This window comes from Salvelinus namaycush, chromosome 22 (assembly GCF_016432855.1).
Source record: "Salvelinus namaycush isolate Seneca chromosome 22, SaNama_1.0, whole genome shotgun sequence".
NCBI lineage: Eukaryota > Metazoa > Chordata > Actinopteri > Salmoniformes > Salmonidae > Salvelinus > Salvelinus namaycush.
The window spans coordinates 26,231,360-26,375,538 of record NC_052328.1 but is presented as its reverse complement, the minus strand read 5'-3'; the positions used below and the strand labels follow the sequence as shown (position 1 = coordinate 26,375,538).

Sequence of the window (144,179 nt, the reverse complement as noted above, 5' to 3'; positions counted from 1 at the left end):
GAAAGAGACTTCTTCAATAGAAAATCAAAACAGATAGATATGGGGACTCTTTTATTGCAACAGCCATTAGGCTGTATGATACATAGTCTGTTGGTCCCTCGAGTATACAGCATATTGCACTTTCACTTTAAATGTGTAGCTATAGCACTTTGAATGGTTTTGTGTAGTTTTCATGTTTTATGTATGTCTTTCCCCCTGGTGGTATAATACAGTTGATCTGTATCTGAATGATACCTAATATTGTGGCCATAGGGCTTGTTTTCCCAATACTTCCTGTATTATTTATGAGGACTCTTCTAATTGACCAGTCTGTCTGAATTAGACCTCTTTCTAACCCACCCCTTTCTCCTCCCTCCATCTCCCTCCCTCCATCTCTCTCCCCACATCTCTCCTCCCTCCATCTCTCTTTCCTCCCTCCATCTCTCACCCCCATCTCTCTTTCCTCCCTCCATCTCTCTTCCCCATCTCTCCTCCCTCCATCTCTCTCCCTCCATCTCTCCTCCTCCTCCCCCCCTGCCTCTCCCCTCCCTCCCTCCATCTCTCCTCCCCTATCTCTCTCTCCTCCCTCCATCTCTCCTCCCTCCATCTTGCCTTCTTTCACCTCTCCAGCTAGAAAAGAACAAGCTGTTTGGAGATCCATTATCACTCAAACGACATTAAAAGGGAATTCATTCCAGATTGCTGTGAGATGTGGGTACAAATCTATGGTGATTAAAATGTTGTTTTCTTCTGCCTTGTTCTTATTTCAGGCTCTTGTCTTGTTAGGGTGAGTCAGGTGATTAAATGTTACGTGACTGTTGGCTGAGTCTTTCATCATGTCCTTCCTGGTGTAGGATAAGACTGAAACAAGATGGCTTTTGGCGTCTGGCTTTGGTTTGGGGGTTTATTTATTTTTTGCCAAGTCAGAGCGAGCCAGCCAGGTGATTAAACATTGTATGAATGTTGCAGGGATCTCAGTGTCTCCCCTCTCTGTAGACTATAAGACTGAAACAAGGTGCGGATTTGGAACACAAGGCCATATTCTATTGTGCATTTTTCAGACACCGTAAGACTGAAATTTATGTGTGTGTGAGTATCTGTTCATGATGCATATGTAAGTGCTTCTGCAGGCATTCAGCAAAGTAGTTTATGTGAAAGGCATGTTAATGAAAGCATAGAAAGGGTGACATTATTATAGCCCAGCGAAAGTTGAATATGCTCTGAGAGTAATATATTCTCCTTTGTTTTGGGAATGCATTAATTCAGTCTGCCTGATGATCAAAGCCACACAAACACACACACACACACACACACACACACACACACACACACACACACACACACACACACACACACACACACACACACACACAGCTGTCTAAGAATGGCAGGCATCTGCATTTGATGGCATTTTATATGGGAGTTTGGGGAGGAATGAGAAGATTTAACAAGGCATTTGGTATTCATCGGCTTTTGATTAAGTGGGATGGTTTGAGCCATGTCTGAATCAAAGAGGAAAGCTTTAACTACCTGCCTGTGAGGTCAAATTTTGACCCAGAATACATATATTTGCATGATTCTTTTCTCTGATTGGCTCGAGGGGTACACCTTTTCGCCCTTGCCGTTTATTGCGTCTGAATGAGAGGATATATGCGTGTCCACTGACAAGTGACCCACATACACTACATTAACTCTAGTAGGGGACAGGATGAGAGCACACACATCTTAATGCCCAGACCACTAATCTCTGTCTCTCTGTCTCTCTCTCTCTGTCTCTCTATCTCTCTGTCTCTCTATCTCTCTGTCTCTCTCTCTCTCACTCTCTGTCTCTCTGTCTCTCTCTCTCTGTCTCTCTCTCTCTCACTCTGTCTCTCTCTCTCTGTCTCTCTGTCTCTCTGTCTCTCTCTCTCTGTCTCTCTCTCACTCTCTGTCTCTCTCGCTATCTCTCTATCTCTCTCTGTCTCTGTCTGTCTGTCTGTCTGTCTGTCTCTGTCTGTCTCTGTCTGTCTGTCTGTCTGTCTCTGTCTGTCTGTCTGTCTGTCTGTCTGTCTGTCTGTCTGTCTGTCTGTCTGTCTCTGTCTCTGTCTCTGTCTCTGTCTCTCTCTCTATCTCTCTATGTCTCTATCTCTCTATGTCTCTCTCTCTCTATGTCTCTCTCTCTCTATGTCTCTCTCTGTCTCTATCTCTGTCTGTCTGTCTGTCTGTCTGTCTGTCTGTCTGTCTGTCTGTCTGTCTCTCTCTCTCTCTCTCTCTCTCTGTGTCTCTCTCTGTCTGTCTGTCTGTCTGTCTCTGTCTCTCTGTCTCTGTCTCTCTGTCTCTCTCTGTCTCTCTAAACCACACACATCTTAATGCCCAGACCACTAACCCCTCTCTCTCTCTATTTTCCACCCCTCTTTTTCTGTTTCTGTCTCTATCTGTGTACGTTGTTATACCATGGCCTTGTTTTCACCTCCTGTCTATTACCAACTACGAGCGTTGTGTTTCTCTCAGTGGACACCCTCTTCCATCACTTTGACCACTTAGAGACCTGGGCCCGTATCCACAAAGCATCTCAGAGTAGGAGTGCTGATCTATGATCAGGTCCCAACCTGTCCATGTAATAGTATTCATTATGATCTAAAATGCAAAACTGATCCTAGATCAGCACTCTTTGTGGATGCGGGTCCTGATATCCTCTTTGTATGTCAGTTTGTAAGAGCCTCTGAGTGGCTCTGGCACTTTGTCTACATCTGGTGTCACCCTTGAATGCTAACATTACCTGCAGATTGATGTTTACCGGAGGCCTTGCAGACAGAGTTTAGCACCCTTTCTGAGTTGAAGGACCTCTGGAACTGATTAGTCAAACAGAATAGATGTGTGAGAGAGAGGGGGATTTATACTGCATTCTCTGGGGGTTTTGGAAGGAAAAAGTTAGAAATGTCCCTGTGAGTTTTCTCAAACCCGTGTTTCTTGTCTGAGTTGAACAATCCAACAGCAACATCTATGACCTCTTCAACGCTTCATTAGAAGAAAACAACCGAAGCAGAAAGGACTAGTAAAACAGGAGTACAGCAGAAAAGATCAACCTCCATTCAGCCTGCCCAGAAAACTTCTTAGGCATCTATTCCTCCCATTTTTAAGTCCCTGGGAATTGACCACTTTTCTCTTGGAAGGGACAGGCACTACTCAAACAGAGCTTTATCTACACTGAACAAAAATATAAATGCAGCATGTAAAGTGTTTCATGAGCTGAAGTAAAATATCGAATACATTTTCCATACGCACAAAAAGCTTATTTCTCTCAAATGTTGTGCACAAATTTGTTTACGTCCCTGTTAGTGAGTATTTCTCCTTTGCCAAGATAATCCATCCACCTGACAGGTGTGGCATATCAAGAAGCCACTCTAAAATATGCAGTTTTGTCACACAACACAATGCCACAGATGTCTCAAGTTTCGAGGGAGCCTGCAATTGGCATGCTGACTGTAAGAATGTCCACCAGATCAGTTGGCAGATAATTTAATGTTAATTTATTTACCATAAGCCGCCTCCAATGTCGTTTTAGAGAATTTGTCAGTACGTCCAACATTGTGAACAGAGTCCCCATGGTGGCGGTTGGGTTATGGTATGAACAGGCATAAGCTACGGACAACGAACACAATTGCATTTATCGATGGCAATTTGAATGCACATAGATACCGTGACAAGGCCCATTATCGTGCCATTCATCCGTCGCCATCACCTCATGTTTCAGCATGATAATACACAGCCCCATGTTGCAAGGATCTGTACACAATTCCTGGAAGCTGAGAATGTCCTAGTTCTTCCATGGCCTGTATACTCACCAGACGTGTCACCCATTGAGCATGTTTGGGATGCTCTGGATCGACTTGTATAACAGTGTGTTCCAGTTCCCTCCAATATCCAGAAACTTTGCACCGCCATTGAAGAGGAGTGGGACAACATTCCACAGGCCACAATCAACAGCCTGATCAACTCTATGCGAAGGACATGTGTCGAGCTGCATAAGGCAAATGGTGGTCAATATCTGTGACCAACAGATGCATATCTGTATTCCCAGTCATGTGAAATCCATAGATCAGGGCCTAATAAATTTATTTCAATTGCCTGATTTCCTTATATGAACTGTAACTCTTTAAATAAAATCTTTGAAATTGTTGCTTGTTGCGTTTATACTTTTCTTCAGTATAGTTCCGGGCTGTTCCATGTCAGTCCTGGAGGGCCAAAACCCTTCTGGTTTTCATCCTCTCGTTCTAATCAGGGACTGATTCAGACCTGGGACACCAGGTGAGTGCAATTAAACTACCAGGTAGAAACAAAAAGCAGAAGTGTTTCGGCCCTCCAGGACAGACATTGAACAGCCCTGATCTAGTTAGTGTGAGCCGGGAGACAAGAGGAGTAGGAAGAGATGGGAGCCTGTACGTGGATGGGCCAGCCATTTACAAGCTGCCTCCTGGAATGCCTTTCTCACTCACTCACCCTCTTCTTCTTTGTCTCCATGTGGAGTGAAAGGGAGGAGAATGAGATAGAGAATTTCACCTAGAAAAACCCCTTACCTCCTCAGGGAAGACAGAAACATACGTAATGGGCAGATTTGGGGAAATGGCTCCAAGAGGTTTGCCACTTCTACAGTGTCAAGTGCCTTTATACACTAGCACTCCTAAGTGGTTTTCTTACTATTCTGTTTGGAGGTGCTTTATAATGTCAAAGCTGCAGACTGCAGTGTTAGCCCACCCTCAGGCTTTTTCCAGTGGACAATGCCCCTACTTCAGATCGACGAATGGAGCTGAATGTCTCTCAAATTCTCCTCAAGTCAGAAAAAAGAGTTCAAGTCCTCTCCTGTTAGTTCATGCTCGTAAAACTGTTTCTACTAAATAGCTCAGCAATCTCCCTCAAGTTCTTTCTCCTCTCTAATCTCTCTCCTGCTCTACTCCCTTGTGCTTTTTACTTTAGCTGTTTCATTTAGGAGCGGTGCCAAGGGGCTCTACTCTCCAGGATAACTTTATCACTTACTCATACTCTTTAATGCTACTCGTCTTGAAGGTGTCATTTCAATAAAATACCTATTCATGTGGATTGAAATTAAGTGGACAAATATGTGTGGCCGTGCGGCTGCGGGGAGATGTACGGCCCTCTGGAGCTATCCTCCAGGATGATAAATCAGTCTTAATGATCCCTTTTAAACAGATGATTGTTTCAGCCTTCAGAGACACAGCCAGGGTAGGGTTTTCTCTGTCCTCCTGCTTTTCCTGCTCCCAGCAACAGACTGGGCACAGGAAGGAAGCCCTGTTAGAGACGGCTGTACATTCTGAACTACGTTCTAGAAAAATCTGTGCCTAGTTACATATCACTGTTTTAAGTAACTTTCTTCAATTATGCAGTGATTACAATCTTTTCATGTTTTTTGGGGAGGGGGCGTGAGTATTTGTGTGTTTGATGTAATTGCATGCTGGCTCATGGATTTGGCCGGTCAGTGCTTGGGGAAATGAGGAGCGTCGATTAACCAGTCGTTTCCTGAAGGAAATGTCTCAGCTGAGCAAACGTGTGTGTGTTCAGCAGTCAGGATCAAAGGTCCATGTTACACACCAGGTCACACACACATGAGCTGTCTCCATGGAGAAAAGGTGCTTACAGGAGTCATGTTACATGCTGCATTTAAGTCATGTTACATGAATCTGTCCATTTCCTTAACTCAAAAGATTATCATGAATGCAAAGTAAAAACGACATTAGGATGATTGGGGGGTGCACACAGTTGAAAATAGATACTATTCTGTACTTTTGGCAAAACTGTGTTAGTAACACTGACATGTGGATGGATTGTGAGATGTATTTTCTTCAGTAGAAGTGACATTCAAATGAGCTGCTTGTTCAAAACCCCTAAGACAGCTGGAATTGCGAGGTTCTGCCAGGTTCCTCTAGCATCTGTTTCTCTCTGACGCTCCAAATGGAAACACATCATCATGGCCACTAATTGTTGTCTCTCAGCTCTCTTAATTGATAGCATTGTGCTAGCAGACGTCACGCTCTAATAAGAACCTCCTGGATGTTGCACTTTGTTCTACTAGAGTTGGCTCTTTACGGGGAACCCATTTCCTCTTTCAGAGAGCTGGGGAATGTATCATTTCCTGACGCCCCCAAACACAAAACAAACATGGGAGGCCCTACCCTGTAATTATGCTCTATGCTTCAGCAGCTAAACTTATTATCAGTGGGGCCGATGGGAGGGGTGTGGTGTGTGTGTGTGTGTGTGTGTGTGTGTGTGTGTGTGTGTGTGTGTGTGTGTGTGTGTGTGTGTGTGTGTGTGTGTGTGTGTGTGTGTGTGTGTGTGTGTGTGTGTGTGTGTGTATTGTAATTGCATTTTGATAATGGTTCATTGTTTTGATGGGTCACCTTAATTAAAGACCACTTGGGGGTAGGACATCTCACACATTGTACTCCCATCATCTTTAGAGGCTTGGTGTTAGCAAAGCTTTCATTCCTTTATCCCCCTTCCAGCTTTTACTCTTTAAGTGCCTCTCTTTCTCCCTTTCTCTCTCTCTCTCGGTCTTTCTCTCTTTCTTTCTCCCTTTCTCTCTCTCTCTCTCGGTCTTTCTCTCTTTCTTTCTCCCTCTCTCTCTCTCTCTCTCTCTGTCTTGCTCTTTCTATCTCCCTTTAAATTCAATTCAATTTGCTTTATTGGCATGACGTAACAATGTACATATTGCCAAAGCTTACTTTGGATCTTTACAATATGAAAATAATGAGAATCACAATTGGGACAACAGTAACAACAATAACCAAGGGTCAAAATAACCATACATTGAACAATAACAATAAACATACAGTAGAGTACATGTGCAGGTTGATTGGTCTGTCAGACACTGTCCCTCATCTTATGGCAGGCAGCAATGTAGTGTGCTGCCAACCCACAGTTCTCTGCATCCTTCCCCAACAGGACAGGTAGCCTACTCTCATCAGAGAGGTCTTTGAAACCTTGAATAACGGTTTCAAATTTGGGGAAATGACACTCTCTAATTGTTTTATATTTTTGACATTTTGTCAGGAAATGCAGCTCCGTCTCAGGTTCTGCTGTTGTGCAGTGGTTGCACAGCCCTTCCTCTACAGGGAGACAGGTTTTCCTGTGTCTACCCTTCTCAATGGCAAGGCTGTGCTCACTGAGCCTGTACTTTGTCAAGGTTTTTCTAAGGTTTTGATCAGTAACCTTGGTCAAATAGTTAGCCACAGTGTAGTAGAACAGTTAGTAGAACAGGTTTGTGAACTCAGCCCCAGGACCAGCTGGATGAGGGGACTTTTCTTTGCTTAGCTCTTGGCATTGCAGGGCTTGGTAATGATATGAGAGGGGGTCACTGGTCCCTTTCTCTCTCTCTCTCTCTTTTAGTCTTGCTCTCTCTTTATCCCTTTCTCTCTCTCTCTCTCTCGGTCTTGCTCTCTTTCTCGCTCTCTCTCTCTCTCGGTCGGTCTTGCTCTCTCTCTCTCTCTCGGTCTTGCTCTCTTTCTCCCTCTCTCTCTCTCTCTCTCTCTCTCTCTCTCTCTCTCTCTCTCTCTCTCTCTCTCTCTCTCTCTCTCTCTCTGGTCTTGCTCTCTTTCTCCCTCTCTCTCTCTCTCTCTCTCGGTCTTTCTCCCTTTCTCCCTCTCTCGGTCTCCCTCTCTCGGTCTCTCTCTCTCGGTCTCTCTCTCTCGTTCTCTCTCTCTCTTTCTCTCTCGCTCTCTCTCCTTTCTCACTTTAATTTCGTTCATCTATTTTGTGAAGAAAGCATCCTATGCATTTCATATAAAGGCCCTGTAGAAGCGTCTCCATGTCTACTGTGATCAAGGAGCATTCATGAGACCAAGATATGGGAGCAGGGGAGAGGTGAGAATGGCAGAAAATAAGAGCTGTACTGCAGGATAGTATATCTCAGGTAGAGCACTCAACATTGCCACCATGTCTTTAGGGAGAACGAGGTGAGTTCTCTGGAGTGAGACCACACTGCTGCCCTGTACAGGCTACTCTCAGGGAGCTCTACCCACGGCACTTCAGAGTACTATAGAGAGGACAGGCACCCTGACTAAACCCTGCACCCCTCTATCCACTTTAATCTCATCCTATTGACAAACCTTTGGTGCGTTCCGACTGAAACACAATGACTTGTCTGGGTGTAATTGCTAGTGTAGAGTAGGGTGTAAGGGTGCTGGTGCTGTAACCCAGCCTATGTAAGAGGAGGCTGCTCTGCTATTGTCTGTCGACAGGACATTGATCTGGATGACCAGAGGTCAAGCCTTCTTCCCTGTTGCCGGTAAACAACCACATCTGTCTCCTCTCATCTCGGGTCCTCCCCAGACCAGAGCAGACACCAGGAGTAAACACAGTCCAACCCTGACCCCTGTGGTCACCTGACACCTCCCTCTCTGGTGTGGTACCGGGGTCAAACCTGCTCCTTGATATTGTAGTTCAGTAAAGCTCCGTCTGACAGCCACTGGCAGCCAGCACCACAGAGACCCTATAACAAAAACATCTCAGGTGCATATAGACTTTGTTTGAATAGAGTTGCTGCCCTCAAGGTCAACTGTAGACTATGGACTCCTCTTCATCTCTCCCATCGACTCCTCTTCATCTCTCCCATCGACTCCTCTTCATCTCTCCCATCGACTCCTCTTCATCATCATTGTTTCCTCTCTTGTTCTCCTGTAAGCCCCGTGCTGTGCTTCTGTTCTGTGTTTGAGAGCTGTGCGTAGCAGCAAGGCACCGTGGAGGATGATCAAGAGACCACATCAACGTCTCATCACTCTGTATAATCATCTCACAGCAGGGATCAATGCACCTTAAAGCTGAAAGAACGTGTGTGTGTGTGTGTGTGTGTGTGTGTGTGTGTGTGTGTGTGTGTGTGTGTGTGTGTGTGTGTGTGTGTGTTATGCTTGTGTGTGTTTTTGTTGTGTTTGTTCATCCCATTACATACTACTGGAAAATCATATTGTACCTTTGACAGTGTCTATGTGAGGTCAGTGATGATTAAGTTGTCCTTTGAGAGTGGGGAAAACAGAAGAACACGTGCTGCATTATGCCAGTGTGGTATAGCAATGATCCCAGCTGGGATTTTGGCCTCTCCGTGTTGGAATGCTTCTGGCAGCAGCAATCACACAGCTTTGGGCTATACAGTTTATTTACACACAGCTTTGGGCTATAAGAGTTTATTTACACACAGCTTTGGGCTATACAGTTTATTTACACACAGCTTTGGGCTGTACAGTTTATTTACACACAGCTTTGCGCTATACAGTTTATTTCCCCCCAAGCTTTGGGCTATACAGTTTATTTACACACAGCTTTGGGGTATATAGTTTATTTACACACAGCTTTGGGCTATACAGTTTATTTACACACAGCTTGCCTCCTTGGCAGGGACATGTTTGAGACCCTCTCCTAGGAGAAGGTGAGGCTGGTATCTTGAGCCACGCCCTAAGCTACTTGGTAGTCAGGAGGTGTGAGCTGTGAGGAGAGTATGGCTTAATGGAAAGAAATGACTAGTCCTCTCTAGGGTCTGTCCCTCAACAAGCCGAAGTGAAATGGATGTGGCGGCTAGGAGGAAAATACCTCCCCTGCACCTAGCGTCCCCTCCAACCATCCATCTCCGTTACTCGGGCTTCAGGTTGAGCTCTAGGGCTTGTCTGTCAGGCAACTCCCCCATGTGTGAGGCCCTCATCTGGGGGAGGTGGGAGCAGGGTGGGAGCGGGTCCATCCACTGGACATCCAGCCTAACTGAAATAGATGTCCAGTCAGTGACTCACCAGTGCCTGGATATGGGCTGCCTACAGACCTATCTTAGTAGCTGGTGAATGCTGCTGTCCATTTCCATACTGGATCCATGCACAGGTCTAACATTTTGCATATTGTCTGTGTGTGTATTTTAGGGGTCACAAAATCTATGTTTCATTTTTCAAAAAATGACTTTGAATTAATTACAGGGCAACAGCAAAACATAACAAGCTAAGTTTTAGCCGAACACAGGCGGGACAATGTTCTCATAGAAACAGTGGAACCATGTGGTGTGTGGAAATCTGACGCACCCCTTTGTGATGGGATTTGGGAGTGTTTATTGATTGACATGACTGACATGCTCCTTCCTTCCTCTCTCTCTGTGCAGGGTGTGCCCAAGCCTATAGCAGTGGAGCCATGTTGGGGGAGCAGGGCCGGCGTACTGACCGTCCTCATGTGTCTGCCCAGAGTCCCTTCAGGAATACCCCCTCCTGGCCAGTCTGGTAAGCACCTGTCTCCTCTCCACTTAGTGTCTGGCCTCTAGACCAGCCCTTCTCCCAGATCTACCACATGCTTCAGATACCACTATTTCCCTCTACCATTCCAGATATATACTGAGTATACCAAACATAAGGAACATCTTCTGAATATTGAGTTGCACCCTTTTTGCCCTCAGAACAGCCTCAATTTGTCGGGGCAAGGTGCCGAAAGCGTTCCACAGGGATACTGGTCCATGTTGACTCCAATGCTTCCCACAGTTGTGTCAAGTTGGCTGGATGTCCTTTGGGTGGTGGACCATTCTTGATACACACGGGAAACTGTTGAGCGTGAAAAACCCAGCAGCGTTACAGTTCTTGACACAAACGGATGCGCCTGGCACCTACTACCATACAAAGGCACTTAAATATTTTGTCTTACCTATTCACTCTCTGAATGGCACACATACACTATCCATGTTTCAATTATCTAAAGGCTTAAAAATCCTTCTTTAACCTGTCTCCTCCCCTTCATCTACACTGATTGAAGTGGATTTAACAGGTGACATCAATAAGGGATCATAGCTTTCACCTAGATTCACCTGGTCAGTCTGTCATGGAACGAGCAGGTGTTCCTAATGTTTTGTCCACTCAGTGTAGAACAAAAGAGAAAGAGAAAAAGTTTAATTTAGAAAATACTTCCTTCTACTATCTATCTGTCTTTATCTCTGTCTCTCTCTGTCTCTCTCGGTCTCCCTGCCTTCTTGCTTCAACCCTCTCTCCTCACCTCCACCTTGCCCAGACAGCTGCTGACTGAAGCATGACAGCATAGAGAGGTGAAAACTCTCCTCTCCTCCCCCAACCTCCCTTACCTATCCTCTTTCTCTGTTAGATCTCAGCCGCACCTCCTCTACAACCCAATCTCTGCCAGAGTGTCTTCATCTCCTTCAGGCAGTTACATTTGGGAACCTGTGTACCATCTGTGTTTGACGGACACAGATCTACCAGCTATTCGGGGCTTTGATTTGAGAGAGAGAGAAGGAAACTTGTTATACCGGGAGGAATTAGCAGGCTGTTGGATCGATTGTTCCCTCCAATAGGTTTTCCAGCAGAGCCCAGATGACCTCCTGTTTCTCCTAAGAGGATACGTGATATTTCAGAGGTGCTGAATATGCCGCTGTGCTGTGGATAGATGAATAGGGAGATGACCATTTGAATGGCACACAGTGTCACAGAGATGAGCTAGGGACTGCTTTAGAACTTGTATCACTGACAGCACCCAGCTAAATATGTCTTTCCCTCTGTCACTCTTTCCCCTTAAACACACAAGCACACATTATCTCTATCTCTCTCTCTCTCACTCACTCACTCTATCACTCTCACTCTATCACTCACTCACTATATCACTCACTATATCACTCACTCTATCACTCACTCTCACTCACTCTCATTCACTCACTCTCACACTCACTCTATAACTTGCTATCAATCTCTATCACTCTCTATCATTCACTATATCACTCACTCACTCACTCACTATATCTTTCACTCACTCACTATATCTCACTATCTCTCACTCACTCTTCCTCTCTCTCTGCCTCTCGCTTTCTCTGTTTCTCAGTTTCTCTCTTTCTCACTTATTTTATTCCTCTCCTTTTTCTCTCCTGTTTCCCCTGAAGCCCAGGTCTTTCTGAGAGAGTGCTGTCAGCTCATCATGCAGGTATAATAAACTAGCTGAAATACGAGCAGGTGTTAAAGTAACTGCAGCAGGAAGCCTGTAAAAGACGGTAGAAGTTAAGCACTTTGCAAGGCAGCAGGTTCTCATGCTGGGAAAAGCTGCTTATATTACATTTAGAGGAGCCTAAAAGCCACCAGTACTGGGAAAATAGTAGCAGCTTATAAGTTCAGCCAGTAAGTGCAGGTTACGGTACTGGCTACTGCTGCTGGGTAAATGCATACTGTACAGTCAGTCCCTTGAGGATTTCAGAGTTTTTTGTGATAGTTGCGGCCAAAAATGCTTGATTTTGATTTTGCTGCGGTAATTCTGACATTTTGCATGTCAATTAGCGATTTTTATAAAATAATTCAAGAAATGTGGGACGAGTGAAAAGTTTGTTGACGTGGGGCTTGATTGAACCATTTCATGCAGTCAAAGTGCGGTGATTGGTTAACATTGCTAGCCCTCTTTTTGTAGTGCAGTGGTCGGACAGTTTTATGCCGTAATATTGGGGTGATTAAGAATTTGATATGCATATCATACATGGAACTATAGTAATGGAAGTGTCACTCTGCAGTAGGTCCTGGAGCAGTGCTGTGAAACCAGGAAGAGGGAGGGCATTGGAATGCCTCAGGGGCTTTATGGGATACTCGGGGTGTAAACTGGAAATGGCTATTTAGCTGGTCCCATCTGATGTGGGCAGACTGGTCAGGGATAGATGCCTACACCAGTTAGTATGTGAGTGTGGGTGTGTGTGGGTGGGTGGGTGTGTGTTTGTGCATAGGTGTGTTTTTCAGTTTGTGTTTGATGTGTCAGTGTGATGTGTCAGTGTGTGATACATTAACTACCTTGTCATGTGCCCAGGAACCATCACTCTCCTCTGAATATTCCAAAATACTAGACACAATTAAAAGTGCAAATATAGTCAGATGTTAACCCAGTAACATCCTAACTTCAAAGACTAACGACATAGCCCCAGTCTGGTTAATGTGGAGAGGATTATTCTGTGATGTAGAAAATAGTCAGAATTGTCACACTGTGTTACCACTTAGAAACATGTATAGTATGTATGATGATGCTGGACAATACAGTTTTGTGTAGATTAGTTTTTCCCTGAGTACTACGCTTTCATGTGTGTGTCGCTGGAAGTTCTGGGAGGTATGTGAGAAAAGGTTCAGAGAAGATCAGAGAGATCGCTAGGAGTGCAAACGCACACTAACAGAGAGAAAGAAAGAGAATGGGTAGATAAAGTCCTCTCTGAATGAAACAGACTATTTCACCCTCCTTCCCTTGCTTTATTTTCTCTCTCTCTCTTCTCTCTTCTCTCTCTCGCTCTCTCTTTCTCGCTCTCCTTTTTCTCGCTCTCTCTCGCGCTCGCTCTCTCTCTCTTTCTCTCTCTCTCTCTCTCTGGAGAGGCCCTTCTAGGATCAGAGCTGTTCCACCATTGATCTGAGTGTGTGTGGAAGTGAAGTCACTTTAGGCGTGCTCAGCCCATTCCCAGCGTTCTCTGTGGACTCACTTCAAGAGGAATGTTTCATGAGCACAAGTTATTTTTACCTCTCTTTGTTTTTTCGTCTGCTCTCTCGTCGTTCCTTCCCCTAGTAGCGTCACCATTATCTGACCCCCTTCCTAGAAGCGGGGAAGAGGAATGTATACAATTGTTTGTGCAGTGAAAGGCATCCCCTGCATGCAGTCCTTGTTTTAATATTTAACGGCGGCAGTTTCAAACTGAGTCTCCTCTCTCTCCTTATGTGGTGGTTCAGAACTCCATAGTAATCCGCCTCTTAGAATCTTGACGCCTTTTCTGATTTTGGGAAGTGTGTGGATGTTGGGGTGCTGGGGTTTTTGTGCCAGGTAGAGCAGCTCTATCTGGTCCAGTGCTCTGTAATGCTGCTAACAGCAGAGCTGAGGCTCCCAGGATAGCACAGGTGGATAACGGGTTCATCTTCATAGGAAAAGGCACATATCGACGATATCCATACATAACACCAGGGAGGAAATGTCACCTTTCAACTGTAGTTTCCCCATCTGCTATAAGTAGTATACGTTTTTGTTGTATAGGTTGTTATCTGGTATAGACAATCTGCCTGCATGTACACAAACATACCCACAAACACCCTCCTCTCCACAGGCCTGTCTCTAAGTCCACTTCTCTAAGCCCTTGTGTGTCACTGCTTGAAAGTGCTCTGCTGAGAAGACCAGGAGCAGCTCCATCCCTCCACCAACACACACACACTCCCTTGCGCACACAAACACACCCTTCTTATTCTGCCTAAGTCAGTGTAGGGGTGGCTCTAACCAGGCCTAATAATTCATTCAGACTAATAGTTGAGTGGGGAGTTATTGTAGGAATGTGCTAACTTTGATTCCAACCTACTGGAACTAGCTGCTTAGTGAGGAACTCCCCCTGAATGTAGGGAAGTTGGTTTCAACATAAAAACATGTCTGAGGAAGGGTGTGTACTTTTAAAAGTCAGTCTTCTCAGACAGACTTACAGCTGGTGCTGGATTGGCACATGGATAAAATATCCGACAGACAGACATGCTCCAATTTGCTGAAGGGACAGAGACTGACAGATAGACAAATGGATGGACATCTGTTTATCTACCTCTAGTTTCCCTGCTACTTCTCATCCTTCCATCATGTCTACCTCCTCCTCCATTGTTGTGGGCCCCTAATGGTTGAGAACTAGGTCAAGACAGGGAAGGAGCCATCTGCCTGCCAGATACCAGCATGTTCTCAGGGGTTTAAACATAGTCTCAATACAAACACAGCAATCCCCTTCTCATCAACGATAATCTGCCTATTCAGGAGGCGAGGTGGACCAACCATGACAGAGAGAGTAGGAGAGAAAGGAAGAGGGAGAGAGTGGGAGAGAGAGAGCAGGATGGAGGTGTGAAGGAGATCTATTGAACAAGTGCGGTCTGAGGTAAGAGTCTGTGGTGGCGCCCTCATCACCCAGAGACTAGCGATTTGCATTTAGCTGTGGTGTCTGTAGAGACATGTTTTCCAGTCCCAGGTAACCCGCTGGTTGATAAATCCCTTGGCGTTCCCCAAGCCAGCGGAGGAAAATGAAGAAAAAACACAATCAGGGCCCAGTTATCTCTCCTGTTCTGCTCCATCTCTCTATCTCTCTCTCCGCCGTGCTGCTCCCAATGTTGCCCCGTTCCCCATCACAGCCTCGTGGTCCGGTGGCCTGGGCTTTTCCTGAGCGCATTAAACTAACGTGCTGCTGAGTGTGTTGAGGAAAGATTAAGCACACAAAATAAAGATATGAGTTAAACATTTTTCCTTAATCCCTTTTTCTTTTGGAATGATGTCACCATTATTGGGAATGTACGGGAATGCTAGTGTATGGTGTTCTGTTTTCAGGCAGAGTGTCTATGAACATCCAGCCTCTGGGCTCTCTCTCTGGCCTACAGTGCAGGCTGGGTCCACTACAGTGTTGTTCTGAGGGTACCAGAAGCATCATCTTGTCTCTGACCGTTCCCCCTGTGTGGGTGTGAGTGGAGAGCTGGTTGACAGTGATGTGGGAACCAGAGCGGATTGACCCAGAGTGGATCCTCTATGTAAACCTTTCATTGACTTCCAGTCTAAGATAGTATCTGTCCTGAAATGTTTGGTGATGGGGTTTTAAAGGACTATTCATAAGTAGTTATTTAACATATGAAAAACAGTATGCATTAAATTCCGTTACTATAGGAACTGCCTTTGGGATGAAGCTGGCACATCTGGTCTACGTTGTCAACCACATTTGACACATTGTCAGGTGAAGATATCAACCTAGGTTTCAACAAGGATTCTCACTCTCCTGTTTGTTTTAATTTTCTGTGCATTTGGGGTCCCTTCTTGTTCGGAAGCACTTTGTACATTAATGGTCCAGGAACCTCACCTGACAAAACAATCCCATTTATAGGTTTCATTAGTAGGGAACGCCCTTCACCTCCACTCATCTGTATCCTGATTTGATTATGTTGTCCAATTAATTGAATTTGAGATGGGTATCTCATGTCATCCAGAAACCATTGGCTTTAAATAGTACTCTGTCATGACCAAAAAGCTATTTTGTAATTAGCGTTCATCTTCGGTTGAGTTACCTCAACTGGCATCTAGAAAGACAACTTTTTCATGAAATGTTTTTAGTTTTTGATAAAAATATAAGTTGTTTTTTTATTTATTTTTATTTGAAGTGTGTAAAGTTTGTCTTTCAAGGGTTACACATGGTGGTGGTTTCTATCCAAGAGTAGTGGTGGCTTTCAATCTCGTGCTGTTCAAGGTCAGACATATTAGCTGCAGTGTTACATGTAGTGATTGCTATAGAAAAGTGTCAGGTAACTGTGTTGGAAGGATCAGGATTTGGAGTGAAGGGGCTGACAGGTAATCTGGTCTAGGATGGTTCCACCGACCAGACACGTCAGACTGGAGACTAGAGTGTCGGCCCAGGCTCTTTTCTCTCCTCCACCCCCGTCTTCATCCCTCCATCCATCCCTGTTTAAGTCGTACATCTTGTTTTATAATCAATGCTGAAGGCCTGCCTTCTGTCCGTGGCAGCGGGCAGCAAAAGACGGTGGGAAAGGGCACTGAAGCGATTTTTGCGATGAAGGGCGCACTGTGGCTGGACCAGACAGACGCGCACACACACACACACACACACACACAATTGGTTTTCCATCTGCAATAACCCAGGAATCACTGGTGTGTGAAATGCTTAAGCATGTTGTGTCCAAATTGGTGAGCTTTTCCTTGTTTTTCCGTTTCGTTTTTTTGGCTGCATACAATACGATTTAGTCCCTGTCCTAATGAGTATACTAGTCAAGCCTACTGCTGTACAGAGGGCAAGCCATGCTGAAAATCCATATGAATTACAGCATGCCAACAGAACGCAGGAACATCTGCTGTCATTGTGTTCTCTACTTGTCTGCCTTTTGGAGAAAATAGCTGACCAATCAGATTGTTGTATTGAGAGAAATAACAGCCTAGAGCAGCCCAGAGGGGTGTAGAGCTATGCTTCAGTGACCTGTAGGCCGTCGTTGCATCCTGCTCAACTCTGATATGTGAGGGCTTGGACTAGAGTTGGGGAGGTGGTGCTAGGGAGTTGGGAATGGATTTAAGCCGGCGGGAGGCAGTGAGCTCATTACTGGTCACTGTGTTTTACCTGCCACGCTGCTGAGTCTGTTTACTTTGAAGCTCACCTTACTTTTTCTGTCTCCCTCCCTCCTCCCTGTAGGCATTGCCATCGCCAGTGCCCTGATCGACACCTCACAGCAGAAACCTGGAGACTTCAGAGACAAGTACCATGGCCTGAAGAACCGTAAACCGCATGCAGTAACGCATCAGGGGACCTGTGTTTGAACCGCCTGACTGAAAGGGGAGCCTGAAAACACCTGGAAGGACTGCAAACGCTTCTGTTTTCTGACAAGTTCTTGCTCTCTTTTTACCCGTCTCTCAACAGCACGGCGTGCTGAAGTGAACCTGATGATAACGGAAGCCCTTTATTGTGACGTTGAGTGTCCGCTTCGTGTGCCTCCTCACCTCCACACTCTGTAATGGAGTTTATCCAGAGTGACTTGTCTGCTCCCTGGTTGGGTCTCTGCCCAGCCCAGCTGGGGGGTTCTGCACATCCCATTGGCTCTCAGCCAGGAAGTTTCTAGTCTGCACTTCCTCCCTGTGGATACATCTCCTTAAGAGTTTAGGAGGAGCAGGTCGCCACTTGAGGTTTGACTGTCATGTGACGTGAGTCTGAAAGAACAATGCCAAGGGCCTCTTGCAGATGAGGTATGTGCTCATTTTGATACAAAGACATTAGAGAGAAAAAAGCTCCCTTGTGTTTTCTGTTGTGTTTTCTTTTAATGTATGGTCTGCCCAAATTCAATCCATGCTAAATAAACAGAGCAGCCTATGGGTCTAGAATAACTTGACTTGACTATATGATGGCCTCACTCTGAGTTAGAATATCCTGTGCTGAAAGACGGTTCTGAGTTCCTCACAGTATGCACCAAGAGCCTTGACTTAGCCTACCAGCAATAGAGTATGTCACGGGCCAATGAAGAAGTTGGATGCAAAGAACAGCAAAAAAAGAAAGAAAACTTGTATATCAGAAACTAAACCTGCCTGTGTTTATTATGTTAAGGTCATTGTCAAAGCGCAATGGCATGACATGTATTCTGGCATTCAAATGCATGTCCTTTCCATGTTTCATAGCTGTGATGTTTCAACATATTTCTCATTATCCGTCAACACATATCCTTTATACATATCAAGGTTTATTTAATTATAGATTTAGAATATAAAATACTATTTTAATTACTACTCATATTGTTTTATTTTGCCATCTTTTATTGTGAATGATTGTGTTTCTAATGAAATGATGAAGACAATACGATCATAAAAGGTACTTAGTTCTAATGTTTTCTTGTACAGTATGTTAATAATAAAAATAATTTTAAAAAAAATATTAATTTAACCTAAATCCAGGTCCATTAATTTGTTTTACACACTTACTCAGCTTCAATCATGCAAATCGATTCAGCCTATAACATTCTCAGGCCCTGTTCCAAAATGCTACATTCATTTCCTTTCCTACTCTCTGGGATTACTTCAAGGAAGAGAGGAAGGAAGCATGAATTTTTTCAAAGTATCGAAAGATAACCTCCGTCAGGGTGTGGGTCCTGTGGTTCCTTCATTCCACAGTATCATATGAAGAAATCTTTTTTTGTTTCCATTTTTATATTTCTTTTACTTATTTTTGGCATTTGGACAGTTTGACTGTTTTCTCTGTATCACTTTGAAGTTCATTGTGTTTACACTTTTATCCGAAGCATCCCATGTTCTGTCGCATTTTGTTCTGTCTTGTAAATCATTGTAAACGTAACCTAATAAATGGTTTACGCTTTTAAATGTACATAAGAAATGTATAAATGTGAGAAATCTGATGTTTTCCATTTAGGTGAATACTACATGTAATGTATCTTACACCGATCTGTTGAAATGTGTATGAATGAAGAGCTGCTCACCTCATTATTTTCTTCATATGGGCATATTGTGTAAAGTTACAAATAAACATTTTGATGCTTCTTCATACTGTAATTTCGAAATCGCTCCTTTGTATTTTGTTGTCTCAAGCTTTATTTATTTGATGCTCAGGATGTCAATATGATTGATTTACAAGCAGAGAGTACATAAAGAAACTGACATCGGACACCTTGATAGATCCAGCTGAATGATGTCTTGGTTTGATCGCTCAGTTGAAGAACGTGTGTTGATTTTGAATGTTTCTTAAGACTAGTTATATTTCCTCAAACACTTACATTGAATGTCTAATGTTTGTGTGCTTGAATAGTCAGCGAATAGTGAAGACATTTCGATGGGCATGGGGAGTGTAGATCTCAAAGATTTGAGGTAGTGTTTAAGGTAGCAGTGCACCACCCAATGAGATGCTGTCAATACATGCTGTCTTCTCCATTAGGCAGAGTTTGAAATGTACTGTGTGACGGGGGCTTTAAAAATATTTACACTGTTCACACATTAGCCAGCTCTTGACATAGTTTGTTCCACTCAACAGCGCCGGTATATAAAAATGTGTTATCAGATACTCTTATATTTCAAACAGTGAATATTAGAATTTCTGGCTATGGTATGATGCTGATGGACATCTCTAACAAATTAACAATTGTAAGATAGGTACCTGGCTGCCGAGTCCGTGATAATTCTGTGGACCAGAGTTGAAATAATACTACTCTTTTGTTCCCCAGATAGCCAGACTCTGTGGTTTTTACAATAGATTAAACATGTCACAGATAGGGTCGAAAACTTTCCGGTAAATTTTTGGAATTTTCCCCAAATTTTTCCATGGGAAGTTAAGCTCGGGAATTTGGGTAATTTTGCTTAAATTCATCAAAATTAGCTTATAACAGTGAATCTTTTTTGTGGGATACATATAAGGCAATTCTAGGTCTTGTGGCATATTTTGGTTAAACTATCCCTAATTCAATGTAATTTCAACCCTCTGTATGTGCAGTGCACTCTTCCATCACATGTACAGCTGATTCTCAAGATCTTGCACACTAATGAGATGCTATTGAGCCCACACTACTACACTGTCTGAGCCAAGGACTACATGCTTTCTGGTAAGTTTTGATTACAGTACTGGTTGGGTGACTATATCTTATATGACATACATTATTTTTTGATAACTAGTATATAGTAGCCTACAGCCAAGTGTGTTTAAATCATTTCTAACTTGTTAACAATTTCTGCTAGTTAGGTTTTGCTATCATGTGGGTTTTAGCTTACTGAGGAGTGTTCATTCATCTGTTTCCATACATGTTTCGTTTTAAAACATTTATCTTACAAAGGAGTTGTTTAATCAAACTGCTTAACTATTTATCTGTACAGTTTTTTTTTACTCAATTTTTTCTTATCTTTAACAGGAAAATGCCACGGCACTATTTGATGTGTGGAGACATTTCACTGCAGCTAATGTAGAAGGAAAAGCTGTGTACATTTGCAAATACTGTGCCAATCATATGTGAAGAATGCAACAAAGATGCAGAATTATCTGGCCAAGTGCATAAAGTTCCCTCAGAGCTCACAACAAGCAACCTCTGACAAAAGTCCCTCTACATCTATTCATGATGAATCAGACACCTTATCGATAGCAACAGCTCATGGTCCTCCTGGAATCACACAATGGAGGAACATAGTCAGAGAAAGGCTGATGAATGTCTTTCTCGAGCTGTGTATGCAACTGGTGCTCACAGGCAATGTGTATTGGAAGAGATTTCTGAATGTTCTTTGCCCAGCATACACCTCTCCAACCAGACATGCTTTATCTACTCTTTTTCTGGATGCAGAGTTCAACGGAGTTCAAGTGAAGGTCATCAAATCATAGAGAAAGCAGACTGTATTGCAATCATCTCTGATGGGTGGTCAAATGTTCGTGGGCAAGGAATAATTAACTACATCATCTCCACCCCTCAACCAGTATTCTACAAGAGCACAGATAAAAGGGACAACAGACACACCGGTCTCTACATTGCAGATGAGCTTAAGGCAGTCATCAATGACCTTTGACCACAGGAGGTATTTGCACTGGTGACAGACAATGATGCGAACATGAAGGCTGCTTGGTCTGTGGAGGAGTCCTACCCTGTCATCACACCCATTGGCTTTGCTGCTCATGCATTGAATCTGCTCCTCAAGGACATCATGGCACTGAAAACAATGGATACACTCTACAAGAGAGCCAAGGAAATGGTTAGGTATGTGAAGGGTCATCAAGTTATAGCAGCAATCTATCTCACCGAGCAAAGTGAGAAGAATAAGAGCACCACATTGAAGCTGCCCAGCAACACCCGTTGGGGTGGTGTTGTCATCATGTTTGACAATCTCCTGGATGGGATGGAGTCTCTCCAAGAAATGGCCATATCACAGTCTGCCTATATGGACAGCCCCATCAAGAGGATCCTCCTGGATTATGTATTTTTTGAGAGAGGGGTAAACAGCCTGAAACTCCTGAAACCTATAGCAGTAGCCATTACACGGATTGAGGGAGACAATGCCATCCTGTCTGATGTTCAGACTCTGCTTGCAGATGTAAGAGAAGAAATCCATACTGCCCTGCCCACTTCACTGTTGCTCCAAGCAGAGGAAACTGCAGTTCTGAAATACATCAAAAAGCATGAAGACTTCTGCATGAAGCCCGTACACGCCGCAGCGTACATGTTGGACCCCAAGTATGCTGGCTAGAGCATCCTGTCTGGTGCAGAGATCAACAAGGCCTATGGTGTCATCAGTACCGTGTCTCGCCACCTTGTCCTGGATGAGGGCAAGGTTCTTGGCAGTCTGGTGAAGTACACTTCCAAGCAAGGGCTTTGGGATGGAGATGCAATATGGCAGTCGTGCCAACATATCTCATCAGCCACCTGGCGGAAGGGACTTTGTGGATCTGAGGCTCTTTCCCCTGTTGCCTCCATCATCCTCCAAATCCCACCAACATCAGCAACCTCAGAGCGCAACTGGTCCTTGTTTGGGAACACACACACCAAAGCACCCAACAGGCTGACCAATACAAGAGTTGAAAAATCGGTGGCCATCAAATGCTTTTTGAGCCTGACAACCAGCCATCCTCAACAAGGTTGGAAAGTGACAGTGAAGATGAGGCCTCAGAGTCTGATGTTCAATAGGTGGACATTGAGGAGGTCCACGGAGAAGACATGGAAGCCTGAGAGGAAGACAACCAAAACTTTCGTTTCTAGACTATCATTTTACAGATGTACTGTATGTTGAAAACGGTTTGGGAGATGCGATGGATCATTGGGGATCATTCAATATTCCCTTTCTTTTGTTGTTTAGTGAAAACATCCCATGTGAAGAGTCAACTCATTTAATTAAAGTTCAATTCGTAAATATTATATCTTTTTTAATTTCTATTGGAAGGATTTAATCATTTGCAATTATGTCTACTTATGATAAGGTAAAATGTTTATGTTTCTGTCTCCATATGTTATGGTAAGTTTATCCAATGCAAAAAAAATCTACATTTAAGTGGTATTAATATTAATTTGCATATATTTACATTTATTCCCATTAATTCCCACATATTCCCGTTAATTCCAACGGAAAGTTTCCACCTGAATATTCCCCAAAATGTGCAACCCTAGTCACAGATAATGTTTTGAAAATGTTACAAACACAAAATGGCATCTTGACCTATATCTGAGCCAACTGGCATGGCAAGCACAAATGAAAAGTTTTAAGTGTACTGTAACAATGACAGTTCAGTGGCATCTGCTTAAAATGCTCGACCTCCAGGTGAGTATGAGGGGGGAGTTTAAGTAGAATTGTTACAAGCTTGTTTTGGCTGGTCTGTAGCTTATTCTTTAGATGTTTGGGGCTGCTGGTGAACCATGATGGTCAGACATAATCAAATCAAATGTATTTATATAGCCCTTCGTACATCAGCTGATATCTCAAAGTGCTGTACAGAAACCCAGCCTAAAACCACAAACAGCAAGCAATGCAGGTGTAGAAGCACGGTGGCTAGGAAAAACTCCCTAGAAAGGCCAAAACCTAGAAAGAAACCTAGAGAGGAACCAGGCTATGAGGGGTGGCCAGTCCTCTTCTGGCTGTGCCGGGTGGAGATTATAACAGAACATGGCCAAGATGTTCAAATGTTCATAAATGACCAGCATGGTCAAATAATAATAATCACAGTAGTTATCGAGGGTGTAGCAAGTCAGCACCTCAGAGTAAATGTCAGTTGGCTTTTTTAGCACGTCAGGTGAACAGGTCAGGGTTCCATAGCCGCAGGCAGAACAGTTGAAACTGGAACATCAGCAAGGCCAGGTGGACTGGGGACAGCAAGGAGTCATCATGCCAGGTAGTCCTGACGCATGGTCCTAGGGCTCAGGTCCTCCGAGAGAGAGAAAGAAAGAGAGAAGGAGAGAATTAGAGAGAGCATACTTAAATTCACACAGGACACCGGATAAGACAGGAGAAGTCCTCCAGATATAACAAACTGACCCTAGCCCCCCGACACATAAACTACTGCAGCATAAATACTGGAGGCTGAGACAAGAGGGGTCAGGAGACACTGTGGCCCCACCCCATCCAGGCATAATCAAAGTGACACTGGACTAGCACACTTGCCAGCATCTGAAGGGTGTCTATAGCTCGGTTTCCTTCAGGGTGTCTATAGCTAGGTTTCCTTCAGGGTGTCTATAGCTAGGTTTACATCAGGGTGTCTATAGCTAGGTTTCCTTCAGGGTGTCTATAGCTAGGTTTCCTTCAGGGTGTCTATAGCTAGGTTTCCTTCAGGGTGTCTATAGCTAGGTTTCCATCAGGGTGTCTATAGCTAGGTTTCCTTCAGGGTGTCTATAGCTAGGTTTCCTTCAGGGTGTCTATAGCTAGGTTTCCTTCAGGGTGTCTATAGCTAGGTTTCCTTCAGGGTGTCTATAGCTAGGTTTCCATCAGGGTGTCTATAGCTAGGTTTCCATCAGGATGTCTATAGCTAGGTTTCCTTCAGGGTGTCTATAGCTAGGTTTCCATCAGGGTGTCTATATCTAGGTTTCCTTCAGGGTGTCTATAGCTAGGTTTCCTTCAGGGTGTCTATAGCTAGGTTTCCATCCACCTGGTGATAGATTTTCATGCAAATATTCTAAAATCCGCATAAAAACAATGTGCACAATTTCCCATCATAGTTGTGTTTCCATCAAATTGACTTGTTGAGGATTAAAGTCTGTGCGTAAATAGTAAATACGTAGTGCAGATATAAATAACTTTGTACCGAATAAAAAATACAAGTTAAATGGGTTTCCATTGCATTTTCAACTCTAGGTCCTACTGATGGTTTTGTCACAGAAAATGTTGCATAGGTATAGCTAATGTGTCCACACTGGTACTGGCACCTGCGCTCTAGCCAACAGCTCACAGATACAGTGCAGGTATAGCCAACTACATGAGGAGATTATTATGGACAAAAGTGCAATACATTTTTTTATTTGTCAAATGGCGACGACCAAGCATCGATCATCATGTCACCAGAATAAGACCCTCGATATTTATTGGAAAGGAGCATAAAGCTTGCACTTTCACCACCCTGTGAAGTTCATCATAACTTATTTTATAAGTACCCTAATAAACTGCATGCTTTCCCGAGTCATAGTGGAAGGACCACACACCATGTCATCGCGTGACTCCAAATTTACTTCCATATGATGGTTATTAAATACATATTTGTAAAGGCGTTTCCACCACCATTTATCGCGTGATTAATTTTACCGTCACAAAAAGATCCAACTTTTTCTAGCGTGTTTAGTTTTGTCGACATTTGGAATGTATACTGTTAAATTTTCTGTTTCCATCAGGTCTGTCAAGACATTTTTTATCCAGCTTTACTCACATAAAAAAGTTGGATGGAAACCTGGTTAATGTCAAGCCATTTTGAGAATGCTGGAATTATATTTTTTAACCCCCTCGTGGGCCGAATGTTTGACACCCCTGCTTTAAATGGACCGTGAACGGCCGAACACACTCACCTCATTGTGAAGACTCGGGGTCAACCGACCCACGTTCACATGATTGATCCCACACCCAGAACTCAATCTTTACATCATTACGCCATTATGTTCCAATTGCGGTGGGTAATTTCCACTCTGTAAATGACTGAGCAGGGCCGGCCCTCTTACAAAGCACATGGTTGTCCCCTGGACCCCCGTAGCCTCAGAAGAATGGTTCTATGTTCTATCCCACACAAACCTGACCAGTTTTACTTCATGCTCTCCACCACAACAAAAGGAGGCCTTCTCCTCACATCAGACCAAGAACAAAGAGAAAAGGAAAAAATTGAATATAATGACAGAAATTAGTATCTGATGAGATTGGGAAGAGTGATGGGAAAGTCTGGGTCTTCGGTCTGTGTGGGAGGGGGACTTCAATGTCAAATCTTTCGGTAACACTTTATTTGGATATTCCATCTGTAGATGCTCTACAGACTATCAGTAACATTTCAACTAACTATCTACTAACCCTAGCCCTAACCTTAACCCTAAACTTAACCCTTACCCTAACCCTTATTCTAACCCTAACCGTAACCTTAGCATGCAGTTGCTTATCAACAGGTAGTTTGTAGATAGTCTGACCATCTGAAGAGCATCTATAGATGGACTATCCAAATAAAGTGTGACCAAACTGAGTAGTGTTACTGGTTCATGCCGTTGGACAGGGTTTCATCTGAATCAATTAGTAATACATTTTCACAGAAGAGCTACCATGCATGACAATAACATTGGTCTTTGGTACTTTATTAGGATCCATATTAGCTGTTGCTAAAACAGCAGCTACTCTTCCTGGGGTCCACACAAAACATTAAACATGACATAATACAGAACATTAATAGACAAGAACAGCTCAAGGACAGAACTACATCAATTTATTTTCAAATGATTACATTGTTACATTGTTATGTGAACTGTGGAATACAAGTTAATTTGTGAGCAAGATTCATCCAGGTCAGTATATCTTTACAATATAATTTGAAGGGACATACAGTACGATGGTAAACTAGCCTCATAATTAGGGATTATAAAACAGTGGAAAAATGACAGCCTTAACATTTATTAGTATTCATAAACCATTTGTCCACATGCCATTAACTGCCCGTGGGGGTTTCAGTGAGATAGAGCAACCCACATGTGACATTTTTTAATAGATGTGAATTAATGTCTGTGTAAGGGGACTTGTGTTTGATGTGTAAGGGGACTTGTGTTTAAAACCTATTAAGTAGTTTCAGAATTTACTTGCAGACTTATTCAGAGTATGGGTGTGGTCTCCACTAATAACGGCAATCTTTATGATCAGTTTAGTGCATAGACTGACATGGTAAGGCTGAGAAACAAGGCTGGACGAAGGGAGCAATATCTGACCAAATCTTTCTAAATTTCAGGGTTGTAATAGATGTTGTTGAAATAATATACAGTGCCTTCAGAAAGTATTAACACCCCTTGACTTTTTCAAAATTTTGTTCAGTTACAGCCTGAATTTAAATGGACTAAAATGAGATTTGTTGTGTCACTGGCCTACAGACAATACCCCATAATATCAAAGTGGAATTATGTTTTTCAAAATGTTTACAAATTAATGTCACTAGCTGTACCAATATCATATGCACACACACACACACACACACACACACACACACACACACACACACACACACACACACACACACACACACACACACACACACACACACACACTCAGTGCATAGTTCTAGTGTATGCCTCTGGATACAGATGGACTGGCATAAATTGGGAGCTCATTAAACAATATTTTACCACTGGTGTGATGGTGATCTTCACTGGGACAGCGTTGCTGTAAGTGATAGCTCTCTCCTGCTGCGGTGCTCTGGGAATGGTCAGGCCTGAGGCACAATGCAGACAGACAGTGTGGTCAGAATGAATGTTGAGGTTATTTCTGCTACTCGATATTATCTGTTGTCTTCATCTCAACTAAAATAGTGTACCATAATTTCTTCTTCCAATACTAACTCTGCCCAGATATACAACTACTGTAATAACTACTGTAATAGCTTCTTCCAATACTAACTCTGCCCAGGGACACAACTACTGTAATAACTACTGTAATAGCTTCTTCCAATACTAACTCTGCCCAGGGACACATAACTACTGTAATAACTACTGTAATTTCTTCTTCCAATACTAACTCTGCCCAGGGACACAACTACTGTAATAACTACTGTAATTTATTCTTCCAATATTAACTCTGCCCAGGGACACAACTACTTTAATAGCTTGCTAGCTGCTTGTTACTGTACATTTGTGGATATGAACATACATCTGAAGACGATGCTTAACACATGTTTAACCCCTTCTATTTCACCGACTAAATATGATACCAGCACTTTTACGTCCTGTGCAAGGCCAGCTTTATACAAAATGAGTTTCAATAGTGTCACGTTCCTGACCTGTTTTCCTTTGTCTTGTATTTATTTAGTTGGTCAGGGCGTGAGTTGGGTGGGTTTGTCTGTGTGTGATTTTCTATGTTGGGATTTTTGTGTTCGGCCTGGTATGATTCTCAATCAGAGGCAGCTGTCAATCGTTGTCCCTGATTGAGAATCATACTTAGGCAGCCTGGGTTTCACGTGTGTTTTGTGGGTGTTTGTTTCCGTGTTTGTGTTTTCACCACACGGTACTGTATAGGTTTCTGCACTTCGTTTATTTGTTTTTGTAATTCAGTGTTCAAGTTTCGTTATAATAAATCATCATGAACACTAACCACTCTGCGTATTGGTCCGATCCGTCTCGCCTCACCTCGTCCGATGAGGAGGACGACTTAGACTGCCGTTACAGAAACACCCACCACCAAAGGACCAAGCGGAGTGGAAACAGACAGCAGCAGGCAGCAGAGACCGAAGACACAGGACTCATGGACTTGGGAGGAGATACTGGACGGCAAGGGACCCTGGGCTCAGCCAGGGGAATATCGCCGTCCCAAGGCGGAGTTGGAGGCAGCGAAGGCAGAGAGGCGCTGGTATGAGGAGGCAGCACGGCGACGCGGTTGGGAGCCCGAGAGTCAGACCCAAAATTTTCTTGGGGGGGGGGGCACACGCGGAGTGTGGCAAAGCCGGGTAGGAGACCTGAGCCAACTCCCCGTGCTTACCGTGGAGTGAGAGGGCGTCGTACTGGTCAGACACCGTGTTATGCGGTGGAGAGCACGGTGTCCCCAGTACGCGTGCTTAGCCCAGTGCGGGCTATTCCACCTCGCCGCACTGGTAGGGCTAGGTTGGGCATCGAGCCGGGTGTCATGAAGCCGGCCCAACGCATCTGGCCTCCAGTGCGTCTCCTTGGGCCGGCGTACATGGCACCAGCCTTACAAATGGTGTCCCCGGTTCGCCAGCATAGCCCAGTGCGGGCTATTCCACCTCGCCGCACTGGCATGGCTACGGGGACCATTCAACCTGGTAAGGTTGGGCGGGCTCGGTGCTCAAGAGCGCGTGTCCTCCTTCACGGTCCGGTAATTCCGGTGCCACCTCCACGTACCAGTCCTCCGGTGGCAGCCCCCCCGTACCAGGCTGTCTCTCCGGGTTCTCTCTCCAGTTGCTCTCATCTGCCCAGCGCTGTCTGAGCTGCCTGCCTGCCCAGCGCTGTCTGAGTTGTCTGCCTGCCCAGCGCTGTCTGAGCTGCCCGTCTGTCCCGAGCCGTCAGAGCTGCCCGTCTGTCCCGAGCCGTCAGAGCTGCCCGTCTGTCCCGAGCCGTCAGAGCTGCCCGTCTGTCCCGAGCCGTCAGAGCTGCCCGTCTGTCCCGAGCCGTCAGAGCTGCCCGTCTGTCACGAGCCGTCAGAGCTGCCCGTCTGTCCCGAGCCGTCAGAGCTGCCCGTCTGTCCCGAGCCGTCAGAGCTGCCCGTCTGTCCCGAGCCGTCAGAGCTGCCCGTCTGTCCCGAGCCGCTAGAGCCGTCCGCCAGACAGGAGCAGTCAGTGCCGTCCGCCAGACCCAGCCAGCCAGGATCCGCCAGAGCCAGCCAGCCAGGATCCGCCAGAGCCAGCCAGCCAGGATCCGCCAGAGCCAGCCAGCCAGGATCCGCCAGGGCCAGCCAGCCAGGATCCGCCAGAGCCAGGCAGCCAGGATCAGCCAGAGCCAGGCAGCCAGGATCAGCCAGAGCCAGGCAGCCAGGATCAGCCAGAGCCTTCCGCCAGACAGGATCCGCCAGAGCCAGCCAGCCAGGATCCGCCAGAGCCAGCCAGCCAGGATCCGCCAGGGCCAGCCAGCCAGGATCCGCCAGAGCCAGCCAGCCAGGATCCGCCAGAGCCAGCCAGCCAGGATCCGCCAGAGCCAGCCAGCCAGGATCCGCCAGAGCCAGCCAGCCAGGATCCGCCAGAGCCAGCCAGCCAGGATCCGCCCCTCAGTCCGGTGCTGCCCCTCAGTCCGGTGCTGCCCCTCAGTCCGGTGCTGCCCCTCAGTCCGGAGCTGCCCCTCAGTCCGGAGCTGCCCCTTAGTCCGGTGCTGCCCTTTAATCCAATGGGGTTTATATGGAGGGTGGCCATTGGGAGGAGGTCACGGAAGCGGGGAGTGACTATGGTGGGGTGGGGACCACGACCAGCGCCAGAGCCGCCACCGTGGACAGACACCCACCCAGACCCTCCCCTAGAGTTTATGGTGGTGCGCCCGGAGTTCGCACCTTAAGGGGGGGGTTATGTCACGTTCCTGACCTGTTTTCCTTTGTCTTGTATTTATTTAGTTGGTCAGGGCGTGAGTTGGGTGGGTTTGTCTATGTGTGATGTTCTATGTTGGGATTTTTGTGTTCGGCCTGGTATGATTCTCAATCAGAGGCAGCTGTCAATCGTTGTCCCTGATTGAGAATCATACTTAGGCAGCCTGGGTTTCACGTGTGTTTTGTGGGTGTTTGTTTCCGTGTTTGTGTTTTCGACACACGGTACTGTATAGGTTTCTGCACTTCGTTTATTTGTTTTTGTAATTCAGTGTTCAAGTTTCGTTATAATAAATCATCATGAACACTAACCACTCTGCGTATTGGTCCGATCCGTCTCGCCTCACCTCGTCCGAGGAGGAGGAAAAATATGAAAACCGTTACAAATAGGACTTCCTTATAAAGCCAGCTCATCTAGTTCACCAATCTCCTCATTAGACCAGTCTCTTACAAGACTATTTTGTTAGACCATTTTAGCCTTGTTAATTGCCTGAAAGATGTCTTCAAGTACTTCTGCTCATAGTCCATTGTTTTCTTGAAGTGCAGTTAAAGGTCATCTCCATAGCCAAGGTTCCTTTAGGTCAGCACTATATTGACGCCTCCTCAAGGTCTAGGCCAATAGATTAGGTAACACTTCTTAGTAAGCACGTCTCCAATGTGAAATGCAGTTTGACTCTCATTATCAAACATCTAATTCCCCACATTTACGAGAACTAATGCTCAATATCTTTATTTTACTGTTCCCTTTTTTGCCAGAGGGCTTTTTCATTTCAAGGTTGTGTATTGCATTTGTTTGACATTTATACCTTTTATCTTTTTGCCTGAAAAGGCATTATCCACCTTTAGCCATTTGTAACTATTTTTCGCTTTTATATGATTGGAAATATTGTGTGTGTGCGTTCGGGGCAAGTTACATAACATTGGTATTATTTGGAACACATTCCATTCAACCTCAACTGATACATATTCGTCTTGGAAACCCAGGACTAAAATCTTGGCTAGTTGCGTTAGATGCTTGATCAATGTTACGTGTGTCTGTCCACGAGAGATTACCCATGTCTGACTACAGTATGTACAATATGTAACATGTCTTGTTATGATATAACTGTCTGGGCGGCAGGTAGCCTAGCAAGTCAGAGCGTTGGGCCAGTAACCGAAAGGGCGCTGGTTCGAATCCCTTAGCTGACTAGGTGGTCACTCTGGATAAGAGTGTCTGATAAATGACTATGTCAAATGTGGACTGGATTAATATAAAAGATACATATCAATCCAAGTTCAATAACTTAATGGTAAGACCTGATACTCGCTACAAAAGCAGCATGAACATCTTCAGTGCTCATTTTCAACGTCACTCAGACCCATTTCAATGTACGTTTATCTCAGCTGCTGATGCTGCTGCTGCGTTCTGTCAATGTCTGTATCACATGTTGTAACATATTATCCCATATTCATTATTTCTGTCCATCTTGAGATGAAGAAAATACCTGCAAGAAACACAGACTTACATGAAGTACCAGATGACAGCTGATAAAACTGTTGAAACAACCACAGCAGTGACATTTTAGCCCTGTTTATACCTGCCGCTTACATGCGTCCTGATATTGTCCTGATCTTGGCAGTTCACTGTACACTTATAAGATCTGATCAAAATCAGTTAACAATGCGATTTTTAATCGTCTACACCTGTATAAAAATGTGGGCACAATCGGAATGAGGAGAAGAACAGGACAAACGACGCATGTTAGAACCAGGTATAAACGGGGCTTTTGAGTTGATTTCTGAAAATAAAATTGAACAACTTGATGTAATAATTGTGAGGCTTTCTCTAATCTGAGGGATTGGAAAGGTCAACCCTGTTGGCTGTCGTTCTACTCATTGCAACTACACAACCCCCTCCTGTGTCCAGGGAAAGGCCACAACTACAGCCATTGGATACTATTTTCTTGCTTCCCTGTGGAAAAGTGCATGCATGACATTTACCCTCCTTTCTGTCACGTTTTCTGTGTTTGTGCATCTGAATTTATCTGTTTTTGCATTCCATGTTTTGTTCCTAGAATATTTCAGGTGGGATTACCTTGAATTTGACCAGATGTGTTCTGAGAATAATCTAGGCCCAGGGAACAGTCAAACATTTTCAGAACTTTCTTGTGTTTAAATCGTGACGCGAAGATAATTTTTAATTTGACATTGTTGAACATCTTTCCTGGGAACTGTTCAGCTGACATGGTAAAGCCAAGGCTGATGTCCTCCTCTCAGCATGTCATAGATAAACTGTTGTGTGTCAACATGGCCAATCTTTTCAGCACAGCTCCAGATTCCACCACTCACACGGTTCATCCACAGGTACCAGACAATGGCTACACGTATCTAATTAAGCAGACTCTCTGTCTCTCTCTCAGCCAGCAAAACAGCGTTATAACAGGCCACAAAACAACCCCTAAGCAACAGAAAAAACAACCTCACTGTTGGATGAGTCAACATTTTAATTATCATTTTATTTAGATTGTACATTTTCACAAGCCAAGAAGTATTGTGGATAGCTGAGGGATTCTTTGTTTTCAATCTGTATAAACATTGCAATTAGTTTCTTCTAGTTAAACAACCAATGTGATGTAAATGAATACAAATACTCTAGGGTATTTTATTTCTTCACCTGCCTCTTAGTGGGCTTGTTATCCTCCCTCACCCACAAATTCCATCACATTCATCCTCTGTCACTGTGAAATATCAGCAATCTGACTACAGATACCAATGCGTTAAACCACCCAGCTGCCTCAGACCTCATAGATAAAATGTTCGTCTTTATCCTTTATTGCATTTCCTATCACCCATGTGATATTTTGTACTTTAACCTCTGGGTACGGTCCTATATGCTCCTTACTTGTGTGGGATGTCAAAGTGTAATAAATAAAGGCCCAAATAGTAAAAGATAGAAAGAATAAGATGTTATATACCAAAAAACAATATCATATTCAGGCAACTGCATAAATGAAACTATGGTAGAATATTTGTTGGCTCTGAAAATATAAGAGGAGAGCTAGATCGATATCTTATCATTTACAATAGTTCCATCATATGTACTGGGGAAAATATGTAGCTTGCTGTAAAACAAAAATGCTATTCTCTAATGTGATGTATTTTATGGGGAATCTGATCTAAATTGCTCACAATGCTCCTGAGCAGGATAGAAATAGACATTTCTTATCCAATTACTGTTTCAATCAAGTACACACATCTAATTTTAATGCCTAGTAAATAACATGTAATATACATTGTTTTGAAAAGCCACACGAACCCAAGCAGCATGTCATAAATGCTTTAAAATGTCCAGTGGCTAAAGTAATTTGCCGCACATGCCACATGTATGTGTGAAGTGACTGTGTGCTGGGTAGTCCACATGAGGAAATTATTACTTCAAATGTATCTCAAAATGGATTGACATTTTTAACTTGCACATTACATCTGAGAAGTTACATATGGTTATGATACAAGGTTGCTACTTTCTCAGCGATTCTCAGGAGACATACAAAATGCTACAATTTACGTACAAGAGTCACATGTTCTGCGTCAGCTTGACTCAGATGCCAATCGTATAAGATTTACAAGTCTTTGTTCCAATAAGATTGACAGTTTTATTGTGAAGGTAACATGACAATAGATTGAGAGCAAATTGATTCTAGTGTGTTGAATGGTTGTGTGTAATTAAAGTGTACACAACAAAGCGTTAATTATGAGAATCCATCTGTCACGTGATCTGTTACAACTCTTAACGCCGTCATCTGTACGGCTGTTGTCAACAGCTCCAGAGCGCTTTACGATGCTTACAGAGCAGTTAGAGTATAAACTCATTCAGGTAGGAATGGTCTGTCTACCGGAGAAAACCCTACACCCATTCCCCTCTTTCATCCAGTATAGAGAAAATATGTCAAACTGCTTTGATAGACCAAAATAATGTTTGATTCCATGATGTACATTCGCCACATCACCCAAATAGCTCATTGTACATGTTAGGAAGAAACTAACCTTGACATGTGGATGTGAGTGTGTACTGCATGTGTGCCTTTTGCATGCGCTACAATGTCAAAGTGAGCTCTTGAAATTAGTGTTTTGCTGCAGAGGGCCGAGTTAGTGACAAAATGGTGGCGTCCCAACAGAATAATGAGTTCTGTAGACCATTCTAAATGAAAGGTTCCATGGTGGTCTAGCCATCTATACTGTCTGTGCTCTGGGCCTTCGTAACTCCATCCCCATCTCCATCTCCAAATGATACCATATCAAAACACACACGCACACCACAGATGAGATATATTGACACCTAAAAAGCTGCCTACCTCATTTAAACCACTGCCATCAAAGTGATGGGGATTTTTTTGCTTCTTCAAAGTCCCTTGGATAAAAGCGCCTGCCTAATGACCATTATTAATACAGTAAATCCCATTGTACCAGGAACTGACAAAAAGCCACCCGCCATTGTGTATTGGAATTTATCAATGCATCCTATATTCTCATGATCGCCCAGTGACCGACACAGAAGCTTTTCCCTTTGTAAAACAGAAACGGGAGAAACACAGCGAAACTGAGTTACATTGAGATCACTTTAGCACACTGCTTCAACGTAAGCCTCTTCAAACTAGAGTTTAAAAATAATCAGAGAGAAGGGAAATAAAAATACAACAGGTATACTGGGAACAGAGAACATCATTTCGTCTTTATACAAATTTAGTCTGTCCATGTTTTTGAAAGGTAGCATGGCTACAAGACTGCCGCGGGGTAGAGCGCCGCCAGGGTGCAGTGTAGCAGCGCGACCAGCAGGGGCAGCAGTGAGTAGAGGTGTGTATTAGATGATGGCAGACCGGCTGAATTCCTGGCGATGGAGTTGGAGGTACCGGAGTCGTCGATCTGTGGGTCCTATGGTGGGAGGGACAGAGAATGTCAGAGGAGCGATAGAGCAAGTTAACTTAGGCCTGATCAAATGCTTTTTCTGGGGGGACATTTGTGCCATCACTTTGCTTGCTTTAGACTTTTGTCCAACTGTCAAATTGAAGCAATCTGACAAATCCCGGCTGCATCTATAACACCTGCATTTAAATTGTCCACATTCATGCTCTCTTGGGGCTACACTCGCAAAACACTATAATAAAGAAAAATAAACAATTAGAGAAAGCTGACATAATTCAAATCAAATAAGAATGTCTTAATAACACCTCAAAAGTGTGTGATTAAATTGGCCCATTAGATTAGGAAAAAAAGTTTGTTTTGAGAACCAAAATGCCAGTTGGCTCTATCATATCCATGTGTTGCTTTGGAGATGAGATCAAAAAAAAGGTATTTGACGCACTAATGAAACGTTGAGCTGAAAAGGGGCCATCTCTTCTCAGGCTGTTTGAACCTGCCGCTGCCTCTTTAAATGTCACTCTATGGAATAATGCTGCTTTATTATGTACAATGACATTTACTGAACTTTAAAAGGCAATAGATAAGCAATGCTCACGTCAGCGTAGAGGACTACAAAGACCATGAGCACATGTGCAAGAGGGGTCGCCTTGACTTCTGTCTGTAGGCCTCTGACCTTTGGCATGAGATCAGGGTCTGAGTAGTAATTACCATAGTCTTTCCTCGTAATTGAAAATCGACACTACTGTTCATACATGTAATTTTACATAGATCAGTGACACAGATTTTTCTGGTTAGGTCATGTGTTCAGGAAAAACTCCTGGCCTTAGTCATAATCAATTGTTAGTTGAGAGTTCTGGCTTAAACTTAGTATAATCTTTTTTTTCCCTCAAACAAGAGTAATCAGGATAATCAAACTATGTACATATGCTGTACACTTACCACGCAAAGCACACCATCGACTGAAACGTTGGACTTCAGTTTCTGAGCCTGTAAAACCAAGAGAGATGGAGAGATATGGTCAAAACCACCCTACTGTGTGTGTTCATGTGTGTGCTGAGTGTGTGCCGTTTGAATTTGTTTCAGTGCTCAAACATCAGTGATTTGTTGCTTTGGAAGGCTCTCTGCTGAAGTACATGTCGCCGTTGATCCTTGTACAGCATTTAGATCCAGTTTGTTACAGATGACTTGAAAGCGATGGGACTTCCTGTAGTGTCTCAAGTGGACAAAGACATTGAAGGAAAACTGCTGTTGTCAACAGTAAAACGGAAGTGAGGATCTACATGAGTCGCCTGTGTTCAGTACCCTATGTTAGCCAGTCACTCTCATGCTTTACAATAGGCTACTTGTAGTTTTACATTTAGTAAGAGCTAGAGAAAACTGTGTGTGTTTGTGTGTGTGAGTCTGAAGTATTACAAACTTGCCTTGCCACTAAGAATATTATCCGTCATTCATACTCTGTTTGGAGGACTGTACTTTGTGAAGAAAACACATTACGACCAACCAAACATCAAAGCAACACAGAATTGCAAGTATAATGCCTAGCCCAACACCATATGACTGGGCCATTCAGTTAGACTGATAGCTAGTCCTGATCAATGTAATGTGGGAGTGTAGAAGACGTGAGGGTGTGTGGATTTGGCTGTAGTGGGAGCTGGATGGGACACAGCAGAGGGAAATGACAGATGTTTGTCATTGCTCACTGAACGGAACCCAGAGCTGTCCCACAATTCATTTCTCGCCGTTGGCCTAAACCATCCATCAGCTTGACTGGGCATGCGGTTATTGTTTCAGATACACCACCATGCATCATCTACGGGACTTCATGTGGAACAGAGGAGAATCAGACCTGCATCCTTTACAACTATGTGTAAGGTGTTGAATACTAATAACCTGCAACCAGATTACCAAGTAAAAAACCTTCTAATACAATCAGTATACAACCTAACCAAGACATTACAAAAGACGTCATTGCATCCAATTTCACCCACTGGGGATGTGGATGCAGAAATGCTGACTGAATTCATATGTTTTACTCATTAACTATTCAAAAGTAAAACTGAATCACTTCTGGGGACCACATTGAATGATCTGTTTTGCTGCTCTTAACTTTCAGGCCCAGTTTGGGGAGCGCTACAGGCCCTGCTGGGCTCAGCAGCAACAGAACAGACTCTCCTTCCTTTTGTTTCAGGTTCTTAGACACGCTAGGAGACACCTGACTTTAATCTCCGACGTGGGACAAAAGGCATTCCTGCCTGCGCCACTTTCAATACACACAAAGAGAGGCAAAGTGAGGCAAAACCCTCTCACAAGACCAAAAGAACCCTTCCTAATTCAGTTTGAAGCTTACGGTAAAATAAAAAAAATCCTGGCAGTTTGAGGAATACACAGTGAAGCTAAATTAGATTTTAGAAAATTAACAAAAGGAAGCAGAAAAAAGCACATATTTCAAGCTGCTCACATAGAGATCCTCACACAGGGAGAAGTTGTCTTTTGGCTAGTAGTCTAGTGGGGCCCTGAGTCATTGGAAAAAGCTGTCTGGCAGTACCAGCACAGAGGGTTTCTAATCGATGATGAGAGGAGAGAGGAGTGAATGTTCTTACAGGCCCGTCCCCTGTGTGATTAGAAAGAGCTTGTCTGCCTCCGACAGCCGTCCCTGCTCAACACATGCTCCAGAGCAAACAGGGCTAACAGTGTGTGTGTGTGTGTGTGTGTGTGTGTGTGTGTGTGTGTGTGTGTGTGTGTGTGTGTGTGTGTGTGTGTGTGTGTGTTTGGGTGTGTGTTTGGGTGTGTGTGTGTGTGTTTGGGTGTATGTACTGTATGCATTTGTGTGTGTGTTGTGTGTTTGGAACTCCTTGCGAAGTGAGAGCTTTCCTCTGATTAGAGAGTGTGTATCTATAATAGTAGCCTTGTTGGTTTACAACAATAATACAGTGAGCTTCCCAACTCTAAACATTTTAGTGGCTGAGTTTGCTTTGTGGAAGCCTTTTGTATTTTGACCACTGATCGAGTTACAATCTTAGATGTTCATCTTAACCTCAGCTCATGTAAATCATCACTGAAAGCCCCATCAACCATTCTGAGCTCTGATACAACATCAGTGTCTGTAACATTGACAGATCCATCTCCAGCAGGTTGTCTAAGCCAGGAGTCACCCTGACAACATCACAGAGATAACCCACTCCACCCCTGGACCTGAACACTATTTATCCCCCGTCCAGATCAATTGGGGTAATCTATTCTAATTTGTCCTATTAGCATATGAATGCCCTTTCAAATGGCGCTGGCGGAGCATCCAGGGACGCAGCCAGGGACGGAGGACCTCATCAGGCGAGGGGTTGGCTGGCTGGCAGTCAGGCAGGCAGTCATCTGTGTTAATGGGAGATGGGTGGCAGCCGGTGACATTCAGATCAGTGTGGGTGACCACGCGTCACCTTGTCACTCGGTGACACCACCAAGCCTTTATTACTGAGGTGAATGAAGCCTACATGCCGGCAATGTGGGATTCTCTAGGGCACTAGTATGCTGTGTCAAATCGAATCAAATCGAATGTTATTTATCACATGCTTCATAAAACAACAGGTGTAGGAGTGAAATGCTTGTGTGATGGAGTATATAATATATATATAATATACTATACTGTATATATGTAGTGTGTATGCTGTTTGAATTGCAGTGTGTAGCAGGACGTGCTGACTGACTCACTGAAGGACAGTGGTCTGTCTATGAGAAGGACTGATTCCACTCAGTGTGTACACCACTAATAGACTAACACTTCCATCTGTGTGCCTCAGACTCCTATACTGCAGAGCAACTGTTAGTCCTTTACAGTTAATTCAGGCTCTGCTGAAATGAGGCAGTATCAGTTTTCAAATCAAATCAATAATGCTTAAATTAAGCCAGCGCCTAGCTAAAATAGTTCCCTCAGAATAGATGCTTGGCCGTTGGCCTCCAGGACAGGAGGTCCATGCGGTATGAAATCAGCTGTTGGAACCCTCACCTGCAAGCTTCCACAGAAGTGGTAGAGGGACTCGTCCCCTGCCTTGAGGTGGTTGGTGTTTGTGGCGACATCCAGTGAGTTGGGGGACCGGTCCTTAGCCTTCTGGGAAGGAGTGGTGGTGGAGGTGGTGGTCTGCACTGGTGGCATGGGCTGCCAAACTCCCACATCTGTCCCGTTCCCAAACGCCTGGATGGCATTGCCTACAGAAAGACCAGACATCAATGTTGTAGAGAGAGGGAGCGAGAGAAAGTCCATATGTGGACTTGTTTGTAAGAGACTACATCTGTCCAAAATCTAAAGCTTTTCATAAAGCCATTACTGGAGTAAAACACTTTCCATTTAGGCTATCTTACCCAAACACTATGGAATAGGTGGGAGACAACAATTTAATTATATGGAAATACACCGGGGGAAAAACTAATTTCTAAACTACAACCCTAGTGAGTGTGCTTAAGTTTGGCTGAGGGATATGAATATATTAGCTAAGGCCATAATAATAATAATAACAAAGTGATGATGTGGCCTTTTACCCAACACATTAGAGTGCATACAATGTTCCTGGTCTATCTTTGAAGTGAAGCAGACAGGCAGATCTGAAGCTAGATGGATCAGCGTTATGCACCGCTCACAGAAGAATTCAACTATTTCTTCCCTGGGTCATTGAATCCATTTAAACTGTGAGCCAACACTTTAGAAAAGAACGGACATGCTTTTTATTATTATTTTTTACTTGTCAGCTCATTTAGGCTTGAATCGTCTAAGGCTGTATAGGGCCACACCTCTTAAATGCTGGCTGTGAGTGAATCAATTAAAGCTGGTTTCATTATCTTGCGGTGAAGAAAGCGGGTGTGCCACTGAGCCTATCCTAGTGCCCTAATACTTTGTGCTAGCACAGCAGCGGCCTGATGAGCGTATTGAATTTGTTGATAAGGTCTTTTATGGAGCTTTGTTCTCAACAAAGACTAATTAGAGACACCGCATTAGACGGTGTCGTCTGTCACGGCTGATGAGGTGCTTTTCTAGTTTCGAATTTAGACACAATGCTTGTGCTGTGATAATGTACATGAGTTTAGCTCCTATTTAGCTCTAGCTCAATGTCAGAGCTTTCAGTGGAGTTTGAGGAATCAGCAGCACTTGAGAAATACTAACATGTATAACCTGCCAGTCAAGCCCCTGAGAATACATACTGTAATTCACTCCTAATAGGATGAGTGTATTCCTACAGGCATCGACTACACTCTTAGGAAAAAAGGTGCCATCTAGAACCTAAAAGGGTTATTCGGCTGTTCCCATAGGAGAACCCTTTTGTTTGTAGTTATAACCTTTTTGGGTTTCATGTAGAACCCTTTCCACGTTTCTACATGGAACCCAAAAGGGTTCTACCTGGAAACAAAAATGTTTCTCCCTCGAACCAAAAAGGGTTATCCAATGGGGACAACCGAAGAACCCTATTGGAACCCTTTTTACTAAGAGTGTGAGTGTACAAACTGGACCCTGTGTCTTATTCTTGCTGACAGATGAGAGTGGGGTTTAACACTGGGCCTTTACTCTGCAAACACTGAGCAATGTTAGAATCCAGACACCCAGGAAGGCCAGGCAGGCTGTTCCAGTTGCACAGGAATGCAGTGTTTGTCTTACCAAGAGGAGAGAGGAGATAAATCCCATGTTTAAACAGGGAATATCATCACACTGTGTGCAAACAGCCTGGAATCTGCACAATCTGCCACTTAATCGTTTCTGTTTCCATTCATCAAGTGCAAACAGCACATGGGTAAACATGATATCATATCACGTAGTGACATTTACATCAACCAAAACACTGACAGACAGGCATTAGTGCGCATGGCCGTCTGTTGAACCAAACAAAAAGGCCCATTTTGCTATGGCTGTATTCATTAATCTAGCAAGAAGGCAATATTTTGAATAATGTAGAAGTGTGTCGTGTCCACCCCTCTCGACCCTTTTCGCAAACGTAAAAAAAGTTTGAAGGTGCGTTCGTAAAATCGCTTTAGTTATCTACTCCGATTTTAGAGCACTCTCGTCCGAGTGTGCCATAGCGCATAATAACTGATGAATTTACGAACGCTCAACACCTGTTGAATATGGCCGTTGTCGGCTAAAAAGCGTAATTAAATTGTTGCCAGCTGCAGTTACAGTCATCAGCGCTCTGGATAACATGAAAACAGCCTAACCAGCTCTGCTAGGGCAAGTAAAATAGTCAAAGTGAGGTGTTCTCTCATTTATGTCTGGAAGTAGCTAGCAAGCTAGCCAACGTTAGCTTGGGTGCTTAACTGCCGTTGTGAGGTCAGAACGCTCGGATCAGATCAACCCTACTCCTCAGCCAGAGCGTCCAGTGCAGGCTCTGAACGCTCCGAGGGCGAAATGCTCTGAATTTACGAACGGACAATCTGACAACGCTCTGAATTTACGAACGGACAATCTGACAACGCTCTGAATTTACGAACGGACAATCTGACAACGCTCTGAATTTACGAACGGACAATCTGACAACGCTGTGAATTTACGAACGGACAATCTGACAACGCTCTGAATTTACGAACGGACAATCTGACAACGCTCTGAATTTATGAACGTCCAGGGCACACTCTGAGCGCCCTCCAGATTGAATTTACGAGCGAGTCGACCTAGAGAGCTAATTTTCTAAGGGCCTCCCTTTAACGTGACAAGGAGCTGACCAATTGGATCGTAATGACGCAGCAGACCACTGGACACATTTATTCAACAGATAATTTGTTTTATTTTTTAACCTTTATTTAACTAGGGAAGTCAGTTAAGAACAAATTCTTATTTACAATCACGGCCTACCGGTGAACAGTGGGTTAACTGCCTTGTTCAGGGGCAGAACACAGATTTTTTAGCTCAGGGAATCAATCCAGCAACCTTTCGGTTACTGGGCCAACGCTCTAACCACTAGGCTACCTGCCGTCTAGGTGTCCTAGAGCTGTCTAGTTTCTTGTGTTCTGACTTATAAAACGGTAGGAAATGAATAAAATAAGTAATGTAAACATACTATCAGTAATTACCAGTCAATCTGTTGCCCGAAATTGGGCACTGTAGTCTTTATTTAACAATTAACATTGACATTATTGCAATAGTCAGAGTTTTGGTGTTTGTTTTGCATAGTCATACAGAACAAAGATACAATCGATCAGTATAGGGATTGGATATACTATTGAAGGACATAGTTAAAAGCGAGTCTCCTCCGATAAGAGGGTTTTTATAGGAGAGAGCTAACACTAACCTCTGATCTTTTGAACTGAGAGTGAGTGCTTAGACGTGGCATAAAGGAGCCTTGCCAATGTGCCCGCTGGAGTTCCACTCAGGCTGTTGGTCAGAAGAATAGGACCATTACTGATCTCCTAGGTAATTTCTCAGGAGCACAGAGGGTGGATGCCCCCTGGGCACTTATGGATTGCTGATAATGCTGCCGGTTACTCAGTGTGACCTCTCTGTTGGGATATTCTTTCTCACAATGCCACTGCTACCGGCAAATGAACCACCAACCACTCTATATGTACCATCGAGCAGAAGTAACTCTAATTCTCTTTTCTCACTTCCAACTTTTTTGGTCACGTAACAACCTTGTAATGCCTTTTGTCATGGCTGAATAAAGCTGTATGACAAATACTGAACCACCATCACTGTACTGGATTGAAGAATGGTGCAAGAGAACAACAGTACTTTACTCTGCTGACCTAGAGGCAAATGCAGGAGAGGATCCTTAACCGGGAACAATGTATGCTTAGCATTAGATGAAGCAAATCAGCAGCTACGCTTTGTCTTCTAATGCCTTCCAAAAGAGCTTTCCGTAAGCGGACAGAGCCCTCCCGCTGGCCCCCTGGTTAAGGAGCCAGAGCAAGGCCCTATCACAGTTTCGGAGCCACACCAGCACTGACGGTTGTGTGAGAGCATATCTGTCACTGTGTGTTAGTGCTGACAAATGTTCCCTCTGAGCTGCGCGGATAGCCCCGAGACCGCCACGTTTCATGTAAAAATCTTCCCATTGTGAAATAGTTCCCAATCGTTCTGATCATATTCTGATTGTGACATGCTGTAAAATATCTCCCAGCGTGAAAATGTTCCCAGTTCAATAATTGCACACGTAGCTCTTTATGTGGATGGCTGCGCTCGTGCGGATGTTTCTCACACACCCTCCCTCGATCTCAAAAAATTGTTCTGTGGGCACACACATTTGCTTCACACATCTGCCAATTAATGGTGGCCAGGAGTATTGACTCTGACCAATCAGAAGCTTTTTGAGCCGTAAGGTCGGCATATAAATACCCGGACTCGCGGTCAAAGTGCTGAGGGTTCGATTTCAGGAGAGAATTTTTGCGATTGCGAAGACTTGGGCGCTACGTTTTTGATTGAGAGTGCATATATTTGTTAGTTAGTTAGCTAGCTATACAAACAAATAAAAAATGCATACCTCTGAGAGCAAGCCACCTCGACCAGTTTACAGCTAAACTCGCAAGTTACTGTAGCTAGATAAATCAAGAGCGAGGTGGTGTGAGAGAAACATCTGCCATCCACACAGACATGCGTTCAATTATTGACTGGGATCATTTTCATGCTGTGAAATGTTTTACAACATGACGTCACAGTCACAACACAATATTTTTTTTTATTTCGTCTCAGAGAGAGATAGAGGGGATTTAGCCATGCCTTGGTACTCTGAGGGGATCAGAGGCTGTGCTCCCCGCTTGTGCCATCAAACCCCAGAAAACTCTTCCCGCCTGCTGTTCAACCTTTCCAAGTTCTCCAACGTCACCCCGCTCCTCCACACTCTACTGGCTCCCAGTTGAAGCTCACATCCATTTCATGATCCTGGTGCTTGTCTACGGAGCAGAAAGGGGAACTGCACCTCCCTACTTTTAGTCTATGCTCAACACTTGCACTCAGGGCCGGATTACTGAACAGGCACGCAGGCGTTTGGGGTGCACCCCCAGATAGCATATGAACACGTCAGTTGGGAACTCCCTGGAGGTCATAAGCCCTGGCAAAATGTGTAGAATAGCATGAGATTAGCTACAAAACTGAAAATGGTTCTGTCTGCCACTTGGCAAAATGTGTAGAAATGTAGGAAATGAGCTTAAAATCAGCAAATTTTTCTTTCACCCTCATGGCAAATGTGTAGAATTGCAGGAAGTGATCTGTTTTCTTACTAGCACTGACTTTGCTGATAGCTGCTTTATTGAGGAAAAGTTGTACTTACTATGACTGTGATACGTGGTTGTCTCACCAAGCTACCTTAAGATGAATGCATTAACTGTAAGTCCCTCTGTATAAGAACGTCTGCTAAATTACTAAAATATTAATGTCAAATGGAATAGAGGGAGAGTTGGACAGTTTAACCCGGACAAGCTTCACAGGCTCTTCCTGGATGTCAAGAGGAGCACAGAGACGTGTAGTGACAGCAAAGTACTCCTATTAAGGACAGTACTAGGTCTGGGAATCATGTCAGATTTTCTTGCTAGGAGAACAAATATTCAGGGAAGGTGCTCTTCAGACAGACAGCTCTCCCAAAAAATCAAGAGTTTGGGTAGGGACAAAATAATCCCCTCGGAAACATGACATAGGCGGACTGTGTTTACTGGCAGACACAATGCGGACGCAGATATTTAGGTTCATTTTAACCACAGCCAGTCAGTGGTTGTCAGCCTGTAACACAAACGTCATGGCGAATGCAAACTACTCACTGGTGAAATGTTTACGTCAGGAAATGAATGGATATGACGCTGGACGGATGTCCACACTCCTCCCTTCCCTCTCTGCCAAACTCATGTTGGTCTAATTGCAGATGTGTATGCTGGACCATTGGGACATTGTGGGAGGCAACCCGTCTTTCTATCTCAATGGCTTTCTTTCTCAAAGCTAAAACCCAAATCCTTCTCAATAGCAGTAGGTCAAATAGATTTCAATGACACTGAAATTCCCCTAAAGAAATTGCTCTGTTGTGATAGTGCTGTGTCGTGCACATTGTCACATTGGGAACAAAATGTTATATATAACACTATCTCTATAATACAGTGAAAACAAACTTCCCCATAGGGTTGGTGAGAGCGTGACTATAGTGGGATCCTACTGGCTTTGAAAAGGGCTGAGAGACAATGCCATACCAATAACACAGCAGAGGAAGTTGAGCTGTGATTGCACAAAGACAGGCACCACAGCCATGGATCTGTTATCTCCAGAGGCCTGGCACCTTGTGATAGTGAAGGAGCTGTATTTATTAAAGAAGGAATTTCTGTGGCGGAGGAGTGGATGGAGAGAGAGAGGGAGGGGGGGGTGGTTAATTAAAGCTGTCTGATATGTGAGAGGAGGGCCACCAAGTTAGAAGACAATGCCCAGGGCCCAGTTTAAAAAAAAGGTGATATATCTGGATTTTGCCTATCAGACAGGATTAAATGCATAGAAAAATAATGAATAGAACAGACAAATCATTGGCTTGAACGGGGATTACCATTCTATTCATTCTATTTCTGTGCATTTAGTCATATCCGATAGGCGAAATCCGGATAAATCACTTTTGAAAAACTGGGCCCTGGCTATCGCTGATCCAGGAAAGCTACTCCGGGGAACTAGTCACTCACACAAGAACATTATTATTATTAATGTGCGTACGCACACACACACACACACACACACACACACACACACACACACACACACACACACACACACACACACACACACACACACACACACACACACACACACACACACACACACACACACCCTTATCATTGTTTCTGTTTCTTCCTCCTCTCTCTCTGATTTTTGCCAAAAAGCTCACAGGAGAAATGGAGCATCACTTGGGAGAGAGGGAGGATGAAGGTAGGGACAATGAGAGAGGGATGAATAATTGTCAGGAGACCCGCAATGAAAGAGTGGAGGAGAGGAAAATGGTATGAGAATGAAAATGAGAGGAGAGGACAGGAGATGCGCGGTCAGTCACTCACGGAGGCAGCTGTTGTCTGTGAAGAACTCTGTGAATTTGTCACATTCCTCCTTGCCATTGCCACTGCTGCTGCAGTCACAGTAGGGGACAACACTGATCTTAGGAGAGCGCAGGTAGTTGGGGGTCATCACGGTACCTGTTGGGAGGGGGAAGAAATACAATATATTACCCAATGCAGCTGTTTTTATATCCATATCAAATCATTTCCGGGTAACAATTAAGTACCTTACTGTAATATATTTCCATTAAATTGGACAAAAATAGTAAGAATTTAGCTAGGACTGTCTGGAAGTGGTCTGAGTGGGGAGGGAAAAACTGAAAACTAGCTGTTATTGGCAGTGAGATTTGGAATTCTCTTTGTAGTGCCGAAACTCCCGCCCATGCAAAACTGCTGATTAGAAGGTCCTGTGTTAGTTTAAACAATGTTAGTTTAATCAGCTGTTGTACAATATTATGCAAATCACAGTAAAAATGGAATTTTGACTGCACTGGGCCTTTAAAGAAAGTTTTTTTGTTCCATTTGGTTTGCTATAGACATGGTATCCTCTGTAGTAGAGCGACGACCTATTGGTATTCTTGGCTGGTCATTGGCTGGTTATGAGGTATGGTGAAAGAGGATCCGCCTCCCACTGCACCTAACCATCTTGTAATGCAAAACTCAAGCAAACACTTTCTTCCAGCTCTATTTTCATCCAATTCTCTCATCAACAAGTAACACTGAAAACATAATGGAGTATTTTCAAAAGTGACTATATGAAGTATTTCCAAAGGCAGTGTGCAGAATTAGGTTTCTCCAGCTTTGTAGTAAACTAAATAGCTACAGTCAGTGATTTCTTGCTCCCTTAACACATTGTTCCCCTACTGGCGTCCGTCCAAACAAGCCCTTTTTGTTTTGCGGCAAAATGAATTGGCATTTTGTTGGTTGCTGTGTGGACTATCTGTAACAGCTGTGCTAGTCAGGAAAATGTGATGGATTGAGCTAGGATGGTTCCCTCAGCACACAGAAGCAGAGAGAAGGGGAAGATAAAGGAGACAAATCTTCTCCCACATTCCCCCTCTCTCTTTGTCTCTTTCACACCACAGGAGGCTGCTGAGGGGAGGACAGCTCATAATAATGTCTGGAACAGAGTAAATGGAATGTCATCAAACACATAGAAACCATGTGTTTGATGTATTTGACACCATTCCACTTATTCTGCTCCATTCATTACTACGAGGTCGTTCTCCCCAATTAAGGTGCCACCAACCTCCTGTCTTTCACACACTCATTCTTTCGCTCTACTGCATTGTCTGCAACTATGAGTCTTGGTTTCCTCATGAACAATGTGCTAATTTCATGAAATGATGTGGAGGGGCAGGATGAAGTGGTGTGACGTTGGGTTGTGCTGCACTACACTCTTAGAAAATAAACACTTTGAACCTTTTTGGTTCCAGGTAGAACCCTTTTGGTTCCATGTAGGACCCTTTCCAAAGAGAGTTCTACATGGAACCCAACAGGGTTCTAAGTGGAACCAAAAAGGGTTCTCCCTAGAACCAAAAAGGCTTATCCTATGGGGACAGTGGAATAACCCCTTTGGAGAGAGGATAGGAGGGGAGTGAAGGGACTCTGTGACACATGACTATAACAACAGGAAGGAGAGCCATTCAGGGGACAGTATGAGGATTCAGTGAGAAAATGAAAGACCATAGTGAGACCCATCAATGTGTGTGAGGAAAGGTTGACTAATAGAAACAAGGGAGAGACTCACCGATGAGGCCAGAGTAGGACAGCAGGCAGTCAGCGTAGTTCTCCTTAAGACAGCCAGAGAGGGAGCGTGGCTCAGACTGACAGTTGGCAAAGAAATCAGCCAGACGGGACCTGAAAGACAACAGTGAAACCTCTGAACTATCTCATCTCCCCTATAAGACTAACTGTGACTGTCAAATAGACAAAGCAAAAGCAATGGTACTGATTGGTACGGTTTATAAACACACGCACACACACAGTACTCATCAATCTGTTCCTGGGCTCGTTGGAGGAGAGGGAGAGCTGTTGATTCCACTCCGTGATACTGTCGTGGAAATATTGAATCAAATATTTCTCAGATACCGGAGCTTGTGAATTCAAATAGACTTTATTACAAATAGTAGCAAAGCCGAGCAATTCCATGGAAGAACTGACTCTCCATTCTTAGTACTTGGCTTTTATACAGTCTTACCCTTACATAAGATCGTCACTCCACTTTATGAATCTTGTTGTCTTGCTTAGTTTCCATTCTCTTATTGTCTCAGACACTGGGGCATAGATTCTATTGGTGGCGGGACATGCACATTCCTACTGCAGGTCTAATGGTGCCTATAACTGATTAGCTAATGTTCCTGTCCAAAGGTCTTCACAAGTTCAGGCCGATGTTGTCTATGTATGATTAACGCATGTGCATGTCCAGTAGCCTTCACAAGATCAGCAATGGCCCAGACCAGTCATGTCTTGTTGGTCTACCTTGCCTCATCCACATGGATTCTGCTTACGTTCTGTTTTTTACATGTCTAATATTTAAACTTATATCGATTCTTCTTTCTACTTCAAAGAGAACATTATAGGGACTGAAAATCACCAGATGACTGGATATTCTCTAACAATACCACTCTCATAGGGTGATGGAGCAGCCAGCAGGTATGCCTGGTCTTATAATCCCTCCCACAAATAGAGAGGAGCTCTGGATACCAAGCTCATGATACAGCTGGAAAACTTACTACCACCTAGTGTTACACATTTGTTGAGAAGGGGAAGAGAGTGGGAACAAGAACATTTAGCTAAATGAAGAGATATAAAATGGGAGAAAGAGGGAGACAGATGGAGGGAGATAGAAATAGAGGGAGAGAAAGAGAAGAGAGAGTGAGAGAGAGCGTGAGAGAGAGCATGAGAGCGCGCGAGAGAGTGAGACAGAGCGAGAGCACCCGAGCAACAGAGAGTGAGACAGATCGAGAGCAAGAGAGATCGAGAGAAAGCGAGCACGAGAGAGAGAAAAAGAGCACGAGAGCGAGAGAGTGAGACAGAGTGAGAGCAAGAGAGAGAGAGCGAGACAAAGGGGGGGGGGGGGGGGGAGCGAGAGTTAGACAGAGCGAGACAGCGCGAGAGAGAGAGAGAGCCTGATAGAGAGAGAGAATGCACAGCCCTGAGGCTGGAATCCAAATGGACCCAATTTATTTGCACTAATGCCTCCATTTGATCCCAGACAGAGTGCTGTGGTTCTAGAGGCGATGTCAGACGTCACTCATTGAGTCCAGTCTGTTCCGCTGCATTTCAATATGGCCTCTATTACTGCCAATGAAACAGATGCCACTTAACCCAAACACATCCACTCCGCCGCCCAGTAATTCTAGCCAGAATACTGCTACATGACAGCTAAATGAAACACTTAACTCAGAAAAGATGAGCATTCAGAAAGAAAAGCAGTGTTTCACTGCTTAACTTGAATACTCTCAGTTATTGTAGGTAGATTTAGTGTTTGCTTCATGCATTAGTGAATAGTGATGGTTTATTTCCCATGCAATCTCCCAAGATAGTCTCCAGTTATCTTAATAGGTTTGTTTATGGTGTTTTTCACAGGGCCAGGTATGTTTCTCAACACCTCTGAAGGCATGATAGCACCCTCCATGCTATTTATTTAGACACCCCTCCATTTTGGTGCCGAGCTAGAATGTGTAATCTGTCTCCAGCACCTCTTTATATTACAGAGGATGCTATCGGGAAGGGTTTGAGAAAATTAACTGTTGTTGACTGGAATGTAGTTTTATCCATACATTGACAATGGTTGGTATGTGGTGTGAGTCTGACACGTGAGACTATGTGATTGTTAGCCATCTTATATGTTTGATGCCTGTGTACAATCTTGTGTACTGTGACAACTGTTTATCCTGGTGTACCTGCAGATGTAGTTGGTCTTGCAGGAGGTCTGCAGGGAGAGACAGTTGGGCTTCTCCCTGTCCTCATAGGAGCAGACTGGTACAATGGTTTGGCGCCGGCGCTCAGAGCAGGCCGACTGGTCGCCGGCTGGACAGGAACAGAACAGCATGCCGTAGCTGTGCTTGGGCGGGACCTTGTCGAAGAACTGTCGCAGGGCCTTGTGGCACTTGCGCTTGTTGCAGACCTCCGCAGTGGAGACGCGGCTGGTGCAGGGGCTGATGTAGGCCGAGCGGTACTTCTTACACGTGTCGTTCAGGTTGCAGGCCTTGGCCGCGTTCAGACAGTTGTTCTCCCTCGTCACCGCGGGCTCGCCTGTCATAAAAAGGACAACAGGGTTAGTTAATTTTCCATCATCTCTGGATTGGTAAACTCTTTTTATAATATGAACAGGAGTGCTAGAGAGAGTTAAGCATCACGTGACTAAACTTATACTGGAGTGGATGGAAAAATAAGCGATGTACAGTAAATAATGCATTAATAATAATAATAATAATGAATCATTTAGGAACCTTGCCAACTGTATATTAATCTCTTCCTGGCCGCTGCTGATTGATAGCAAGGAGCCCATTTACTGCTACCCTGTTTCTAGCCCTAAATCAAACAGTGCCCCTCCTCTCCGCAGCCTTTAAAGCAAAACAAATATGCAGCTCTCCCGAACTTCAGAGTCATCAAAGCATCCGGCACCACGGCCTGCTCATCTGTCAGGTCTCGCTAATTGCAAGCTTTCTTACAGATGCCACGTTAATTACCGTTTCGACATACTTTTTTGGGAAAATGGAGCAATAACAGCATTTCTCTTTAATGAGCGGCAATTAAAAATAGGAGCGGTTGGTTGGTAGAATCCGGCTTGGGATGAGCGGTGCGTGTCGTGCTCCAAAAATAGTGTTAATAAGATTCAACACGTCTCTTGATGAGGACAGTGGATGGTCCAGTGGTTTCTCCATGGTAACAGAGGTGGTGTTATACCAAACTAAGAGGCAGCCTTTACACTCTGCTCCTAGGGGTTGTCTCAACTCTGCTCTACAGGGGTGTCACACTCGTGTCATCGAGGACCACAGTGTCTGCTAGTTTTCAGGCTTGTATGCGCTTGCCACCAGCAGCAACACCCATAAACCAAGAGGGAGTAAGACTCTCGGACACTTTGATTTCATTTGATAACCTTAGCTCCAGGAAAGAGAGAAAACTGCTGGATACTAAAGCCTGTGAAGACTAGAGTAGAATACCCGCTCCTCAGTCAAGACACTAACACACTGCTGTAGACAGGAAGTGTCTTTTCTAAAGGTCGTAGATGTGCAGTCAGGGTACCGGGCCGGTCCCTGCGGCCAATCCCAGATGACTGGCCGGGCTGGTCTGCCAGCCGGGGCTTACGGTGACCTTTCACTGAAATCTGAAAGTTCTCCTTCACTCTGTCTGTCTGTGCTGCTCTCTTCTACTCTGCTCAATGACCAGACACATGAACTCTTTCTGGAAATAAGTACTCTACAGCTGCCTGGGAGCTGCCTCTCCTGTTGGCCCTGAAGTCTGTCTGTCAGTCAGTCACAGTCTGTCAGTCTATCAGTCAGTCAGTCTGTCCATCTGTCTGTCACTGGCCATAACAGCTCACCCCAGTCAGCCAGACACCACCCAAATGAGGACAGCCCTGACCAGACCTTCACCCCCTCCTGTGTCCCCAAAAGGGCATTTCCCCTCAGGGCCCAATGGCAAAAACCAGAGCTCTGGGGCAAGAGATCTGTATCTGTGTCAACAGGCTCAATGTTTATCTGTGTGAGCATGTGAGTATGTATACTGTATTAGTATGTGTGGGCATGTGCGTGTGTGTGTCGCATTTGTGGTACGGTGTGTATGTGCGTATGTGGGTGTCATGTGCCATGCAGCTGTCCAGTCACCCAGCCGTCTGTCTCCTCCCTCCCACAGAGGTAGACTGCAGTGTGTCGAGATCCTCTCCTCATCCCTCCCTGCGGCTCCTCCAATGTCAGAGAACACATCTGTTGAACCCCAAGTGTCTTGCTGGCAGATGGCACTGTCTCTCAAGCAAACATGCACACTCAATACGCAGACCCTAAAAATCCTCACACCCTAAAAATCCTCACACCCTAAAAAGCCCTCCTGCACATGCTCTCCTTCCCTCCCTCCCGTTGTCTCTCCCCCCCCCCCCCCCCCCCCCCCCCACCCTTCACAGGCCCAGACACGGCTGGGGCCATCTGGTCTCTTCATAGGGAGCTGAGGCACCCCAGCAGCTCTTGTTTCTGATACAGCCTCAAATTGATTATCATGTCACCTGTTACCTCCAACCCCCTCCCTAATTTCAATTACCACGGGACTTTAGGTAGAGTAATGACCTCTGCCTCCTCCTCCAATCCACAGGACAAGAAAACAAGGCAGAATATTTGGGGGATGATCCCTCTGGAGAGATTGTTATGGATAATGGACTTGCCAAAATATCTTTGTCATCTTTAATTGTCTCTTTATGATCGTTATCCTATCTGTGTATTTCCACAGAGTTACTGGTGTAACTCTCTGACACCAACAGTTAAATACAGTGTGACATTTCCAATCATATTCTGATTAACATCTCTCATTTTTTTCTCTCACCTTATATCCACATCTGCATTGAAGAGAGAGGACTGACTAAATGGTAAGCAGTAGGTGGGGTTAATCACAAATCCACAAGGAGCCTTACTCTACATTCTTAGAAAAAAAGGTGCTATCTAGAACCTTAAAGGATTCTTCGGCTGTCCCCATAGGAGAACCCTTTGAATATAACTTTCCACAGAGGGTTCTACATGGAACCAAAAAGGGTTCTCCTATGGGGACAGCCGCAGAACCCTTTTGGATCCTGTTTTTCTACGTGTAGCTTGCCAGGTTTGGCAGACTGTGAGTCCCATCCCTCTAACACCTTAATGGAGGGACTTGATTAAACCAAGGCTTCAACCTACGTACAGTAGACTGTAATTACACCTTCCATATGGATAGTATACCTTTTCACCTGTACAGCCTTGACCTCCCTCCATATAACCTGCATCTCAGTGGGCGTGCCAGCCCTGATGCGGGTGACTGGCAATATAACCTGAGGGTAAATAATCGGCTGATCGATAGATAATGATGTGTCTGAACAGAAGGGAGCCATTAAAAAACAAATTCCCACACAAATCCTGTATGCGTCCCCATCTGCTAGCTTTGGGGAACAGTTTGCTGTAGAGACACAGGGGCTCAAGGTGAATTAATATCAGTCACAGATAGTGCTGAATCACTCAAGCGTAGAGGGCATGCAGAAAGTTATCAAATCAAATCAAAGTTTATTGGTTGCGTACAGAGTTTTGCATATGTTATTACATGTGCAGAAAAATGCTTGTGTTTCTAGCTCCGACAGTGCAGGAATACTTAGCAATACAAAACAATAAACAAATAATACAAAAAGTAAAAAGAAAGAAATGATGAAATTTCAGAACGAGCAATGTCTGAGTCAGTCCCGAATATATACAGTATATACACTGGGTGTACAAAACATTAAGAACACCTTCCTAATATTGAGTTGCACCCCTGCTCTGTTGCCCTCAGAACAGCCTTAATTCGTCGGGGCATGGACTCTTTGGGTGTTCTTCAACCATTCTTGAAACACACAGGAAACTGTTGAGCGTGAAAAACTCAGCAGCGTTGCAGTTCTTGACCCACTCAAACCGGTGCGCCTGGCACCTGCTACCATACTCCCCGTTCAAAGACACATTTTTTGTCTTGCCCATTCACCCTCTGAATGGAACACATACACAATCCATGTCTCAAGGATTAAAAATCCTTCTTTAACCTGTCTCCTCCCCTTCATTTACACTGATTGAAGTGACATCAATAAGGGATCATAGCTTTAACCTGGATTAACCTGGTCAGTTTACATCATAGAAAGAGCATAATGTTTTGTATACTCAGTGTACAGTGCATTCAGAAAGTATTCAGACCACTTTACTTTTTCCACATTTTGTTGCGTTACAGCATTATTCGAAAATATATAGTTTTTTTCACCTAATCAATCTACACACAATACAAATCAAATCAAATTGTATTAGTCACATGGGCCGAATACAACAGGTAGTTAAAAGAAATACGTATAAGAAATAAAAGTAACAAGTAATTAAAGAGCAGCAGTAAAATAACAATAGTGAGACTATATACGGGGGCTACCGGTACAGAGTCAATGTGCAGGGGCACCGGTTAGTTGAGGTAATATGTACATTTAGGTAGAGTTATTAAGTGACTATGCATAGATGATAACAACAGAGAGTAGCAGCGGTGTAAAAGAGGGGGAGGGCAATGCAAATAGTCTGGGTAGCCATTTGATTAGATGTTCAGGAGTCTTATGGCTTGGAGGTAGAAGCTGTTTAGCGACCTCTTGCGACCTAGACTTGGCGCTCCCGTACCGCTTGCCGTGCGGTAGCAGAGAGAACAGTCTATGACTAGGGTGGCTGGAGTCTTTGACAATTTTTAGTGCCTTCCTTTGACACCGCCTGGTATAGAGGTCTTGGATGGCAGGAAGCTTGGCCCCAGTGATGCACTGGGCCGTTCACACTACCCTCTGTAGTGCCTTGCGGTCGGAGGCCGAGCAGTTGCCGTACCAGGCAGTGATGCAAACAGTCAGGATGCTCTCGATGGTGCAGCTGTAGAATCTTTTGAGGATCTGAGGACCCATGCCAAATCTTTTCAGTCTCCTGAGGGGGAATAGGTTTTGTCGTGCCCTCTTTACGACTGTCTTGGTGTGTTGAACCATGTTAGTTAGTTAGTGATGTGGACACCAAGAACTTGAAGCACTCAACCTGCTCCACTGCAGCCCCGTCGATGAGAATGGGGGCTTGCTCGGTCCTCTTTTTCCTGTAATCCACAATTATCTCCTTTGTCTTGATCACGTTGAGGGAGAGGTTGTTGTCCTGGCACCACCGGGCCAGGTCTCTGACCTCCTCCCTATAGGCTGTCTCGTCGTTGTCGGTGATCAGGCCATACCCCATAATGACAAAGCAAGGTTTTTAGACATTTTTGCAAATGTATATATAAAAAATTCAATATTACATTTACATAAGTATTCAGACCCTTTACTCAGTACTTTGTTAAAGCACCTTTGGCAGCGATTACAGCTTTGAGTCTTCTTGGGTATGATGCTACAAGCTTGGCACACCTGTTTTTGGGGAGTTTCTCCCATTCATCTCTGGAGATCCTCTCAAGCTCTGTCAGGTTGGATGGGGAGCGTTGCTGCACAGCAATTTTCAGGTCTCTCCATTCAGTAGATGTAGATGTTCGAGTCAAATCAAATCCAATTGTATTGGTCACATACACATATTTAGCAGATGTTATTGCGGGTGTAGCGAAATGCTTGTGTTCCTAGCTCCAACAGTGCAGTAGTATCTAACAATTCACAACAATACACAAATTTGAAGATAAAATAATGGAATATATAAATATATAAATATTAGGACGAACAATGTCGAAGTGGCATTGACTAAAATACAGTAGAATAGAATACAGTATATACATATGAGATTAGTAAAGCAGTATGTAAACATTATTAAAGTGGCCAGTGATTCCATGTCTTTGAATATAAAGCAGCAGCCTCTAAGGTGCAGGGTTGAGTAGCCGGGTGGTAGCCGGCTAGTGATGGCTATTTAACAGTCTGATGGCTTTGAGATAGAAGCTGTTTTTCAGTCTCTCTGTCCCACCTTTGATGCACCTGTACTGACCTCGCCTTCTGGATGATAGTGGGGTGAACAGGCCGTGGCTCGGATGGTTGATGTCCTTGATGATCTTTTTGGCCTTCCATTAGCGAGAAATATACTCGGAAGCGGTGCCCTCCTCCTGAGTCTGACTAGAAGTCCAATCCGAATACCTCTTCTCCGCCGGCAGCATCTTGGAGCAGCCTCTGGGATAAGTTTAATTGCCCTGGGGGGTACAAACAAATGATCCAATTCAGGAAAGTCGTATTCCTGGTCGTAATGCTGGTGAGTTACCGCTGCTCTGATATCCAAAAGTTATTTCCGGCTGTATGTAATAACACAAAAAACGTTTTGAGCTAATAATGTAACAAATAATAAGTTGCTTAGGAGCTAGAAGCAGAGCTGCCATGTCTGTCGGCGCCATCTTGAGTAGCGGGCTCTGGCTGGGCCACTCAAGGACATTCAGAGACTTGTCCTGAAGCCACTCCTGCGTTATCTTAGCTGTGTGCTTAGGGTCGTTGTCCTGTTGGAAGGTGAACCTGTTGGAAGGTGAAACCCAGTCTGAGGGTCCTGAGCGCTCTGGAGCAGATTTTCATCAAGGATCTTTCTGTACTTTGCTCCTTTCATCTTTCCCTCGATCCTGACTAGTCTCCCAGTCCCTGCTGCTGAAAAACATCCCACAGCATGATGCTGCCACCACCATGCTTCACGGTAGGGTTTCCAGGTTTCCTCCAGAAGTGACGGTTGACATTCAGGCCAAAGAGTTCAATCTTGGTTTCTTCAGACCAGAGAATCTTGTTTCTCAATGTCTGAGAGGCCTTTGGGTACCTTTTGGCAAACTCCAAATGGGCTGTCATGGTCTTTTATTGAGTTGCGACATCCGTCTGATCACTCTACCATAAAGGCCCGATTGGTGGAGTGCGGCAGAGATGGTTGGGGTTCTGGAGGGTTCTCTCATCTCCGCAGAGGAACTCTGGAGCTCTGTCAGAGTGCCCATCGGGTTCTTGGTCACCTCCCTGACCAAGGTACTTCTCCCCCAATTGCTCAGGTTGGCCGGACGTCCAGCTCTAGGAAGAGTCTTGGTGGTTCCAAACTTCTTCCATTTAAGAATGATGGAGGCTACTGTGTTCTTTGGGACCTTCAATGCTGCAGAATTGTTTTGGGTACCCTTCCCCACAATCCTGTCTCGGAGCTCTACGGACAATTCCTTCGACCTCCCGGCTTGGTTTTTGCTCTGACATGCTCTGTCAACTGAAGGAACTAATATAGACAGGTGTGAGCCTTACCAAATCATGTCCAATCAATTAAATTGACCACAAGTGGACTCCAATCAAGTGATAGAAACATCTCAAGGATGATCAATAGAAACAGGATGCACCTGAGCTCAATTTCGAGTCTCATAGCAAAGGGTCTGAATACTTATGTTATTAAGGTATTACTGTTTTTGTTTTCCAAACAACAATTTTTGCTTAGTCATTATGGGGTATTGTGTGTAGATTGATGAGGGAAAAAATTATTTAATCCATTTCAGTATAAGGCTGTAAAGTAACAAAATGTGGAAAAAGGGAAGGGGTCTGAATACTTTCTGAATGCACTGTACATGGACAGTACGCACAGTACATGAATATAATAGAAATGGTGTGTACAGCAGTAGTTATATAGGATTATCCTTGACTAGAATACAGTATATACATATGAAGTGGGTAAAATAGTATGTCAACATTGTTAAAGTGACCAGTGTTCAATGACTATGTACGTAGGGCAGCAGTCTCTAAGATGCAGGCTACACACTGATGAGATGGTATTATTGGATGCAAGAAGTAAAGAGAGTTTTTCAGGTGCTTGATCGAGTATCAACTGAGTGGTTCTAGTCCATTGTGGGCAGGCAGTGAATGACGAAGGAGGAGGTTGTTGAGCTAGGGAATCATATGATGGGATGTATTGAGTGTCCAAAGCAAGGAGTCAACTGAGATTGTAGGGATTAGTGTCAGGGTCATTCATTAGTCATTGTGATGAGTATTGACATTGCCGCAGTAACCTAGTGTCATGGGGCTGAGTCGGCGATGAAGGGTCTCAATGGAGTTTCCTGAAGATCTGGTAAATTATAAGGGGTTTTGGTCATCTATGAACAGGTGAACATCTTGGCCATGTTCTGTTATAATCTCCACCCGGCACAGCCAGAAGAGGGCTGGCCACCCCTCATAGCCTGGTTCCTCTCTAGGTTTCGTCCTAGGTTCCGGCCTTTCTAGGGAGTTTTTCCTAGCCACCGTGCTTCTACACCTGCATTGCTTGCTGTTTGGGGTTTTAGGCTGGGTTTCTGTACAGCACTTTGTGACATCAGCTGATGTAAAAAGGGCTTTATAAATAAATTTGATTAATTGTTTGGTTTTGCTGTATGAAAGACAGTATGATGTCTGTGGCATCACTGTGATGGATTTTAATGGGTTGTACACTGCTGTGATAATTTGCGGTGAGTCATGTGCATACTGGTAGTCACTAAAATGAGTGTGAAGATGTGTGATGAACTTCTAAATGGCTGTGAGGAGACGTCAGCTATGATGATTTGTGATCGGTTTCATCAATGTTGCGGTTCATGGTGCAGTATTCAATGCAGTGGTAATTATAAAGCGTCTACTCAGTCTCTTCTTGATTATCATTGCTTTGAGTTAGTCTACTCGCCACTTTAATGGTCTCCAACTGAAAGTGCCTGACAAGCAGAAATGAATGAGAGGAGGAGTGGGACGGAAGAGAGGAAGCCCCCAGATTTACTCATCTATTTCTTTCCTTCTTCTGCCACGCTTATTAAACTCCCTGTTTCTCCTGACTGTGTCCCAGTGCAATAAACCCACATGGCAGGGCAGCAAATATGATAACTTACAAACCCTGTAATGGATCCCTGCAGTGTCTCTCCCCCCTCTCTCTCTCTCTCTCTCTCTCTCTCTCTCTCTCTCTCTCTCTCTCTCTCTCTCTCTCTCTCTCTCTCTCTCTCTCTCTCTCCTTCTCTCTCTCTCTCTCTCTCTCTCTGTCTCTATCTCTTTCTCTCTATATATACAGTATATACTGTATAAACGAGTATTAACTATCATTAAAACTCATTTTTCAACCACTCCACAAAGTTCTTGTTAACAAATTATAGTTTTGGCAAGTCGGTTAGGACATCTACTTTGTGCATGACACAAGTCATTTTTCCAACAATTGTTTACAGACAGATTATTTCACTTATAATTCACTGTATCACAATTCCAGTGGGTCAGAAGTTTACATGCATTAAGTTGACTGTGCCTTTAAACAGCTTGGAAAATTCCAGAAAATGATGTCATGGCTTTAGAAGCTTCTGATAGGCTAATTGACATCATTTGAGTAAATTGTAGGTGTACCTGTGGATGTATTTCAAGGCCTACCTACAAACTCAGTTCCTCTTTGCTTGACATCATGGGAAAATCAAAAGAAATCAGCCAAGACCTCGGAAAAGAAATTGTAGACCTCCACAAGTCTGGTTCATCCTTGGGAGCAATTTTCAAACGCCTGAAGGTACCACGTTCATCTGTACAAACAATAGTACGCAAGTATAAACATCATGGGACCACGCAGCCGTCATACCGGTCAGGAAGGAGACGCGTTCTGTCTCCTAGAGATGAACGTACTTTGGTGCGAAAAGTGCGAATCAATCCCAGAACAACAGCAAAGGACCTTGTGAAGATGCTGGAGGAAACAGGTACAAAAGTATCTATATCCACTGTAAAACTAGTCCTATATCAACATAACCTGAAAGGCCGCTCAGCAAGGAAGAAGCCACTGCTCCAAAGCCGCCATAAAAAAGCCAGACTACGGTTTGCAACTGTACATGGGGACAAAGATCGTTCTTTTTGGAGAAATGTCCTCTGGTCTGATGAAACAAAAATAGAACTGTTTGGCCATAATGACCATCGTTATGTTTGGAGGAAAAAGGGGGAGGCTTGCAAGTTGAAGAACACCATCCCAACCGTGAAGCACGGGGGTGGCAGCATCATGTTGTGGGGGTGCTTTGCTGCAAGAGGGACTGGTGCACTTCACAAAATAGATGGCGTCATGAGGAAGGAAAATTATGTGGATATATTAACGCAACATCTCAAGACATCAGTTAGGAAGTTAAAGCTTGGTCGCAAATGGGTCTTCCAAATGGACAATGACCACAACCATACTTCCAAAGTTGTGGCAAATTGGCTTAAGGACAACAAAGTCAAGGTATTGGAGTGGCCATCACAAAGCCCCAGAGGTGTGGACTCGAGTCACATGACTTGGACTCGAGTCAGACTCGAGTCACAAATATGGTGACTTGCAACTCGACTTTGACTTTAACACCAATGACTCGTGACTTAACTTGGACTTGAGCCCTTTGACTCGAACTGACTTGATACCCTCCCCCAAGTCCAAATAATAAAAATTATGCTATTAAAAAAAATGTGCAGCGCATCAACTCTTCATTTAACGGATTACAGTTTGAATCGGACAGCAGCCAATCAATGACATAGTTAGCCTATTGTAACCACACACAGAGAGTGTGTGTGTGTGTTAAGGTTGGGCAATTGTGTACAAGCCTACATCGCCCGATTGCGCCCCATAGCGATCCTCGATAGTCAATCGCAATGGGGGGGAGTCTTTCTTATGGCTACCCATGTATTTCCATGGAAATATAAAGTTTATTTGGAAAGTAATAAATATATACATTTTTAAAAGCATTCATGATTTGTGTAAATGTAATATACTAACTATTACTCTTGTTAAAAATATGAAATGGTATTACATTTGGTGAAGAGCACATTATGACTTGTTTAGGACTCGAAACTCAAAGTTTAGGACTTGAGACTTGACTTGAGACTTGCCTGTCTTGACTTGGGACTTGACTTGCGACTTGAGTGCTAAGACTGGAGACTTACTTGTGACTTGTAACACAATGACTGGGTCCCACCTCTGCAAAGCCCTGACCTCAATCCTATAGAAAATTTGTGGGGAGAACTGAAAAAGCGTGTGTGAGCAAGGAGGCCTACAAACCTGTCTCAGTTACACCAGCTCTGTCAGGAGGAATGGGCCAAAATTCACCCAAATTATTGTGGGAAGCTTGTGGAAGGCTACCCGAAACATTTGACCCAAGTTAAACAATTTAAAGGCAATGCTACCAAATACTAATTGAGTGTATGTAAACTTCTGACCCACTGGGAATGTGATGAAAGAAATAAAAGCTGAAATAAATCATTCTCTCTACTATTATTCTGACATTTCACATTCTTAAAATAAAGTGGTGATCCTAACTGACCTAAGACAGGAAATGTTTACTAGGATTAAATGTCAGGAATTGTGAAAAACTGAGTTTAGTTGTATTTGGCTAAGGTGTATGTAAACTTCCGACTTCAACTGTATATATCTTTTCTCTCTCTCACTTTCTCTCTCTCTCTTTATTTTTCTCTCTTTCTGTCTCTCACTCTCTCTCTCTCTCTCTCTCTTTTCTCTCTTTCTCTCTCTCACTCTCTTTTTATATCTCTTTCTATCCATTTCTCTATCTCTCTCTCTCTATATATATATATCTCTTTCCGCTCTCTCTTTTTTTCTCTCTCTCTCTCTCCCTTTCTCTCGCTTTCACACTCTTGCCTGCTCTCTCTCTCTACCCTCTCTCCCCCTTTCCCTCAATCTCTTGCCACCCTCTTTCCCCTCTCTCTTGCTCCTTCCCTCTTTCTCTCCACTATCCTTCTTTCAAGTTGGACCTTTCCTCTCCCTCGTACTCTCTGTGTTCCCTGGTCCCCTGTGGGAGTAGGGGTCCTCTTTGCGAGGACAGACACTGTTCCTCTCGGATATTGCATTACACAGTAATTCATTTCTACTGTGGCTTGTTTCATGACCAACCAGGCTGTGTGGAGATCAGGTGGTAAGGAAAACCTCCTCTGGGAGTGAGCCACAAGGAAACAGCAGGCTAAGAGGGGCCTTTAATAATGTCTACAAATACTACCGCCCTTTCCCCTTTCTCCCCACAGCCTTCCAGCACGCCAGCCCACACAGCCCCACAGCCTTCCAGCACGCCAGCCCACACAGCCCCACAGCCTTCCAGCACGCCAGCCCACACAGCCCCACAGCCTTCCAGCACGCCAGCCCTCACAGCCCCACAGCCCACTCCTTATGAGAAACCATCAGCCACCACACAGAGATAGATGAGAATATATCAACAAAAAAATCCTGCTTATTTCTCGCCGCATACAAGCCTCTACTACACAAACACAAAATGTAGGCTGCAGGCGGCAGGTAGCCTAGTGGTTAGAGCGTTGGACTTGTAACCGAAAGGTTGCAAGATTGAATCCCCGAGCTGACAAGGTAAAAACCTGTCGTTCTGCCACTGAAACAGTGATAACACCAAGTAAAACTGAAATGACAACTTAGAACACAAAATATAAATATCCATTAACAAACTTCTTATAGCTTAGTCTCATTTCCACTTCCTGAACACATACTACTTAAATAAAAAAACATAACCTTTTCTTAGTAAAACGCAAAAGTAAAAATGAAATAAATACAGTAGTCTTTCCACCATATAGGCTGTCATTGTTCCTAGGCCGTCATTGAAAATAAGAATTTGTTCTTAACTGACTTGCCTAGTTAAATAAAGGTAAAATAAATTTTTTTAAATGCTGTGAATGTACTGTATTCAACACCATATCTCCAGGCCTTTTATAATGATTTACAATAGTGGTACCAAAGTGCCAATGAACTTGTTACAATGCAGTAAGACCAGGGGATGTTATGTCGGACGATAATTAGCCCTACTGGTGCCCTTTCAGACCATGAATTGTGGGTGGTTATCTGTAGGAAAGTGTAAGAGGGCTTTGAGAATAGATCTGTCTGAATCTTATGATTTTCTTGAGGGTTCTAGCATGGCTATAATCATCATGATAATATAACATACCAAAGTTTGTCATATCAGTAGGATGTTTTATAGATGTAACCTAGGACACGTGTGGCGCAGCGGTCTAAGGCACTGCATCTCAGTGCTAGAGGCATCACTACAGACACCCTGGTTCGAATCCAGGCTGTATCACAACTGGCTGTGATTGGGAGTTCCATAGGGTGGCACACAATTGGTCCAGTGTTGTCTGGGTTTGGTTGGTGTATAGTCTGTCATTGTAAATAAGAATGTGTTCTTAACTGGCTTGCCTAGTTATATTAAATAAAAATCATTCCTTGAAATGTGTTCCTATATTTTTTTTATCATGTGAAAATACAGTAATTTTGACATTGTCCTAGGAAAGTTTGTTGCAATATATTTTTCGGGCAGTGTGAGATGAAAGACGTGGAGCACTTCTGTTATGATATGGTCTGACAGTACTGAAATCAATCTCAGTACCACCTTTCATAATGGATAAAGGAATGGCAGTGTGTAGCTACTGTAATGTAATGACAATAGGATCGCCTGTCCCGTCATGTTTGGATCATACGCCCATAAGGATTATTGTAGCTCAGAGTTGACAGCCATGTGAAATGGCTCAATTTAGGCCATAGTTTGATACAGTCACATGAAGGCGCCTCGTCTGCATTGGCCAATCGTCACATTGAGCCCCCATTACTGTTGGAAGAGGACTCGAGGTCACATCGCCCACTACAGAACAGTTCAGACAGCCTCGCTTAAAACACAGATCAGCTGAGATTTACATGGTGTTGAATAAATTGCATGTGGTAATATGACACAACAATTATAATGTGTTATAGTACTTCTTGGGTTGGCAGTTCCTGTATTTTTAGTCAACACAGACTATATGTCAAAGTTGAACTAATGCAAGAACAGCTTATTCAAATGATATTCAAATGCCTTTTAAACTTTTCATGTATAAATAATAATAGGATATGAATTGGAGATAAGCTCAACATAAATACTTATTCCAAAGAATCATGTAGCCATGTTGGGGACACAATCTACATGGATGGATGATCAATGAATAAAATGTTAAATCTACATTACCTTTGGACCCTTGTTGTCTCTGGCTGAGTTTATTGATCTAGATTGTTGGATTGTTGGGCTCGATATACAGTAACTTTTCATTGGAAAATAACAATCCAGCTCTCTCACCATGCATTAATTTGCTGCTTTGCAATGACCACATCCATCACATTTGTTTGACAGTGTCCAAATATCGGATGAAAGACAGCCCAAAGGTTCTCCTCTGGGACAACGTCCTAAAACTAGTGACATTTGGAGACTTTTAGCTGCACAACAAACAAACTTTCCCAACTGTCACCACTATAATTGGGTATGGTGATGCAGCATCAGGCTGGAGCTGTATTCACAAAGCATTGTGGACTGGAGCCTGTGATTGATGATATTTATTTTCTAAACTGTGTCTTCAATACTTTGTGCATATGACCCAGTTCTTTGGGTGATACGTTTTTAATTTAACATCCAGCGTGCCAAAGTCTGCCCTGAAGATGGATTAGTCCCTACTCTCAGACTCCTGGCAGGTGGAGCTGAATAATGTGGATGGGGGAAAAAACTGTTAGGTTTGGCAGGCATATGGAGAGAGCAGATAGAAGGTTTCTAGAAGTATCCATATAAGGAGAACTGAGTGCTACACTGACTCCATCAAGACTGCTGACAAAGGAGGATAAGAGAGCGGGATGAGGAAGAACAAAGAGAGGGAGAGAGAAAGGGAGAGAGAAAGAGAGCGGGAGGGAAAAAAGGAGTGTGTATGAGAGAGAAGCAGAAAGCTAAGCAGACATGATGGCAGCGCAGAGCATCAGGATGAGGCTGTTTGAGGATATTAACCATGTAAGGCTCCCACCGACAGAGCAGATATGAGGATAGGAGAGCTAATTGCAGGAGATATTTGATCCCCCGTGAATATGTGCCGCTGTACACTCGGCAGCAAGTCTCAGAGCACAGATCAGATCAGAATACAAAGGCACAACATGTTCTCTTCCCTCTGAAACCTCACCGCTATTTCATTTCACAACGCAGACTTTTGGAATCCATCTCTGCACAAAACTATTTTTCTTAAAAAACAAACAAACAATGACATGAAACAGGGAGTCAGGGACACATCAGGTTGTTCCCACAATACTCCTCTCTGTGAATGTGAAAGGTACATAAACGAACCATGAGGTCATTACTAAATGAGATTACCTAATGACTTCACAGGCAACCAGCCTGGCCCAGGGCCATATTGAGACAGAATTACTTCCCCTGTCATTATTTAGAAACACTAGAAAAGTCATCGTATGTTGAGGCAAAGCTCAATCACATTGTCTGACTGCTTTAAAAAGCAGGTTTAAAAAATCCATACATTTACTAAGGTCATTGTGATCACTCAGAAAACAAACTCTGTAGCATTTTGTGTCCTTAAGCTTCCGTTACCATGCACTAGAAGAGCTGGACTTATTGTGTAGCTTCCTTTTAAAAGGCTGGGGTTTGAGTAGTTCAGGGTGTGTGTTGCTTTCTATCCATTAGGGGAAGGAAGGTGGGAAAGTAACGGATTGATAGAAGGAGAAAAGCAGCTCTGAGGGACCACTCTACAGTGAAAATACATGTACTGTAGTTATTGGCTTCTGATTCTTAATGGCTAGACTGACACTATTTTCATATGTGAACTGCTACCTCGTTCCAAAGTAATGTTCACCCTAAGGTTATGAGTTCCCTCCAACTTTTTACCAGGGAGGTAACATCCATTCAACCGTCTCAAAATTATAAGGGAGGAAAACTGAACAGAAATGTCATCAAGCTCCATACATGTTAAATCAAAGGTATATAAAATAATAATCTTTAAACTACGTAATCTGTGACTCCATCTCCAAGGTAACTCAAATCGATGTCATATATAGAAACAGCAACAATATATGAGTTTAGAAGCAGTCTCTTCAGGGATTGGTGGTGCTTTCCGGTTGAGCCATGACCAGGTGAGTGGTGGTTTATGGGGATTCATACAGGCCATTACAGCAGAGGTTACAAAGGACGGGGGACGTTTTATCTGCAAACACATAAAGAACAGACATCCCATATTTCTGACATCCCAGGAATATAAGTACTACTGTTGAGTAGGAGCTGAGAGATGATATACCAATCACCTCAACTATTCATATCTGCTTGTCTCAAGAGAGTTGAACCATAAAGAGATATAATGGCCAATCACATATACAGATGTAGGATCTTAATTTGATCACCCTGTTGCAAGAGAACTTTCCTGCACTGCAGTATTTGAGCTTTAAAAAGGCTTCCGAAGTTTGTCATTTCCACTTTGAAGTTTCAGACTTGATATTCCCTTAAAAAATGTTTTATCAACCTCTACAAAAATGTCCATTAATTATAATCCACATAATAATTAACATTTCCTGTTACTGCAACATTATTTTCCTGCTGTAGCAAATTCGCTCAAATTAAGATCCTACATCTTGTATGGCCATTTTGAGAGATCAGACCACACAGAGCTTCGCTAGTAGGTAATCACATTGCCTCTCCCAAGTCTGTACGGGAGTTGCAGCAATGGGACAAGACTGTGAACTACCAATTGGATACCATGAAAAAGGGGTAAAATAAATAAATAAATGCAGCCATTAAAACCTACCAATGACCCAAGCTCACCTCTTTGGTCTCTATGAGATGTGTAAATGATTCAAACATCCATAACACTCCACAACACCACTACTATAATGACAACATGCACGTGTCCAGCAAAATAACAATCTCTCTCATTTTCAGATTAAATTCGCACTGTGAGACTTGTCTGTTCGTCAGAGTTTAGTCTCAGAGTGTGGAACTTTGGCACCAAGCTTTGTGGGCTTCTGGGCAGTGCTTCATTTTAACCGGATCCTGCTGGAACAGGATCTGGTACCTCTCAGTTTTGGACTGTTTCGTTACGGAACCCATTTGCCAGTATCCGATACCTCTCGTGGCATGAAAAATATTTTCACTGATTACAATGTAAAAATTCTAATAAATTTAATCAGAGTTAGTTGACTCTGTAATTCTCCTGGCTGCCCCCTAAAAAATGTTATGTGAAAACGTGCCTGATATTCTAATAATTGATTAGTGTTGGCCTGGGCCGGATTTATGGTTTGCCCAACACTGTAGCCTATATAGACCAACGCGTGGCCATTGATGTGGAGAGATAGAAGCTCGCCTGTATCTCTCACAGAACTAGAAGGAGATTCACTTTTTATGATCTCTCTCTCTCCCTCCCTCTGCTCTGATAGACATGACCCTGTAACTGTCATCTTTCCAGCATTGCATTTCATCAGTTATTTCCTTATAGAATTATAGCCGAGCGAAGGGTTCTGGAGGTGCCGCAGCACCCCTGATAAATTTAAATATATTTGCCAAATTACTGCTGTCTGTTCAGAAATAAATGAAATCATTCTGAATACTACACCAGGAGTAGGCCTATAATTTAGCCACATAGGATCAATAGCTTATTTAACAAAAATAGTCTAGCTGTGGATTGTGTGTAGCCCAATCACAAGGCATGCCTACAGTCGAGAACGCGCGGAAAATCTGTCAGTGAACAGCATGCAGCCAAAACAGGCTTTTCGCAATATTTCAAATAAAATCACAGGAAAACACAGTTTGGAAAGCAAATGGATCCTGCTGAAAAAAGAATAATCTCTCTGTAAGCTACCAAGTTATCAACTTCCAAATAGGCCTATTGACTGAACAGCATTGTTTTACAAATTAAAACAGGAGAGAGATAAGCTTCTGGCATGAGCGGTGAGGGAGCTGTGCATCATTGGGTGAGTCAGTGAAACTGGAAAGCTTTTTTAGGACTATAATTCCCTGCTCAAACTGTACAATATGTGTGTCTCCACACACCTAGACCTAGGTTATTGATGGATTCAAGACAAGGTCGTTTTTATTGATCAGATTTTGAGTTTGTCAGTGTCAAAGTAGCCACTCATTATGATAATTATTGAGGTATTAAAAAAGATTCTGCTCAAGTCTCCAGTCATCTAAAATGATGTAGAATTGCATGAAATTCGTTTTTAAAGGCCAAATTTTTCCCAGACCCAAGGCTACAAATGTTTTTCCTCATGTGTGCAACTTCTGCAAGTGCCTCAACTCTACTCTACTGCTCTATGCCAGTATGATAAAGCGAGGATAATGCATGCAATGCTTTATTATAAAGGTAATTTTCTTTTCATGCATTCCCGTACCTCAGAGCCCCCCAGATCACCCCTCTCTCGGGCTCTCTTTTCGTTCCGCCACCTCCCAATTTACAAATTAAGCACTGCCTTTGGGATGAGCCGTGCCACAGCCCAATAATGTAAGTTACCATGATATAACTGCAGCAGTGGCCACCTCATCAACGCTGGAGCTCTCCAAGGACGCTATCCTTCAGAGGAGGAGAGGGGGAGGAAGGAATGAGGGGTGAACTACTAGGGCTCAGTAGAGATGAATAGCCTGCTATCCTCCATGGGAAAGTGTCACGTGAGGAAAGAAAGAAGGAAAAAGAGAGGAAGGGGAGGGTTTATGTACGAGGGAGCAGCAAATAGTGAAACGGAACAACAGCCTTGGATTACGAGGGTGGAGATCCTTAGACTACGGGGGTTGAGATCCTTAGACTACGGGGGTTGAGATCCTTAGACTACGGGGGTTGAGATCCTTAGACTACGGGGGTGGAGATCCTTAGACCACGGGGGTGGAGATCCTTAGACTACGGGGGTTGAGATCCTTAGACTACGGGGGTGGAGATCCTTAGACTACGGGGGTGGAGATCCTTAGACTACGGGGGTTGAGATCCTTAGACTACGGGGGTGGAGATCCTTAGACTACGGGGGTTGAGATCCTTAGACTACGGGGGTGGAGATCCTTAGACTACGGGGGTGGAGATCCTTAGACTACGGGGGTGGAGATCCTTAGACTACGGGGGTTGAGATCCTTAGACTACGGGGGTGGAGATCCTTAGACTACGGGGGTTGAGATCCTTAGACTACGGGGGTTGAGATCCTTAGACTACGGGGGTTGAGATCCTTAGACTACGGGGGTGGAGATCCTTAGACTACGGGGTTGAGATCCTTAGACTACGGGGGTTGAGATCCTTAGACTACGGGGGTTGAGATCCTTAGACTACGGGGGTTGAGATCCTTAGACTACGGGGGTTGAGATCCTTAGACTACGGGGGTGGAGATCCTTAGACTACGGGGGTTGAGATCCTTAGACTACGGGGGTTGAGATCCTTAGACTACGGGGGTTGAGATCCTTAGACTACGGGGGTGGAGATCCTTAAACTACGGGGGTTGAGATCCTTAGACTACGGGGGTGGAGATCCTTAGACTACGGGGGTGGAGATCCTTAGACTACGGGGGTTGAGATCCTTAGACTACGGGGGTTGAGATCCTTAGACTACGGGGGTGGAGATCCTTAGACTACGGGGGTTGAGATCCTTAGACTACGAGGGTTGAGATCCTTAGACTACGAGGGTTGAGATCCTTAGACTACGGGGGTTGAGATCCTTAGACTACGGGGGTTGAGATCCTTAGACTACGGGGGTTGAGATCCTTAGACTACGGGGGTGGAGATCCTTAGACTACGGGGGTGGAGATCCTTAGACTACGGGGGTTGAGATCCTTAGACTACGGGGGTGGAGATCCTTAGACTACGGGGGTGGAGATCCTTAGACTACGGGGGTGGAGATCCTTAGACTACGGGGGTGGAGATCCTTAGACTACGGGGGTGGAGATCCTTAGACTACGGGGGTTGAGATCCTTAGACTACGGGGGTTGAGATCCTTAGACTATGGGGGTGGAGATCCTTAGACTACGGGGGTGGAGATCCTTAGACTACGGGGGTTGAGATCCTTAGACTACGGGGGTTGAGATCCTTAGACTACGGGGGTTGAGATCCTTAGACTACGGGGGTGGAGATCCTTAGACTACGGGGGTGGTGATCCTTGGATTTTCACAACTGTGAACATTGTGCAGTTGTAAGATTTAGGACAAAGTGAAGCCTCGGATTTGACCTGCAGGAAGTATCATATCTTGTTTGCGAGTTCGCTGAAGGGAACATGTTAATGTTATTGTACAAAGGAATCCAACAAAACAAACTCAGGGAGAATTCACCCTTTTACTCGATTTCTGGCGTTCACACGGTCATTCTGAAATTGAACATGATTCTTGGAAGTGTGGTTATGTGAGACTAAAGTGGTGAAGGGTGGGTTTATTTGAAGGACCTTGTTTTGCTTGATTGCTCCTATTGACAGCTCATCTTAGCCTTGTGTGTTCAAAAGACAAGAGAACAAGAGAAACAACACAAGATTAAAGGCAAGAGAATAGTCTATTTTTCGAGTTCATCAATGCAGTTCTGGGTTTAAGGCAGAGAGAAGCCTAGAGAGTCCACAGAGCATCTCCACACAGCAGAGGGGCTTTGATATGTACTTAGAGCTAAGTGGCTGGGTGATGTATATTTAAACACCCATATGCTATTTAATAAAACTGTCTCAAAATGTAAAGAATCTATCCTCCTTTAATCTGCAACAACCACCCAAGCCACTGCCTGTTCACCCCCTACCATCCAGAAGGCGAGGTCAGTACAGGTGCATCAAAGCTGGGACTGAGAGACTGAAACATAGCTTTAATCTCAAGGCCATCAGACTGTTAAACAGCCATCACTAACACAGTAGCTGTGCTCATGGGGTAGCTGGGGTAGCTGTGCTCATTTGGGCGTCTACATAACGTGGCACTTGCATACCTGGAACAACACACACACACATCAGTTCCAGGTATGCAAGTGCCACGTTATGTAGACGCCCAAATGAGCACAGCTACCCCAGCTACCCCATGAGCACAGCTACCCCAGGTAATACCCACACAACATGCAATACACATGCGCAAAATATGAAATCCACTCAATGCAACGAATGTCAGTTAGGCCAGGGTTTCCCAAACTTGGTTAGGCAGGGCAGCGAGGCCTATGCTGACCCTGTCCATTAACAGTCACTGCAGTCACTGCAGTCAGCACGCACGCACGCACGCACGCACGCACGCACGCACGCACGCACGCACGCACGCACGCACGCACGCACGCACGCACGCACGCACACACACACACACACACACACACACACACACACACACCAGTGACGTGTGGTGAGGTCGGTGGCTGGGTAAGCACTGGCTATTATCAAAGCCAGATTTATAAATATACCAAGTTTACCATACAACAGATAACCCCAACAACCAGAGTGACATAGGCTATTAACCAAAATTGACAAATAACTTTCACCAAATGTAAAAATGACACACTGCTCAGCTCAGCTCAGCCTTAAACCGATGTGGCATCCACAGTTACAACCAATAGGTGGCACTAAAATACCAATATATGGACACATTTCATTGGAATAGTTTGCTATGCAAACTTCATAGCCTTTCACAATGGATTTACAATTCTTTCAATGCGCGGCGGCCACAAAAATCCTTACACACACATATATAATAAAAAAGGTTCTAACGAAATGTACATATCAACAATCGAAATGACAAAAAAAATCTTTGCAAAAATTAAAATGCATTCAAAGAGATGTTGTCCATTCTCATGAGTCAACAGAAGCCTAGCCTGCAAATTGCAAAGGAAAATGCATTTAGGCCTACATTTACTTGTAAATGAAGTCCATTCATCTGGTAAACCTCTCAGTGACAGCGTTGTAGAACTCACAGCAGAACCCCATGTCTATTATTTTATTCTGCATGCACAGAGCAGACACAATGCCTCCTTGGTTCCATTTTCACACTGACACAAAAAGTCATTCCCATTCCTTACATCCACAAAACAAAAGTAACTGTGCAAGATGTGCAAAAGTCAAGGTAAAAAGTATTAATTGGTAATGACATTTCAGACAAGTGGACAGTCCAGAACTCACCATTCGCCTTCCCGACAGCTTGAAGTGAGGGAGATGGTGGTTGCCTATCATGTCACGTCTTAGTCTTGTCAGAGCTCCTGTATGCTGCCTCTGTCTGGTCTTAACATGCAGGATGTGAATGCAACAAAGCAACCTAAAACAATCCTATCACCTGGTCAATATCTTCACTCACTCATGCGGCTAGAACAGAGGCCACAACAGAGGCCACATTGAACATTTGTATTCATGTAGCACACTTTAAAGAGTCGATTCCCACACCCCAGAGTGATCACTGATTTCTAAGCAGTGCTGGAGATTATTAAACACGATTGAACATGTCAGCCACTCTATTTTCTAAGCCGTTTGTTGAAATGACCAGCGCAGTATAAGGGTTAAACTGTCTAAACTCTCGCTTTCTGAAGAGCCTAGCTATGAGATCTGGGGATATCAATGCGTTTTAGGGGCCGTAGTCCCATTACAAGGACAGTAATATTGATTATTGATTTGGAATGAGCTGTCATTGAGTGAGGTGGGAGCTAGAGCGGCCGTAAAGGCCGGTGTGTGTGTGTGTCCGTGTGTGCATGTGTGCATGCGTGTGCACATGTGTGTGTGAGTGTGTCCAGGCCTTTCCAACAGTAATATCAACACAGCAGCATTTCTCTGTAAGTGTCTAGATTGAGAGTTGCTGAGCTTTCCCTACAGCCACTAACCTCATATCTGACACACAGGAAATTACCCTGGCTAGTAAAGTACTGTACCGATAACAAAGTTGTTGTGCTGTTTTATGGTGCTTCTGTGGTTTTACACTCACCCAATGCTGTTAAACTATGACTCCATTTCCATCGCAGTGGTGGAAGGTCAAGATGTCACAGGTCAAGTTTGAGATCATTCAGACAGTGGAATCGTTCCAGAGTATATGCTACGAATAAGCTCAAAAGCAAGACAGAGGGGAATTACAGACCTTGGCACAGAGCAACCTGAATTTTAAATGGTGGCATTACAAAGCACATTATAAAACCTAAGACAGCTTCTATCTAAGCTCCCTTAGAGCCCCACTTTTAAAGGCCAAACAGTAAACTTACAAACTATAAACACCCTCTTCAACATGTTTATTTCACACAGAGTTTGAGCTTCACTCAGCCACAGTACGGTGACGTATGGTGAGGGAGAGGTTCCTTTGATCAGTGTTCCTGCAGTGACCATTAGGCGAGCTGGCGTGATCCCCTCTGGGTTGGAGGAGGAACCCCCCTGCTGTGACTGAAGGCCGGAACCATCCCAGGTCTCTTACTCTCAGTTATGTTCAAACGACTCCTGTCTGTCACCACCCTTTGCCTTTTGAACACAACATCAAACAGACAGGGGCCTCGCTTGACTTGGTCCACTTTGCATTGTGTGTTGTTCAGGCATGGTGAGGTACATGAGCGGAGAGACTCACCTGGCAGCGTAAAGTCTCACCTGATCTTTAAAATAGGCTAAGAACGGTTGTATACAACCGACCCTCTGGGGAAACCAAACCACTGAAGACACAAGAAACACTACTAACAAAAACCACATCTACTTCAGTCAGAATCCCCAGTTCTTGAATCCATCCGCCACTTGAGATCAGATAAGTAGGGTACTGTTGCTGCGTTCATATGTGACTAATATATAATGCATTAGCAGGCTTATTTTTATGAACACTGATGAAGTAGTGGCTGATGTTACACAGACTTCACCGTGAAGGTATACCAGGTTTGTTTTATATAGATCCTTATCTGTTTGAAATGGGAACGTACACACAGAAATCCCAGTCAGTAAAAAGCTTAGGTCCATCCGTCACACTCCATAACAGAGCTCCATCCCTGACACTCTGTTTAAATAACACCGTCCTGTCTCCCGACGGAACCTGGGGATTGGCTATGACGGAGCTGCTCGGGAAATTACCCCATCCTGTGACCCTGGCGTGATCCCTGTGACCACAGGGAAAAGTGAGAGAGTACCGGTGGGGACTGTCACTGAGACACTGTCCAGATGTTCCACATTCCTCACCCTGAAGGAAGGAAGGTGTTCTCATCCCAACCTACTGCTGTTAAGACGAAGGATAAGAGCTCCATGCATGGGCGCACATGGAAACCACAGTAGGGCCCAAAGGCTTACTGGTCATGTCATGTGGTCAAGGACAACTCAGGATCTGAGTCCAGAAACACATACTGCTGTGTTTGTTACACAATTTAGTCGCCAACATTCTCATCACTGTTATTAAGTATACCATATTAGTGGAGATTGCTGGCCATCTCATCTCAAATGAATGTTGGCTGATAAGAAATATGCTTCCATTTGTGACTGATATTTTCACTTCTCCAGTACTGAGAAGCACTTAAATAATAATTGCCCCATGGACATTTATAAAACTGTCCCTTTTCATGTTTTCCAGACACTAACTTCCTCATTCAACCTCCGGCTGTGAAACATAATATATAGTCTTTCATCTGACCTGTTAGATGCTTCTTTCTTTGTTTTATTGCTCTGCAGATTTGAGTTTTCCTGGAGAGACAGACAGACATAGAGAAAGCTGTGATGTAGAGTGGAAGTCCAGCTCTGCAGGCTTCCCATGCTAGGCAAGTGCCAGCTGGGCTATTGATGTATGTGAGCAGCACAGGAGGCTGCTGAGGGGAGGATGGCTCATAATAATGGCTGGAATGGAGAGAACGAGATGAAATCAAACACATGGAAACCACATGTTTGATGAGTTCTATACCATTCCATTTATTCTGTTCCAGCCATTATTATGAGCCCGTCTTCCCCAATTAAGGTGCCACAAGCCGTCTGTGGTTAGCATCTGTGTGGAGTTGTTGTGTGGATGGGATGAATGGGTCCCTCTCTTTCCAGAAACACTTACAGGTGAGCACTGGGGGAAATGGACTCACATGACCAGGCCATTCATCAGCACTGGCAGGTGGGCAAGAGCGGGTAGGGGGAGAGAGTGAACAGACACAGGAGGGGAAAGAAAATGCATTCACGTGTGTGAACACACAAACACCCATGCACCCATGCGAAGCGAACACACACACATTACATTTTTTACCAAATAAATGTACACTCATACACACATTATAATTGCATCGGTTTGCTATGTGTGTGTGGAAATTACACTGGAGAGTGGACATTTCAGAAAAGCGGAATATGATGTAAATGAATGCACTCCAGGTGACTACCTCATGAAGATGGTTGAGAGAATGCCAAGAGTGTGCAAAGGTATCATCAAAGCAAAGGGTGGCTACTTTGAAGAATCTAAAATCTAAAATGCATTATGATTTGTTTAACACTTGTTTGGTACTAAATGATTCCATATGTGTTATTTCATAGTTTTGATGTCTTCACTATTATTCTACAATGTAGAAAATAGTAAAAATAAAGAAAAACCCTTTAATGATTAGATGTGTCCAAACTTTTGACTGGTAGTGTATGTTAAGACGTATATTAAGTCTTATATTAAGACGTATATTAAGTCGTATATTAAGACGTATATTAAGAAGTATATTAAGTTGTATATTAAGTTGTATATTAAGACGTATATTAAGTTGTATATTAAGATGTATATTAAGACGTATATAAAGACGTATATTAAGACGTATATCAAGACGTATATTAAGTAGAATATTAAGACGTATATTAAGACGTATATAAAGTCGCATATTAAGATGTAAATTAAGTTATATATTAAGAAGTATATTAAGTTGTGTTTTAAGACGTACAGTTGAAGTTGGAAGTTTACATACACCTTAGCCAAATACATTTAAACTCAGTTTTTCACAATTCCTGACATTTAATCCAAGTAAAAATTCCCTGTCTTAGGTCAGTTAGGATCACCACTTTATTTTAAGAATGTGAAATGTAAGAATAATAGTTGAGAGAATGATTTATTTAAGCTTTTATTTATTTAATCAGATTCCCAGTGGGTCAGAAGTTTCCATACACTCATTTGGTATTTTGTAGCATTGCCTTTAAATTGTTTAACTTGGGTCAAACGTGTCGGGTAGCCTTCCACAAGCTTCCCACAATAATTTGGGTGAATTTTGGCCCATTCCTCCTGACAGAGCTGGTGTAACTGAGTCAGGTTTGTAGGCCTCCTTGCTCGCACACGCTTTTTCTGTTCTGCCAACAAATTTTCTATAGGATTGAGGTCAGGGCTTTGTGATGGCCACTCCAATACCTTGATTTTGTTGTCCTTAAGCCATTTTGCCACAACTTTGGAAGTATGCCTGGGGTCATTGTCCATTTGGAAGACCCATTTGCGACCAAGCTTTAACTTCCTAACTGATGTCTTGAGATATATCCACATCATTTTCCTTTCTCATGATGCCATCTATATTGTGAAGTGCACCAGTCCTTCTTGCAGCAAAGCACCCCCACAACATGATGCTGCCACCCCCGTGCTTCACGGTTGGGATGGTGTTCTTCGGCTTGCAAGCATCCCCCTTTTTCCTCCAAACATAAAGATGGTCATTATGGCCAAACAGTTCTATTTTTGTTTCATCAGACCAGAGGACATTTCTCCAAAAAGAACGATCTTTGTCCCCATGTGCAGTTGCAAACCGTAGTCTGGCTTTTTTATGGCGGTTTTGGAGCAGTGGCTTCTTCCTTGCTGAGCGGCCTTTCAGGTTATGTCGATATATGACTCGTTTTACTGTGGATATAGATACTTTTGTACCTGTTTCCTCCAGCATCTTCACAAGTTCCTTTGCTGTTGTTCTGGGATTGATTTGCACTTTTCGCACCAAAGTACATTCATCTCTAGGAGACAGAACGCATCTCCTTCCTGACCGGTATGATGGCTGCGTGGTCCCATGGTGTTTATACTTGCGTACTATTGTTTGTACAGATGAACGTGGTACCTTCATGCGTTTGGAAATTGCTCCCAAGGATGAACCAAAATTGGAGGTCTACAATTTTTTTTCCGAGGTCTTGGCTGATTTCTTTTGATTTCCCCATGATGTCAAGCAAAGAGGCACTGAGTTTGAAGGTAGGCCTTGAAATACATCCACAGGTACACCTTCAATTTACTCAAATGATGTCAATTAGCCTATCAGAAGCTTCTAAAGCCATGACATAATTTTCTGGAATTTTCCAAGCTGTTTAAAGTACAGTCAATTTAGTGTATGTAAACTTCTGATCCACTGGAATTGTGATACAGTGAATTATAAGTGAAATAATCTCTCTGTAAACAATTGTTGGAAAAATGACTTATGTCATGCACAAAGTAGATGTCCTAACCGACTTGCCAAAACTATAGTGTGTTAACAAGAAATTTGTGGAGTGGTTGAAAAACGATGACTCCAACCTAAGTATGTAAACCTCTGACTTCAACTGTATATTAAGACGTGTATTAAGTCGTATATTAAGACATATATTAAGACGTATATTAAGTTGTACAGTATATTAAGACATATATTAAGACATATGGTATATTAAGTGAAACTTCATGTGTTTTTTTCCATCATGGCTCATTGTGTATCATACCCTTCAACTTTTAGCTGGTCTCAACATCATTATTATAAAATTACTTTATTTCAATTGAAAAAGACAATGATGGAACAGTGAGTGAATTCATTCACTTTTAAGTGTTGCCAACACATTATTGCTGGATGGGCATAAATATTAAAAGCCCTTGTGAATTGATTAAATTCAAAACAACCACATACTGCAATTTGAGCACACAATGGAATTCATTCATTGGCCTCAAAAATTATTAAACAGCTGAATCTCTTCCCTAACTTGATGTAAAATTTTCTTTCATTTATTCATCAGCTGTCTATTAACCTGGGGCTTTTCTAAAAGAATTACATGTATTATTCACTGATGTTGACATTATAGTGGCGGAACATATTTACTATAAAATAACCAGAGTATAAATTGTTGTCTCAGCTATGATGTGCTGTGTGTGTGTGCACATGCGTGTGTGTGTACCTCTGTTCACAGTGCTCTGACCGTATGTACAGTACCAGTCAAAAGTTTGGACTCACCTACTCATTCAAGGGTTTTTCTTTATTTGTACTATTTTCTACATTGTAGAATAATAGTGAAGATATAAAAAATATGAAATAACACATATGGAATCAATGGCGTAACCAAACAAGTGTCTTAAAAAGAACGTTCAGTTCACATTGATCTGTCCTTTGTGTTTTATATCATACATGCTTTCACGTAGTATCTCTCACATGCAATTGGATGTATTTAACATGGATGTGTTTCTCCGCAGGTGAAAGTGATTAGGGCATTTCACATGCTATTGGGTGACTAATGCGTTAGGCATGTTCTGACCTTGAGAATCCAGTCCTCTTTGCTACACTACTGTGATGGCTCCAGGTGGATACAGTCTGTTCCTAATGGAAATATTCCCGTTTAATTTCCCACTCCTCTCTCTCTCTTTCTGCCTTCCTGAGTGGATATGTTAAATATGTTGGCCCTAAGGATATTTCATTTCACTCGGTGCCGTTTTATCTGACTGCGTGGCTAATTGGGGAATCTGCTCATGTACTGATTATTTGTGTGTGTGTGTGTGTGTGTGTGTGTGTGTGTGTGTGTGTGTGTGTGTGTGTGTGTGTGTGTGTGTGTGTGTGTGTGTGTGTGTGTGTGTGTGTGTGTGTGTGTGAGACAATGGATCCGCATTTGTGTGTATACCTGCCTGTATGCGGTAAAAATGCCAGTGTGAAAAAGCATACTAGTGTAGCCTATGTGATTCTGGGAAGCAAAGATGTAGGGCGTATCCAACACAAGGAACAAATCAAATCACATTTTCCGAATACAACAGGTGTAGACCTTACAGTGAAATGCTTACTTACAAGCCCTTAACCAACAATGCAGTATTAAGAAAATACCAACAAAAAAAACGTAAGAGATAACAGTAGCGGGGCTATATACAAGGGTACCGGTACAGAGTCAATGTGTCAATGTGCGGGGGCACCGATTGTTGAGGTAATTGAGGTAATTATGTACATGCAGCTAGGGTTATTGAAAGTGGCTATGCATAGATAATAAAAAAAGGGGGGGGGGTGCAAATAGTCTGGGTATCCATTTGATTAGGTGTTCAGGAGTCTTATGGCTTGGGGGTGGAAGCTGTTTAGAAGCCTCTTGGACCTAGACTTGGCGTTCGGGTACCGCTTGCCGTGCGGTAGCAGAGAGAACAGTGGCTGGAGTGGCTGGAGTCTTTGACAATGTTTAGGGCCTTCCTCTGACACTGCCTGGTATAGAGGTCCTGGATGGCAGAAAGCTTGACCTGAGTGATGTACTGGGCCATACGTACTACCCTCTGTAGTGCCTTGCAGTCGGAGGCCGAGCAGTTGCCATGCCAGGTGCAGCTTTTGAGGATCTGAGGACCCATGCCAAATTGTTTCAGTCTCCTGAGGGGGAATAGGTTTTGTCGTGCCCTTTTCACGACTGTCTTGGTGTGCTTGGACCATGTTAGTTTGTTGGTGATGTGGACACCAAGAAACTTGAAGCTCTCAACCTGCTCCACCACAGCCTGCTCCACTTTTCCTGTAGTCCACAATCATCTCCTTAGTCTTGATCACGTTGAGGGAGAGGTTGTTGTCCTGGCACCACACGGTCAGGTCTCTGACCTCCTCCCTATAGGCTGTCTCATCGTTGTCGGTGATCAGGCCAACAACTGTTGTGTCATCAGCAAACTTAATGATGGTGTTGGAGTTGTGCCTGGCCATGCAGTCATGAGTGAACAGGGAGTACAGGAGGGGGACTGAGCACGCACCCCTGAGGGGTCCTCGTGTTGAGGATCAGCATGGCGGATGTGTTGCTACCTACCCTTACCACCTGGGGGCGGCCCGTCAGGAAGTCTAGGATCTAGTTGCAGAGGGAGATGTTTAGTCCCAGGGTCCTTAGCTTAGTGATGAGCTTTGAAGGCACTATGGTGTTGAACGCTGACCTGTAGTCAATGAATAGCATTCTCACATAGGTGTTCCTTTTGTCCAGGTGGGAAAGGGCAGTGTGAAGTGCAATAGAGATTGCATCATCTGTGGATCTGTTGGTGCGGTATGCAAATTGGGTCTAGGGTTTCTGGGATAATGGTGTTGATGTGAGCCATGACCACCCTTTCAAAGCATTTCATGGCTACAGACGTGAGTGCTACGGGTCGGTAGTCATTTAGGCAGGTTACCTTAGTCTTCTTGGACACAGGGACTATGGTGGTCTGCTTGAAACATGTTGGTATTACAGACTCAGACAAGGAGAGGTTGAAAATGTCAGTGATGACACTTGCCAGTTGGTCAGCACATGCTCGGAGTACACGTCCTGGTAATTCGTCTGGCCGTACTTGTGTGAGTGTGTATTAGTGTTGGGTTCAATTCGAATTGAAGGCAGTTCAGGAAGTGATTTGAATTTTAAAAATGTTTAACTTTTGAAATGAATAGCTTCTACTTTGCAGTTTATTGAGAAGTAATTGAAAATAAATACCCCTTTTATTATTATTTATTTTATTTTTGAATTGACTGCCTTCGATTAGAATTGAGCCCAACCCTGGTGTGTATAAGTCTGTGTGTACACATAAATAATGTTTCCATTAGTTCTCTCCACTCGGATTATAACAGCTTTACAGGACACATTTTAAATTCATAGCGCTTAGTGCCTCTTAATCCAAGCGAAATCAATGTTTAATAACCTATGAACATTTACATGTTCTGTTTTACCATCGCCAGCGGCCTAGTCATGCACCCTTGGCGCCTAGGCTTTCAATTCGCCTCATTAGCAGTAATAAAACAATCTCAACCAATATAAAAGATTACTGCGAAGGAATCAAATGAGGTGAATAGTCTGTTCAACTGGGGTCACAGGAGGCATGATCTAAGAGTGATGAAAACCAGTTGAAAAAATACTGCACTGCCCAGCAAAATCATCATATAACCTAGCGGTCAAAGACAGATGTCATTGCCAACCTCCTAGGTAATCTGACACCGGTTACATGTCATTTCACAGTATGTGTCTCCATTTATGGAAGTGCATATGTGTGTGTGATAAGTCATTGCCTGTTCAAGTGTGTATCAATCTAGGATTTGTCTAGTCATACAGTCCATGCATACTCTCATGTTCAAGTGTACATGTGCCTGCTGACGCCTGTGGCCATGTCACTTAATCATTGGTATGTCAGCACTACTCAGCCCTTTGCTAGATGGATGGGGCTGTCTGGGCTAAGCCCCCATAGTGAATAGTAAAGGCTTGACCTGCTGTGGTGTAAACACTGCTGGATGAATGCTGGGGCTTAGAGGCACCGGGATGAATGCTTCCAGGTCTTAGGAGCCTTCATCTTCCTGCTACAGACACGCCAGAGCCAGGACGAAAATCCCTCCTTCTTTAGCTCTCATAAATGCTTATACGTTATCATTGCCAGTGGGATAATCTCTACCAGATATTAAATCCATCTGATTCCCCTACTGACTGATCTCTACCAGATATTAAATCCATCTGGTTCCCCTACTGGCTGATCTCTCCCAGATATTAAATACATCTGTTTCCCCTACTGGCTGATCTCTACCAGATATTAAAAACATCAGGTTCCCCTACTGGCTGATCTCTACCAGATATCAAATCCATCTGGTTCCCCTACTGGCTGATCTCTCCCAGATATTAAATACATCTGGTTCCCCTACTGGCTGATCTTTACCAGATATCAAATACATCTGGTTCCCCTACTGGCTGATCTCTACCAGATATTAAATCCATCAGGTTCCCCTACTGGCTGATCTCTACCAGATATTAAATACATTTACATTTAAGTCATTTAGCAGACGCTCTTATCCAGAGCGACTACATCTGGTTCCCCTGCTGGCTGATCTCTACCAGATATTAAATACATCAGGTTTCCCTACTGGCTGATCTCTACCAGATATTAAATCCATCAGGTTCCCCTACTGGCTGATCTCTACCAGATATTAAATACATCTGGTTCCCCTACTGGCTGATCTCTACCAGATATTAAATCCATCAGGTTCCCCTACTGGCTGATCTCTACCAGATATTAAATCCATCAGGTTCCCCTACTGGCTGATCTCTACCAGATATTAAATACATCTGGTTCCCCTACTGGCTGATCTCTACCAGATATTAAAAACATTAGGTTCCCCTACTGGCTGATCTCTACCAGATATCAAATCCATCTGGTTCCCCTACTGGCTGATCTCTACCAGATATTAAATCCATCTGCTTCCCCTACTGGCTGATCTCTACCAGATATCAAATCCATCTGCTTCCCCTACTGGCTGATCTCTACCAGATATAAAATCCATCTGGTTCCCCTACTGGCTGATCTCTACCAGATATAAAATCCATCTGGTTCCCCTACTGGCTGATCTCTACCAGATATCAAATCCATCTGGTTCCCCTACTGGCTGATCTCTACCAGATATTAAATACATCTGGTTCCCCTACTGGCTGATCTCTACCAGATATTAAAAACATCAGGTTCCCCTACTGGCTGATCTCTACCAGATATAAAATCCATCTGGTTCCCCTACTGGCTGATCTCTACCAGATATTAAATACATCAGATTCCTCTACTGGCTGATCTCTACCAGATATCAAATCCATCTGGTTCCCCTGCTGGCTGATATCTTCCAGATATCAAATACATCTGGTTCCCCTGCTGGCTGATCTCTAACAGATATTAAAAACATCAGGTTCCCCTACTGGCAGATTTCTACCAGATATTAAATCCATCTGGTTCCCCTACTGGCTGATCTCTACCAGATATAAAATCCATCTGGTTCCCCTACTGGCTGATCTCTACCAGATATTAAATACATCTGGTTCCCCTACTGGCTGATCTCTACCAGATATTAAATACATCTGCTTCCCCTACTGGCTGATCTCTACCAGATATTAAAAACATCTGGTTCCCCTACTGGCTGATCTCTACCAGATATAAAATCCATCTGGTTCCCCTACTGGCTGATCTCTACCAGATATTAAATACATCAGATTCCTCTACTGGCTGATCTCTACCAGATATCAAATCCATCTGGTTCCCCTGCTGGCTGATATCTTCCAGATATCAAATACATCTGGTTCCCCTGCTGGCTGATCTCTAACAGATATTAAAAACATCAGGTTCCCCTACTGGCAGATTTCTACCAGATATTAAATCCATCTGGTTCCCCTACTGGCTGATCTCTACCAGATATCAAATCCATCTGGTTCCCCTACTGGCTGATCTCTACCAGATATTAAATACATCTGGTTCCCCTACTGGCTGATCTCTACCAGATATTAAATACATCTGCTTCCCCTACTGGCTGATCTCTACCAGATATTAAAAACATCTGGTTCCCCTACTGGCTGATCTCTACCAGATATAAAATCCATCTGGTTCCCCTACTGGCTGATCTCTACCAGATATTAAATACATCAGATTCCTCTACTGGCTGATCTCTACCAGATATTAAAAACATCAGGTTCCCCTACTGGCAGATTTCTACCAGATATTAAATCCATCTGGTTCCCTTACTGAAAAAAAATAACCTTTCTTTCCAGGGCATTTTCTTAATAACATACATAACTTCCCCCTGGCAAAAGCACTTCTCTATGGCCTTGACAACTTAGATAGCACTCTGAAAAATCAATGCCTGCATCTGGCCCGGTGTGTAAAATATGGGTATGAGGGAGAAATGTGTCTGTGGGAGAGAGAGCGAGAGAGGAAGAGGTGGGGGGGGGGGGGGGGGGGGGGGACAAATCTGAGAGATATTCCCTGCCAAATCCAACTGCTCCACATGGCATATACAGTACATAACCGAAACCCTCCCCAAACAAACTGTTAAGTTAACATACTGAACTATTTTCGTGCTGAAAAATCAGAGGAGCTAAAGCAAGAGGTCTTGTGTTCATGACTCAGATCATTAACAGACCAAAAATGGCACAGACAATAAACATATACCTCTTCTGATAACGCTGGTAAAATACAGACCCACCCCTAAGCTAAACTTTCACTGACTGGCTTCTCATCTACTACTGTGGCCAAAAACCAAGAGGTCCTAAAAGTAAGACTAGGTGTATATTTACCCCTCAAAAATATATAGGGGATTGGAAATAATGCAGACAATTACATTGATGAAAGCTACAATCTATCCTCAATATTAAAGCTGATCTAACCCCTAAAAAAAGACTTGGTGTGGCTGTCAGACTCTTCTCTACCAGAATAAAAACAGCTATGACTACCAATACCTGTATCACCATGGCAATTGTCTTTCAGACATAAAGGGAATAAAAACACACCATAAGAGTAAATGCAAATTCTGGCACGGTCTTACAGTAGTCTTTATGAATGATTGATGACCCATCCCGCAATCTGGGAGTATTGTAGGGATAATGTTTTAATACATAGGCACTATCTGGCTTTAGGTCATGATTTGCTATTAATCATTCTCCCACCTATCACAAGGTTATAGGCACGCTGACCACTTCCTGAAACAACTTGTTCCAAATTATAACGAATGCTTACGTGACTGTGGAATCTGCTTGACAGAGGGGAGAAGGATAGAAATTTAAGAGGAGGCCCATGGTACTGTATTTCTGCCCATGGTGGGTAATGCAAACCTATGGTCACACCAAATACACAGAATTGACTGACAAAAGTGAAAGTATCGTGTTGTTTAGGAAATATATATTTAGTCTACAGTAACTATTGAAATGAAAACTAAAAGTTATGTCAGATTAAATTACGTATTTACATAAATAAATACAGTTTAAAGATAACCTTGTTTGCCGTTTTACCTGGGGCTGGAGAGAGTAGGGGGGGAGGAAACTGGACTCCTCTGATGTTAAAGTAAAGTCCTGCTATAGAATGGCTTGCTTCCAAAAGACATTTCCCCCAGAGGTTGTACGCTTCACCACTTCGTTCCACCTCCCTCATACATGCAAATGAAATGCTAATTAAATAGAAAGCTTTGCTGCATTACAGCAACAAGTAAGTGTTTTCCAGATGTGCGTGTTTTCCTGTCCTCAAAGTGAGTTAGTGAGTCATATTCATCTCAACTACTTTGAAGTGTTTTTTTATGACAGAATAGTACAGATAGACTCACATCAAATAGTCCAATGTGAGCTTGCCATAACAGTGTCTGTCTTAATGGCTATAGGAGCTCAAACTTTGTCCCATTCTGACTGACAAGCGGATGTTAGTAACCTTAAAAGAGGCATTGGGGATTTGTGTGTGTGTTTGTGTGTGTGAGATAGAGAAAGAGAAGGGGGGGAGAGACAGAGAAAGAAAGACGGAAAGAGAGAGAGAAAGAGAAAAAAAGAGAGAGGGAAAGATGGAAGAAAAGAGAGAGAGAGAGAGAGAGAGAGAGAGAGAGAGAGAGAGAGAGAGAGAGAGAGAGAGAGAGAGAGAGAGAGAGTGCATGTGTGTATGTGTGGACTTGTTTGTAAGAGACTAAGTCTGTCCAAAATCTAAAGCTTTTCATAAAGCTATTATTGGAGTAAAACACTATCCATTTCCCCTAAAGGGTATCATTAGGCTATCTTTCCAAAACACTATGGAATAGGTGGGAGAGAACAATCTAATTATATGGAAATACACCGGGGGGAAAACTGATTTCTAAACTACAACCCTAGTGAGTGTGAGAGAGAGGGGGGAAAGAGAGAGACAGAGAAAGATAGACGGAAAGAGAGAGAAAGAGAGGGAAAGATAGAAGGAAATAGAGGGACAGTGTTTCACACAACAGTGAAAAGATGCATCTCTATTCCTCTAACTCGTCAGTCTAAACAGATTACTTCACATGCAACAAACAAATAACTGACACACAGCCCGAAACCCTGGTTAACTTAATTTTGGATGGACTCTCAATTTCAATCTCTTCATTAGTGGACAAATAGTCAGCATTTACTCCCACTGATTCACAGTGTGATACTCTTTAAATAAACCCTTTACATAATAAACCCTTTACTTGCATTGTATTTTAATGTCTTCCTAAAATGCCTGCATCTAATATCAACCTAGTCTACCCCCAAAATATCACTAACACTTTTGACATCACATCAAATCTCCCCAAAGTGAATCTAATTGGTTGTTTTCTCCCCAGGACCAATCGAAACGGTCATTATGGAGAGAAGGCTCTCTCGTGCAGGTGGAGTACCTATGCATTTACTCCCTTTATTTGGCTTCTGCAGCAGTGTGAGGCCTGTCGACATTTCGGCAGCCGGCCTGGCTGGGCGCCGTGCTGCGTCCGCTCTACACTGCTGCTAGAGGATTATATACTCAGCCTGTCAGTTCCGCCAGGCTAGCGTTGCTGTGGTTCGGTCACAAGCTTAGTTTGATTGTTGCTGCTTGCTGTAGTGCAAACATATCAGGGCTGTTCACAGCACCTTGCCTCCTTCCTCACTCTAGTTCATGCTGTATTTAAACAGCCTACTGCTTCTCTTCTCTTTTTCCTACCAAATAAAGGTTGGCTACAAACTACAGCCAGGGGTGGGGAAACTACAACCAGAGATAGGGAAACTACAGCCAGGGGTGGGGAAACTACAACCAGAGATAGGGAAACTACAGCCAGGGGTGGGCAAACTACAGCCAGGGGTGGGGAAACTACAACCAGAGATAGGGAAACTACAGCCAGGGGTGGGGAAACTACAACCAGAGATAGGGAAACTACAGCCAGGGGTGGGCAAACTACAGCCAGGGGTGGGGAAACTACAACCAGAGATAGGGAAACTACAGCCAGGGGTGGGGAAACTACAACCAGAGATAGGGAAACTACAGCCAGGGGTGGGCAAACTACAGCCAGGGGTGGGGAAACTACAACCAGAGATAGGGAAACTACAGCCAGGGGTGGGGAAACTACAACCAGAGATAGGGAAACTACAGCCAGGGGTGGGCAAACTACAGCCAGGGGTGGGGAAACTACAACCAGAGATAGGGAAACTACAGCCAGGGGTGGGGAAACTACAACCAGAGATAGGAAAACTACAACCAGATATAGGGAAACTACAACCAGAGATAGGGAAACTACAGCCAGAGATAGGGAAACTACAACCAGAGATAGTGAAACTACAATTAGAGATAGGGAAACTACAACCAGAGATAGGGAAACTACAGCCAGAGATAGGGAAACTACAACCAGAGATAGGGAAACTACAATTAGAGATAGGGAAACTACAACCAGAGATAGGGAAACTATAGCCAGAGATAGGGAAACTACAACCAGAGATAGGGAAACTACAACCAGAGATAGTGAAACTACAACCAGAGATAGGGAAACTACAGCCAGAGATAGGGAAACTACAGCCAGAGATAGGGAAACTACAGCCAGAGATAGGGAAACTACAACCAGAGATAGGGAAACTACAACCAGAGATAGGGAAACTACAGCCAGAGATAGGGAAACTACAACCAGAGATAGGGAAACTACAACCAGAGATAGTGAAACTACAGCCAGAGATAGGGAAACTACAACCAGAGATAGGGAAACTACAACCAGAGATAGGGAAACTACAGCCAGGGGTGGGGAAACTACAACCAGAGATAGGGAAACTACAACCAGATATAGGGAAACTACAACCAGAGATAGGGAAACTACAGCCAGAGATAGGGAAACTACAACCAGAGATAGTGAAACTACAATTAGAGATAGGGTAACTACAACCAGAGATAGGGAAACTACAGCCAGAGATAGGGAAACTACAACCAGAGATAGGGAAACTACAATTAGAGATAGGGAAACTACAACCAGAGATAGGGAAACTATAGCCAGAGATAGGGAAACTACAACCAGAGATAGGGAAACTACAACCAGAGATAGTGAAACTACAACCAGAGATAGTGAAACTACAACCAGAGATAGGGAAACTACAGCCAGAGATAGGGAAACTACAACCAGAGATAGGGAAACTACAGCCAGAGATAGGGAAACTACAACCAGAGATAGGGAAACTACAACCAGAGATAGGGAAACTACAGCCAGAGATAGGGAAACTACAACCAGAGATAGGGAAACTACAACCAGAGATAGTGAAACTACAGCCAGAGATAGGGAAACTACAACCAGAGATAGGGAAACTACAACCAGAGATAGTGAAACTACAACCAGAGATAGGGAAACTACAACCAGAGATAGTGAAACTACAACCAGAGATAGGGAAACTACAGCCAGAGATAGGGAAACTACAGCCAGAGATAGGGAAACTACAGCCAGAGATAGGGAAACTACAACCAGAGATAGGGAAACTACAACCAGAGATAGGGAAACTACAGCCAGAGATAGGGAAACTACAACCAGAGATAGGGAAACTACAACCAGAGATAGTGAAACTACAGCCAGAGATAGGGAAACTACAACCAGAGATAGGGAAACTACAACCAGAGATAGGGAAACTACAGCCAGGGGTGGGGAAACTACAACCAGAGATAGGGAAACTACAACCAGATATAGGGAAACTACAACCAGAGATAGGGAAACTACAGCCAGAGATAGGGAAACTACAACCAGAGATAGTGAAACTACAATTAGAGATAGGGTAACTACAACCAGAGATAGGGAAACTACAGCCAGAGATAGGGAAACTACAACCAGAGATAGGGAAACTACAATTAGAGATAGGGAAACTACAACCAGAGATAGGGAAACTATAGCCAGAGATAGGGAAACTACAACCAGAGATAGGGAAACTACAACCAGAGATAGTGAAACTACAACCAGAGATAGTGAAACTACAACCAGAGATAGGGAAACTACAGCCAGAGATAGGGAAACTACAACCAGAGATAGGGAAACTACAGCCAGAGATAGGGAAACTACAACCAGAGATAGGGAAACTACAACCAGAGATAGGGAAACTACAGCCAGAGATAGGGAAACTACAACCAGAGATAGGGAAACTACAACCAGAGATAGTGAAACTACAGCCAGAGATAGGGAAACTACAACCAGAGATAGGGAAACTACAACCAGAGATAGGGAAACTACAACCAGAGATAGGGAAACTATAACCAGAGATAGGGAAACTACAACCAGAGATAGGGAAACTACAACCAGAGATAGTGAAACTACAACCAGAGATAGGGAAACTACAGCCAGCCGACTAAATGCGTCCCGCGAGGGATTACAATTATTTTTATGTATCACTTTGTACTTTAGCAGTAAAATGTTGTTATGTACACTGTAATAGATACTGTAATATGGCAACTGCTCGGCATCTGACCATAAGGCGCTACAGAGGGTAGTGCGTACAGCCCAGTACATCACTGGGGCCAAGCTTCCTGACACTGTCAAAGACTCAAGTCATCCAAGTCATACATGTAGACTGTTTTCTCTGCTACCGCAAGGCAAGCGGTACCGGCGCGCCAAGTCTTGGACCAAAAGGCTCCTTAACAGCTTCTTCCCCCAAGCCATAAGACTGCTGAACAATTCATCAAATGGCCACCGGACTATTTACATTGACCCCCCCCCTGTTTTTACACTGCTGCTACTCGCTGTTTATTATCTATGCATAGCCACTTTACAAATGACCTCAACTAACCTGTACCCCCGCACATTGACTCGGTACCGGTATCCCCTGTATATAGCCGTGTTATTGTTGTGTAAATATATTGTGTTACTTTTTTATTTTTTTACTTTAGTTTATTTAGTAAATATTTTCTTAACTCTATTTCTTGAACTGCATTGTTGGATAGGGGCTTGTAAGTAAGCATTTCATAGTAAGGTCTACACTTGTTGTATTCGGCACGTGACAAGGACAATTTGATTTTATTTGATTTAATTACCTCACATCTCAGGCAAGTCTGTGAAATGACTGCAGTCAGTTACACTTTGAAGTAAAATGAAAAGGCAATTGGTGCGTGCGTGCGTGAGTGTGTGCACACACAAACATAGAATGTGTAGATTTTATGGTGTATAACTTTTGAACACACAGGGTTTGTAGTATAACACACAGGGTTTGTAGTATAACACACAGGGTTTCTAGTATAACACACAGGGTTTCTAGTATAACACACAGGGTTTGTAGTATAACACACAGGGTTTCTAGTATAACACACAGGGTTTCTAGTATAACACACAGGGTTTGTACACCAGGCGATTTCATGGGGCAAATTGAAGCAGTCATGTTGGTGTAGGTCTGTACTGGGTGCCATCTACCACCAGGTGGTTCCTCAGACTGATGCCCAACCTCATCCAGCAAGATTGTCTGAGAACTGAGAGCAGGAACAGGCTCTGGTTTCCCTCCAGTGAAACTCTACCCGTCGCCATGTCTCTCTCTCATTCTCGCTGACATATTCACACAACAGACCCTGCTGTTGCTCTTCACGCCGGACTTTTCCAATTAACCTATTTGCCCCTAAGCGCTGTCACATGAGATGCTATTGGAGGTTTTATGTAGCTAACTCAATTGGTCAAAGGGCAAACCGCTAAATGAAATGTGGCTTTTGAGTGATTTATTGCTCAGATTGAAAGTTGAGTGCTTGGTAGAGAAGCAGGGGAGAAAATGGAAAAAGCCTGTTAAGTCAATCAAATGGAATTGTATTTGCAAACAAATCCCAGTTGTTGCCCTTGCCCTATTTACACTTATTGAAATGAAGTCCAAATAACATGCTGGGTGACAAAATAATCTCTCCCTATTGCCTTCGCCGTGTTGTTGGTTGGACGTGTACGAGGTAGTCTGGGATAGTGTGCTTCTGCAGGAGTGAAAATACCCATCTCCTCTGCGGTAAAAACATTCAGATCACATGTAGTGGAGTGTCGTGTGCTTCATCATTGGAGGCCCGGGGCTTGATTTGTGGCACAACTCTGAGAGATTGAGTTGGAGAAAAAAACCTGAGGAAGGGAGATGCCATTACACACTAGTGGAGCTGGTCGACTCCCACTGGTGTTGATCCTGCATATCATGGCTGGCAGGGACAACTTTTTAACTCCTGATGATATGAAATTCATATATTCATATATACACTACCGTTCAAAAGTTTGGGGTCACTTAGAAATGTCCTTGTTTTTCATGAAAACATACATGAAATGAGTTGCAAAATGAATAGGAAATATAGTCAAGACGTTGACAAGGCTATAAATAATGATTTTTAATTGAAATAATAATTGTGTCCTTCAAACTTTGCTTCGTCAAAGAATCCTCCATTTGCAACAATTACAGACTTGCAGACCTTTGGCATTCTAGGGGTCAATTTGTTGAGGTAATCTGAAGAGATTTCACCCTATGCTTCCTGAAGCACCTCCCACAAGTTGGATTGGCTTGATGGGCACTTCTTACGTACCATACGGTCAAGCTGCTCCCACAACAGCTCAATAGGGTTGAGATCCGGTGACTGTCCTGGCCACTCCATTATAGACAGAATACCAGCTGACTGCTTCTTCCCTAAATAGTTCTTTCATAGTTTGGAGCTGTGCCATTGCCCTGTTGTAGGAGGAAATTGGCTCCAATTAAGCACCGCCCACAGGGAATGGCATGGCGTTGGAGTGACAGCCTTCCTGGAGTGATAGCCTTCCTTCTTCAAGATCCCTTTTGCCCTGTACACATCTCCCACTTTACCGCCACCAAAGCAACCCCAGACCATCCCATTGCCTCCACTGTGCTTGACAGATGGCGTCAAGCACTCCTCCAGCATCTTTTCATTTTTTCTGTGTCTCACAAATGTTGTTCTTTGTGATCCAAAAACCTCAAACTTACTGTAGATTCGTCTGTTGATAACACTTTTTTCCAATCCTCCTCTGTCCAGTGTCTGTGTTCTTTTGCCCATCTTAATCGTTTATTTTTATTGACCAGTCTGAGATATGGCTTTTTCTTTGCAACTCTGCCTAGAAGGCCAGCATCCCGGAGTCGCCTCTTCATTGTTGACGTTGAGACTGGTGTTTTGCGGGTACTATTTAATGAAGCTGCCAGTTGAGGACTTGTGAGGCGTCTGTTTTTCAAACTAGACACTAATGTACTTGTCCTCTTGCTCAATTGTGCACCGGGGCCTCCCATTCCTCTTTCTATTCTGGTTAGAGACAGTTTGCGCTGTTCTGTGAAGGTAGTAGTACACAGCGTTGTACGAGATCTTCAGTTTCTTGGCAATTTCTCGCCTGGAATAGCCTTCATTTCTCATAACAAGAATAGACTGATGAGTTTCAGAAGAAAGTTATTTGTTTCTGGCCATTTTGAGCCTGTAATCAAACCCACAAATGCTGATGCTCCAGATACTCAACTAGTCTATTAAAATGATAAACTTGGATTAGCTAACACAACGTGCCATTGGAACACAGGAGTGATGGTTGCTGATAATGGGCCTCTGTACACCTATGTAGATATTCCATTAAAATCAGTCGTTTCCAGCTGCAATAGTCATTTACAACATTAACAATGTCTACACTGTATTTCTGATTAATTTGATGTTATTTTAATGGACAAAAAAATTGCTTTTCTTTCAAAAACAAGGACATTTCTAAGTGACCCCAAACTTTTGAACGGTAGTGTATACTGTATATATATATTTTTTAATGTATTTAACTTTTATTTAACTAGACAAGTCAGTTAAGAACAAATTCTTATTTACAATGACGGCCTACCCCGGCCAAACCCGGACAATGGTGGGCCAATTATGCGCCGCCCTATGGGACTCCCAATCACGGCCGGTTGTGATACAGACTGGAATCGAAACAGGGTCTGTAGTGACGCCTCTAGCACTGAGATGCAGTGCCTTAGACCACCGAGCCACTCGGGAGAAAAATATATAGGGAATTTCAGTTATGGAATAACTATTTACGTCATGGCATAATATTATGGATATTCTTACACAACAGGATATTTGAATAAATTAGCTAATCTGATATGCATCAGCTGTTGATGTGATTTTCTCCATACAAAAAGACTAACAATCTCAAAGTGAGTGTGAGTGACTTTAGAAAGATATCACCCACGTTTCCACTTGTAACAAAATGTGATTGCTTGGTACCAAAGTCCTAAGCACATTTTATATTTCAGACTTCCTCAGTTAGACCTAGCAGCAGTACTTTGCATGTAAATCTAAAAGTTAAGCATGCAGCCCATACATATTTTCCAAAGCTCCAGAGCGAATCCCACTCCACCTTGCCAGGCTGTATTTCCTGCTATACAGGACACTTCAAAATGAGTCACTCCCCTGTAAGAAGGAATAACAAACGCGAAAATAGGCTGACGGCCACTTCTCTCCATTCTCATTCATCTGCTGTCTCAACAGGTCACTCCGCAATAAGGTGCTTTAGATTCGCCAATAGATTCGCTTGAGACACAAATATCACCGTGGTGTCTTGCCAAACTGCAGCAGTCGGGGGACGCGGCTAAAAGCCAATGTACCAGCCTCGCCACGCAATCACTGCCCACTGGAAGACATTTGGGGATTATTGCTTTGCCCATCATTCAGTCAGCAGAAAGGCACAGCGATGGGCGGCCATGGCTGGTAGTCTATTGAGGGTGTGAGCGCACCTGCCCTATCAATGATTTTTAATGGAAGAGTGCCACAGGCAAGCAGGCAGGAGCCATCCGGGGCAGACCACAGCTCAGGAATAAGGCTCTCTTCCATAATGTCTGGGAAAGCCTCATACTGTACACAAGTGCATGCAAGCACACACACACACACACACACACACACACACACACACACACACACACACACACACACACACACACACACACACACACACACACACACACACACACACACACACACACACACACACACACACACACACACAATGTCCCTTCTTCTCTTCCTGACCTCCTCCCTCTAACTGGGTGAATCAGAGTGTGTGAATAATGTATGAAGTACAAGCTGTAAATCCTGGCCAGCCACAACCCCGCCAGATGAGGATTTAAACTTTACTTTGATGCGTTCAAATATACTGAAAACACAGTCTGCATACCGAACTGCTTTCTTTTGGTAGGCCTACCATCATCCTATTGCTCAATAGAGAGACCACTGGCTGTAGACATGGGTGTTCCATGATCAAACTACTTTTGGAGTCAGACTGATGCATTATGACATATGGTGTTATGCTGATTCATGTTGGACATAGAGTACATATCTTTTTATGAATATCAACATGTTCCCAGTCAAAAGCTGCTGTTTTCCCTCAACCTTTACCATGTCCTTACAATAGTAATGTGAAAAACCACTATATACACCTCACTTGCCTTTCCCCTCAGGACTGTTGGTTGCCATGCCAGCCAGAATTCTCTTAATGCTCCAGATCTGGAAGATTATTACAAGGTCTTCAAGAATGCTCTTTTTTTCTTTCTTTTTTAAAAAGTCAGCGGTCGAGAGGCGGAAATCATGCATGTGTGGCTGGTTTTGTGCCACCAAGTCCTCTAGGCATTTTTGGGAGGCTCGGTGACCTGTTCAGCTCTTCATCCTGTGTTTAAGTACCAATCGCAAATGGCCGGAAACGAAATAAACAGTAGATGAAAGAGTGGAGAGCAGAGCAGAAGGCCTAACAGCAAACAAACCCACCGGTATAAACTGCTTGGAATATTCACACAGGACCTAAGTCTCTCTCTGGAGCTAGCTTTATATTATGCTAATAAGGTGAATTTCATTTCCCTGACAAAGTACAACATGTACACTCCAAAAATACAAATATTAACATCGTCAAAGAACTATAATTACACTCAGTCTGGAATCTATGTGAGAGATTTTCTTTAAAGTCAATTCATTATTGAGAATTGTTTAAAACAAAGGAAAGGTATGGCATTTAGAATAGTGTTGAAAGAGACACTGGTCTGATTTTCCAGGCATTTCCCTAGATGATCCGTGTATGAGGATTACAAAATCATATAAAAGTACGCAACTTTGATTTATCATCCATTCTGATAAAACAGAGATGTCCATTTAATTAATATGGTTAAAACAGCAACAACCTCATCAGAATATGCTACAACACTTCCACACAAAAAGTACACTTACCCATCAGGATGTGATGCTATTAAATTACTAATTACTTAAAACAATAAATCTGCTTTAATAATGTGATTAATATTTCCAAAAAGTCTTTACGGGAAGCCCACAGCTTCATTCCTATTAACTTTAACAATGACTAACAACATTCAGGGGATTTGAGTTTTAATTCATCTGAACGTTCCTCCCTCAGGGCCCTGGTTCTCACAAACTTGGCAGTGGTATTAACTGTAAGCCGCTGAGAGGTGGAGAGAACTCAACACACTCCCTGCTGAATCCAACACCTATCAAAACAAAATGATAAGGCTTTAGCACATTTAGCTGGGCCACTGGACCTTCAATACCCTGGCAGACTGGTAGAATCCCTGGTTGTATTAGCACTGGCTATGTTTGTGTGACATGTTTTGCCTCTTAATCCCAATAAGTCAGAGGAAACAACACTTCTGTTTTCACTTCCACAATGTCTCGGTATAAGACGGCAAACACTGGCGTGAAAGTAACTGTTATTATTGGAGAGCGCTTGTCACTCTTGTAGGACATGTAGGGAAAATGGTCCTCTGTATCCTTAATTTATAGCGTGGTGAGGTTACTGAATTATTCATTCATTGTGAGTAGGTGGGCCACGATACAATCAAACACTTCATTGCATGACACTGAATAAGGTGTTTAGTTTTAGATTTAGGTTTGTTTGTGGGAGAGTGAATGAGTTAGCAGGAATGAAAAACAAAGGATACCTTGTAAAATAATTAATATATATACATATATTATTACTATTATTGTTTTATTATGATATTTTTTAGGGTCAACAATTACTTGTATCATATTACTAAATAAAGTATATTTCAGTTTATTAGCCTGTTTAGTTTTTTTAATCTGTTTTGTTTTTCAGGTTATTTATTGTATTTTTGTTTGTTTTTTGGGGGGATAATGTATATTTCCTCTGTTGGGATTTTGTTGTGATCTAAAAGCATTTTAAGCGCACAAACTTCTTATCCACACACAATGTCCTCCCCACAGTCCTTACATTGTGATGCATTTGTTACAGGTTTGCCTTCATGAGTGTTTTTAAATTGTATGTATTCCAGATTGCTCAGTGTGAGAATGAACCAGGGTTTTGCCACCTCATACAGTGAGTTAAGACCCCCAGATCCCCCTGAACACTCACTGAAGCAATGACCACCCCTTCAGCAACACAGAGCAAGCACAACACTGGGAGTGGGTATGAGTGTTAGGTGTGTGTGTGTGTGTGTGTTGTGTGTGTGTGTTTGTGTGTGTCCTGTGTGGTAAAAAGAATCGAACGCTCCCTATATTTGCCATGCTTTTTCTGCTATAGTTGGGGAACGATTGTGCAAAAATTAAAAAGGTGCGTAGACGGCTTTTACATGAATTTACCCTCCACTACACCACTGACCTTACTCACAAACAGCCACTAAAACAACCATATCAAATATTTACACTCTTTTTAATATTATGAGAATGTAAAATGGTCCAGGGTGGTAAAACCCGACTCTCCCCATAATCTTTCTCTCTGCTCCCCAGGGCTTGAGCTTAGAGTACATCTGCTCTAAAATATATTTCCCAAGGATGCTGCAACCCTCGTACGCCTGACTTAGCGACCACCTAAACAACTATTTCTCTTAGGGTTGGATGATATCGACTAAAGTCTACATACTGTAACTTTTTGGTCATAATCTTATTGATATTTGTTACAAAACCCTATTATAAAAAATAATAGAACAATTTCATCCCACAGCAGTCTTCAAATCAACTACAAACAAATGCAAAAGCACAATATCGCAACATAACCCATGTAATATAATACTGGTTCTCATCGACATAACCCATGTAATATAATACTGGTTCTCATCAACATAACCCATGTAATATAATACTGGTTCTCATCGACATAACCCATGTAATATAATACTGGTTCTCATCAACATAACCCATGTAATACAATACTGGTTCTCATCAACATAACCCATGTAATATAATACTGGTTCTCATCAACATAACCCATGTAATATAATACTGGTTCTCATCAACATAACCCATATAATATAATACTGGTTCTCATCAACATAACCCATGTAATATAATACTGGTTCTCATCAACATAACCCATGTAATATAATACTGGTTCTCATCAACATAACCCATGTAATATAATACTGGTTCTCATCAACATAACCCATGTGATATAATACTGGTTCTCATCAACATAACCCATGTAATATAATACCGGTTCTCATCAACATAACCCACGTAATATAATACTGGTTCTCATCAACATAACCCACGTAATATAATACTGGTTCTCATCGACATAACCCATGTAATATAATACTGGTTCTCATCAACATAACCCACGTAATATAATACTGGTTCTCATCAACATAACCCACGTAATATAATACTGGTTCTCATCAACATAACCCACGTAATATAATACTGGTTCTCATCGACATAACCCATGTAATATAATACTGGTTCTCATCAACATAACCCACGTAATATAATACTGGTTCTCATCAACATAACCCACGTAATATAATACTGGTTCTCATCAACATAACCCACGTAATATAATACTGGTTCTCATCGACATAACCCATGTAATATAATACTGGTTCTCATCAACATAACCCACGTAATATAATACTGGTTCTCATCAACATAACCCATGCAATATAATACTGAATCTCATCGACATAACCCATGTAATATAATACTGGTTCTCATCAACATAACCCACGTAATATAATACTGGTTCTCATCAATATAATCCACGTAATATAATACTGGTTCTCATCAACATAACCCATGCAATATAATACTGGTTCTCATCAACATAACCCATGTAATATAATACTGGTTCTCATCAACATAACCCACGTAATATAATACTGGTTCTCATCAACATAACCCATGCAATATAATACTGGTTCTCAACAACATAACCCATGTAATATAATACTGGTTCTCATCAACATAACCCACGTAATATAATACTGGTTCTCATCAATATAATCCACGTAATATAATACTGGTTCTCATCAACATAACCCATGCAATATAATACTGGTTCTCATCAACATAACCCATGTAATATAATACTGGTTCTCATCAACATAACCCACGTAATATAATACTGGTTCTCATCGACATAACCCATGTAATATAATACTGGTTCTCATCAACATAACCCACGTAATATAATACTGGTTCTCATCAACATAACCCATGCAATATAATACTGAATCTCATCGACATAACCCATGTAATATAATACTGGTTCTCATCAACATAACCCACGTAATATAATACTGGTTCTCATCAATATAATCCACATAATATAATACTGGTTCTCATCAACATAACCCATGCAATATAATACTGGTTCTCATCAACATAACCCATGTAATATAATACTGGTTCTCATCAACATAACCCACGTAATATAATACTGGTTCTCATCAACATAACCCATGCAATATAATACTGGTTCTCAACAACATAACCCATGTAATATAATACTGGTTCTCATCAACATAACCCACGTAATATAATACTGGTTCTCATCGACATAACTCACGTAATATAATACTGGTTCTCATCAACATAACCCACGTAATATAATACTGGTTCTCATCAACATAACCCACGTAATATAATACTGGTTCTCATCGACATAACCCATGTAATATAATACTGGTTCTCATCAACATAACCCACGTAATATAATACTGGTTCTCATCGACATAACCCATGTAATATAATACTGGTTCTCATCAACATAACCCACGTAATATAATACTGGTTCTCATCAACATAACCCATGCAATATAATACTGAATCTCATCGACATAACCCATGTAATATAATATTGGTTCTCATCAACATAACCCACGTAATATAATACTGGTTCTCATCAATATAATCCACGTAATATAATACTGGTTCTCATCAACATAACCCATGCAATATAATACTGGTTCTCATCAACATAACCCATGTAATATAATACTGGTTCTCATCAACATAACCCACGTAATATAATACTGGTTCTCATCAACATAACCCATGCAATATAATACTGGTTCTCAACAACATAACCCATGTAATATAATACTGGTTCTCATCAACATAACCCACGTAATATAATACTGGTTCTCATCAATATAACCCATGCAATATAATACTGGTTCTCATCAACATAATCCATGTAATATAATACTGGTTCTCATCAATATAACCCACGTAATATAATACTGGTTCTCATCGACATAACCCACGTAATATAATACTGGTTCTCATCGACATAACTCATGTAATATAATACTGGTTCTCATCGACATAACCCACGTAATATAATACTGGTTCTCATCAATATAACCCATGCAATATAATACTGGTTCCAATCAACATAACCCATGTAATATAATACTGGTTCTCATCAACATAACCCACGTAATATAATACTGGTTCTCATCAATATAACCCATGCAATATAATACTGGTTCTCATCAACATAATCCATGTAATATAATACTGGTTCTCATCAATATAACCCACGTAATATAATACTGGTTCTCATCAATATAACCCATGTAATATAATACTGGTTCTCATCGACATAACCCACGTAATATAATACTGGTTCTCATCAACATAACCCATGTAATATAATACTGGTTCTCATCGACATAACCCACGTAATATAATACTGGTTCTCATCAACATAACCCACGTAATATAATACTGGTTCTCATCAACTCATGAAAAACCTTATTAACCCCCACGCACCCATCTTTATTTCTTTCTCCATCTCTCTCTTGCTCTCTCTCTCTCTCTTTCTCTTTCTCTATCTCTCACACTTGCACACAAACACACACGCACACACCTGTGCACACACCTTTACACACACATTTCCTGCAGTGCATACTGTAAGGCTTGAGGTTAATTACCCAGAATTGCCCAATTGGGATGAGCTCTCCTGTTTCTACTGGGGTCTTCCACTGCTCGGCCCCTGACTTGGGGCCCCCTCCCTGTGGGCACTGTGACAGTGCCGCTCCTGGGGTCGCCGATGACCCCTTCCTCTGCAAGAAATGTGCTTCATTCAGGACCACAGGGTGAACAGAGCTCACAGTACAGTGGACCAGGGGACAGGCCACACTCAGAGGGTAAAGGGGACAGGTCAGAGGCAGGAGAGTCACCAGGCGGGGAAGGGAAAGGTGTTAAAGAGGAATACAGCTTGCTGAGGTCTTGTTAGTGGAAGGTTTGGTATCATACAAAAGAGAAGAGGGGAGGTCTTGTTAGTGGAAGGTTTGGGACAGTACAAAGGAGAAGAGGGGAGGTCTTGCGATGGGCAGCATTTTGCTGAGGGAGTATAGTTCTTAGAGACAGCTGGTTGACAACAGCCAGTTTCTGATTAAGCTGGTAGCACTAAAAACAAGGAAATGGAGGATAGATGCCATGCCCAGGTCACTGGCCTGCTAATTACACTGAGTATACCAAACATGTGTTCTTAATGTTTTGTATACTCAGTGTATATTACACAACATGAGATACAGCTCAATGGCGACTAGACAGGTATATGAAATATTTTAGCATTTTCTACCCATACTACCCATGAACACTCACAACAATACCCACTCATATCCCACTCATAAGTTGTTAATTTATGGTAGCTGGTGGCAAATCAAAGACCCTAGTGGTATACTACGATGCTAGCTAGATCTACTCAGGGTTTTCTAAAGCTAGCCAGCTTCAGTTAGCCTCACATTCCAGCTCAGGCTTCATCCGTATTACGACTGTGGATATTGCTCGTATGCCTGCTGCTAACTCTAGCAGGCTTGTAACTGCGTGTGCATGCCGCACGTGGCTAGTCGAACGCCCAACTCTTCATCGAGACTATGGTGAGACATCAATCCATAGGTGAGTCAGTGCCATGTCTTCATTTTTTCCTAAATCAACATGAAAGAAACGTTATCTTGCTATGGTGTGAAATAGGCTATTAGAAGTGCCATGTGCAACTTTAATTACGTAGCGTTATTGCCGGATCTGGTGTGCTTTGGTGAGCTTATCAATGCACAAGCACGATAAAATAAGTCATACAAAAGTTTTACTGTGGGTGAAGTTTCAAATGCATCCTGTCATTACTAAATGTGTCATGTGATAGGTATTTTAATGTAAACAAAAATGTACACACAAATATTTGGTAAGTATACTGTACATTCAATTGATGGACTTACACAAACTATACCCAAATGGAACATCTGAAGATGTTTGTATATTAGTGGCACACAGCACAGATGCAAATCTAGTACCAACGCCCTCATTTAACATGCTTGAGACCAAGAATGTCGCAAAGCCAGAAACAGCTGGATACTGGAGATATGTATCTTTTCATGGTCGTCTGTTTTCCAGGAAGTTTACAGAGTGAAAATGTGATTAAAAGTGAGTGTTGGGGGGGGGGGGGGGGTTGTTCTCTCGAGACAAGAGCTACAGCACATTGTCTTGTACAATCAGAGGACTACTAGCATTTCCAGCCATGATTAGAAGAGTCACAGACACACAAAAACAGACCATTACCTCCTTCTCAGCTGGAAAACAAAGCAGCTGCAGCCTTAAAAAAGGATCAACATCTATATACATTTGAGGGCTTAGGACAGTCGCTTCACCCAAGGCTAACATCTCTGAGTCTGGCAGTATGTATGCTCTGCATAATGATCAATTGAATCCCAACCAATGCAACACTAACTATATTGTACCAATTATTATTTTTTAAATGGGGGGGGGGGGGGGGGGGTGTATGACGCAAGGGACAATTTGATCAAACGTGGTTACTCACAACATTTATCCGATTTTAGACTGACACCTCACTGTTTGCTGTATAGGTAATTATGCAAATGTGTATGCATCTGGGCAGAAAAGCATTAGAGGTAGCTGGCACATGTGATGCCCCTGGTGAATCGAGCTGTCAGGAGCGTCAATTAACTATGATGAATCACTCTCCCACTTTATATCCAATCAGAAAACTCTCAGGACTCCATTCTGGTCACCTTTAACTCAATTATTTTTTGGCCGCATAGAGCTAGACGCAGGGACAAGGCTGGAACCCGATGCTGCTGTTGGCATTATTCTGCCATTATGGTGCAGCTGTGAGAGTAATGTCTGGAACGGTATGCGCATTTAGCAGCTAAAGACCCTACGACCTGTGGCTAAATCCTCTGTGTGATTTGGAGGGACAGCTATAGTCTTTTGGATGAAAGTCAGACGGACAGACAACAACAGACATCCTGGAAGCTATGTAAAAGCTTCGGTATAAAAAACATATTTAAAACCATCGGGATCTAATCTTGAAACGCCCTTGCCTTTCGTGAACTAACACTCGCACTTGACTTTTTCCTACTAGCACTGGCTTTTTACTATAACTGAGACATGGTTGTCTCACCTAGCTATCTTAAGATGAATTCACTAACTGTAAGTCGCACTGGATAAGAGCCTCTGCTAAATGAAAAATGAAATATATATATATATATATATATATATATATATAATCAATCTCTACATCAGGGTTCCCCAACTGGTTTCATTTGGAAAGTTTTCTGAGCAACAAAATCAAAAATAAGCTTTTTTAAATGTTTTTTCTTTTCATTGTTGGACATAAAAGACTGTAAAAACACAAGGATCAAAAAGTGAACACAAATCAGCTCCAAGTGATTTTAATATAAGAAATCTGTTCCCAAGTATTCCCACACATAATAGACAGACACGTAATCATGAACAAATGTAAGCAAGGTTTAGGCGAGGTGCTGGCTAGCGGAGTAGAACACCTGTTTAGGCGAGGTGCTGGCTAGCGGAGTAGAACACCTGTTTAGGCGAGGTGCTGGCTAGCGGAGTAGAACACCTGTTTAGGCGAGGTGCTGGCTAGCGGAGTAGAACACCTGTTTAGGCGAGGTGCTGGCTAGCGGAGTAGAACACCTGTTTAGGCGAGGTGCTGGCTAGCGGAGTAGAACACCTGTTTAGGCGAGGTGCTGGCTAGCGGAGTAGAACACCTGTTTAGGCGAGGTGCTGGCTAGCGGAGTAGAACACCTGTTTAGGCGAGGTGCTGGCTAGCGGAGTAGAACACCTGTTTAGGCGAGGTGCTGGCTAGCGGAGTAGAACACCTGTTTAGGCGAGGTGCTGGCTAGCGGAGTAGAACACTTGAAAAAGAAAAGGAGAATCAATAGCCAGCCACTCTAGGAGCTCAGATGCAACAATTTAATAACCTGATAACCAACGTTTCCACAGTCAAACATATCTGTTTGGGCTTCTTGCGGTCAATTTGCAGTCTACAAATTATAAGTAATTTTGTTTCCGCCCGCCGACCATCCGCTCATCAAAAAATTTACCCGCGGCTGAATCAAGTTGATGATCCCTGCTCTACATTTTCTAATATGGCCGATAAGAATGGAGGAGTCAAGACAACCCAGTGGAGATTCCTCACTTCTCCAGAACGATGTGCATTGTGCACCCTGCAACAGAGGGATTATAATTTTATCCAGTCCAACGGAAGAGCTAGGGCGAAAAGACAAATCGATAGTTTCTTGTACGCACAGCCTCAAGTTTCTATTTTAACATGGCTGGCTATTGATTCGCTTTCAGATGCGATGTCTCCCTTCGACAGCAAACACTCTAGGAGGATTTGGAAGTCTTTAGTGTAACAGAATAACCTTGTAAAATTGGAAGGAGGGAGTAAGGGAACGTTAACATAGAACCACTATCTCAGTCAATGCTCACTAAGGAGGCTGAGGCCACAACTCTGACAGACAGAGCACCGCTGTACCCAGACTTCAGAGGCCCGGGCTTGGTCTGTGATTGACACATCTTGACACAAACAACCAGACAGCGGCAAAGGGAGCTGCTTTATCAAAGTAGCCATTTTAATGACATTTGTTTGTCAGCTGGCACATGGAATATCGATATGGAAACGCTGCAGATGGTTTTCAAACACGTCTCCTTTTCAATTCTCTTTATCTCACACAAACATTTTAAGTTGGCGAAAGTACAGAGAGTCAAACACCAAAGCAATACCATTGAGAAGGGTTTTGGTTGGTTGTTGGAAACCAGGGTTGAAACTGTCAAAATACTTCTACCAACGCACTATTAAATGCAGAGCTACTCCTGGGTCCAACCACAGCATCAAGAGCAGAGGTACTCCCGGGTCCAACCACACCATCAAGAGCAGAGGTACTCCCGGGTCCAACCACACCATCAAGAGCAGAGGTACTCCCGGGTCCAACCACACCATCAAGAGCAGAGGTACTCCTGGGTCCAACCACACCATTAAGAGCAGAGGTAATCCTGGGTCCAACCACACCATCAAGAGCAGAGGTACTCCTGGGTCCAACCACACCATTAAGAGCAGAGGTACTCCCGGGTCCAACCACACCATCAAGAGCAGAGGTACTCCTGGGTCCAACCACACCATTAAGAGCAGAGCTACTCCCGGGTCCAACCACACCATTAAGAGCAGAGGTACTCACGGGTCCAACCACACCATTAAGAGCAGAACTACTCCCGGGTCCAACCACACCATTAAGAGCAGAGGTACTCCCGGGTCCAACCACACCATTAAGAGCAGAGCTACTCCCGGGTCCAACCACACCATTAAAAAAAAAAATATATATAATAATTTAACTAGGCATGTCAGTTAACAACAAATTCTTATTTACAATGATGGCCTACACCGGCCAAACCCGGACAACGCTGGGCCAATTGTGCACCGCCCTATGGGACTCCCAATCACAGCCGGTTGTGATACAGCCTGGATTCAAACCAGGGTGTCTGTAGTGACGCCTCAAGCACTGAGATGCAGTGCCTTAGACCGCTGCGCCACTCGGGAGCCCCATTAAGAGCAGAGGTACTCCCGGGTCCAACCAACATATGCTATTCTCTTTCCCATTCCTCCCACTGGGCACAGACGTCAATTAAACGTCTATTCCAAGTTGGTTCTAATTAATGTATTGAAATGATTTGGAAACAAAGTTGATTTAACCAGTGTGTGCCCAGTGGGCTCTCCCTCCTCTCACTCTGTAAGAACCCCTAGCAGCAGTCTGTTCTCATACACCGCTGGGATCTGAGTTCATTATTAGAGTGGCATTCCAACAGTAGTGAGCTGTGTTGACAGGCTCTCAGCATCGTGTCAGTACGGGGATTTAAGGTGTTGTGTGGTTTGTCCGCAAGGTTGGGACTACTACTGATGTTTTCACACATACACAGCTCAAGATTGAGGACTTCAGAGAGAGAGAGAGAGAGCACAGGATTGGCTCCAGTTTGACAGAATGAGACAAAATATTGCTTCTGATCAGCGAATGACACTTGTAATATTTTCCTTAGCACAGTTTCTAACGATTTATGCTGAAGGAAATGAAAACATGGAAAGAGGGAAAAGTAGGGAGAAGAAGGACAAGGAAATTAGGAGACAATGTCAGAATCGGCTTTTATCCCAAAAACAGCCACCCTTAAATTAAAATAATTGAAATGCCAAGTTGTGTGTTTATGTGCTGAGCTCATAATCATCATCCTGATACAACATCAGCTCAGACCACAAACCTTAACAGGGAAAGGTCATCTAAAGGGCTCAGAAAATAATGGAGTGATATAGAAACTCATCTTCATTCATAGTAGTACTTCACAGATTTGTTGATGTCCTTATCCTTTTTTCACCGCTACCTCATCATTTAGGCAATTTCAGTCCAGCCAGCCTCGCCTGCACAGCAGACTCACTATTCCATTTTGTGTCACATTTTCCCCCCGGTTTCATTTTTCTCATTGGCGCACTGAACATTAAATGACAATAGTCTGACATTTAAAGGGGCTTTATCTACAAACAAAGTGATTGTACCGTAGCTATATCTCCATGGCGATAAGCCAGACCATTTAATAACATATTTTAGTTTTCTTCAGTTTAAAGCTACAGTACACTTCCACGAGTCAACCTCCAATGAGTTTACACTTTCACGAGTCAAACTCCAATGTTATGCCACGCATACAGCAAACAAACCTTTAGTTATTCTAGTTCTCAAGATCGTGGAAAAGAAAAGTATGCACATTGGTCAGTATGAAAGGCTCCAGACCAGTGAGTGTTCCTGAATACGTTCATGTGTAACTCTGCTGTGTATTCATCCATTTACTCCACTGCTTGCCTCTTGGGCAGGGGCAAATGGCCTGGGAATAATGGTCCACTTGAATCTGTGAGAAATTGGTTCTTACTGCCTTCTCTATGGATCAGTGCATCACAAGATGTCAAACTGGTGGGCGGAAAAGGAACCATTTCATTGAATGCTCTTCCTCTATTCCTTGTTTGCTTTTTTTCTCATGCATACACACATACACCCATACACCCATACACCCATACACACATGCCAACATACAAAAAATAGTGTTCAAAACAAATTCAATGGTCTGGTACTTCATCCATGAGCATTCCACCTCTCTGTGTGAGTAAACCATTTCCCTTGATTGAAATGACCTACCTTGTCTGTCTTATGACAGCAGTTGTGGCTTCCGTGACCCTTTACCCAGGAACGACTCCAAACTAAGTATGTTTTACCGATACCCTAACCTGGCGCACAGACAACAGCATGGCACCTCTTGCTAATAAGAAGCAATGAGCTCTGCAGACACCGGAAGCCCAGAAGCATTTAATGATCCATTTAATCGAGTAGAAACACAGACATCAATACAGGTAGTTCTCCCTGAGAGAGACTTAGGATTTCTGTAAGGAAATGGAGGGGAAAGAAACAAGCTGTACCACTTGTATTAGAAGAAGAAAAAGAAGAAGAAGAAACACATAACTCAGCTACAGCCTCAAAGCATGATGTGGTCACTGATGTGATAAATGAGTGTTGCATCAAAAAAGGCCCAATTTGCTATCTGCTGATTTTATTCATTTGTGTTTCGAGATGTTATTAAAGTATTTTTTTTCAATGTGACTGAAATGGAAAATCGAAATCAAATCTAAAATTTGATTGTTCTGTTCTTCAGATGAAGTTTCTCATGTGGCAACTTCCACCACATTAACCTCTTGAATGTAATGTCCCCATATTTGGGGACCCTATTAGATGTTTTTTATTCAATTCAGTCTGATATGAGAACGGTAGCCCCTATCTGCAAAAGCAGGGTGTCTGCGAAAATCTGAGTATCTTGGCTACTGTGCCTTAAAATCTTTGGTGTGACCTACTACAATATATGGGGAAACAAATGTATAAGGACAGGCCGAGCCGATGACCTAATTTCAAGATGGCTGCTAGCTACATTCTGGTTAGTGTTGTGAAGCATAAATGAATTAAACACGGAACACATTGATACACACCGAAAGCTGGGACTCCACAGACCATGAGAATGTCTTATTTGTCTGCCTGTGACCTACCGTTATTGATCACCTCCCCATAGAGTCAAAATATTTATTTTACACAACGTTAACACCAAACAGGAAACACCTTACAAGGTAAACATGAATGTCTACCGAGTGACTATATTGTTGCGCATTAAAAATATGATTGTCACGATCTTGGAAATGAGCGGACCAAGGCGCAGCGTGAGTATAGTTCCACATATTTATTTTAGTGAACCTAACAAAACAAAATAACAAAACTTACAAAGACGTAGCGCCCAAACACACTAACAAACAATCAATATCCCACAAATGCAGGTGGGGGAAAAGCCTACCTAAATATGATCCCCAATCAGAGGCAACGATTACCAGCTGCCTCTAATTGGGAACCACACAAACCACCAACCTAGAAATCTAAACACTAGATAACCCCCCCAGTCACACTCTGACCTAAACACCATAGGGAACAGAGGGTTCTCTATGGTCAGGTCGTGACAATGATGTTGCCTGCTTACGCAGGTTATTGGCTACTATGGCACCTTGACAGCCTTGTAGCCAATGAGATAAGCTTTCCAGGGATATGTAGTTGACCTGGGTGGGACAAAGCAAGGCCTAGAACCTTTTACGCGTAATGTGAACTATTGCTAACTGGCTCAGACATGAGACGCACCAAGCACGCTACATTACATTGTAAACAGATTTAATCGCTTTCATTTCATAGCTTCAGCATAAAATATGGCTTCTCATGGGGGGAAATAAAGGTCAAAACTAAGAATATCGAACAGGAAGCTAAAAAGAAGACAGCTATGAATAAGTATACCGACATAGAAGCTTTGAATAAAATACTGGTCAGACTCGGATTAGGGGAGCGATTTGGACTACGAGGATTTTGATTTAGTTTACATAGGCCTATGTAACAAGTAATTTTAATGTTATATACTGTAATTCCAAAGTAGTTATTGTCTATGTTTCATATTAGTTCACTGTTTGCTGTTCTAGGTTTCATCCTTGTAACTTTGGAGAGACCACTGAACTCTTATGGCCATTCTTAAGTTGTGGTTCTGACCTCTGCCTTTGTCTCCAAGGTGTTACTTTTTGCATTGTGTGTGTGCTTGACACCTTCTGTGTGAGTCACTGTACAGATAAAGTTTAGGCTTGGTGTGTTTACTTTACATTAATGTTGTTTTGTAAATTTAGTCAACTGAAATTCTGTGTGTCTTATATATCTCTGTATTTTATTCACTACAGAGTGGAAGATGTAGAGGATTTGTGTGATGACGTTTGGGAGCCACCCCTCCCCAGCAAGCGCACCCGCCGGTCAAGGTCTTCACCCCGCCACTGCTATGTCAATCACCCTGTCTGATGGTTCGATATCCACTTTTCATAGACCTCTTGAAAAATAAAATTGGGGCTTGTGGCACCATTCCTCCTAACAGAATTGGTTTCCCGAAGATCAAGGTAAACAACAGGGTAAAGACAGCGGAGAGGGGGACCATACGTTTGATCAGGAGTAACAAGCTGCTTTTTGTGAAATGGAAGGACACTAGGGAAGTAACCATGCTCACCACACAGCATAAGGCATTCAATAACGACCATGTCTCAAGGAGGGTGAAAAAGGAAGAATGTCCCCGTTTCTGTGAAGGACTACAATGCCAGCATGGGGGGTGTCGACCTATCCGATGCTCAGATAGACTACTACCAGGTCCTCCACAAGACCAGGAAGTGGTATAAGACTTTTTTTTACCACTTTGTGGACATTGCTACAGTAAATGCTTTCATTCTCCACAAGCAGATGGCCAAAGCAAAAGGTCAAACCCCTCTCCCAGTTGGCTTTCCGAGAGCAGCTGGTGTTGGAAATGGCTGAATTGGGGGCCCAAAGCAACCTCACAACCATCACAAGACACCCCCACTCAAGGTGAGCGCCACTATCCAACACACATGCCAAAAGACAAAAGGAAGAACTGCAAGCATTGCACAAAACACGGGGGAAAAAGGGGGAAATGCCAGATCTTCTGTCCAAAATGCCAGTTCGCTTTTTGTTTCCTGGCAGAGAGGGACTGCTTCAAAGACTATCACGATATGCACAAGCTACGGTGATAGTGAAATCCAATCATCTACACCTGGGATGTAAAAGGAACACAAATGCCATTTGTAAATAGTTCAGCTTTTTTCTATTTTTGCACCTTTTTTAGTGAATGACACGTGTGTAACCAAGTTTGTGTTTGATAAGACACTTTTGTATATTTTTTATGTATACCTGTTGCTTTTACACTGTTTTTGTAAAAATTGAATTTGTATGTGGGATCAATATAGTGGATATGCCTAGACTAAACATTCAGGTACTTTGGAGAGGTTGAAAAAATGTTTGAGTGAGGTTGATATGGTAGAAATTGTGTTTTTATATTGAACAAATAGCATTTAGGGATTGCAAATATGTAATATCACTGGAATTATCTAATTTTCAGACATAAGCCACTTTGGAGAGGTTCAGGGACACTTGGAAACATCCCGTGACCACATCTGACACTACTTACTAAAACATCTGCTCATTTCTAGTTAGGTCTATCAATCCCATTTTTTTTCTGATATTGTTCAGATATTGTAGAAGCCATCTGATTTGTTTCCAGCTCTGGGCATCAATCATTCACTTATAGCTTGTCAATGAAAGATGACTTTTAACATAAAAAAACAAAAAAAAGGTTATTTTGTGTGCGCTTGTGTATTCTGAACCATGTAACTTCTACCAGATGTCTTCTTTCCAAATATACAGAGTCATGTAATTACACATGAGTAACAGTTACTTTAGGGTATGTCTATTTAGGCGGAAATCTACATTTTGCTATTACATTTAGGAGGTTTTAAGAGACTGACTTACTGGGAACAGACGTCATTTCAATGTTTGGTTTTGATTTACATTTGGTTGAGTTGTCAATTTACGTTAATTCAACATTAAATTAAAAAAGATATCACCATGTCATTGGATTAAGTTTAAAAGTTGGGTGAAAAAGAAATTCCCTTACGTTGATGACTTTTTGCAAATCAAATTAGTTTTCTACATTAATTCAAAGTCATCACATTGAATTTTTTGCTTGAAATGACATGAAAACAATGTTGATTCAACCAGTTTTTGCCCAGTGGGAAGTGACTCACCCTGACTCAACATAAGGCTAAAAGCATTCTACCTGCCTGGAGAAAACATTTGAAAATAATGTAATTAACTTAGAACTGGATGTACGCTGAGTGTATAAAACATGAGGAACACCTTCCTAATATTGAGTTGCACACGCTTTTGCCCTCAGAACAGCCTCAATTTGTCTGGGCATGGACTTTACAAGGTGTCGAAAGCGTTCCACAGGGATGCTGGCCCATGTTGACTCCAATGCTTCCCACAGTTGTGTCAAATTGGCTGGATGTCCTTTAGGTGGTGGACCATTCTTGATACACACGGGAAACTGTTGAGTGTGAAAAACCCAGTAGCGTTGCAGTTCTTGACACACTCAAACCGGTGCACCTGGCACCTACTACCATACTCTGTTCAAAAGCTCTTAAATCTTTTGTCTTGCCCATTCACCCTCTGAATGGCACACCTACACAACCTGTCTCCTCCCCTTCATCTACACTGATTGAAGTGGATTTAACAAGTGAAATCAATAAGGGATCATAGCTTTCACCTGGATTCACCTGGTCAGTCTATGTCATGTTTTGTACACTCAGTGTATATGTGTGTGTGTGTGTGTGTGTGTGTGTGTGTGTGTGTGTGTGTGTGTGTGTGTGTGTGTGTGTGTGTGTGTGTGTGTGTGTGTGTGTGTGTGTGTGTGTGTGTGTGTGTCTGTGTCTGTGTCTGTGTCTGTGTACTCTATTCTATTCTCATGTGACTTAATAAAGGACAGCCAGCGTGCTTTAATGCAGCTGTGTACCCTACAGTATAAGCTTCACTGATATTGTTCCAGCTTTATGTCTGGTTCAGTCCATCAGAGGCCTACAGTACCCAGAGTGGAGGTGGGAATGGGGACAGTGGGGACAGGGGGTCAGTGTGTAGGAAAGATCAGGAATAAAGCTCACTATAATCAGGAGGGTTCTGAGGAGATTGACCAGAGTGTCACTGGAGATTATGAGGCTCAGGGCCAAAGCAGGGGCCTATTACAGATTAATTACATCTCACAATGCCTCCCTTTGTTCCCCACTATGAATCAGTCAGCTGATCTATGAGTCCTTTCAGCCTTACGGAGACAGCCATTTTATAGGGCTGCCTGGAAGTAGGGCCTGTGGGAGGCACTGTGTTGACCTAAACCTCCCTGACACCCGTCCTGTCACCCCTCTCACCCATAGGGTGTCCCTCTCATCCTGCCTGGCCCATAAATCCCCCATGATAAGCAAGTACGGATGATCTGTGGGACACGTAGCTAAGAGAGAAATGTGCAACCGTCAATCAACATAAAGAGCTTTTCAAAGGGGAATAAGGAGCACCTTCAAATGCTGAGCGCTTTCCTATAAATCTTTCTGTTCTGGTAGCTCAGAGGGGAAGATGTCTGGGGCTGTTATATGCCTTGATATGAACTATGCTCCCAAGAAGCTAGAAATGTAGCTTTGATGTTTGGCTGTATTCTGACAGGCATCTATAATGACTAATGTTTAATTTCCACTTTTCTGTAATTAGAGTATTTGTCCTAGAAACGTTATTTGGGTCTTTGCCCAAGGACACATCATGTTGCTGCAGTTTATGTCTCTCTATCGCCATTGATGACTTAACAAAATTGCCCCTTGATTTTGTCCGTTTAGCGATCAATATACAAAAAATAATTAACTAAAGGAACAACCATAATTGTCTATGCTTCCAGGATATATACACTACATGGCCAATAGTGGATTTGTCTATTTTAGCCACACCCGTTGCTGACAGGTGTATAAAATCGAGCACACAGCCATGCAATCTCCAAGACAAACATTGGCAGTAGAATGGCCTTACTGAAGAGCTCAGTGACTTTCAACATGGCACTGTCATAGGATGCCACCTTTGCAACAAGTCAGTTCGTCAACTTTCTGCCCTGCTTGAGCTGCCTTGGTCAACTGTAAGTGCTGTTATTGTGAAGTGGAAATGTCTAGGAGCAACAACAGCTCAGCCACGAAGTGGTAGGCCACACAAGCTCACAGAACGGGACCACCGAGTTCACTACCGAGTTCCAAACTGCCTCTGGAAGTAACGTCAGCAAGAACTGTGCGTCGGGAGCTTAGTGAAATGGGTTTCCATGGCCGAGCAGCCCACACAAGCCTAAGTTCACCATGCGCAATGCCAAGCTTTGGCTGGAATGGTGTAAATCTCGCCGCCATTGGACTCTGGAGCAGTGGAAACATGTTCTCTGGAGTGATGAATCACACTACACCATCTGGCAGTCTGACGGACGACTCTGGGTTTGGCGGATGCCAGGAGAACGCTACCTGCCCGAATGCATAGCGCAAACTGTACAGTTTTGTGGAGGAGGAATAATGGTCTGTGGCTGTTTTTCATGGTTCGGGCTAGGCCCCTTAGTTCCAGTGAAGGGAAATCTTAACGCTACAGTATACAATGACATTCTAGACAACTCTGTGCTTCCAACTTTGTGGCAACAGTTGGGGAAGGCCCTTTCCTGTTCCAGCATGACAATGCCCCCGTGCACAAAGCGAGATCCATACAGAAATGGTTTGTCAAAATCGATGTGGAAGAACTTGACTGGCCTGCAAAGAGCCCGGACCTCAACCCCATCGAAAACCTTTGGGATGAATTGGAACGCCGACTGCGAACCAGGCCTAATCGCCCAACATCAGTGCCGACCTCACTAATGCTCTTGTGGCTGAAGTGAAGCAAGTCCCCACAGCAAAGTTCCAACATCTAGTGGAAAGCCTTCCCAGAGGAGTGGAGGCTGTTATAGCAGCAAAGGGGAGACCAACTCCATATTAATATCCATGATTTTGGAATCACGAGCAGGTGTCCACATACCTTTGGCGATGTAGTGTAATTGAGAAATGTAGGCCTACTATATTATTTACAAAAGTATGTCCACAAGTGACATAATAACAGGTGATTCCTTTTGCAGGCAAGAACAATACTTTTGCTCAGTGTTACAGTCTTGTCCATTTAAATTAGGACAGGAAATGAATGAAAAGATTAGCTCCCCTTCATATTCACAATCTGATTGTAAATCTAAATAGAGCCAAATCTCTGTGTTACATTTCTATGTGCTTATTAGCGCTCTTATTCTCCATCACCAGCCACACAACATGGCACCTCACCAGCACCGGATTGTAGTTTCTCACAACAAAGACCAAGGTAAAGTCAAAGGCCGCTATAGCTTCCATGGATAGCACCTGTAAGATCGTGAACAAGGGAAAATATTGCCATCTAGAGGCGGCTCATAATTGAACATAAACTCACTCCACCAATGCGTGTAACGGTGTCCTATGTGATACCCCCTCCCCGCATTCATGATCGATTTGATATGACCATCACAATTCAATGTACAATTTAAACCCAGCTCAATAAACTATGCTACAACCTGACGCATTTTTACATTTTTACAACTCCACACCACCACACTCCGTGTTGAGCTCTCAGTGAACACTCAGAACTATAGCTCCCCGTGAAAATGCACTAACAATGGGCATGCATTTCATTGGGGCGAAAGAGGGAAAGTGTGAGGATTGTACATTTTTTTAAACACAATTTCACTAAGAACATGCACAGCCAGCATTTCATCTGTATACTTTCACAAAGACGCCAAGTGTCCGTTTGTGAACTTTTAAATAAGTTGCACCATAGTAAACTCTTAATAAATCCATGCCCTTACCTGAAATAATGGGGGCCAGTCGGAATATGTCAGACAGCCGGCTATTCATGGTCTCATAAGGAGAGTCCTCAAGGAAATCGTTCCCTGAAAGGAATATTGAAATACAATGTGATTTTTAACATACTGTTGCAGTGTTAATAGGCATGTAAATGTTGCAGACAACCAGCTAGACAGGCATACATACATACATACACACATACATAAATATATATAGATTTTATTTAAAGAGCATGCACGTGGGTTTTTGTTTTCACTAAATGTTTGTAAGCTACCATGTCTTGTCATTTCTTCACATGCGCATACACATGAGATGGGTATCTAGGTCAGTCAATTTCCATGACGCTCTACTACTCGTTAGGCTACGGTTGATTAGGCATATTGGTCAGCAACTGAGAACCCCTTCTGCCCCACTGGCCATTGGCATTAGGCAGTACAGTTTTTGTGTACGATCTACTGCAAGATGACGAGTGCCAAAGGGCTTTACACTCGATTCATTCTAAGATATTTTTTTAAGGACATTACCCCACTCCTTTCCCATTACGCACAGGCGGGAAAGTTACGCACCCAATAATGTGGTGTTTTCTCCCTGAAACGGTATTGCTTTAGCAGTTTACATGGTCCGTTAATACATTACTCATACAGCAGGTCTGGGTAATGTTTGTTTTTTTAACCATTGATTAACATCAGATTGACTTCTGACAATGTGTGATTGCTGTGTTGTAGCCAACTGCAATGACACCAAAGGGCATACCCTGCAAAGTCTGGTAGATTCCCCAATAGATGCGAAGGCAGTTCTTTTCTTTCTTCATACCCCTTTTACATCTGCAGTTATACAGGGGGCTCTGCTTGAGAGCATCCATGGCGCTCCGACATTCGTCCTGCGCCTCCAGTCCGGCTACCATGCTAAAGTTTCTCTCCTTCCCCCCAGCAACGCACTGTCTCATTGTCCGATACTTGGTGCTGCATCCTTGCTCCTTCATACACTGCTCACTCGCCTTGACACAGTCGAGGCGGTTGGGACCAGAAAGGACATTCTCCTGGGCATACAATACATCTGTTTGGGGAGAATAAATAATGATAATAATAATAATGTTTCTGTCGTTTAAATGTTAAATATTGTAGGCTATACGGGATTTAGTCACAATAAACATTCAGAGATTAATCCAAATGAAAGCTGCTTTAGAGATTAACATAGTGTATTAACGCTGTACTGAGCGTATTTTAGCGCGCAACTCCGTGACAATAACAACAACACAAACATGTCATATAGGCTACTCGTCACTGACATAGTGATCAATGCATCGCATACCCTATACATTTGTGAAATATTTTTTTTAAATCAGCTGAGGACAAGTAAAGTTATTAAATATGAAACGGGTAAAACATGTTAAGCTTTTGCTTTTGCAATGTATGCTATAGTAGTGTATATAGGCTATACATGAGAGACGGGAAATGAATTGCCACTGTATTTAGTTGTGTCTATTACAGAATTAGAACTCAGTTCACTTCGATTAGGCTACATGAGCTCGTAATTGATTTTTCAGTAGTCAGTGGGCATGGCCCGCATTATGGTGGACCATCTCTCTCCACAACGATCACTATAGGTTTCCTATGTACTCATCTCAGCTGCCCTCTAATTTCTTATTATTGTCAATTTAAAAATGCATATTCTAGGCATGTATAGCATATATTAGTCATATTCATAAGTAATAGGCCTTGAGAAACTAAAACTTACCTAAAAGAGGCAGCACGACATAAAGTGTGATGAAAATCATTGCGTTGGTATCCGTGTGATGCCTTGTTACAATGGAATTTATAGAACATATAGAAAAAAACTTTGTGATTTTATTCCCAAGGTATTTCCACTCTATTCAAATCCATTGGAAATATCGGGTGGATGAGGTCCGACATAGGCTACAGAACACATCCAGCTGACTTCATGCATAAAACATTCCGACCCAAAAGTACTCCAATTTTTGCGACAGACAACCGATACCATCAACCACAGAATGATTTCCTTTCCGTTTAAAAACTAAATAAAAGACCTGGATAAGAGATCACAAGGAGACAAAACGAACCGGCGAGTGCTCTCGGGAACTCCAGCTCGTAGGATGTCCGCGTGTGTCTTAGCGCGCGAGGATGCTGTAGCCCACTGCTCAATAGTGCAGTAACCCCAATCCGGCAGCAGCGGCAAGGCAGTGGAACTTTGCGTTTCAACGTGGATTTCGGTGATGACAAGTAGATCAATTCAAACTTTCAGACACATTTTATTTCTGGATTACAGTGTCGATGTGAGGCTAAATACATACGCAATATCTTATTTGTGAAAACATAGAGTATGACACTATTTGCAATCGTTTTGATTGTTGATTCTGCATTAAATTGTATCAAAATATTATAGTGTCTTGATTCATGCCCTAGGACAAGGCTACACCATTATAATTTACAATATTATATTATTCATGGGGTCACAGAGAGTTCATGAGTAGGCTACAACATGTAGAGGTTAAAAAACGTGTTAATGTGACTATCCCCAATACCTTAGTCAAAACCGCACACTCAAATTTTAGAGAGAGACAACCCCATGCGCACAGATAATATGCTATAGACTACAAGTACACTATCGATTGAATATCTGTGTTGACGTGCAACGCTATCCCACCAATTCGACGGAAACCTGTCACTGTTCCCTTTTCACTTTGAAAAATCTATTCAGATCGTCGCGTATTAATGCTAACTTAGTGTTTGTTATGCTCAGGATGCGCTTTCGCTAGCCATTTGGAGCGTGGATTGAAAAAGGAGACGGAGCCTAAATTGTCTATCTGATGTGTGCTGCTGACTGCAGTGCAAACCATACAGTACCATACAGTTCCAGAGCTGAGAGTGTAGAGCCACCAGTGCGCTCCTTCTATCCACTCTTGACATCGACTATAAAACGTGAACATGGGTGAATATCGCCATCTGTTGGTTTAAAAAAAGCCTCAACTTGCATCTCATTATAGGCTAAATAATGCAATCACTATAGCCTAGACGTGGCTAATGTAATATGAAACTATCTGAATTAATTGGTGGCTATACAAATCACAAAAATTGAGTGGTTTATGATAATGAACATTTTAACATATTTAATCTGGCCTATTAGGTTCATTTTACATACTGTAACGACCCTGTGTTTATAAGCGCGGAAATCGACTCTGCCGCTTGAGCATGCTTTTGCGGCACAGTCGATAGCGCGCCGGACCTCGGGCTAGAAGGTCGAGGGTTCGAGACCCGCTCCCTCCTGTTTCATTACATTGGTGTCGGAAGTGATCGGACCTCGCATCCACGACAGTGCGTGTGCTTGGCCGGTGAGCGCGTTCCTGTAAGACGTAAAGTCGCAAGCTAGCGCGAGGACGCGCTCTTTGAAAGGAGGGAGTAGTGTAACGACCCTGTGTTTATAAGCGCGGAAATCGACTCTGCCGCTTGAGCATGCTTTTGCGGCACAGTCGATAGCGCGCCGGACCTCGGGCTAGGAGGTCGAGGGTTCGAGACCTGCTCCCTGCCTGTTTCATTACAATACTTTTCTATATTAGGCCTACACTTTTAACGTTGACCATAGAATAACACAGATACACATCCTATTAAGTGAGATGTAATACATGCCCTATTGATTAGTTTTCAGTCCTTCACTAGGCTAAACACAGAAGCAATGTTAAAGGAATTTTCTATGGTTAGACCCAATTGACTGTTGACTGAAACAATCAACAATGAATGAATGTTCCCCTCCACTCCACCATATCAACTGGACTAAATCCTTTAATACACAAATGGGAAGCTGAGAGAGCAGGGCTATTTACATTTTTACAGATAGTGCGAAAGAGAAGACTAAGGTTGTGTTCCCCTGCTCAGACGTTGCTGACGCATGCCAGATCTTACAACACCTGGATAGGTATTTTACATTATACCACATATTATAGCAATCTAGTGCCCAGCTGCACAGTCAATGATGTGGCATGCAACCATTGGTTGATGCATGCAACGTCTAAGCAGGGGAACGCGAGCTATGTGTCAGACACGGAAAAGGAAGCGAGACATCTCACCCCCTAATTATTTATGGTACAATTGAAGTCAATGAACTAAGCAGACCAGACCCAGCTGCTATCACATTGGTGTCTATGGGCTACCCCGTTAAGCAAACCGAAACGGACAATTTTTCCAACAATAAACGGCCTGAGTGAACTATCATGATTTATCCACCATCTTTCGAATATATAGGCCTACAAAGCAGTGGAGGCTGCTGAGGGGAGGATGGCTCTTAATAATGTCTGGAATGGAGCAAATGGAATGGTATCAAACCATGTGTTTGCTGTATTTGATACCATTCTACTATTTCCGCTCCAGCCGTTACCACGAGCCCTTTCTCCCCAATTAATGTGCCAACAAATGGGATCCAAAAAAACTGGAAAGGATGTAGAATATACTGTCTTTGCAAACACTTTTACTGTGAACTACAGCTTTTAACCAAAAATCTGCACTTAATAAGGCCTCACAACAAGCATGTCTTTTAACATTATGGCTGCCAGACAGGCAGGCGACGATCAGCAGTCAATGGGCGCATTCCTCTGCCCAGGCATGTTGATGCCTGCCAGATTTTACAATGCCTGGATAGGTATTTTACGTATCAGCTAACCACATCATATGTTATAGCAATCTGTCAGTCGATGACACAGTCAATGACGTTGCACGCAACCATTGGTTAATGCACTCAAAGTTTGAGCAAGGGAACACGCCCAACTGAAAGTCTGAAAAGACTACATACCTGTTGACAGCCCTCCTGGATTGGGTCATACCAACTCACTACTCTAGAGAGGTAACATTAGGCACATCAACCTCTCAGCCTACATCTGTGAAATAACATTAATAAATGAATCACCATAGAACAAAATGGCCTTATAAACTCAAATGACACAAAGACTATATATTTATGTAATCTCAAAATAACAAATAGGGAGAAACTAAACGCATGAGGCAAAATTGGCACCTCCAAACTGGGCATGAATTGGCACCAATCAGGTGCGTCGTCTACTCCTAGGAACAGGAAATGCATGTCGGCTGCGCGGCAAACAATGAAGCCTATGAATGAGCTGGCGAGTAACATTTCTGAATTAAGTAGGCCTAATAAAAGACGTTTAACGACTGCATAATGCATAACTATTAATGGACCATGTAATCTGCTGAATAAAATTTCATAAACCAAATGCTTGTCCGAGAGTAGGCTTAGATGATGATTTAACAAACACAGAAGCAAGCTAAGTGTGCATAGGCCTATCTTCTTGTAAACTCAGCAAAAAAATAAATGTCCTCTCAATGTCAACTGCGTTTATTTTCAGCAAACTTAACATGTGTAAACATTTGTGTGAACATAACAAGATTCAACAACTGAGACATAAACTGAACAAGTTCCACAGACATGTGACTAACAGAAATGGAACAATGTGTCCCTGAACAAAGGGGGGGGGTCAAAATCAAAAGTAACAGTCAGTATCTGGTGTGGCCACCAGCTGCATTAAGTACTGTAGTGCATCTCCTCCTCATGGACTGCACCAGATTGGCCAGTTCTTGCTGTGAGATGTTACCCCACTCTTCCACCAAGGCACCTGCAAGTTCCCGGAAATTTCTGGGGGGAATGAGGGAGGGGGATGTCTTCCCTGTAAAAAACAGCGTTGAGATTGCCTGCAATGACAACAAGCTCAGTCTGATGATGCTGTGACACACCGCCCCAGACCATGACAGACCCTCCACCTCCAAATCGATCCCGCTCTAGAGTACAGGCCTCGGCGTAACGCTCATTCCTTCGACGATAAACGCAAATCTGACCATCACCCCTGGTGAGACAAAACCGCGACTCGTCAGTGAAGAGCACTTTTTGCCAGTTCTGTCGGGTCCAGGGTTTGTGCCCATAGGCAATGTTGTTGCCGGTGATGTCTGGTGAGGACCTGCCTTACAACAGGCCTACAAGCCCTCAGTCCAACCTGTCTCAGCCTATTGCGGACGGTCTGAGCACTGATGGAGGGATTGTGCGTTCCTGGTGTAACTCGGGCAGTTGTTGTTGCCATCCTGTACCTGTCCCGCAGGTGTGATGTTCGGATGTACCGATCCTGTGCAGGTGTTGTTACACGTGGTCTGCCACTGCGAGGACGATCAGCTGTCCGTCCTGTCTCCCTGTAGCGCTGTCTTAGGTGTCTCACAGTACGGACATTGCAATTTTTGCCCTGGCCACATCTGCAGTCCTCATGCCTCCTTGCAGCATGCCTAAGGCACGCTCACGCAGATGAGCAGGGACCCTGGGCATCTTTCATTTGGTGTTTTTCAGAGTCAGTAGAAAGGCCTCTTTAGTGTCCTACGTTTTCATAACTGTGACCTTAATTGCCTACCGTCTGTAAGTAGTGTCTTACCGACCGTTCCACAGGTGCATGTTCATTAATTGTATTTGGTTCATTGAACAGGCATGAAACAGTGTTTAAACCCGTTTACAATGAAGATCTGTGAAGTTATTTGTATTTTTACGAATTATCTTTGAAAGACAGGGTCCTGAAAAAGGGACATTTCTTTTTTTGCTGAGTTTATTAGGTAGCGCAGAAAATGATGTAAAAAAATCCTATTGTTTTTATAGTAAATAGAGTAAAAAAAATTAAAACGTAAATATTCCAAATAAACTTGGTTTAAAAGTACATTACTGTAAATGTACATTTTTACAGTGACTTACAGGTCACTGTCCGTAAGTTACCGTAAAAACAACAGGATTTTTAAAACATATTCTTCTGGTCTTTTTTACAGTGTAGGGTAATTATACTGGACAATAACAACATAAATTCAGTGAATGTATAAGGGGAACATAAATAGGCCTAGTCCTAAATTGCAAAACCACATAGGCTCGGCCCAAAAGTAAATGAAATGTACAATTAATTGGCTTTTTCAAAGGGAGCTTTCAAATTATAGTTTTGTTTAGATAAAATAAAATATGATTCCTCCTTGACCAAATTACAAGCATGTTGAGAGGGAAAAATATAGTGTTAGTTAATTGTCTGGAAAACCTATATAATTTGATAACTTTGCTATTTTAATCTCAAAGGGAAGGTTGCCAACCTCATGAAGGTGAGCAACATCAATCTGGAATTTATGAAAAGCCTCAATCAATATTTACTATTAATTTAGCAAATGAATGTCAGAATGATATAGGTCCTGGTCATATAAGGAGGCAGGCATTCACACTTTAATGTTCTTCATGGCACTGGCTCAAACCATTCTTTCTAGCAGTGCTCAGGAGAAAATTGGGTAAAGTAAAGAATGAGCCTCTATAGGCCTATGTGACAAATCTTGAAGGAGCAAATGGCACTGAATTAAAGCTATTGATTGCTGACTGTGCTTACAAACGTCAAACAATACTGTGGATGGCAGAACTAATAGTTCATTGAAGCAGAACTGTGATGAATGAAAGCGATCTTGAGAGAATGGCTGCACTGGAACATTTCTCAGTATGTTTAGGCCTACAGAATGTATTCATTGTGGTAGGCTACAATGAAAAGCCCCCTAGGCTACCCCCAGGTTCAACATATTTCTGTGGGTTTAACAAACACATTTGGGTGAAGACCATTTTAAATGTTACACGATATTAGTAGGTTTTCTGGTAAAAGTAAACTGACCTCTCCTGCCTATAAATAGGCTTGCGCACTCTAGAATAGGCCTACGTGCGCGCTGTAGAACACGTGCACATTTGTTGGCGGGAATTCGACTGGAATCTCAACACACTTGTATGTTTTACTGCTGTCCTGGCGTCATATTTAATAAACAATTTAAAAGTTAATACAGCTAGATAGCATATTTATCCGATAAAGATATGAGTTTGGATACTCTGTTCCAACAAATTCTACTAACTGAACAGCAAATATCGGAGAAAACGCGACAATCTCAAGAGGGTGAGCTGCCAACCATAATTTCCTTTCTAATATCAAGCTAGCTGTTATTGACACAATGTTAGCTAAATTATACTACTTTTCGTTTTTAATTGACTTTTGCCGGAATTGGGGGAAAGAATGTGACTGGTTATGTTTGTCATGAAGGTCACTGTTGTGTTTCCTTTTTCAATGTTCTTTCAGTCAAGGCTGCTATTGCAAGATGTCAAGACAGGGTCAAGTCATTGACAGCAAAATCAGAATGTCTCTCCAAGGAACTTGATGAAAAGGTGAATCTGCTGTTATCATTACCTATGTGTGAGAGAGAAAACCTGACACAATATTGTTGAAGTGACAGAGATAAGAACAGACACTTCATTGAACAGTGAATGCAGGCTACAGAGTTGTACAGTGAATGTACAGTCAAATAGCTACATTAATTAGTCCGAGAGAGTGTGTTGACAGATTAAGTGCAGTATATTGATACATATTGAGACACATTAAAGAGGTGATTAATTGTATGATTAAAACCCTTAATCTATTAGAGGCCTCATCAGAGACTCTGGATCAATTGCAAGTGGCGCTACAAAATCAATTCCTAGTTTCCGCAGGATTACATTAGCATTATAGCAAGCAACATTTTAACATGCTTGAAATAAATTGTGTGTGGAAGATAGATTCATTAACTTTTCATAATATTGTTGAGCACTTCCTGTACATGTCAAAAAGGAACATAACAAGATTGCCAATTACAGGGTTCAAATCAAAAGAGTCATTCATTGAGATGAGATGCAATAACCTCTGAACTATAGGCTGCTGCTGAATATCACATATACATTCAGCCAATATGTTCCATCTATTTTACTGATATTTAAGATTATGCTAAATTGAGCCGCTGTAGGTTAATAGCATACATATATATACATGTTTGACTAGATATCATTCTGCTTATTCATTTCAACTCATGCAGTACATTTCAGACTGCATAGTGTGATCTTTCACTGCAAGTTTGTTTCTGTGAGACACACTTCCACTCGAAATCATGTTCTATTGTGGAGATAGAACTATTTGCAGAACTTTTTTTTTTAGGTATGATAAAGTGTTTTAAGCACACTATCTGTATGAAACAGCTCAAACTTTGTGTTTGTTGTTCCATAGTCTATGACACTTGGCTTGCTCAATCATTAGTTTACTTTCAAGCTCTCTTTAACTGTTCCCTTCGTTATATTTATTGATTTATTTATATTTATATTTTATATTTATTTATTTTTAACTTTGTAACTCATAGTAACCAATTGTCCTGAATGCCATGCATTTAAAAAAAAATTACATCCTTTTTCTCCCCAATTTTTCGTGGTATCCAATTGTTTGTAGTTACTGTCTTGTCTCATAAAAGAGCTAACCTCATAATAGAGCCATGCGTCCTCTGAAACACAACCCAACCAAGCCACACTGCTTCTTAACACAGTGCGCATCCAACCCGGCAAGCCAGCCGCACCAATGTGTCGGTGGAAACAGCGTACACCTAGCGACCTGGTCAGCGTGCACTGCCCGCCACAGGAGTCGCTAGTGCGCGATGAGACAAGGATATCCCTACCGGCCAAACCCTCCTTAACCCGGACGACGCTAGGCCAATTGTGCATAGCCCCATGGACCTCCCGGTCACGGCCGGCTGCGACAGAGCCTGGGCTCGAACCCAGCGTCTCTGGTGGCACAGCTAGTGGCGATGCAGTGCCTTAGACCACTGCACCACCCAGGAGGCCCATGAATGCCATGCATTTTAGACGGTAATTTTCAATGCTTTCCACTAGCACAATTAACCTTCACAATTGCTTATATCATTTGAAGCCAGGTAGTATGTAATTACCTTAATGGTACCATTTGCCTTCTTTTGGTCTGAATGGCTTATAAAAAAAATATATAAATATTGTGAGGGGAATGTTGAGGCTAGGCAATACAGTGTGCCTATAGTATAGCTACTAAAATGAGAACATATCTTTTCCCTTTATTTCAATATACTAACTGTTCAATCAAGTATCAAACTTCATGGAATGGGACAGACTAATGAAAGTATAGTTTTTGTTTTGTTTTATGGAACTGCTAAAAGTGTGTCCTTCCAGGCTCAGCATCTATCAGAGACAAAGCTGCACTATGACCTAATGAAAAAGCGTCAAGTACAAGTTGAAAAGCAGGCAGGGGAGCTTCTGAGACAGCAGAAGGATCTCAGGAAACACTTGGTGAGTGATTCCTGTCAAGGGCATTCAAGCACACTCAAACGTTAAACAAATACAACATGACAGTACATTGTTATTCAATAGATCTAGGCTACATTAACCTATTTACCTTTTTTGTTGTTGCTGTGCTCATATGTTTGAAGGAGACAATAAAGAAGTCGTCGAAGGAGGAACAGGAGAAATTCATGAAAGAAATCATGACTTTCAACAGCGACTTTAGCCTTTTGAATAACAGGGAGACTGTGTTTGAGAGCCAAACCCAATCTGAGATACGTAACTTGGAGGAGGAGGTTAGCTCTTTAAACAAAGGTAGAGAAGCCACTGTTTATATTAACATGTGAAGTAGGGTCATTTTATATTCATTGGGTATTGCTAGTTTATTCATGGATAATATATTTACATTATATAACCTGATGCTACACTAACCATGCCCTGTTCTGACCAACCCTGAGGCTTTATGGTAACCCCATGTACTGTTTTTTCCATCCTGTCTTAGAGATGGAGTCCATGGGCCGGAAGAATACTCGGATGAACTCTATGCAAGAAGAAAAGAGAGGTCTCCATTTGGAGCTACAAGGACTGGAACATATTATGAGAGGTACAGATTTGATCCAGCTCTGTTGTCAGGCAGACGTTTGAATGCTCGCCACCAGATAAAACAAACAATCCTAAAGACAGCGTACAGTAAAACGTGCAGACTAAACTGAATCCATCCCCTAGCGTCATTTTCTTTAGGGAAACACCGACTGGTATGTGGAGGTAATGTTTACATTAAGCGTTGTTCATTTCAGACCTGGAGAGCCAGCTGAATGAGGCTAAATCAATGACCGAGTCCTTAAGTGCAGAGAGTCTGATGGTCACCCAGAAGCCCCTCACAGACAGCACTTGCTTAAGGTAATCAACTGCGCATCCAAACTGTCCAGCTGTACCTTGGGAGACAAGCAATGTACTCCTTAATCACTGTGGATGCCAGTGCCTTGCTTGGAGCCTCACTTACTATTTAAATTTCATGGATAGCGTTTGTGTGAGGAGAGTGGTCCGTTATGGCTAGATCAAGGCTTATCCTGGGGTGTGTATAGAGTCAGAAGTTAGAGCAAAAATGTGCTCGAAAGCATATACAATAAATACGTGAGGACTGAGTTTTACAGACATAACAAGGATCATATCGTCAATTCTGACAGAACAGCAAGACTCTGAGTATTTGGTGTGTGGGTCACAAATCATTGCACATTTATTGTCTTCCTGTCTCATCCTGCTAATGATCCTGCTTGAAATGCGCTGAAAGGACCTGCACCCATCCTGCCTTTCTTGTACTCTTCAGATCAGGATGCTTAAATAAAGCAACATTACCCCAATTTCTTTAGTTAAGGCTTTGATCTGTTGCCTTTATTATCTGGTCAAAAAAGAACATCCTACGATTCTCATGTTAGGAACTTAATGAAAAGGATGGATCGATACAGAATCTGGCCCAGGGAGGAAGTGTTTGCCTCCTCCTGCTCTTAAATCACACGTGGGGGAAGCATGTTCTGTCCCTCTGTTCCCACAAATCTCCTTCATTACTGACGGCCTGATTAGTCCACAGGATGTGCTGAGGGTGGGGCTTTTGGGGAAGCTGAGGCCCACTCACTGTTATGATAATTCCTCTTGAGTGTGTTCATTAATCACGCTTTTTACTCAGCTATTGATTTTTTTTTAAATTGAATGCATGTCAATTTAATGAGTGCTGTCTTTTTAAAAGTGTAAGTGTGCAAACCATACAATTTTAATGTCATAGACTTAGCCAGTGGTAACGTGTGGAATAGACACTGGCTGGAATGCGGTTTTAACCAATCAGCATTCAGGATTAGAACCACCCATTGTATAATATCTCTAGATCCAATATGCTGGTACTGTAAACCTTTGGTTGTACTATTGGTCCAACTCTTAAATTCATGTTAGATAATTGTTTTATGTTACATTTGATGTGTGTGTAATGAGAGACTAGCTTTTCAGACACTTAACATTTCAAATGTGTCATAGACTTAAAAAGGAGCTGGAGATGCACAAAGAAGGAGAGCTGGAGCTGCTGAGAGAAGCCCTTAGCTCTGAAATCCTGTTGCTGCAATCGGTAATCACTCTGAGCTATTCAAATCTATGAGCCTCAAATTAAGTCAATAGCTCTTTTTGTAACAGGACATTTTTTATTGCAGAAACTGTCTCCGAAGACTCCCCAATACTTAAGGAAATTCACATAGTGTCCAAACGTGTTTCTGGCAGAGGAAAATTCCAGAGGTATGTTAGAGGTTAGGAGAGAGATTGATTATACCAGCAGTCTTAAAAACATTGTGTATTTTACTAAGTATTTATTTTGTTTTACTTTACTGTCAGCTCATTGAAGATCTTGGCTTTACCCACCGAACATATCGTTACCAAAACATGATTAGATTTTAGCCATAGAACCAGGGTGTTGAGACGGGATGATATTGTTAGTGTGATCAAGAGAACAAGAGCAAATCCCATGCATTTGTTTAAAACGTATATTAGAGTTTTTTTACAATCGCTTACACACTAAAAGTGGTACTTGAGGCACACTCAGTGAAACCATTACCTCATGTACCTAATCTTCAGACCAAGTCTGCAAAACTGCAAGCATATTATCTGCTTTACACTCAGTTTGCAATTGTAAAACACAATTTTTGCAAAAAACTAAACACAGTTCTCTACATTAGACACATCATTCAAAACTAACAGGTCTTGTGTTTCGTTTGGAAAACACTGCCATTCCAAATGCCACACTCATTTACCGATGACCTACACACAGTGCTCACGTGTGAAAACACATAGCTAATTTCTTCACTTAGAAATCAGAGCTTGAGCACTATAAATAGGCTTCAGGTTGGTTTTCTTCGTTTGGACAACAATGGAGGCCAATTTTGCAGAGAGAGTTAGAGGAAGAGGAGTGAGAGTAAGAGGGGGACGAGGACGACGACAAGGAGGAGGAGGAGGAAAAGGACAAGCCTTTTGTTTATCTTCTACTGTATTTGTTTTGTCTGTTACTGTTTATCCTGAAATCTGGATGAAAATACAATGTTTTGAGAAAGAAATACATTTTATTTTCCCCCCCTTGCATTTCTGTTTATAGTGTAAATATATACTGAATATGCATACATACTGTATATATTTGTGCACATATATGTACGTGTGAGTGCTATGACAAACTGCCGTGGACTCCACTGCACACTGAACATGCAAAAGACACAAGATAGTAGTGTTTTACATTTGTCACATCCGTGTATAGTTGGCGTGTACAAGAGCTAATCATTTGCTGGTTTGTGTGTAGAGTTTTATTGCAAAAACACAATTTTGAGAAGAGTTAAAATAATTTTTATTGAAGTGTTTGGTTTTGCAAGAAATGTGTGACGTTTTGCATGTTATGTGTGTGTTTTGGGGTTTTGTGTTTAGAGTCAAGAGAAAAGGAGCCATAGTTTCAGAAATCATGTGTAAGCAATTGTCAAAAACTGTAGTTCTTTACCCCTGAAAACTGTCCTCTAGTGGAAATTATTGAAGTTGCAGTATCACATTGTACAGCAAAATCTGACTGACCAGGTTGACAATGAAATATGTATATATGGACTATGAAAAGAATAGGAAAGAAATAACATAGCAGTTAGAATCAGAGAACAGAAATAATCAAAACATATCCAGAACTCCACTGTAAAGTGGACGTTTCTGGTTGTTTTTCCATGAGAATACAAATTAATCAGATGATGGTGTCAGCCTAAGGTGTGGTGAACATGTATACGTTTTTGATGTGATGCTGGTCAATGGTCTCTGTTTCCAGGTACAGAAGCAGTGTTCAACCTCAAAGCCGCAAGTTCAGAGGAATTAATTACTAATGTCAGTGATATTTATATATATATATATATATATATATATATATATATATATATATACACATATTTTGAATGTATAGAAAATATAGTATGAGTTACTTTTACACCACCTACAAAATTCCAATGTGATCCCTGGCTATACATTTTATTAAATGGTCATTATTAATGTCCATAGAGAGAGAAGACAATTAAAACTGTAAATGTTTGCAGAGATTGCTGGTTGTATTCTTTGCTGCCCTCTAGAGGCCATTTTACACCACACATGGTGGCCAACCAGACCAGGATGTTCTTGTTCATGTAGTACTCTAGTACCAGCACAATGACTCATTAAAATAATTGACGATTATGGGATCCGGCATGTATCTTCTCCAGATAATTTTCATGTTATCCCTGGATTTGATTGACCGTCAGTTGATTGACTTATGATGTAATAGTTAATGAGTTCAAATCCCGTTTGAGTCTTTGTTCTGTTGACTTCAGAGCATGACCCAGATTAATTCAAATCAGGCCATTTGACTAAGTGGTTTGCAGCTTCTGTACTGGCAGTATTCTGCTAACATAATCCTCACATCACCTGGGATTTGAAAATGCTTATTTTATATCCTTTGAGGTTGCAGTAGTCTGACCATTTAACAACTGCATTTTTTATTTGAATTTGAAGCAAATCAGATAAGAAATATGCAACCTGCATGAAAAATGTTTGGTGTCTAAAGTAGAAGTGAATATGTATGCAACGAATCCACCCACTCTGACACTTAAACCTGAGGTGCTGGTTGTTAGAGAAATATTGACACACAAAGTAATGTTGCTACAGAAACATGTATTAGAAAAACAAGTCAGAAAAATAAAGTGGTGATGAAAATAAGTGCATTTGACATCAAACAATTAATCTCCTCATTTCATTAACATTTCTTCCATACTTCAGTTCTGCTGAGCACAATTATATCAAGCTTCTTCGTTATTCTCCTCATTAATGTTGAGTGTTAGCAGCTAGTGATAGTGCAAAGATTATCGTAGCAGAGGAAAATGAATCTTATCTCTGGCAAATTGAACGACTAACTCTGAAGCTTTCCCCTCTAGTCTCACTCTTCTCTGTTATGGTTATCCACAGACGAGACAGGCGTATTCTGGCTCTCCGTCAATGCCTTTTTGCTCTTCAGGTCATTGATGAACTGCTTAAAGAGCTTAGCCTCAAATTCATTGCAACTCTTGGTCGTCAGGCATTCCTGGTCCGTTGGAAAGTAGGGATTCTTAAGGATTCTGCATAGACAAAGGGACACGCATTCTTAGGAGTTTTCAAAAGCATCGACTTTGAAACATCATCCTTATTTCATTATGACTTAAAGGTCCAATGCAGCCATTTTTATCTCGATATCAAATAATTTCTGGGTGACAGTTAAGTACCTTACTTTGATTGTTTTCAAACAAAAATAGCTTCTTAGCAAAGGGCAATTTCTCAAGCAAGAATTTTGTTAGGATTGTCTGGGAGTGGTCTGAGTTGGGAGGGGGAAACTGAAAATTAGCTGTTATTGGCAGAGTGGTTTTGAATTTTCTTATTAGGCTATTAACTAATTTACTGCATGGTGATATCACCAGACACGCCAAAAATCTTTTCAAAAAGCTCTTACAGTAAAATATCATATATATTTTTTATAATAATATTCCAACCCCATAGTGTGGAAATGTATATAAAACACAGGGAAATCACGTTTTTGACTGCCCTGTGCCTTTTAAGACCTTACAACAGAATTAGAGGATGTTTTAGTGTTAAATATTCTACCTGTACAAGCTGTGCACCATCGCCTTTCTGTGGAGATAAAGAGAACCTTTACAGAAGATTTACAGAGGGGACTTGCTGTTGCAAATGGCCAGCTTGTTCCCTCCAATGTAATGGGTTGTCCATTTGTGTCTGGTGTCTGCATTGCACTCCTCATACAGACGACTTCTCCTGAAGAACACAAAATCATAGCCCTGTGTAATGAATTAGGCAAATATGGCAAATAATGATTTAAGAACCAAACATTTATATTTTAATTTGTTATTCCTTAAAGTTTTTTCCGTAGAAACTATTTTTTTGTTGAAACAGTTTGTGTTTTATGTAAAGGCATAGCCTATTGTAGCATACTGAATATTTGTGCCACCAAACAGAGTGAGTATGAGAGGTTTTTAGCTCATAGGCATGTGATGTTACAGGAAAGAGTACCTCATTGCTCATGGGTTTACATTAACACTTCCTCCTTTACTCTGGGCTACTGCAGCTGGACACTGCTTGGGCTCAACCTCCTTGCAAACTATATGAGGAAAACATACACAGTAACACAATAACTACTTAGGCAATACCTTTAGAAAGACACAAAGTAAAGCCAATGTAATTATGGGTTGCGCAAAATGAGGCCATTCGCTCTGCCATAGCTTATTCGTAGCCAATAAAGTCTTTATCAGCAGCATAATTATTATTGCACACAGATCTGTGTTTTGCTCGGGACTCTTAACTGTTTTTTTTATGTTTCTGTAGAATGTCTGTCAGTGCTCGCAGCGAGTTCAGCACAACAGCAGTCTAGTTATCGCTCCACTGGCTAGTAACGTTTTCAGCACATTGTGCTTTTTAGATATGGTGGAAAGATATGTCATGTGGAGAGAGGTGTCAGATGGAAAGAGATGTCATTCATCTGTTTGAAATCCAAGTATCAAAACATGTCATCGTCAAGCTAGATTTACCCGGAGCAATTGATCAACATTGCAACATTGGTAAAAGTGGACCATGGTGCTCAAGTTTCCTTGATTGTATATATTTAATAGAATTTTACACACAATTCAATGAATGATGAAGGTTTCCATACCTGAAGCTGAGTATAGAGCTGTTTGGATGAGGAGCAGCTGTTGCTCCCAACATCTTCCTCATGAGAAACAGCATATGAGAAGGCGGCTGGCAGACCATTCAGTATTACACAAGCTAGTCTCTGCCATAGTTGTTCTGCTAATGGGAGAATGAGTACCATGATGTGACAGGTTGATACTCGGCATGTAAGCCTACTGTGTTTCAGTACGTTGTTACCATAAACTCAAACACGTATAATGAATATGAAGGCTTAATTCAGTTTCTACTCCCATCATGGCTTGCCTTCTTACCTGTCAGTGAGCAAAAGCAAAGTAGTACTCATCTTGTTGTAGTTTTTGCCATGTTGTCAATGTTGTGTTTCTTTCTTCACCCTGAGTTGTAACCACTGTTGGTGTATTAAATGACTGACTGGACTTTGGGGAGGGTACAGAGTTGATGTAGCAGCTGACCAATTTCCCAGTCATGGGCCAGGCCGTTGCCTTGTTCTGAAATTTTGTAACAACCAGTAAGCTATTTTCTTTGAGTCAGAATTTATTCATTTTTGGAACAATTTCTCACAGAGATGACATTATGTTGGTTTTGGATTATGTTTTTGGCAGAATTATATTGACTGTACATTAATTATATTCACTTTACACTGTATGTTAGAGTGAATTCCTTAACTGAGCTCATGGGGGCACTGTTACTGCATGTATTTTAAAACATTGTCAACTGATCACTTTATATTTGTCAATGCTGGAAGTTGCCATTGAAATGTTTAAATGTATGATAATGCTTCATTATTTTTTATAACAGACCACGTGTACATTTTACTTGAAAATACTATTAAGCTGTTCATTTCTGTGTTACAATATATCAAGTAAACATGATTAAACTGTTTCACTGTAATTACCAATAAGAACAAGCAACTTAGATCTTTGCTTAATTACAGATTAATTATGCTGCTAATACTGTTCCTCAGGGATGAGTGAATTGTTGTTAGGGTATATTCATGTTGTTTGCAATATCAGGTGGACTTTTTTCATATTTACTGGAATTGAGGGAGTTGCAGTTCACATTGTTCACATTGCTCAATACAAGCACTAAAATTATTTAGTGGTTTATTGGTGTAATACTGACAGTGGGTGGATTATAATGCGTGGCATAAAGTACTTGTAACATGTATTGAGTGCTTGTGTCTTGTCCCATGAACATGTTGACCCCAATGAAAAGGGAGTTGACGAAGAGACAGCATAATAATCTTGTGACAAAGGTGTACATACACATCTATGAAAAACAAGACACAGTGATTCTATTTAGAACTTGGGACAACAATTGTGCAGGTTCACCCTCTAGTCAATTAGTTATTTTGTTTCAGTTGAGTAAATGTTGCCTTGCTTTTTCCGGCAATGATGCATAGACCTCGGCATGTTACTGTAAGATATCAAAGACCCATTTGTGTTCCTGCCTGCACATGGCCAAAGGGATCGGTTGAGTCCAAAAGCATGACTGGCTAAATAATTCATTATGGATGGCATTCATTATGTATGGAGATGATCAGAGAAACATGAATTATTTAGAGTTTTGGAAAATAAATTGAGCTCATTAAGACAGAAAATAGTTTTTATTTGATTTGAGAAAAAAATGAAATTATTCAAATGCAACATACAAGCTGTCGTCTTTGTCACACAAACTATCATCTTTTGACATAGTTTACTATTTGACAATATATTTACTGCTGTCACACCCTGGCCTTTGTTATATTGATTTTCTTTATTAGTTTAGTTAGGTCAGGGTGTGACATGGGGGATGTTTGTGTGTTTTGTCTAGTTTAGGGTGTGTGTATTGTTTAGGGGGTTTTGTAGTATGTATGGGGTTGTGTTCAGTATAGAGGTTTAGGAATGTCTATGGTTGCCTGGTTTGGTTCTCAATCAGAGACCGCTGTTTATTGTTGTCTCTGATTGGGAGCCATATTTAAGGCAGCCATAGGCTTTAGGTGTTTGTGGGTAATTGTCTATGTTGAACGTTAGTAGCTTGTGTGTGCACTTTCGTTTATAGCTTCACGGTCGTTTATTGTTTTTGTTAGTGTGTCAAAGTATTTCGTTTCGTGTTTCATCTTCACTATTAAAAAGATGTATTCATATCACGCTGCGTATTGGTCCGATCCATGCACCTCCTCAGACGAGGAGGAGAACGACCGTGACAGAATTACCCACCCACCCAGGACCAAGCAGCGTGTGAAACAGCAACAGGACCCACCTACACAGGATTTATGGCAATGGGAGCAGGATCTGGGCTACACTACGTGGGAGGAGATCGACAGGTGGGCCATCGACCCAGGGCGAATGCCGGAGCCCGCCTGGGATTCTCTGGCGCAGTGCGAGGAGGGATACCGGCGAATGGAGGCAGCACGACGACGCGGTAGGAAGCCTGTGAGTCAGCCCAAAAAATGTCTTGGGGGGGGGGGGGGGGGGGGGGCTAAAAGGGAGTGTGGCGAAGTCAGGTAGGAGACCTGCGCCTACTCCCTGTACTTACCGTGGAGAGCGAGAGTACGGGCAGACACCGTGTTACGCAGTAGAGCGCATGGTGTCTCCTGTACGTGTGCATAGCCCGGTGCGGTACATACCAGCTCCTCGTATCGGCCGGGCTAGATTGAGTATTGAGCCAGGTGCCATGAAGCCGGCTCAATGCGTCTGGTCTCCAGTGCGTCTCCTCGGGCCGGCTTACATGGCACCAGCCTTACGCATGGTGTCCCCGGTTCGCCTACATAGCCCGGTGCGGGTTATTCCACCTCCCCGCACTGGTCGGGCGATGGGGAGCATACAACCAGGTAAGGTTGGGCAGGCTCAGTGCTCAAGGGAGCCAGTACACCTGCACGGTCCGGTATTTCCGGCGCCACCTCCTCGCCCCAGCCCAGTACCACCAGTGCCTACACCACGCATCAGGCTTCCTGTGTGTCTCCAGAGCCCTGTTCCTCCTCCACGCACTAGCCCTGTGGTGCGTGTCTCCAGCCCATTACCACCAGTGCCTACACCACGCACCAAGCCTCCTGTGCGTCTCCAGAGTCCTGTGCGTCCTGTTGCTGCTCCCCGCACTAGCCTTGAGGTGCGTGTCCCCAGCCCGGTACCACCAGTTCCGGCACCACGCACTAGGCCTAATGTGCGTCTCCAGGGTCCAGTATGCCCTGTTCCTTCTCCCCGCACTAGCCGTGAGGTGCGTGTCCTCAGCCCGGTACCCCCAGTTCCGGTACCACGCACCAGGCCTACTGTGCGCCTCAGCCGGCCAGAGTCTGCCGTCTGCCCAGTGCCGCCTGCACTGTCCGTCTGCCCAGAGCCGTCAGAGCTGCCCGTCTGTCCCGAGCCGTCAGAGCTGCCCGTCTGTCCCGAGCCGTCAGAGCTGCCCGTCTGTCCCGAGCCGTCAGAGCTGCCCGTCTGTCCCGAGCCGTCAGAGCTGCCCGTCTGTCCCGAGCCGTCAGAGCTGCCCGTCTGTCCCGAGCCGTCAGAGCTGCCCGTCTGTCCCGAGCCGCTAGAGCCGTCCGCCAGACAGGATCAGCCAGAGCCGTCCGCCAGACAGGATCAGCCAGAGCCGTCCGCCAGACAGGATCAGCCAGAGCCGTCCGCCAGACAGGATCAGCCAGAGCCGTCCGCCAGACAGGATCAGCCAGAGCCGTCCGCCAGACAGGATCAGCCAGAGCCGTCCGCCAGCCATGACCAGCCAGAGCCGTCCGCCAGCCATGACCAGCCAGAGCCGTCCGCCAGCCATGACCAGCCAGAGCCGTCCGCCAGCCATGACCAGCCAGAGCCGTCCGCCAGCCATGACCAGCCAGAGCCGTCCGCCAGCCATGACCAGCCAGAGCCGTCAGCCAGCCATGACCAGCCAGAGCCGTCAGCCAGCCATGACCAGCCAGAGCCGTCAGCCAGCCATGACCAGCCAGAGCCGTCAGCCAGCCATGACCAGCCAGAGCCAGCCAGCCAGGATCCGCCAGAGCCAGCCAGCCAGGATCCGCCAGAGCCATCTGCCAGTCCGGAGCTGCCCCTCAGTCCGGAGCTGCCCCTCAGTCCGGAGCTGCCCCTCAGTCCGGAGCTGCCCCTCCGTCCAGTGGCGCCCTATGGGATGGTATTCAGTCCGGGACTCGCCGTTCCAGAGGCGCCACCAAAGCGGGTAGTGACTATGGTGGAGGGGGGTCCACGTCCCGCACCCGAGCCGCCACCATAGGAAGGCCCACCCGGACCCTCCCCTTCTGTGTCAGGTTTTGCGGCCGGAGTCCGCACCTTTGGGGGGGGGGGTACTGTCACACCCTGGCCTTTGTTATATTGATTTTCTTTATTAGTTTAGTTAGGTCAGGGTGTGACATGGGGGATGTTTGTGTGTTTTGTCTAGTTTAGGGTGTGTGTATTGTTTAGGGGGTTTTGTAGTATGTATGGGGTTGTGTTCAGTGTAGGTGTTTAGGAAAGTCTATGGTTGCCTGGTTTGGTTCTCAATCAGAGACAGCTGTTTATTGTTGTCTCTGATTGGGAGCCATATTTAAGGCAGCCATAGGCTTTAGGTGTTTGTGGGTAATTGTCTATGTTGAACGTTAGTAGCTTGTGTGTGCACTTTCGTTTATAGCTTCACGGTCGTTTATTGTTTTTGTTAGTGTGTCAAAGTATTTTGTTTCGTGTTTCATCTTCACTATAAAAAAGATGTATTCATATCACGCTGCGTATTGGTCCGATCCATGCACCTCCTCAGACGAGGAGGAGAACGACCGTGACAACTGCATTTAGTGGCAATGCAATGCATTAATCTTTGTTTCATGGCATACTTTTGTTGTCTTGTAAATTGCAATCAGTATAGTGTGTACCACATTTATGATAACAAATGCAAAAATAAACTGTAAATCAATAAAAACTGTAGCACACATATAATTAGAATTCAAATTATATGGTCGGCCCTTTCTATGAATAGAGGCAGGCTGGATAGACATAAAAAAAGGGTTATTGTCATAAAAATCTGATCATCCATTGCACACATTGCTATGCCCCTATGACCGGTGTCAGTGCTGTGATGAATGGTTGGCGATAACAGGGTTGAACCTTTTCCAAATACCAATGACATTATACCTGGATTCTACGCCTCCTTCATATTTATTGTATTAAATTACCGAAGTGTGAGAAAATGCAGCTCAGTTGTCAAATCATTCACAAGGATGAATTCCTGTTTCCGAGACTGAGCTAATTGACATTCAAGCTGCTGACACCTATGGTTGAGATTATGTGTCTGGACTAGTGCCTCGAGGGAAAGTTCAAACGCGGCAAGTGGTAACACATTATTCGATAATAATGAATATTCCTTTTAATCGTTCTTCCGTTTTATTTTAAGATTGATTTCTTCCACACAGTCAAAAGTCACAGTGCATTTTTTCATCCCCAAAATATACAGTACATAAATATCTATAGTCTATCATGTCTACAAAATTGATTACCCTTTAATAAAAGCCTCTCTGTTCATGACTGGAATTAAGGAAGAGGGGAAAATTGCCTGACCATGATTTGAGGCAGTTCTCAGAGCTTTTTAAAGGCAACTTGTAAGTAGGCTGTACTCATCTGTTTTTCTGTTTTGTTTCCACAAATTGACTCATCACAGAATCCACTTAAGGTGAAGGGGAAATAACACATTGAAAAAGAAGAGACTTGACTTCAGCTTTTTTCTCAGCAAACACTCAGCACATACAGTTAGTCACCAGTATGCAGAAGATTAGTAATCACTTCAGAAACATGCACTTTACAAACGTACAGGCACTCCAAATCCTACATATTACAGTTCTGGAAGCAAAGAAAGAAAGACAAGATAAAAGGAAATATCTCAATTTGTCAGTGTGAACACTGGCAGGCACTGGTAGGCACAGCTATCCATCGAGTCCAGACTGACAGGAGCCTTCTGCCATAGCTGTTCACATTGAACCCACATCCATTGTCTTCATGTCAAGTACTTACTGTAGAGAGTTGACTTTACGCATCATATGTCATTGCCAATGGCGGAAATGTTAGAGGAGTTCATTGTTTTCCACAATCGTATAGCTACTACTTCTGCCATAATTCAAGGTTTGTACAGACATTTCATTGCACAGTATGTCTTCATGTTTGTTTGTGCATGAGATAATGTTAGTGACGTCAACTGTGGCAGAACCCTGTCTCGTTCATGGAATATGTGTCCAGATCAGTAGTTTGTGGATTGATCCAAAGTGTTGTCTATCCTTATTTACCTGGTGTTGGGGATTGCCAAGCATCTACCGGCTCATGATAATGGATCTTCTATCATCTCAGTGTAATAAGAGCGTTTCATTGGCTAATAGCCATGAGAATGTTTATGCTAATGGGGGACTAAAAGGCTTTTCAGATTAATGTGAAAAAGTATCTTATATAGCCTACACCCTACACTCCCTGCAGTGTGGCTGGAGGGTAGCACTAGTCCTAAAGTTGGCTTTAGAAATATTTATTTTAGCTGAATGGGAAACCTACAAAGTTAATGCCAATGTTAGCTTTGCAGTTAAAGTTTATGTTGAATGATTAATGACCCTGAAGAAGGCACAGTGATGCCAAAACGTTGGTGATTTACCCAATAAATGACTGCTATCAGACCTCAGGACTCCACCCACACGAGTTGCTGGCTCCAGGTGGTGGGGATGGCCGAGACGAGGCACCGAAGAGTCGTCTCCAGGTCCTGATTGGCACACTTTGACTGGCCGTTGGATTGGGGATGAAACCCGTAGGACAGACTGGCCGACGACCAAATGAGTGTGCAGAACGCCTTCCAGAACTGGGACGAGAACTGAGGACAACGGTCGGAAACCATGTCCACCGGAAGTCCATGGATCTGGAAGACGTGCTGCACCATGGCTGAAGGTAGCTTGGGGAGGGGAATGAAATGGGCAGCTTGGAAAACCTGTCCACCACCGTGAGGATAGTGGTGTTGCCATCAGACAGTGGGAGACCAGTGACGAAGCCCAGGGATATATGTGACGAGGGACAGTGAGGGACAGGAAGAGGTTGAAGGAGGCCAGCCGGAGCTTGCTGAGGAGTCTTATTCTGAGCACAGACAATACAGGCGGTGACGAACGCAGAGATGTCCGGAACCATGGTTGGCCACCAAAAGTGTTGTTGCACAAAGTCCAGGGTCCGACGGGAGCCATGGTGGCAGGCAAGCCTGGAGGAATGAGCCCATTCCAGGACCGGGGAGCCGGCAGCGTCGGGAACAAACATCCGGTTAGCCGGGCCCCCCCTGGCTGGGAACGCTGCGCCTCACGAACATGGTTCTCCATTCCCCAGACGAGGGTAGCCATCAGGCACAAGGTCGGAAGAATGGTCTCGGTGTCAGAGGGTGTAGAAGCGTGAATAGCAGCGTGAAAGTGCGTCCGGCTTAACATTCTTAGACCCCGGGCGGTAGGAGATGGTGAAGTTGAACTGGGTGAACAACAGGGCCCACCGAGCTTGCCTGGAGTTTGGAGGTGCCGAGATATTCCAGGTTCTTGTGATCCGTCCACACTATGAATGGAAGTTCTGCCCCCTCTAACCACTGTCTCCACTCCTCCAAGGCCATCTTCACCGCGAGTATTTCTCGATTCCCCACATCATAATTCCTCTCCGTGGCGTTAAGGCAACGGGAGAAGAAGGTGCAGGGATGCAGCTTAAGGTCCAGGTCAAAACGCTGGGACAGGACGGCCCCCACTCCGGCATCCGAAATGTATACCTCCACCACAAACTGACGGGACGGATCCGGATGGATCAATATGAGAGCTGTGGTGAAACGGTGCTTAACTTCTCTAGGATAGGGGGCAGCATTTTCACTTTTGGATAAATAGCGTGCCCAATTTCAACTTCCTTCTACTCATCCCCAGAATATAATATATGCATATTATTAGCATATTTGGATAGAAAACACTCTGAAGTTTCTAAAACGGTTTGAATCATGTCTGTGAGTATAACAGAACTTATGTAGCAGGCAAAATCCCGAGGACTAACCATTCAGATTATTTTTTTTTGAGGTCACTGTCTGTTCAATGAGTTTTCATTGGGATACTAGATTTCTAAGGGACTTGTTTGCAGTTCCTACCGCTTCCACTGGATGTCACCAGTCTTTGGAAATTGGTTGAGGTTATTCCTTTGTGCAATGAAGAAGTACGGCCATCTTGAATCAGTGTAACAATATGTGTACTGTTTGAGAGTTGCGCAAGACTAGAAAAGTAGCGTTAGTTTGTTGTCCTCCTGTATTGAAAACAGATAGACCCGTCTTCAATTTGATCGATTATTAACGTTTAAAAATACCTAAAGTTGTATTACAAAAGTAGTTTGAAATGTTTTATCAAAGTTTACACGTAACTTTTGAGATATTTTGTAGTGACGTTGCGCAAATTGGAAGCTGTTTTTTTTCTGGATCAAACGCGCCAAATAAATGGACATTTTGGATATATATGGACGGAATTAATTGAACAAAAGGACCATTTGTGATGTTTATGGGACATATTGGAGTGCCAACAAAAGAAGCTCGTCAAAAGGTAAGGCATGATTTATATTTTATTTCTGCGTTTTGTGTTGCGCCTGCAGGGTTGAAATATGCTACACTCTCTTTGTTTACTGTTGTGCTATCATCAGATAATAGCATCTTATGCTTTCGCCGAAAAGCCTTTTTGAAATCTGACATGTTGGCTGGATTCACAATGAGTGTAGCTTTAATTTGGTGTCTTACATGTGTGATTTAATGAAAGTTAGATTTTTATATAATTTTATTTGAATTTGGCGCTCTGCATTTTCCCTGGCTTTTGGCCAAGTGGGACGCAAGCGTCCCACATATCCCAGAGAGGTTAAGGACCAGGAACGCCCGATCAGCAGCTGGGGACCACATGAATGGGAACTTGGGAGAGGTGAGTGCTGACAGGGGGGAAGCCAGGGTGCTGTTAACCCCCGGATAAAACGGCAATAGAAATTGGCGAATCCGAAGAAACGTTGCAGCTGCACTCTGGACGTGGGTTGGGGCCAATCCACCACCGCTCTCACCTTTCCCGGATCCACCTGCACATTCCCAGCAGTGATGATGTATCCAAGGAAGGAGATGGTGGAGCGATGGAACTCACGTTTCAGCTTTGACAAACAGCTGGTTCTCCAGGAGACGTATTCTTGATGTGTTCTTGAGCCGAGCGGGAAAAGACGAGCATGTCGTGGAGGTAGACGAACACGAACCGGTTCAACATATCCCGGAGAACGTCATTAACGTCATGAGAACGTCATGGAACACAGCAGGAGCATTGGTCAAACCAAATGGCATCACCAGGTATTCAGTGTGTCCGCAAGCAGTGTTGAAATCTGTCTTCCACTCGTCACCTTCCCGTAGCCATACCAGGTGGTAGGCATCCCTCAGGTCTAACTTAGAGAAGATAGTGGCCCCCTGGAGCGGCTCGAAAGCCGAGGCGATGAGTGGTAGTGGGTAGCGGTTCTTAACCGTGATGTCATTGAGGCCCCGGTAGTCGATGCATGGGTGCAGAGTTTTGTCCTTCTTCTCCACAAAGAAGAACCCTACACCGGCAGGGGAGGCAGAAGGACGGATACCCCCTGCAGCCAGGGAGTCCTCGATGTACATCTAGCCTTGGTCTCCGGACCCGACAGTGACTACAGCCATCCCCGGGATGGTATAGTGCCCGGGAGAAGGTCGATCCCGCAGTCATAGGGTCGATGTGGAGGAAGCGAAGTGGCCCGGGCCTTACTGAAAATCTCCCGGAGATCCTGGTACTCCTCGGGAACGGCGGAGAGGTTTGAGGCTTCTTCTGAGCCCACAGGAAGACGTCCCGGGGCAGGCTGAGCCGACTTCAGGCAATGGGCATGGCAGAAAGGGCTCCAGCCCACGATAGTACCAGCAGTCCACTTGATAAAGGGATTGCTGTGCTGGAGCCAAAGAAACCCCAATACCACGGGAACCTGAGGAGACTTGATGAGCATAAACTGTATAGACTCACTGTGGTTCCCGGACACATGCAGGTGGATAGAAGTAGTATTGTGGGTAACCCTGCCTATAGAGCACCCATCCAGTGCTCTAACATCCAGGGAACCTGAGAGGGGCTGAGTGGGGATGCCCAGCTCAGACACCAGGGTGGCGCCCATTAAACTCTCATAGGCTCCAGAGTCAATGAGAACCCGGAGAGATTTAGACTGGGCGCCCCCACAGCAGGATGGCATGGAGAGGGGTGCGAGTAAGGGGAGAAGAAAACCCGTTCCGCTAGTGGAACCCCTCGCCAACAGCCAATGAAATTGCAGGGCGCCAAATTCAATCAACAGAAATCTCATAATTCAAATTTCTCAAACATACAAGTATTAGACACCATTTTAAAGATAAAATTCTCGTTAATCCAACCACAGTGTCCGATTTCAAAAAGGCTTTTCGGCGAAAGCAGAACATATCATTATGTTAGGTCAGCAACTAGTCACAGAAAGCATACAGCGATTTTCCAACCAAAGAGAGGAGTCACAAAAAGCAGAAATAGAGATAAAATTAATCACTAACCTTTGATATTCTTCATCAGATGACACTCCCGGGACAACATGTTACACAATACATGTATGTTTGTTCGATCGAGTTCATATTTATATCCAAAAACCTCAGTTTACATTTGGCTTTGCCTCCAAAACATCCCGTGAATTCGCACAGAGCCACATCAATTTACAGAAATACTCATAATAAACATTGATAAAAGATACAAGTGTTATTCACAGAATTAAAGATATACTTCTCCTTAATGCAACTGCTGTGTCAGATTTCGAAAAAACTTTACGGAAAAAGCATACCATGCTATAATCTGAGTACAGCGCTCAGAGCCCAAATAAGCCATAAAGATATCCGCCATGTTTTGGAGTCAACAGAGGTCAGAATAGCATTATAAATATTCACTTACCTTTGATGATCTTCATCAGAATGCACTCCCAGGAATCCCAGTTCCACAATAAATGTTTGATTTGTTCGATAAAGTTAATAATTTATGTCCAAACACCTCCTTTTTGTTAGCGCGTTTAGCCCAGTATTCCACATTCATGACGCATGATCACTAGGAGCAGACGAAAAGTCAAAAAGTTCCGTTACAGTCCGTAGAAACATGTCAAACGAAGTATAGAAACAATCTTTAGGACGTTTTTAACATAAATCTTCAATAATGTTCCAACCGGAGAATTCCTTTGTCTTCAGAAATGCAATGGAACTCAAGCTAACTCTCACATGAACGTGCATGGTCAGCTCGTGGCACTCTGGGAGAGACCTTACTCAATACCCTCTCATTCGCCCCCACTTCACAGTAGAAGCATCAAAAGAAGACTGTTGACTAGTGGAAGTGGAAGCCTTAGGAAGAGCAACATGACCAATATCCCACTGTATCTTCAATAAGGAATGAGTTGAAAAACGACCAACCTCAGATTTCCCACTTCCTGGTTGGATTTTTCTAAGGTTTTCGCCTGCCATATGAGTTCTGTTATACTCACAGGCATCATTCAAACAGTTTTAGAAACTTCGGAGTGTTTTCTATCCAAATCTATAATATGCATATATTAGCAACTGGGACTGAGTAGCAGGCAGTTTACTCTGGGCATGCTTTTCATCCAAACGTGAAAATGCTGCCCCCTATCCCAAACAAGTTAACCTCCTCCGATAATCCATGAAGGAATGTGTCGAACAGAGATTCTGGGTTCCAGGCACTTTCAGCAGCCAACGTGCGGAAATCAACCGCATAGTCCGCCACACTGCGGAAGTCTTGGCGAAGCTGGAGTAACTTCCCGGCAGCCTCTCTCCCGGACAACGGCGATTCTAAAACCTTTTTCCCCTCAGCCACAAACTCCTCCAGGCTGAAACACACGCAGATTGTTGTTCCCACAATGCAGTAGCCCAGGCGAGAGCCGTCCCAGACATTAGCAATATGAGATACTCTATCTTCGAGCGGTCCGGGGGGAAGGATGAGGGCTGCATCTCGAAGATAAGGGAACACTTGGAGAGAAACGCCCGACAGGTTCCTGACCCTCCAGCGAAGTGTTCTGGAGAAGGTAAGCGGGATTTTTGGGAAGCCGGGGTGGCCTGGAGAGACGCACACTTGACAGCAGTGTTACTGGGGGGCTGGGAGGCTACTGTCGCGGCCGGCGGCCTCACAGATAATCCACAGAATTTCTCCATCACTGCATTCAAGTCACAGTCATAGCGTTCTGCCAAGGTCTGGAATCCGTCCGGAGTAACTCCTCATGTCTCCCAATGGTGGGAGGAGATGACGTTGCGGAGCTGGTCCGAGTCTGCTGGGTCAGTCATGGCCAGTTCGTACTATCAGACCTCAGGATAAGACCCAGATGCAGACCGTTTGAAGTAACAAAAGTTTATTACAAAAACAGGGGGCAGGCAAATGACAGGTCAAGGGCAGACAGAGGTCAGTAATCCAGAGCAGAGTCCGAAAGGTACAGAACAGCAGGCAAGCTCAGGGCCAGGGCAGCTAGGCAGAGGTCAGTAATCCAGGGCAGTGTCACAAGGTACAGAACGGCAGGCAGGCTCAGGGTCAGGGCAGGCACAATAGTCAAAAACCGGGAAAACTAGAAAACAGGGACTAGAGAAAAAAACAGGAGTACGGGAAAAACGCTGGTAGGCTTGACGAGAAAAGCCGAACTGGGATTAGACAAACAGAAAACACAGGTATAAATGCACACTGGATAATGGGGAAAATGGGCGACACCTGGAGTGGGTGGAGACAAGCACAAGACAGGTGAAACCGATCAGGATGTGACAACTTCGAGTTTATATATAGCTTGTAGTTTATTCGCCATTAGTCAGCACCTCTACATAAAATAATTTTCTACATAAAATAATTTTCACTGTTTTACTGTCACACAGCCAGGAGTGGTGGGTGCAGAGTCAAGCGCAGAGAGCAGAGGATAATGGGGAAAACCGAACTTTATTACGGTATCCAAAAGTAACGCCAAAAACGACAGGCGAAAATAAATATGTCCAACCCAAAACTGGACACCAAACAGTCAGTGAACATAACACGCAACCAACCTAGACAAACAGAGAACAAGCCCGCACAAAAGCAGGCGGGCCTAACAGGCTTAAATAGCCCTGAAACAAAACTCAAACAAGAAACAGGTGCAACCAATAAGACATAACAAACAGAAAAGGAAAAGGGGATCGGTGGCAGCTAGTAGACCGGCGACAACGACCGCCGAGCGCCGCCCGAACAGGCAGGGGAGCCACCTTCGGTGGAAGTCGTGACATTTACCTCCAAGGATGTGTGTGAGTTATTGGTTTAATTCCTATCTTTATAGTACTATACATGAACTCATTTGAATAAACCACAACGCCTCATTAAAATGTCAGGAAAGAGATAGAGAATCTTGTTAAGGTCTCTTCCTTATTAGATTCCAACTCTGCTTTATGAGAGAAGATGAAGGAGCTTGAGTGATGCAGTGTGACAAGAAGAAGAGCATTAAATAGACACTGGAGTGTATCTTCTTTCAAAGACACATATTTGTTTTTCGATCTGTTACTTAGGGTTTGGTCATGACAAGCACCATGCTATTTCTTACTGTGTTAATGTACAATTATATGAAGGAAAAACCCATCACATCCAAGATTGCATTTTATTTATTTAGAAATTAGGTCAATTCATGTTTACATCATACATTGGTATTAAACATGTATGATTGCACAATAAATAAATAAGCTCTGCACTACATACCCATAATACATTTTGACAAAATCAACACCTATCAGGATGGAGCTGACCTCATAGGATTCCATACTCTTATGCTCATTTCCTCATCCCACATAAATACTATAGTATAATATGGTATAAATACACTCTTAGAAAAAAGGGTTCCGAAAGGGAACTTCAGCTGTTCATAGCAGAACCCTTTTTGGTTCCAGGTAGAACCCGTTTTGGTTCTAGGTAGAACCCTTTTGGGTTACACGTAGAACCCATCTCTCTATGAAAAGAGTTATACTTGGAACCCAAAAGGTTTATACCTGGAACCAAAATGGTTCTACATGGAACCAAAAAGGGTTATTCAAAGGGTTCTCCTATGGAGACAGCCGAAGAACAGTTTTAGGTTCTAAATAGCATATTTTTTTCTAAAAGTGTAGTATTCACTTTAGTGTTTTTGCAGACTTTACTGTAGTATTTACTGTAGTATACTATACTATTTACAGTTAACTATAGTATTTACAGTTAACTATATTATATATACTGTAGTAAAATAAAACTGTAGTACTATAGTAATTCA

The 144,179-nt window shown here is 43.1% G+C and overlaps 2 protein-coding genes across 3 annotated transcripts in view; one reads left to right on the top strand and one right to left on the bottom strand.

Annotated features, from left to right (window-relative positions):
* Positions 1 to 18,993, top strand: part of LOC120017702 (attractin-like protein 1) — a 314,009-nt gene extending 295,016 nt beyond the window's left edge. For both annotated transcript variants that reach the window (XM_038960633.1, XM_038960634.1), the window contains 2 exons: positions 10,103 to 10,217; positions 17,135 to 18,993. In XM_038960633.1, coding sequence (XP_038816561.1) covers positions 10,103 to 10,217; positions 17,135 to 17,259 — 240 coding nt within the window. In that variant the 3' untranslated portion in view covers positions 17,260 to 18,993. The remainder of the gene's footprint in view (positions 1 to 10,102; positions 10,218 to 17,134) is intronic.
* A 13,114-nt stretch (positions 18,994 to 32,107) lies between these two features.
* LOC120017701 (GDNF family receptor alpha-1-like) lies at positions 32,108 to 115,182 on the bottom strand. The gene is made up of 9 exons (XM_038960631.1): positions 114,793 to 115,182; positions 113,809 to 114,111; positions 113,058 to 113,141; positions 49,413 to 49,764; positions 47,255 to 47,364; positions 45,508 to 45,642; positions 38,525 to 38,724; positions 35,467 to 35,514; positions 32,108 to 34,539 (listed from the first exon to the last, which is right to left on the bottom strand). Exons 1-9 carry the CDS (start codon positions 114,830 to 114,832, stop codon positions 34,384 to 34,386), a joined length of 1,428 nt encoding a protein of 475 aa, XP_038816559.1. The 5' UTR covers positions 114,833 to 115,182; the 3' UTR covers positions 32,108 to 34,383.
* Between the last annotated feature and the right edge of the window lie 28,997 nt (positions 115,183 to 144,179).

Excerpts from the sequence above, each read along its gene's own strand:
- LOC120017701 (XM_038960631.1), bottom strand. The coding sequence starts at position 114,832 with ATGATTTTCATCACACTTTATGTCGTGCTGCCTCTTTTAG. Across the intron at positions 38,725-45,507 it reads CACAGACAACAGCTGCCTCC|GCAATGCCATCCAGGCGTTT; the intron begins GTGAGTGACTGA and ends GTCTTTCTGTAG. Across the intron at positions 34,540-35,466 it reads TCGATGGTGTGCTTTGCGTG|GACCCACAGATCGACGACTC; the intron begins GTAAGTGTACAG and ends CTCCCACCATAG.